This window comes from Narcine bancroftii, chromosome 2 (assembly GCF_036971445.1).
Source record: "Narcine bancroftii isolate sNarBan1 chromosome 2, sNarBan1.hap1, whole genome shotgun sequence".
NCBI classification, from domain to species: domain Eukaryota; kingdom Metazoa; phylum Chordata; class Chondrichthyes; order Torpediniformes; family Narcinidae; genus Narcine; species Narcine bancroftii.
In genome coordinates, this window is record NC_091470.1 from 256853319 (window position 1) to 256981358 (window position 128040).

A 128040-nucleotide genomic window follows, 5' to 3' on the forward strand; every position below is an offset into this window, starting at 1 on the left:
GAGATTTCTGTCAAAACCTAACTGCCCTTGATAGAAGGACAGGGTAAAAGGTAGAGGATTCATTATTGTCATGTAATTCTACATCCAGAATGTAACATACATGAAATTCTTTAACTTTGTCTACCGTAAGGAAGACAGAGTTGCCATTTTGTCCAGCACCCCTCATAAAAATGAGGCCCCAGCGAGGAATGAACTCATGATCCTTGGTTCATAAGACCAGTCCCCCAACCACTAAGCTAACAGAGTGTGCCTATTCTCCTCATGGAAGGGCTAGAATCCATGTGTAAAGATCCTTTGGTCATTGCCCAAGGGGTTGGAGTGGGAGGAGTGTGAGTAGGTGTTTGATGGCCAGCACAGATGCATGGAGCCTGTCTATGAAGTATGACCCAGGATGTGTCAATCTGTTCACCAAATCAGAACACCAACCAGAGTTGAGACTTGTTTGAAAATGTCATTGCCCATCAGAAATGAGACCATCCAAATATAACCAAGGATTAGCTCTTTCTGTTGTCAGAGGCCTCTTCGCCACAGAAATCAAAATAGAAAAGGTTTTTGAAATGGCCACACAAGCAACATGACTGACTCGAGAACATGAAAGGATTTAATCGGTGTTAACATTCCTGGCTGTTTAGTTCACACACAAAGGCTGGCCTAATCAGTCCAAACAAACATTATTTATCCATAAGTAAAGCTACTTGAGATGAAAGTCAAAGTAGAAATCGAGGAATACTTTGGTTGAATTCTTCCTGTGAATTGATAAGTTCAACATGAGTATATAAATGTAGCACTTGTATTCATGGACACAGGTATGTTTTTTACGATCAATTAACCCAAAGACTGAAGGACTGGAACTGAAGACTTTTATTAGTTAGAGATGGACAGCATACCTTATTTTGCTGGCTCACTTTCCCGGACTCGAACTGGGGGCAGGGTGGTGGCATAACAGCCTTTATGAGGGACAAATTGGAGGAGTCACAAGCCGGCCAGTGAGAACAGGATCGCACGTATAAAGTCACGCTATTCACATGCACTAACATTTTTTTTCCATTGGCAATCATCACACTTAACTTCTGGAGTGGCTATTCACACAGGAATGACCAAAACTCCGAATGTCCGTATCATACCATGCGTTTAGACAGAATACTGGAAGTGCGGTAATTAAGGAGATGGCACTTGCAAAGCCTCTGTTGTGACATTGACTCTGACGTCTAACATATGTGGCCATACAGCACTACAGTGGCGACATTGAGTATGACATGAATCGCGCATCATCCATTGTTCGTGGAATGCCTGCAGCTAACTTTAGACTGCACGCATTCCGGGAAATTTACTAGGGGGTTGAGGAGGTAAAATATCGGAATGGGAATAACCCCTTATCCCTGTTCTGATCTTTTTACACTGACTGCATTCTGGGAAAATGGCAATAATTTTCTGAACCACAGCAGCTGTGTAAAACAAAAACACATAAGAAATGAAAGCTGCTTTGTGAAAATAGAATGTCTCAGAAAATCTATCAGGTTGAAACTTTGATCTAGATCTGACCTTCAGTAAAGTGTCTGAGCTTATGGTCTGTGTCTCACCTTTGGCTCTCTGGATTCATGGCTTTATCATCCCAGCTTCCTGCTTTAGGCTCCATTGTGAATTAGATTAAGTAGGTACAGTTATGTCAGGCTGTTGTTCATTGACGACATCTCAGCGTTCAACACTTTCATTCCAGCAAAATACATGATCAAGCTCAGGGATCCAGGACCCTGTCTAACCCTCTGCAACTGGATCAGCAAATTCCTCATCGACAGACCCCAATCAATGCAGATTGACAACATCACCTTCTCCTTACTAACCATCAAAACAGGGGCATCCCAACTAAGTGTGCTTCGTCCCCTGCTCTATTCCCTTCAGCATGCACTAGAAGGGCCATATAATTGTTATATAATTATATATGATTGTTGACTGAATAACTCAAAACAATGATTCAGAAGACAGGATGGAAATCAAAGATGTGGTTGGGTGGGGCCAGAAGAAAAATCTTGCTCTCAGCGTTACTGAGACCAAGGAGCTGATTGTTGATTTTAGGAAGGAAAGGTCGAGGGAACAGACACTTGCTTGCACTGATGCAACAGAGGTGGATAGGATTAGAACCTTCAAGTTCTTGGGAATCCATATTTCACACCTCTCCTGGTTTCATCACCTCAAGGTAACCATGAAGAAGCCACACCAATCACTCTACTTTCCAAGGTGTCTGAGGAGAATTGGCATGTCATAGGATACCTTATCAAACTTGTACAAGTGCACGCATTGGGTGCTTGACAGCCTGGTTTGGGAACTCAACTGCTCAGGAACACAGAAGGCTGCAGAAGGTAATAAACATAGCTAGGTCCATCACAGGCTCCAACCTTCCCTCCATTGCAGGCAATTATGTGAGGCAGCCAACATTGTAAAGGACCCTCATCACTTTGGTCACAACCTCTTCTCACTGCTATATTCAGGCAGAAGTCTGAAGACCAGCACCTCTGGGTACTGTGATGCGTTGCATTACAAGCAAACAAGCTCAAACTATGAAGGCTGTACTACAAGATTTAATTAACTTAAAACTTGCACACAAGATTCAGTATCCCTTCTGACTCCATGTGCTCTACTGCTTCATACAAATCCTGACATGAGCCTTTATATGGGGCTGGTGATTGGCAAGGAGTAGGTGAAGCCTCCCTGCAGGTACAGGGGGTTGCTCCCTGCAGTAGGCAGGTAGAAACGCAGACACAGGGAGTCATAGACAGTCTGGTGGTTGTATCACCACAGGTACAAGAACATTTTCTTTTCAACAACTATCAGGCACTTGAATCTCCCCTTGTTACAATAAAATCAGAGACTGCTCCAACATCACAAAAGGACTACCTGCACTATTGAAATGCTACTTTGAAATATTTATTAGCACATTCCATATTGTAATTTAATGTATACTGCTGCAGAATTTTTTTAACACACAGTACTTGTTCAGCTGCAGCAAGTAAAAATTTTGGTGCACATGTACATTTTACAATCTGTATAACAATAACTTAATATCCTGTATGAAATAATCTCATATTACAAGGTTACATTTGAGAGATGCAATTGAGAAGGTGCAATATCAATCTTCAAATCGCTCATGATATGAAATAAACTACATTATTGTGGAGGTAATAATAATTTTTGAAAAGTGTTGGAAGTTATTTTTTTGTCAGCTTTGTAAAAGGTGGGCTCTTTCTCCCTGGTTTCTCTGACAATGTTCTCTCATCCTAAATGTGTCCAACACCAATGGCAGGCATGCTCACCACCAGGTGGTCTGTCTGACATTCATTTGTCCCCATTCTTGATGCAAATGGTCCTCTTTTATGACCTCGGGACCCAATGGGGTGCTGTCCCTGTCATAATGCACCACAAACAACAGTATACCCAAAAAGCAGAGCCCTAGCAGGATGGTCTAAACCACCCCTAGCAGGATGGTGTAACCACCCCCCCCCCCCCCACCCCCAGCAGGATGGTCTAACTCCAGCTTAGTGTTGCCTAATTGGGCTTCTTTTGGAGATCGACTGCAGGAAAATTTGAATGGTTGTGGGTTTTTGGGCCCCTCAAGAATTTTTACGTTTTTTTGGGGCGATTACTCTTGCTGAAGTTTTATGTGAAGAGAAAGGGAGGAACAGCAGAATAATTGTTGTAGAAAAAGTGGAATGGCCAGAGCAGGGCACACGGAGGGCTGGGCAGAGAGGTGCAGTGACCGACTCGGAGGACCGATCAGAGCGGTACAGTGGCGGATTTGGATGACCCTCACCATCGACCAAACTCACGCATGAGTAGCATGCCGTACATCACAACCACGAGCTGCAGATAAGCATTGGAAGATGGAACTCAATTGAAATTGAAAGTACAGACAGAGCCTTACCGTGGTAACTTCGAAAAGATCAAAATGCAGTTACACACCCATTATTTGGTCATATTAATCTATCCACTCTTGTTGGTTAACCTTAACTATTTATTCCTTTAGCAGTATGTACCCCTCATGGGTAAGTGGGTAAAATACGAGAAGCGTTATTGTGAAGCCTGGGAGATAGAAGCTGTTTTTGAGGAATGGATCCAGAACGTGTCAGGCAATGCTATGAAAACCTACTACAAATACTGCTGAAGCCAAATTTGTGCTCATAGGCACAAATGGAATTGCACATCTCAATGGAAAAGCACTGCCGCAATGCAGCACTGTTTTCCAGCATGAGAAATTTTTTGACATGGATTGTCAACAAAAATAGCTGATAATAGCATTAAAACTTCTGAAAGAACTTTCTCTCAGATGAACCTTATCAAAACAAAACTGAGAAACAGAATGCATCAAGAACTGCTAGAGGCAATATTTGTGAGTACATGTCCAGAAACAATTTCTCCTGTAACAGTTTTGAACCAACACCATCTATGCTGAGTCACTTTACATCAGATATATACAAATGTTATGACAATAATGAACATGACAACTTTGGTTTCTATATCTTCTTGCCTTGTTTAAGACTTTTTTAATATCCATAGTTATTAGACGCAGGATTTTTTTGTCAATTTGTCTGCATGCAATTCAAGACTTTGTAGAGAACCTTGCATAATAAAAGGAAATTACTATTTTTTAGGCTACTTTGGGTTTATTTTTGTGCCTGGTTGGTCTTCAAATTTTTTGGGCATCTGTCAACACTACCCCAGGTGAAGTGGGACTGAATGGGGTAGAGGGTTCGTGCTAGACTGGGGTGGGCAGAAGGTAAGGTGTGGAGCGGGAGAAGAGGAAAGGTTGGGTGGGGTAAGTGGAGTGGAGTAGTTTGTTGAACTTCCTCAGGACCAAGAGTTCTCATTAAAATGTATTCAAGTACAAATCAAAATGTGTTGAGAACACACAAGAACGTACTGAAACTCTGCCTAGAAACAGCAGCTAAATATTTAAAACTAACAGGTAACATTGATCAAATGTTCTGATATATTTAACGATGGGACTAAGTACAGATGAAAAATGGTCTCAACTCCATCCAATCCAAATTAGGTAAGAAGAATATCAGGGTCAGTCCTAGCATTTTACTCCCTGTGGTTGCTTTTCATCTCTTTCCCTTTGCTATCCTAACACTTAAAAAAAAGTCAAGCCACACCACACACTGGGAAAGTGAGCGAAAGCCAAAACACTTTACAAAGGTTTATCAACGTCGTCTATTCTGAAGGCTGTGCAGGGACTGATGAGGTGATTTAGTGTTTAATTACTAATCAGGTCCAGACAAAGAACACTCAGAAGTCAACGCTTTGAAGTGATTCGCAGGCCAAATTAGGATGGGGACACAAGCTGAGGAATGTTTATCCAAAGTTAGCATGCTGTGGTTTACTGGGGAGGGTTTCACAGCAATTCCAGATGGAGTAGCAAGATTGGCACGCAGATCCCCGAAGAAAAGGTGGCAAAAGCGCAGAGCTTTCAGCAGGTACCGGGTTTGAGGCGGGTTTAATTGCTGTTACTCTTGAACAAGCTGCTGGATCTTCAGCAATGGTGCACACAGCTTGGCGTGATGAATGTTAAACCAAAAGAAGATGTTGCAGGCACTTCCTGTAGATAGTGAAGGTGAACCACAAGTGTCCCCGCTTCTTTGTTCATTGAAACATACTCTGCTGCAGTTTGTGAATTAAACAACCTTCGCTGGCTGGGTTACCCAGATGACCTGCTTGCAGAGTTCCAACTAACAATCTCCAACAATTGTTTTTGGTTTTATATATGAAATCCACAGGGCGATTTGGAACTCAATGAGCTATAGATGGGGGAAGTCTGTAAAAAACAAAACATTGAGCAGCATGGTTAGTGCAGAGTTTAGCACAAAGCTATCATAGCACCAACAACCTGGGTTCGAATCTGCTGCTGTCTGTGAGGAGTTAGACATTCTCCAATGACCTCTATGGGTTTTCCTGGGTGCTCCAGTTTCCTACCATGTTCCAAAGATGTATGGGGTTGGTAGGTCAAACGGGTGTAATTCGGTGGCTTGGATTTCATGGGTCAGAAGGTCCTTCTACCATGGTGTAAAATTCATTAATTACTGTTTTTAAAATAATTTTGGAAACACCCAACAGGTCTGCCAGCAACTATGGAGAGAGATGCAGGGACAATGGTTCAAGTCATAAGACCAAACATTCAAGCTGAAACATTAACTTTTCTCTCTCCCCACAGATGTTGCCTGACCAGCTGAGAGTTTCTGGGATTGTCTGCTTTTACTTGTAATTGGAGAAATGCACTGCCAGAGCTGCTGTAACAGCAGTGCTGCCGCTGGTTCGGACCAGGGGAGAGCATGGAGTGGAGAGAGAGCACTCCCCTGCAGGGTCCTACTACTCAGTGTAACTGACGACAGCTCCACACAGACTTTAAACAGCCAGTTAAAGGAGCCAAAAGTGTTTTGTTTAAAAGCTTGCAACCTCAGGCTATGGGCCCAAAATGGCAGTGCCTGTGTTCGGCAGCAGCCTCAGGAATTGTAGACTCTGATAGGGCAGAGGAGATGACCCTAAGGACGGTGGCGATCAGTGGGCGAAGAACCCACATAGACTGTGAGCTGCTGGTGACGAGATGAAAGGATTCACACTAGACTGCGGGCTGCTGGAGATTGAATCATGAGAACCAGGTATCGAGGGTGCTGAGGGCAAGAAGTGCTCCCAAAGGTCCAGGCTTCTTTATCGTCTCATAGGTTGAATCTGAGCTTGGCTTGCCAATGGTTTGAACTGAACTGGAATCTTGTGTGGCTGCAGAGGCTGCGGGAATCTACAGACACTCAGTGCCTCTGGGAGGATTCTGTTTTGCTTCTCTGTAACTGTAAGAAGTGCTGGACATTGCTAATAGTGAAACTTTGTCTGACTTGTGGCAGACTAAATGCAATTTTGTGTAACATTACATTTCTGTTTTATTACATGACAATGAAAAGTATCTGATCTGTTCACTCAAGATCCCAGCATCGGCATCTCCTGCATTTCCCACCGTGATGGAGTTTGTTATTGAAGAACCACGAATTTGAGAGCCCATCAGTTGCTAACTGCAGTGTAACATTCCAGTCTGTATTCTGATAATGCTAGGAAGGGGCAGGGGAGGGGGAGATGTTCAGGAGGCTGCTGACAGTGGGGGAGTGGGTACAAGGAACTGCTAAGAGTGAGTAACATGACATTCAGTGCCCAAACTCTTTCTGAGAGAATGGATCTGAGAATTAACAGCGATCATGTTCAAGTTCAATTTTATTGTCATCTGACTTCACATATTCAACCAGATGAAGCAGCCTGTATGTGTATGTTAAAGTAAATATATATAAATATTTTAGGATGATTTACTTGGCTATAGGATCATGTTCATAAATCTCACAGCCTGCAGGAAGGAGCTATTTTCCAGCCTGGCAGTCCTGATTTTGATGCTCCTGTACCACTTCCTTGATGTAAGTGGGTCAATGATCCTGCGTGATGGTTGGTAGGGATCATCAATAATTCTTTAAGCCCTAATGAAGCGAATCTCCTGGTGAATATCATCAATGGAGGAAAGGGAGAGGGGGGAGCCCAGTGATCTTCTCAGCTGTTTTATGGATCCCCTGTATTGACTTCCCGTCCGATGCCTCGCAGCTACTGTAGCATACAATGTCGTAGCCAGACTGGACACTCTCATTTGTGTTCCTGTAAAATGTTGTGAAGACGGGAGCTGGTAGTCTTGCCCTCCTCAGGAAGTGTGGTCGCTGTTGTCCCTCCATTCACCTGCCTGGTTGGTCTCATTGTATTGTGTTTACTGCCTGCACAGCATCCAGCCACAATCAAGAGGGCTCTCCATGGGAAGACAAACTCCTGCCAGACAGTCAAGTGTCACAGGGTGAGTGTGATGTTGCCTCCAATCCCAGCCACGTTTTCCACCTCTCTTGGGGCTGAGCAGCGCGCAGTGGCTGCAGTCGGAGACTTTGCTGTCTGAAGCAATGCAACATTCCAAAGGCCAGCTGCGCTTCTATGAAAAGGAACCAAATCTAAAAGTGAGTTGATTAACACACGTGTAATTGGCTAAATGTCTGACAACCACATCTGTCAACTCGATGAAGTGCAGTCAGCCTCACAGACCACTCGGGTTCCCGCAAGCTCCTCGTTTGAAGAGGTTCTCAGATTGTGGCCTGGTCTTTGCTCACTATTGCCGGAACAGGCTGTCTTTCAAATGTCCCGCACGCAAACACAGAAGCAGCAGTGATTTCCACATGGAGTAAATAGATGGGTGATTGAATAGTAATAGCTACTGTTATTCACAGTAATTTCCCTGCTTTAATGATCAGTCTCTGGGGACAGGTACATACAAACTCAGGAAGGATTGGATGGAAGAAGGAACTCAAGCTGTTTTGTGTTTCCTTTTTAAAATTAAACACACTTGGTTTTCCACAAAACCTACCTTTACATGTTGATTTTTGATGTTGTTACCTTGACTGGTTACACTTTGAAGCAAATTAATGCAAATGAATGTAAAGGAAACCACCATATTTACAGACACTCCATCGAAAGTATCCTGTCCAGATGTATCCCAACTTGGTACAGGAACTGCACCACCCCAATCCACAAGAAGCCACAGAAAGTTGTGAATGCAGGTAAGGCTGTCACCCACCACCCCCTCCCCCACCCCCACCCCCCCACCCCACCTCCATTGACTCTGTTTTGGAAAAGTTGCCAACATATGAAAGAACCCATTGCACCCTGGTCACACTCTCTCCTCCCCCCTCCTGTCAGGCAGAAGATACACAAGCTTGAAAATGCAAACCTCCAAACTGTTCAAGGACAGTTCCTTTCCTGCTGCTATCAGACTCAAAACACTGATTTTTCAGGCTATACTGGTACAATTGGATGATAAATAAACAAACTTGAACGGATCCCTCATTAGCAAATGATGATTTCTTAATCTCACAAGCACCGCCTCATCGCATCACTGTTTTAGCCTTGGTGGTGCAATACTCTTATTTTTGCATTGCCTGCTTTACTTAAATATGGGGTTGACTTTCCTGGATAGAATTTTCACTGTGTCTTGGTACAGACAATAAACAATTTAATTCAGCTGTCATAATCTCTGTGGGTCAAACAGTGACAGACCAGAACTCCTGCGAAAGCCCAGTGGAAAGCTGGAGATGAGTGATAATCGCCTAGAGTGATGGAGCCCAGATTTGGGTGGAGTGTGTTTCAGGAGTCTGTTTTCAAGTATCCACACTTCGTGGCCTAATAATGGAGCCAAATGAGTAGAGTTGGTACCTCAGGATTGGAGATCTTAGCCTGGGTGAGGATGCTTGGTGGTCGTTGGTTTGGAGGATTCTTGGTGCTACCTCTCGGTACTTTGAGATGCCTGCAGTTGGGATTCCATGTCTCCGCTGTGTATGACAAGGCAGGAGTCACTACTTCCTGGTAGATCATGAGTTTTGGGTCAGGTTTAACGTCCTAATCTTCAACCTCTCTTTTTCTCAACTGGACAAAGGTAATGCTGGCACATTAAAGGCGATAACAAATTCCATCTTTGATGCATGTCTCCACTGGGACTTGTTCCTGGGATATGATAAGTGATGCCCATTTTCCAAGTTTTTTGTTGTCTGCTTTTATTGTCAGAAGGCAATGTTGTACCATTCTTGCAAGTTCGAAGTCCACACATTTGTGCACTGAATGAGTTTTGGGTAGCAGGAGATCAGTCTCCAAATGACTCCAAATATTGTCTGTGTAACCCAAGGTTGAAGTGCCGGGATCCTTGTCCTGAGCTGGTTGTGAATCAGGATGAAGAGCTTCCCACTTCACCTGAACATTATCTGCATTCAGTGGGTTTGTAGAAGCTGAGGTGTAGCAATAAGATGGACTGAGCAAAGCTGAAGCAGGTGAATGGTGGGGCCTTAGTGAGTGTCGCAGAACAGAGAGCTGAGGAATACAGGTGTGTGGTTCCCTGAAGGTAATGACAACTGGACAGGGGGAAGCGTGAAGGAGGTGTTTGGTATGCTAGAGCTCATTGGGCAGGGTTAGGGTTAGGGATTGGTGAGACCACACTGTGCACATTTCCGATCTCCTAACGATGGAAAGGACATCAATAAGCTGAAAGGTCTGCAGAGGAGATTCACCATGAGGTTGCCAGGACAGGAGGGATTGAGTTTTTGGGAAAGGTTGGACAGGCTGGATCTTTATTCCCTGGAGCAGAGGAAGCTATAGATGATCTTTTAGAAGTTCATAAAATCACAAGGGGCATGGAAACACTGAATGCTCATAGTCTTTTTCCCCAGGTTAGATGATTCTAGAACTAGAGGGGATAGATTTAAGGTGAGTTAGGAAAGAGTGAGGCGAGATCTGAGGGACAACATTTTCACTCAGAGGGTGGTCCATATCTGGAGCAAGCTGCCAGAGGAAACTGTAGAATGCTAACTTGGACAGCAGAGACAAGCAGGGCTGAAAGGTCTGTTCTATGTGTGACTCGATTACTGTGTTTGGGCAATGATGCAGACATGATTGGCACCAATCTGGACTGAAATTTTTCTGATGTGTCCCCACTGATTCAGATCTCTGCTTCCAAACAGTGGGTACAGATGCTGTCGAATCTCTAAGGGCAGACATCTTGATTAGAACACTCCTTTATTCCTCTTAAATGACAGCATCAAAGCTTTTATGAGGTCAAAACATCCCATGTCTATAGACTCCTGTAATTATGGCTACAGGCCAAGTGGAAGTAAATGAAGCTCAAGTCTGATTTGGAAATGCTTCTGAGTTCTTTTAGTTAATCATAATTCAGTTGCTTGTACATTGAAGTAATAATCTTGTTTTGTGGCACAGCGCCTGGTGATACTAATGAATGATTAGATCTAACTAAGGGGACTTCAGTCTGAAATCAACATAGTTAAAATCTTGGTCTGTTTGATTACTAATTCCACGTATCAGAGAGGAAGGAAAGCAATGAGGCATATCATTCTATCCCTGATCTGTGGAGAGTTGCTGGGATGCAGACGTTATTGTTACTACTCGATGATGCCGAGAGACTCTTTCTCCCGTCTCCTCATTTCAGGATTAGAGGACAGCAAGTTGGAAGGAGAAATGTCTTCTTTAAGGGGGCTAAGCTTCTTTGGACTTCCCTGCTACACAAATCTGTGGATGTACAGCCACTACGTCAAGGCTAAAGGAATCAAGGGGACGATGACAGATTTATTGTCTTACACATTGTACAATGTTCAATTGCACCGAAATTCTTGCTTCCTGCAGCCCAAGACATCTATAAAAAAAAACAATTAAAAACATCTACTATTTAAAATAAATGCAAAAAAGAAAGATAATAAATATTCACTGTTATGCAAGTGGCTAAAATAAGTGATAGCAAGTGTAGACTGTCCTTTTGTGGCATTGGAGCAGTCCCTGATTTGTGTAACAAGGGGAGGTTCAAGAACCTGATAACTGTTAGAAGGAATACTGCTGCCACAAAATGACAAATTTTGTAACATGACAATAAACCTGAATCTGAAGCTGTTCTTGAATCTGGAGATGATGGTCTTCAGGATTCTGTACCTTAAACTCGAAGGTGGCAGTGAGAAGTGGTTGTGACCAGGGTGAAGGGGTTTTTTATGATGCTGGGTGCCATCTTGAGATGTATTCAGTGGATGGCTGGCCAGAGCCTGTGATGGACCTGGCTATGTTTGTTCTCTTCTGAAGCCCTCTGGACTCCTGGGTATTGACATTCCCAAACTGTGAAAGAGAGAACAAGAAGGAAAAGGAGCCAAGAAATAAACCTCAACCTGTTGGAAGTTCAAATTGTTTGGAGAAACTCGTGGGCTCGCTTATCTTTTTCCTTTTGTGCACAATTTTAAAAAGTGCTGTGTGCATTGTAAAGTTTTATGAAGGTGATTTCTATCACATCAGAAGGATTTTTTAGGGCTCATTCAGGAATCTGATAATATAAACCATAAAACCATATAACAATTTACAGTATGGAAAGAGGTCATATCGACCCTTCTAGTCGCACTAATTTACGTGAAACTCCACTAGTTCCACCTACCCACTCCCATGCCCATAACCCTCCAACCCCCTCACATCCATGTAATCACCTAGCCTCCTTTTAAATGACAGAACTGACCCTGCCACAACTACTTCTTCCAGTAGATCATTTCACTCAGCCACCACTCTCTGAGTGAAGAAGCATCCTCTTATATTACTCCTAAAGTTTTTCTCCCTAACCTTTAATTTATAACCCCTTGCTCCAATCTCCCCTACCCTCAGGGGAAAGAGCCTATTCACATCTACTCTATCTATTCCCTTCATAATTTTATATACCTCTATCAAATCCCCTCTCACCTTCTACGCCCCAGTGAGCAAAGTCCCAGTCTACTCAATCTTTCTCTGTATTCAAGATAGTGCAATCCAGGAAACATTTTTGTAAACCTCCTTTGCACCCTCTCTACCTTATCTATATTCTTCCTATAATATGGAGACCAGAACTGCACACAATACTCTAAACTTGGCCTCAACAATGCCTTAAGTAGTTTCAACATCACCTCCCAGCTCCTATATTCTATGCTATGATTTATAAAGGCCAGCACACTAAAAACCTTCTTTACCACCATATCTGCATGAGAATCCACCTTCAAGGAATGCTGAACCTTTATTCCAAGATCCCCCTGTTCCTCAATGCCCTCCCCTTCACTGCATATGTCCTATTTTGGTTATTCTTCCCAAAATGAAGCATCTCACATTTATCTACATTAAACTCCATCTGCCACCTTTCAGCCCACCTTTCCAAACAGTTCAAATCCTTCTGTAGTCCATGAAAACCCTCCTTACTATTCACAACTCCCCCTATTTTTGTCATGGTGGGAAAGAAACTGTCCTTGAATCTGGAGGTGTGTAATCTCACATCTGAATTTTCTAGATGGGAGGGAGACGAAGAACATCTGTTTAGGTGAGTGGAGGAAAGTTTAGGTGAGATTTATGGTCAGAGAGTGGTGAATGCCTGGAATGCATTGCCAGGGGTATTGGTGGAAGCTGGTACAATAGGAACATTCAAAAGACTCTTAAACAGGCATATTGATGTAAGAAGTATAGAGGGTTATGGGTGTTAGGTAGATAGGGAGTATGTTTACATAGGTCGGCGGAACATTGTGCTGTACTATTTTCTGTTCTATGGGGGGGATGAAGATAGCATGGCCGGGGTGGGATGACTTTTAATATTTTGGCTATTTTCATAAGGCAACTGAAATTACAGATGGAATTGATGGAGGGGAAGGGTTGTGTGTGATGGCCTGAGCCACATTCAAAACCTTCTGCAGTTTCTTGTGGTTGTGGGCAGAGCAGTTCCTGACCCATGCAGTGATGCACCCTAAAAGGATGCTTTCATTGGACACCTGTGGAAGTTAGTGAAGGATGCAGGTGACATGCCAAATTTTCTCAGGCTTCTGATGAAGACGAGGCACTAGTGCACTTATTTGGCTGATGCTTCGACATGGGTGGACCAGGACAAATCTCTGGAGATGTTTACCCCGGGAACTTAAAGCTGTAAATTATCTTCACCTCAGCATTATTGATATGGACTGGGAAGTGAGCTTTCCCCCTCCTCCGGGAGTTTATGCCTAGCACCTTGGTGTTGCTGACATTGAGTGAATGGGGTTTTTAAACTTAAATGTAGACATACAGCATGGTAATAGGCCATTTCAGCCCATGGGTCCGTGCCGCCCAATTTACCCCCAATTAACCTACATCCCTGGTACATTTCTAATGGTGAGAGGAAACCAGAGCTCCAGGGAAAACCTATGCAGACATGGGGAGAACATACAAACTCCTTACAGACAGCGTGGGATTCAAACCCTGCTTCCAATTGCTGGTGCTATAAAGACATTGTTCTAAGAGTTATGCCAACTGTGGTGCCCTGGAACCAAGTCAAAAGTCCTACTGTCTCCCTTCTCTACTCTGTTTCAATGTTGTCAGAGATCCTGCCCATGATGATGGAGTTGTCCAGGAATTTACAGATGGAGTTGGAGCTGTGTTTGGCCACGCAGTGAGTGTACAAGGAGTGTAATAGAGGACTGAGTACCATCTTGTAGGACCCAGGGTTGAAGAGATCATGGAGGAGGTGCTGTTACTTATCCTTACTGATTGTGTCCTGTGAGATAGAAGGCCATGGATCCAATTGCAGAAGAGGGTGCTGAAACAAAGGCTATGGAGTTTGGGATTAGTTTATTTGGTACCATTGTGTTGTAAATGGAGGTGTGTGGTCGATAAATAGCAGGTGTCTTTGTTGCCCTGCTGTTCTGGGGTTGGGTGTAGGGCCAGGGATAAGGGACTTGCTGTTACCTGTTGTGGTGGATGGTGAACTGGATGATGGAGGATGTAGACGGTGGTGGGTGTGGTCAGCTGGGAAAAGCCCTTTAGTCCAACTGGCCCACACTTTCCAGGTAGTTCACAATTTCATTCATCATGTCTTGATCTCGTGGTTGACGGTGCAGCCACATTTACAGATGCTGCCCAACCCATGGAGCACTTCCAGGATTGGTGGGAGAGCTCAGCTCTAAAGGAGAGGGTGAAATTGAAGAAATTGTTTTATATTATGTTGCCATGCTGATCTCACGGTGTCTTGTTCCCCTAGAACAGGTTTTGTGGTTGGCAACAACACTGCTATTTGTTCTGTGGTAAAAATGGGGGGGAGAGGGCTCAAGGAGGCAGCCCTTACAAATATCAAACCAACTTTCTTGACTCATGTTCTTGTAAGTGCTGCTGAGAAGTCGACAAGAGTCATTCCTAATCAGCAAGTTTAATTGTGGAATATATTTATTGAAAGATTCTGTCATTAGTTCCCTCTGGTGATGTATTATATTTCAAGGAATGGAACACTGGGAGTAGTATATTTGGAATGGCAGTACAATAGCAGTGGTGATATCCTCAAGCACTGGCCTGCATTTCCCTTCGAGGCTTCCAGGGTTCTTGGCATCGGAACTTGGTGTGTAGTTAAACATACAAATATGAAAACTGTTCTCCAACTTCCTCTGTTCCTTCACTGAATCTAATTTTGGTTGTTGATTTAGAAACTTAAAATAGATTTTGTTTTCTTTTTGTCTCTCTCAATGTGATCTTGGAAGAATGAATTTTTAGGGATCAATATAATTCAGAAGCTAATATGTTCTGTTAGTTTTAAAATGGGTTTTCTATTTACTTTGCCTCTTGCAGTCTCTTTATTTGTCTTTGACTCCCTTTTCTCCATTTATATATAATTTAAATATACTTTACACAGTGCGACTCAGTAAGAATTTTTTAATTTGATTGGTTGAAGAGACATCTCAGACATCTCATTACTTACCCTGTTCAGTGGTCCTAATGAACTCCTACAGAAGTTGACACAGTGGCAGAGAGTCACCCAATGCAGGAGTTAAACAAGAAAGTCTACAGACACTGGGGACGAGTACAATACACAAAGGTGCTGAAGAAACTCAGCAGGTCACACAGCGTCATAAGACGTTGAAGGTAGTTGACATTTCAGGCCTGAGCCCTTCATCAGGAATGTAGAAAAACAGGTAGGCACCTGAATAAAAAGTTGGTGAGGGGTGGGGAGGAGGAGGAAGGAACGGGGAGGAGCACGGGTGAACAGGTAAGTGGTAATGTGGATACAGGTGGGAGGGTCGATGAGAAAGAAAGCTGAGAAGGGATGGAGAAGAGGCCAGAGGGCTAAGAAGGGTAGCTCTCTGATAGGAGAAGCTGGAGGATGTTGGGGATAGGGAAAAAGAGTGAAGGAGAGGTTAACAGAAATTGGAGGTCCTCCTGCCCCCACCTTTCTATTCTGTTTCTCCTGACAAAGGGCCCAGGCTGCCCTCTACTTCCTATGGATGCTGCATGACCCGTTGAGTTTCTCCAGCACATTTGTGCACTGTACCCAATTGCAGGAAAAAGGAAAATGGTAATTAGTTTACTGTTGTACATATAGTAAAATAAACATCTGCACCGAAATTGGTTGCTGCAGCCGAACAGGTATTTTGTACTAAAACAATTACAATTGTATACTTAAATGAATTTAAGAGACAATCAATCCAACAAGATAAATACTTAACGAATATCACAGAGCAAAAAAAGTAGTGCTACATTGGTGCAGCCAGTCCTTTTGTGGTGTTATGAGCAGACCCTGATTAGTGTAACCAGGGGAATTTCATGAGCCCAATAGCTGTTGGAAAGGAGCTGGTCTTCAGGCTTCTGTACGTGCCTGAAAGTAGCAGTGAGAAGAGGTTGTGGCAGGGTTAGCGTAGTAGTTAGTGTGACGCCAGTGACCTGGGTTCAAATCCAGCGCTGTCTGTAAGGAGTTTGTACGTTCTCCCTGTGTCTGTGTGGGTTTTTCCCTGGTGCTCCAGCTTCCTTCCATCCTCCAAAACATCCAGGTTTGTAGGTTAATTTGGGTGTAATTGGGCATCATGGGTTTAAATGGCTGGAATCAGCTTCTACCATGCTGCCAATAAAAAAAGATAAATTATGATGGGGGTCCTTTATGCTGCTGGCTGATTTCTTGAGGTGGCATCTCACATGGATGTCCCATATATGCTTGAGAACTCTCGCTGTTTAACATTGCCAGTACCAGGACTTCATTGCTACCCAGAAGATCCTTCCTGTGTGAACGAAGCAATGTGGGCCTATCATAAAAAGGAACTAGCTGGGGTAGTGGTCAGCATGCGTACTCTTAGCTTCTTGATATCAAACATTACATCTATGCAAAGATTGCAGAGGGCATTAATGAGGTTATTGTAAAATTGAGAGAAAATTGTCTGTTGGTATTGAGGTGCAGAGGACACTGAAAGGCAATTGAACTGAGGGTATGATCTTATGAGTGGCTGAGGATGTACCCACATTATCAGAAAGTACAATATGTTGAGGTGTGTGTTTGTTACTTGGAAAGACTTAGGCAGAAATTATTTTCCAAGAATAGTTGGAACTATAGAACAACATAGCAGAGGAACAGGCCCTTTAGCCCATCTAGTCTGTGCTGAAACATCATTCAGCCATCCCATTGGCCTGCACCCAGTCTATAGCCCTCCATATCACTCCCATTCATGTATCTATTCACATTTTACAAATGTCAAAATTGAGCCAGCATTCACCACTTCAGCTGGCAATGTGTTCCACACTCCCACCCCTCTCTCTTTGTGAGAATTTCCCCCTCATGTTCCCTTTAAACATTTCACCTTTAATGTTTCTATTAAACATTTAATCCAACAGCCACAGACCTCCATGTACTACCCTCACCCCAATCATAAACTACTCTGGGACCACCAAAAGATCTGTCTGCACTATTGAAACCACTTTTATATTGCTCTAAATGGAACTGTGAATATTTATTTATCTATTCTTTAAAATTATCTATGTTTTTCTGACCTGGCATATTATGGTAATTTACTTCAGTTATCGTTGTAACTTACGTACATGTGTGGCTGCAGCAAGTGGGAATGTCAGTGCATCTGTACATTGTACATGGAACAATAAACTCTCATCATTAACAGTAATTATCAGCCAGGGTAACAATGGCTCTACTGAGGTTCAGATTTTTTATGATATAAGTCTGACATCCACTGAAGAAGTATCACAGCTGTAACAACAGATATGGTGAGCCTTTCCTTTGTTCAAGTTCAATTGCATGGGTTTAATCAGAAAATAATGGTTTGGGATAAATTGTCAAGTAATCTTAGGCACAAAGTGAGTAGGTGGAATATCAAAGAGAGAAACAGAGGTTTAGATTATCATGACTTTGGGTCACTGTCAGTTTTATTGTTTAGAGTTGATTTACAAGAATTGACAGAGATCATCAGCTCCTCAGTTGTTGAGTCACATGACACCTTGATAGACTGATGGACCTTGGTCTTTCTTTGCCCAGAGAGTTACTTGCTGCAAAACTCCTAGAATTTATACAAAAGCTTCAATTTAAACTTCTGGTAAAGTCAAATAGAATTTTATCGGGTCCGAGACAGTCAATTTCACAGCGAATCATCTTTGAGACAATCATTTTTACAACCAATCAAGTTTGAGCCAGTCACATTCAAACCAATCAGGTTTGAGCTAGTCGATTCCTGAATACGACAGCCCCAAAGTTGGATTATATATTTAGGTGATTAAGCTGGTGGAGAAAGGACAATGCAGACTACCCAGCTGTCTATCACTCCATCTCAGCTTTGGACCTCTGAAAGCAAGGCAGTCTGCTCAGTGAAAGGAGCAACCTGTGGAGGGACTAGTCAGAGCTAAGGCTTTTGTCTTTGGAGTGTCGAAGGATGAAAGGTGCCAATAGAGGTGTATAATATTAGGAGGGGCTTAGATAATGTGGACAGCCAGGATCTTTTTCCTGCGGTGACTGTAGCAGATACCAGAGGGCATCTGTTTAAGGAGTGTGGAGGAATTTTAGGAGAGATGACTGAGATAAGTTTTTTTTAAACACAGTGAGTGGTGGGTGTCTGGAATGAATTGTCGGGGCCGGTGGTGAAGGCTGGTGCAATAGAGACTACATGGGGTACAGTTTGGGCATCTTATTAAAGAAAGGATATGCTGATATTGGAGGGAGTTCAGAGAAGATTCACACGAGAAACTTATGATGACTTTTGAACTGTACTCCTTGGAGTTCAGAAGAATCGGTGGAGGGGGTGAGGAGGGGAACACCTCATAGATGCATTTCGAATGTTGAAGGCCTGGACAGCAGAGTAGATGTGTCAAAGTTGTTTGCCCTGATAGGGGAGTCAAAGACATGAGGGTGCAATTTCAGGAATGAAAAGCACCCATTGAAAATAGAGATGCAGAGCAATTTCTTTAGCCCGAGAGTGGTAAACCTCTGGAATTTTCTACCATGGGTGGCTGTGGAGACCAAGTCGTTGGGTGGATATAAGGCAGAGATTGATGGGTATCTGAATAGTCAAGGTATCAAAGGTTATGGGGAAAAGAAGGGAGTGTGGCTCTGGCGACTGGATGAAATGACGGAGAGGACTCGATGGGCTGAATGGCTACTTCTTCCATATCTTATGGTCTATTGGACATTTAAAAGACTTAGATAGGCACGTGGATGTCAAAAAAGTAGAGTGTTATGAGTGTGAGGTAGGGAAGGATTAGATTGTTGTGGAGTTGGTTTCCATAGGTCAGCACAACATTGTGGGTTGAAGGGCCTGCACTGTGCAATAATGCCCTATGTCTCTGTCTATCCAGTTAGCTAAGGGAATAATGTAACAATAGGGAGAATGAACTAGATGAGCAGATGGAATCAAATTATATGGTCTGAGATGAGGGAATTATCTTCCTGCATTACAATGGTTTAAAACAAAATGTTGATCATATAACACATAGATCAAACTTCTCATTAATTTTCCATTGAGTTTGGACATATGTAAGGTTTAGTGAAAAGGAGTGGTGTGCCATTAATGTACATCACAGAGTAAGACACTCAGACTTTGTAGATTGGTCTCGAAGACAACAAAACTCTTTTTAAACCACCATTATTATCTCTGCACTGTTCAAAGACATGATGAAGTAATAGTTTATGTCGACACTGATCAAAACCCACTACATCAAAAACTACAACTGTTTTATATTATGCTCTCTACATATTCTTGCTTCAAGAACTGAGCACTGATTTTACCCCTGGTTTCCAAGCTAGGGATAAATAAAGTGGATGTTTCTTTACAATTTTCAGGCTGCATTTCTGGAGAAATAATTTCCCCAAACTTTGATATGCTACTAAAAAATAAGTTCTCAAAGCATGACAGCCTCAATAGCTCTTTGCATGTGTTAATGTAAAACATCAGTATAAAATTGTTCAGGATAAATATTCATGATCTTGAAAAACTGTGCCTGTGCATTTTGTATTTCCAGCACAACCAGGCTAAGTTGGAATGTCAGGAGTACATGGTTTGAATTTTAAATAATTGAGGTCTCTTCCCTACTGAGAAGAAGGTTCATGCTGCCACCTTAAGTACATCTGTCCCAGTTGGATGGAATATGATTGAGAAGAATATAATTCAGTTATTCAGATGATAAACTGTAGAGTGTACAGAGGAAATTCACGGGGATGTTGCCAAACCCTGAATGATTTGGTGGGGAGGGGGGAGGGGTCACACTGGCCCGCAGTTGCTTTAATAAAGTCCGTAATGGCCCTGGTGTAATCATTCAGATGCTGAGCTGCGTTCTTAAACACTGCCCAATCCATTGACTTGGGGCAGTCCTATATCCATTCTTAAGCCTCCCGCAAACACCTTCTAGATGTCCTGATCTTCCTGACGGCTGGAGCCTCACTTTTTCTGACTGAAAGTGTGGAATGAACTCAAAATACAAAGTGCAGATTTATTGTCAGAGTGCATACATGACATCACATTCAAATGTAAGATTCTTTTTGCTGTGAGCCAGGCAGAAATTCTACTCTGCCAGCGGAGGTACTGAATGTGGGCTCAATTTCAACATTTATGAAAAATTGGGACAGATACATGAATGAGAGGGGTATGGAGAGCCATGGCCTAGGTGCAGGTCATTCGGACTAGGTAGAACAATAGTTTGGTCAGACTAGATGGGCTGAAGGGCCTGTTCCTTTGATGTAGTGTTCTACGATTCTATGATTCCATGGTACTAATATCATGGTGCATGACCTCACACTCGTGAATTTTTGTTTTGATGGGAGGAGGGCTGGTGAAGAGAGTATTGGATCATGTTGGCAGGTCAAAGGGACTGAATTATTATGTGAAATTACTTCTAGTTATGAGATATTATTCTGGTGTTCATTTCTTGGGTTTGAAAGCCTTTCCACTGATAACAGTTGGGTGTTTCCACGCAATAGCTTTCCAGCCCATAATCGAATCTGGGTCTGCATAGAACAGAGAATGTACAAGATAATAAGGGCCTGAACTGTGCTGTAGTGTTCTACCTTCTCTGTTTTACGCAGACCCAGATTCAATTATGAGCCTGGAAGCTGGTACAATAGGGTCATTCAAAAGACTCTTAGATAAGTGCAAGAATAACCTGACCTAATCCTTTCCTCCCTCACACCCATAATCCTTCAATTTTCTTGCATTCTTGTATCTATCTAAGAGTCTTTTAAATGACCCTATTGTACCAGCCTCCACCACTTACAGCAATGCATTCCAGGCACCCACTACTCTCTGCAAAAAAACTTGCCTCTGACATCACCACTAAACTTTCCTCCATTCACCTTAAATGGATGTCCTCCTCTGCCACCCTAGGAAAAAGTGCTGGCTGTCCACCCTATCTAGGCCCCTCATAATCGTATATACCTCTATTGTCACCTCTTCTGCACCATCTCTAAAGATTCCATATCTTTCCTGGAATGAGACCAATAAGCTGAACACCATGCTCAAAGTGTGGTCTAACCAGAGTTTTCTAGAGCTGCATATTACCTTATGGCTCTTTAATATAATCTCCCTCTGGTACTGTGAGGCAGCAGTTCTACTAACTACATTGCCATCCCAATCAATGTGCACTCAAATGAGCTTTCACAACACTCCAACAGCGGCATGGTTGATGTAGCAGTTAGCTCAACGCCTTTATAGCACCAGCAATCAAGGACCGTGGTTTGAATCTCGCGCTATCTGTAAGGAGTTTGTATGTTCTCCCCGTGTCTGTGTGGGTTTTCCCCAGGGCCTCCAGTTTCCTCCCACCATTCGAAACATTCTGGGGCTGTAGGTTAATTGGATATAAAAAGGACGGCACAGTCTTGTGGGCTGAAATGGTTTGTTACTATGCCATATGTCTAAATTAAAATTTAAAATTCTAAAAAAAAGTTTTCTGGACCATCTGCAGTGGTGGATTTGAATTCTTGTCACATAGACAGACAGTGTGGAAATAGGCCCTTTGACCCAACTTGCCCACACCAACCAAAATGTCCCTCCCACTTTTGTCCCACCTGCTTGTATTTGGCCTATTTCCCTCTAAACCCATCCTATTCATGTATTTCTCCAAGTTTTTCTTTAACATTGTTTAAACATTACCTCCTCTGGAAGTAGTTCCATGCACCTACCATCTTCTGAATAAAAAGTTATGACTCAAGTTCCTTTTAAACCCATATACTCTGGTGACTGATTCCTCTACTCTGGTCAAAAGACTCTCTGCATTTACCTGATCTGGATTCACCCTCTTATGATTCAAATGGTGGAGCAGACTTGATGGGCCAAATGGCCTAATTGATTCATTTGTTTAATCAATTTTAACATTAGATCCCTTTGATTTTCATAGAGGCAAGGCTCATCCTAAAATGCAAGATGTTGGAAGAGGTGCAGTGGTGGGGCATAGAATCTCCACACTAAGATCCTGCCTGCAGTTGTGGTGAGCTCGTCACCCTGGATGGCCACAGTGAGGGTGGGGTTGTGTGGCGCAAGGCACCAAAGGGAGATTGTGCTGGTGAGAGAACAAAGGTATTGGCGCAATCCACTGAATAGAATTGTTTGTCAGTGAGCTTGAGTTGAAGAGAAATGCTGTTCGGGCAAGTGCCACTCCAACAGCTGGTTGTACCAAAGGAATAAGCAACCAGGTAACTCAGCGTGGTGTGACAGTCAGTCACATAGTGCGGGCTCATTGGCCTTCATAAATCAAAGTAACTGAGTACAGGAGTTGGAATGTTATTGTAAAGTTGTATAAGACATTGGTGAGGCTAAATATGGAGCATTGTGTGCAGTTTTGGTCACCTAACTACAGTAAAGATATCAATCAGATTCAAAAAGTGCAGAGAAGATTTGCTGGGATGTTGCCAGGACTTGAGGAAATGAGTTAGAGGGAAAGGTTAAACAGTAAATGTAAGCAGGCTTTTTCTCCTGAGGTTAGGTGAGACGTGAACATTGGTTAAGAGTGAAAGGTGAAATATTTAACAGTAACATTCTTCATGCAGAGAGTGGTGAGAATGTGGAATGAGCTGGCAGCTGAAGTCATGAATGTCAGCTCCATTTAAACATGAAAGAACAATTTGGTTAGGTGCTTGGATGGGAGGGGTATGGTCTGGACCAGAGGGCATAGCATCAGAAGGCAAAGACTTCCCTTTAGAACAGAGATGAGGAGGAATTTCTTTACCCAGGGAGTGGTAAATCTGTGGAATTCTTTACAGCAGATGGCTGTGGAGGCCAAGTAATTGGGTACATTTAAGATAGAAGTAGATAGGTTTTTGATTAGCAAGTGAAGAATAGAATAAAAATGAATAATAAATCAACCATGATGGAATGGCAGAGTGGACCTGATGGACTGAATATCCTAGTTCTGCTCCTATTTATTATGGTCTTGTTCTATGCCCCTGATCATCTCAGTCAGTTTAGCCGGGGAGTGCACAAACATTTTCTTGCACAGCATTGCCATATAATAAGATATAATTGGCCATAATGATGAGCTGTAATATCATTCTGGACACACCAGAGAGTGCAGATGCCAGAATCTGGAGCAAAACCCCAAATGTTGGAAGAACTCAATGTGTCGAGCAGTGTCCATGGGAGGAAGTGGGCCCTCAAAGTCTTGGGTCAGGACCCTTCGTTTGTACTCGACTCGAAACACTGACTCTTCTCCCTCCCCAGATGCTGCCTGGCCCTTGGAGTCCCTCCACCAGCTAGTTAGATATTTTAAAATTTAGACATACAGCACTGTCATTTCGGCCCATGTGTCCGTGCCGCCCAATTTACACCCAATTAACCTGCATCCATGGCATGCTTCTAGTGATAGGAGGAAACCTGGGCCCCTGAGGAAAACCCACACGCAGACACAGGGAGAAGATACCAGCTCCTAACAAACCCAGGTCCCGATCGCTAGTGCTGTAAAAGCATTGTGCTAACTGCTACACCAACTGTGCCACCCCTAGTCTTCTCTTCAGTGGCATCATACTTGGGATGGAACATCAGGTAACTCTCATTTACAGAGCTAGCCAGATTTTGTCTAACTCAGAAGCAACAAATTAGAAGAAGAATCTGATGGCAAACACAGAGGTGATTTGGCTCATTGTTTTTAAACCATCCAAGGTTAACCCACATTTCCTAAATATCAGCAGGTTCAGATAGTGGGATGAAACATTAATTCTCTCTCCACAGATGCTGCCTGATCTGTTCAAAACTTCTTTTTGTTTTCATGGTATCTTCTGTGTGGCTCACCCAGGTACTTTTTAAAGGTAGGGAGAGTTTCTTGCTCTTGCATTCTTTCTGGTAACAACTTACAGCACCACCCCCAACCCCCCCCCCCCCCCCCCCCACCACCAGTCTCAATGGAGCAGCCACCATTGATAAATCTGTGAAGCAGATAAGGTCAAGGCAGGAAAGTTGTTTCCACTGGCAGGTGAGATTAGTGCAGCACGGTTAGCATCACGCTGCACTTTTACAGTGCCAGCGATCAGGACTGGGGTTCAAATCCAGTGCTGTCTATAAGGAGTTTGTACATTTCCCTGTGCCTATGTAGGTTTCCTCTCACTGTTCAACACAGGGCTAATTGGGTGCAATTGGCTCATGGCCCGAAATTGCCTGTTATGGTACTGTTTGTTTAAATTCAAAATTTAAATTTAAAATAAAAACTTGGGGACATAGCCTCAGGATTCAGGGGAATAGATTTCAAATGGGGATGAGGAGGAACAGCTTCTTCCAGAAAGTAATAAGGAATATCAGTGGAATTTTCAGCTTGAGGAAGCAGTAGAATCAGCCTCCTTAAATATATTTAAGATACAGTTTGATACATTTTTGCATAGTAAGGGATTAAGGGTTGTGGGAACAGGCAAGTGGGTGGAGCTGAGTCCACGGCCAAATCAGCTGTGATTTTACTGAATGGCGGAGCAGGCTCAATGGGACAGATGGCAACGTCTGCTCCTATTTCTTATGTTCTTACATCTTGCATTTTAATGACATATTTCAAAACTTCTAGTGCTGTCGAAAGATAGGGATCTTGTAACCACTACTAATGAACACCTCATGAGTAAATGATAGAATAACTTCTTGGACTATCCACAACTGAAGCAGGAGGTTGGCGAGTGCACGTACACTATGTTTCAGTTAATTCACTCTAATTGACACAATCTGGGACAGTTGCCAGACCTGTGTAACAGTCGGTCAAGTTGTGCTTGGAAACCATTAATTTTCACAAAAAAATATTCTCTCATGGCAGCAAGGGCTACGTCATAGAACATGTCAAAATAGTCAGATTCTATTAAATGGGGGTCTGAATTGCGCATGTTGTTATTCTGGATCCTTAATTACTTTAGACTGACTTGTCAACTAAACTGTCTTAAAAGCACAAATATGTGTGGTACATGAGCACAGTGAAGCTTGAAGTGAGTCTTGTTAGTCTAGAGAGGTTCAAGGACATTGCAGAAGAAGGCTATTCAGTTCTTCATAGGTACATGGTGTGCTGTCCTCCATTAGTCAGGAGGTTGAGTTCAAGAGCCATGAGGTAATGTTTCAGCTCTATCCAACTCTGATTACACCACACTTGGAGTATAACCTTCAGTTCTAGTTGCCTCATTACAAGAAGGATGTTAAATGCATTGGGGAGGGTGCAGAGACAATTTACCAGGATGTTGCCTGGGTTTTATGGAGCAAAGTTAACAAAGCTTGGCTTTTCTCTTTGGAGTAATGAATGATGAGAGCTGACTTTTAATAGATGTACCTAAAATGATGAGGGGCTTAAATAGGGTGGACAGCCCACACCTTTTATCCTGGGGGTGACAATAGCAAGTACCAGAGAACATCTGTTTAAGTTGAGTGAAGAAAAGTTTAGGAGAGACATCAGATCCAAGTTGTTTTGCACAGGGAATGCATTGGGAGTGGAGGTTGAGGTTGGTACAATAGGGACATCTGCAAATCTCTTAGGCACATGGATGTAAGAAAAATAGAGGGCTTTGTTTGGGAGGTAGGGAAAAATTAGACTGCTTTGAAATGTTTAAATAGGTCAGCACAACATCACAGACTGAAGGGTCTGTACTGTTCTATGTTCTGTGATATCATTTAGTTTATGGATAATTTGCAACTCTATCTTCCTGCCTTTAATTTGCCAGATTTTTAATTTGAGAGATACACTACAGTAACTGGCCCCTCCAGCCATAAGCCTGCACTACCCAAACACACCCCTGTGACCAATTAACCTACTAACCCCATATATCTTTGGAATGGGGGAGGAAACCAGAATACCCAGAGGAAACCCACACAAACATGAGGAGAACATTCAAACTACTTGTAGACAGTGGTGGATTCAAATTCAGATGGCTTGCGCTATAATAGCATAGTGTTGACTGTTATACTAACTGAATGAAATCTTCAGAAGGGCCAGGTTCATTTACGAACATTACACATAATTCAGTGACCTGCTATTGAGACAGATATTGTGTGAAGGCACAAGTGAAGCACACACACGAACAGAGGTAAATGGCCTATTTCTCAGTTGTGAAGTTGACACTATCCCTGTCCCATTTCTATTACCTCTCTGACTCCACCTCAGTCCAAATTCAATATGCAATAATGGAACTGATTTCACATACACTGAGAAGGGTTCCTGTAACCATCTCTAAGGGACAGGCCATCAGACCCCAGCCAATGTCTCTTGACAGTATAAGAGTAAGACCTAGCGCTAATGGATCAGACTTGTGAAAAATAACTCACCTTGAGCCTTGGGAAAGAGGAGAGGCCTCCTGATACTCTACCCCTTCCCTGTCACAGAGAAAGGCACCTCTGCCTACAGGCAGTGTGGTGAAGTGGGAGGCTTCTCCCACCTCACCTCCATCAGGTGTGTTGGACACAGAGTCGAGGGAGATGAAAACCTCAGCTGATGTGTGTTTCTTCATGCCTGGTAATTCAGTCTCACCTGCTCCTCACAGATTCCACCTTGGGGATGAGCCAACAGCAAGACAGGTTGCCCAGTGACAATGAAATCAAGTTGCAAATAAAATATGAGGAGGATAGCCAGATTATGGTATTTTTCACAAAAGCTTTCATTTTACCGCAATGAACCTCAAAATGGGAAGCTTCACAACAGTTATAAAATGTGAAACATCAGCTGTTGTTTGCCACTCTCAGGATTGTTCTATGTGAAGTTTTCCAGTTGAGAACTACTGACTTTAAAAAAAAATATATTATGGTTTTTATTTCACACTCTCCAAGGGTTTAAGAAAATATTGGCTTGAAAATATTATCTTGGCCAATTTGAAAGACATAGAAATGCTGGAAAGCATTAGCAAAGCAGCAGCATGGAACTTATTTAGAACATTGTTGAGCAATCTCCCATGGCAGAGTTCACAAAAATCTGAAACAAGGATATATCGCTTGGCTGTTAACATCTCTCCTCTTTTGACTCTCTGTGGAAGTGTTTGATCGCTGAAGAGTTTAATTGGAGGCTAAATGTTAGCACCAGTTACTTGGCTCCTTATAAACTCCATAACCCCCCCATCCTAATAAATGTTCTCCACACTCTATCTTATTGATATCTTTCCTATAGTTGGTGACCAAAACTGTGCACAATACTCCAAGTTTTGCCTCACCAATGTCTTATACAACTTTACCATAACATCCCAACTATTGTACTTAGTACTTTGATTTATGAAGGTCAATATGCCTAAAGCTCTCTTAACAATCCTATCCATCTATAACATCACTTTCAGGGAGTTATGCATCTGTATTCCCAGATCCCTTTGTTCTACTGCACTCCTCAGTGCCCTACCACTTACCATGTATGCCCTTTCTTGGTTTGTCCTTCCAAAATGCAACACCTCACACTCGTCTGCATTAAATTCCATCTGCCGTTATCAGGTCCTGATCCCTTTGCAAGCTTTGAAAACCTTCTTTGCTGTCCACAACACCTCCAATCTTAGCGTCATCTGAAAACTTGATAATTGATATGGATGACAAATAATAATGGTCTCAGCACTGATCCCTAAGGCACAGGACTACTCAAAGACTTCTATTCTGAGAAACATTCATCCACTGCTATTCTCTGGCTTCTCCTATCCAGCCATTGTTGAATCCAGTTCACAATTTCACCAAGAATACGTGGTGCCTGATCCTTCCTGGCTAAACTTCCATGTGGGACCTTGTCAAAGGCTTTATTTAAGTCCACGTAGGCAACATCGATAAACTTTCCTTCATCAACTTTCCTGGCAACTCCTCAAATAATTCTTTAAGACTGATTAAACATGACCTACCTTGCACAAAGCCATATTGACTATCCCTAATCCATCCATGGCTATTCAAATAATTGTATATCCTATCTCTTAGAACACCTTCAAATAATTTACCTACTACTAACGTTAGGTTCACCAGCCTATAATTTCTAGGGTTATTTTTGGAGCATTATTTTAAACAACAGAACAACGTGAGCTACCTATCAATTCTCTGGCACCACACCCGTGGCTAAGGAAATTTTAAGTATTTCTGCCAGAGCCCCTCCAATTTCTGATGGAATATCTTGTTTAACCCCAGGGATTTATCCATCCTAATTTGCTTTAAGACATCAAGCACTTCCACTTCTTTAATCTGTATAGGTTCCACAACCTCACTGCTGGTTTACCTTACTTCCTATGATTCTGTGCCCTTTTCCTGAGTGAATACTGATGAAACCAGCATTTACGATCTCACCCATCTCTTTTGGCTCCAAGGGGACCAATTTTGTCCCTTACTATCCTTTTGCTCTTAATATACCTGTAGAAACCCTTAGGATCTTCCTTCATGTTGTCTGCCAAAGCAACCTCATGTTTTAGCTTCCTGATTTCTTGGGGTATTTCTTGCATTTTTTTATACACCTAAAGTCCCTCATTTGCTCCATGTTGCCTACACCCGCTATGCACCTCTCTTCTTTGAACCAGGTCCGCAATATCCCTCGAAAACCAGGGTTCCCTATGCCTCCTAACCATGCCTTTGATCCTGACAGGAACATACAAAGTCTGTACTCTCAAAATTTCATCTTTGACATTCCTCCACTTACCTCACACATCCTTGCCCGAAAAAAAGTTTACCCCAATCCATGCATTCTAGATCCTTTCTCATTTCCTCAAATTTGCCCTTTCTCAAATTTAGAATCTCAAAGCAAGGCCCAGACTTATCATTCTCCATAATTAACTTGAAACTAATGGCATTATGATCACTGGACACAAAGTGTTCCCCTACACGTACTTATGTCACATATCTGTCTCATTCCCTAATAGGATATCCAGTATTACACTCTCTCTAGTTGGTACCTCTATATAGGTTGATTTAGAAAACATTCCTGAACACATTTGTCAAACTCCAAGCCATCTAGCCCTTTCACAGTATGGGAGTCCCAGTCAATATGTGGAAAATTAAAATCTCCTTCTACCACAACCTGAAGCTCTCTGCTATCTCTCTACAGATTTTGTCCACCAATTCTCACTGACTATTGTGTGGTCTATAATACAACGTCATGAGTGTGGTTGTACTTTTCCCATTCCTCAGCTCCACCTATATAGCCTGCAGTGAACTCAAATTCACTGTCTATGTATTGTTCGGATGATTGGCTCCACCCTCACCTACCCCAATATAAACCCTGGTTTTCCCGTGTTACATCAGATTCACCTGAGGACTATTGTATCTACCGGCCATTGATTGTAAGCTATTAAAATCATGTTTGTACTCCTCACTTGTCTCTGAGTGCATTCAGTCGTGTTACAATTTTAATTGCTTAACTTTGAAGCAGGATGGAAGCCCTGTTGAAGCCAGACATGCTCCAGATCAACTCTCTTTCCCCTGAGGCCCTGAAGGAATTTGCCTACTGGCTGGAGTGCTTCCAGTCCTACCTGATGGCCACACAAGACGTCTTCAACTCAGATGGTCTCTGGAGATCAGCACTTCTCTCTCGAGTTGGCCCCAAAGGGTTCGCTGTCATCAGAGACTGTGTTACCATAGAAAGCTTGAAGGCCCACTACATGAGGCCCCAGAATGATGTGCTGGTGAGGCACTGACTCTCTCAACATCGGCAGTGTCTGGGTGGGTCACTGGATGACTATATTCTTGAACTGTGGCCCTAACCAGAAAATGCCATGATGAAGCAGCCATGACCCGGTGAGTGAGGAGAAACAAATCTGGGACACCCTTGTGGCAGGAGTGAGATCAAGATACATGAGGCAGCGATTGCTGGAATTGGGTAAGAAAGGCTTGGCCAGCACCCTGGAGCTGGTGAAAGCACTAGAACAGGCCCAACTGGGAGCTGATGACCTCACAGGCGAAAGCAGCGCCTTTTCAGAGGACCAGGTCATTGGGGTGCCTGTGACCCCACAGCGCCAGTGCTGATCACTGTGGCCATGTGCGACCGGTAATGCTACTTCTGTGGACAGGAACAGCACACTCGTGCCTGATGCCCACAAAGGACTCCATATGCGCTGGATGCGTAAGAGAGGGGACTGAGTGAAGGTCTGCCTGGCTAAAGGTAACCCAAAGAGGGTGACCACGTGTCCAACCCGTAAATCCTCGTTCAACCCGTGCCCGAGTCCCAAAGGACCAGCCTCTGCCTCTCCGTGCTATTCGCTTCCAGTGTCTTCTTGCTGTGCCTTGTGGTGGGACCCACTACCAGAAGTGAAGAATCGTGGATGCCACAGTGGCCATATTTCCACGCCTCAAGGTCGGCACCACCTAGTCCGTCATCGGATCAAGATGGAGGGTTCCCATCTTGCCAATCCTCTTGTCTGCCCATGGGCCAAGAGAAGAGAGTCAACATCAGCATGGGGAGCGACAATGTTTCTGGAGCACTGGCATTGGTCGTCCTGGATTAGCCAATACCTCACCAATTGAATAACACCACGATGGAGGTGAGGGTAAACAGACATTTGACTGATTGCTTGGTAGACACTGGGTCCACTAAGAGCTTTATAAACTCTGCAACGGCTCTGTGGTACAAATTAAGAGTGTACCTGATGGACTATAGTATTTTCCTAGCTTTGTACTTGCACTCTGCGATGATCCAGGGGTATTGAATAATACATCTAACTGTAAAAGGGGGGGGTGGGGGGAAAGTTTTGTAAGTTCAGATTGTATGTACTGAAGCACTTGTGTACTTCTGTGTTGCTGGGCCTGGACTTCCTGTGTCACCTTGAAAGTGTGACCATGGAGTACTCTAGGCCACTCTCTCCAATCATGGTGTGGAACAGAAGGTCCCAAAAGCCGGATGCCACATGCAGTCTCTCCATCCTAAATTTTAATTTACCACCCCCCACCACTGTTTCCAAACCTGTCTCCCGATTGCAAACCAACAGCTACAAAGAGCAGGCAGTACAATGTGGGGGATTGGGAATTTATCGGAGCCGAGATGCAGCGGCTGCTCAAAGAAAATATCATTGAGCCTAGCAACAGCCCATGGAGAGCCCAGGTGGTAGTCATGAAAGGGGAAGAAAAGTCCAGGCTAGTGATTTTGACTATAGCCAAACATTTAATCATTTCACACTCTTGGACGTGTATCCTTTCCCTCAAATTTCAGACTTGGTAAACAAAATTGTGTCGGGTCTATTCAACCATCAACCTGAAAGTGTATACCATCAGTTACCGATCTGTTCCGAGAACTGCCCCTACACAAAATTTGAGGCAGATAGAATGCTCTTATCAGTTCTGGAGGGTCCCTTTTGGTATCACCAATGGGATTTCGGTCTTCCAGAAGCAGATGGACATAATAGTCGATTATTACAGGTTGAAGGCCACATTCCCTTATCTCAACAACATCATTTGTGGATGCTCTCTGGAAGACCATGACGCCAACCTCCAGAGATTTCTCTGCACAGCCAAGGCCCTGAACCTCATTTACAACTCCAGTAAGTGCGTGTTCCAGACTAAACATCTAACAATCCTGGGCTATGTGGTGAATAATGGCATCATTGGCCTTGACCACAATCGAATGTTAGACCTCCTGACCCCAAGGAGTATGAAAGGCTTAAGCAAGTGCCTGGGATTCTTCTCCTACTATACCCAGTGAGTCCCTCACTATGCAGAAAAGGTCCGCCCTCTCTTAAAGTCCACCTCTTTCCCATTGTTGGCCGAAGCCCAGGTAGCTTTCGACTACATTCGGAGCTACATTGCAAAGGCCACCATGCATGTGGTAAACAAGAATGCATCCTTAACCAGGCAGGCAGGCCAGTTGCCTTTTTCTACTGCACCCTACAAGGCCACGAGCTTCGCAACCCATCAGTGGAGAAAGAGACTCAAGCCATTGAAGAGGCCATCAGGCACTGGAGGCATTACCTGGCCAGCAGAAAATTTACATTGCTCTCTGACCTGTGATCAGTGGCATTCATGTTTAATAATCCATAAAGGGGAAAAATAAAAAATGATAAGATTGCTAGGTGGAGGATCGAATTCTTCACCTGTAATGATGACATAGTATACAGGCCAGGTACACTTAATGAACCTCCAGATGCCCTGTCAAGAGGAAGCTGCATCTTTGTACACACCAGCCAGTTGCGGTCACTGCAGATGAGCTTTGCCACCCAGGCATCACCCAAATGGATCATTTCATCAAGGCACCCAACCTGCCCTACTCTGTTGAGGACATCAGGGAGATGACCAGGTCCTGCCAGGTCTGCGCTGAGTGCAATTCGCACTTCTACCACCCCAACAAAATGCACCTGATACAGGCATCCCACCCCTCAAATGACTCAGTGTCGATTTCAAGGGTCCCCTCCCTTCCATCAAAAGAAACATGTACTTTCTCAATGTTATCGAGGAGTATTCACATTTTCCATTTGCCATCCCCTGCCCAGACATGACCTCCACCATGGTCATCACAGCCTTGCACTCTATTTTCACCCCGTATGGGTATCCCAGCTATATCCATAGCAACTAGGGCTCATCATTTATGAGCAAAGAGCTACGCCAGTACCTGTTCATCCTGCGTTGCCTCAAGAATGATGACTAACTACAATCCCTGGGGGAACGGACAAGATGAAAAAGAGAACAAGACAGTATGGAAGGCCATGGAATTGGCTCTCTGGTCCAAAGGCCTTCCAGACTCAAACTGTCAAGAACTCCTATCCATGGTGCTTCACTCCATAAGGTCAACTTGTGAGTCACATTCCCATGCACAATGGCATGTTGACAATTCCTAGTTAGTCTTTGCCTGCCTAAATGAAGGTAGTTCCTGCCTCTCAGAATCCCCTCCAGTAACTTACCTGTAGTGCGCGTCAAAAGAACCAATGACTTGTTGATCCAAACCAAGGCTTTTATTAACTAAAAGACTGAAGCATACCAGAATGACCTGGTCTGGCTAGGAGCAATCCTTTAAGATCTGCCAGTAGGTGTGGCTACACTCTCAGCCAATCACAGTCATCCTACACTACCATCTGTACATATGTACATATACACATTGGTGATAGAATCTGTACTATCACATTACCCATGACTGATGTTGACATCACTGGTCTCACACCTCTTATTAAAAAAGGACACCCTCCTGTCTTAGAGCCACATGGCTAACAATGATGCAAATATTGCTACCAGGACCCAACAGCTCCTTTATAGTCCCCCACAGTGTTGTCAGATGTATATAGTACATAGAGCATAACACAATACAGGCCATTCAGCCCACGACGTGTGCCGACCCATGTAAACCGACTCCACAACAATCTAATGCTGGGACTGATCAGGTCCCAGAGACTGATCTACCTTAAAGCCTGTTAAGAGTCCTTCTTTTGCAATATGATACACCCACAGATGTTGCCTGACCCATTGAGTTCCTCTAGGAATCTTTTGTTCAGTATTCCAGTGTCTGCACGATTTGTGTTTCTCTGCCACTATTCCTCAGCTACCATCACCTCCTCCACAGTCATCACAGATGGGGAAAAAAGTCAGTGAAGAGGTCGCCCATCTGCTGTGTCTCCTCATATAGATGGCCACCTTAACCCCTAAAGGGGCTTATTCTCTAACGAGTTAAGATCCTCTACCTTTTGGCTTGACAATGTTCCCCTGGTAGCACGTTGAGGAGTGTTTGGGTCTATCTGTGAGTTTAATGTTTTCCCAAGGGCACGGATCTAAACACAAGGATTTAATTCTGTTTTCAGGGCCAAGGTAGCTGAAGGCATGGCTATCAGTGATGGAAGCATATAAATGAGGCATGACTGAGTGTTGTCAAGCAGTGGGAAGTGTGTGTGTGTGTGAAAGCAATGAAGTCATGGCAGGATTTGAATGCAACAATGAGAATATTCAATCCAACACATTGTTTCTCAAAAGGCATGGTTAGTGTAGTGCACACATGTTAAACTCTGGCCCGCGGGCCAATATTTGGCCCGCAAGATCATATCAAAAATGTATTAGAGGTGGCCCGCTGGCCGCTGCACCAGTATAACGCATGCACAGTAACCGCTGTGTCCCAGGGTGAGAGAGAGAGAGAAAAATCCTGGTCCTTGAAAAGTAGTGGTGGGTGGTTTTATAAACACGCTATCATGTCCCCCCACCCACCCCCCCACCGCAGCGTACCCTGGCCGGTGTCAGGGGAAGCCAAGGCCGCTTCCCAGCGCCCGGAACCCCAGTGGTACAGCGTTTCTTGGAGCTGCAGATGGAGTTGGGACGCCAGAGGGAAGATTGGGGCTCCCCGCTGGGCGATGGGGGCGCCGGCCGCCCGGCGCCTTCCCACCGGACCAGCGGTGGGTGCCCGGAGTACACGTGGAGAGCGAGGCTGGTCGGGCAGGTAGGGTGGAACCCCCCGCCAATCTCGGGAGTGGCGTGGGCTGAATCGGGATTAGCCGCGCTCACCTGCTCCTCCACCGCTGACCGGGATCCCAGCGCGGTCCTGAGCGCGGAGACTGCCCTGGAAAGGTCCTGGGACACCGGCAAGGAAAGAAAAGGGGGATCCGGGAGAAACACAGCAGGTCAAAGGGGAGTACGAGAGAAACTCAGCAGGTCAAGGGGGAGAGGTCCGGGAGAAACTCAGAAGGTCAAGGGGAGGGGGTCCGGGAGAAACTCAGCAGGTCAAGGGGGGTCCGGGAGAAACTCAGCAGGTCAAGGGAGGTCCGGGAGAAACTCAGCAGGTCAAGGGGGGTCCGGAAGAAACTCAACAGGTCAAAGGGGATCCGGGAGAAACTCAGCAGGTCAAGGGAGGTCCGGGAGAAACTCAGCAGGTCAAGGGGGGTCCGGGAGAAACTCAGCAGGTCAAGGGGGGTCCGGGAGAAACTCAGCAGGTCTAGGGGGGTCCAGGAGAAACTCAGCAGGTCAAGAGGGGTCCGGCAGAAGCTCAGGGGGGGCTTGACCTCGCCAGGACCGTTGCCCACTCCCCATCCCTGCCGCAGGCCAACCCGCGACTCATGGTGACGGGGCCGCTGATCTGCCGAGATGCCCCCTGCAGCGAGAGCCGATGCCCCCGCACTGTCGTTGTCCAACCCGATCGCCCGCAAACCCCGCCCTCCCGCACACAGGCCTGAGTAAGGATTATGAACTTTAATCTCAGGATAAAACGATCTTCCAATAGTTTCATGTCACAGTGATAAATATATTCCTGGTTAAAAATGGTCCTGCATCTGGATACAAGCTCATTAGGCATAAAACTTGAAAAGTGTGTAAATCAAAGGATATCTGTACCAATGGAAAAAGGGCATGGCAAATAACCCTGCTAGAGTTCATGCCCACAATCAGTCACCCATTTGATTGTTTCAGGAATCATGTTATTCTCCCAAATTTTCAATAGCCCTCAGATTTTACTATTCGACAGCACACTAGCAACATTTGACAAATCCTCTATAGAGAAATATTATTTATTGAATATTTTATTTCTCATTTGTTAATGCTTCTGGAAAGAGTTTATCCAAAACTATTATTAAACATTTATTTTAATAAGAAAAAGTTTAACATTACATATGTTGAAAGAAGAGAAAACATGCAGATGTTGTTGAAAATTTTCAATAAATATTTAGTTCGGCCCTCGACTTAGTCCAAGTTTTTAATTTTGGCCCTCCGTGAATTTGAGTTTGACATCCCTGGTGTAGTGGTTTGCTTGATGCTATTACAGAGCTAGTGACCTGGGCTTGTATCCAGCGCTGACTGAAAGGAGTTTGTACGTTCTGTCTGTGACCTGCGTGGGTTTCCTCTAGGTACTCTGGTTTCCTCCCACATTCCAAACACGTAAGGGATGAGAAGATTAATTGGTCATATGAATGTATTTGGGCTGTGCAGCCTCATGGGCTGGAAGGGCCTGTTTCCGTGCTGTTTATCTAAATCTCAAAGTAATGTCGAAGATCTTCATCATTTTTTACCCATCCTTTTGGTTGTTCACCAGCCCATCCCCCATGTCTATCTCTATATATTTCTGTACTTTGGCAAACCTGGAGGACTGAGATGGGAAGTTAATTTGGAAGCCATTGCTGAAACAACATAGACTTGGTTTGTTAAAACACTTGCCCTCAAAGTTGATGAGGTGATGATCATGTGTTGGAATGATATGGATGGTCCTTTGGTACTTGTTCGTGATCTTGGTCAGAACAATGACAAGACTGATAAGGTGGGGGTGCCAGAAGTCTCAGCAGTAGGCAGTGTGCAGAAGCTTAATCGGGGAACATGCTGGAGATAGTTATGCCAGCTGCTGTTACAGATGTGTTGCCAACCCTGACCATTAGGTAATTGCACCATTCATGGAAAGAGGCTCGATGTCATCTATCAATCTTGAAAATGGGTCCCAATGCAAAATGTTCACTGATCATCTCTCTCTCTCTCTCTCTCTCTCTCTCTCTCTCTCTCTCCATGGACACTGCCTGACTGGCTGATCCCCTCCAGCTCCTCTTCATTTATCCACGATTGCAACACCTACAGGCTTTGTGTTCCTCCTGAGATTATTACATTTCATATCAGTAGACAAAATTAAAACTCAAAAGTCTGCAGACACCATAGATGATGCAAAAGTACAATGCTGAAGAAACTCAGCATGTAAAACAATGTACTTAGTACATTAAAACACACACAAATGCTGGAGAAACTCAGCAGGTCAAGCAGTGCCTTTATGTAGCAAAGGTGAAGATACATCACTATCTTTAGGGCTTGAGCCCTTCATCAAGGTGTGGGGGAATATGAGAGATGTTTGAACAAAAGGGGGAAGGGGGGAGGGGGTCAGAAACACAGTGGGGAGGAGTGTAGGCTAGGTGGAGAGAGAAAAGAAGTAGAAACTGGAATAACTAGTTAAGGTGGGGGGGGGGGAGGGGGGGAAAGGCAAGCTGATCAGTGGAATGCAGTGAACTCAGTGTTCATACCCTGGGGTTGGTGAGTGCCCAGACAAAAAATGATGGGTTGATCCTCCAATCTGCAGGTGGTCAGGGTGGGGTAGTGTGAAAGGGCATGGACAGATGTGTGGGCTTGAGAGTGTGACTCAGAAGTGAAATGGTTGGCTACGAGGAGGTTGCTTTTATTGCGGACGGAGAGGAGGTGCTGGGCAAAGCAATCTCCTAATCTGCGACCGGTCTTTCTGACGTAGGGAAGGTCACAGAGGGGACACCGGATGCAGTAAATGAGTTATTTGGAGGTACAGATGAAGTGTTGCTTCACCTGAAAGTTCTGTTTTGGGAGGAGGTGGTGTGCAGGTATTAAACTTCCTGCAGACACAGTGGAAGGTGGGAGTGGATAGGTAGAGAAGGAGAAGAAGGTAATAGGTGGATAAGGGAGGGAGAGAGCAGCAGCAAGCAGGGGGCGGAGGGATGGGGCTGGAGAGCTAAAGGAAAGAAGAAAAAAGGAAAGGGAAGGGAGAATGGAGAGTAGGTTTGCAGAAACCAGAGCAGTAGATGTTGAGACCATCTACTTGAAATGTTGGTTATGTTCAATGTTGGAAACCTGCAGTCAGACGAAGCGAGAGGAAACTTCCAGGCAAACCTCAAAGCAAAGCTCGACGATGCAATCTGCCTCACGGACCCGTCCCCTGAAACCCTCTGGGATCAGTTGAAGACTACCATACTGCAATCCACTGAAGAGGTACTGGGCTTCTCCTCCAGGAAAAACAAGGACTGGTTCGACGAAAACAGCCAGGAAATCCAGGAGCTGCTGGCAAAGAAGCGAGCTGCCCACCAGGCTCACCTTACAAAGCCGTCCTGTCCAGAGAAGAAACAAGCCTTCCGTCGCGCATGCAGCCATCTTCAGCGCAAACTCCGGGAGATCCAAAATGAGTGGTGGACTAGCCTCGCCAAGCGAACCCAGCTCAGCGCGGACATTGGCGACTTCAGGGGTTTCTACGAGGCTCTAAAGGCTGTGTACGGCCCCTCACCCCAAGTCCAAAGCCCGCTGCGCAGCTCAGACGGCAAAGTCCTCCTCAGCGACAAGATCTCCATCCTCAACCGATGGTCAGAGCACTTCCAATCTCTTTTCAGTGCCAACCGCTCAGTCCAAGATTCCGCCCTGCTCCAGCTCCCTCAACAGCCCCTAAGGCTAGAGCTGGATGAGGTCCTCACCCAGGATGAGACATATAAGGCAATCGAACAACTGAAAAGTGGCAAAGCAGCAGGTATGGATGGAATCCCCCCAGATGTCTGGAAGGCTGGCGGCAAAACTCTGCATGTCAAACTGCATGAGTTTTTCAAGCTTTGTTGGGACCAAGGAAAACTGCCTCAGGACCTTCGTGATGCCACCATCATCACCCTGTACAAAAACAAAGGCGAGAAATCAGACTGCTCAAACTACAGGGGAATCACGCTGCTCTCCGTTGCAGGCAAAATCTTCGCTAGGATTCTCCTAAATAGAATAATACCTAGTGTCGCCGAGAATATTCTCCCAGAATCACAGTGCGGCTTTCGCGCAAACAGAGGAACTACTGACATGGTCTTTGCCCTCAGACAGCTCCAAGAAAAGTGCAGAGAACAAAACAAAGGACTCTACATCACCTTTGTTGACCTCACCAAAGCCTTCGACACCGTGAGCAGGAAAGGGCTTTGGCAAATACTAGAGCGCATCGGATGCCCCCCAAAGTTCCTCAACATGATTATCCAACTGCACGAAAACCAACAAGGTCGGGTCAGATACAGCAATGAGCTCTCTGAACCCTTCTCCATTAACAATGGCGTGAAGCAAGGCTGTGATCTCGCACCAACCCTCTTTTCAATCTTCTTCAGCATGATGCTGAAACAAGCCATGAAAGACCTCAACAATGAAGACGCTGTTTACATCCGGTAACGCACGGATGGCAGTCTCTTCAATCTGAGGCGCTTGCAAGCTCACACCAAGACACAAGAGAAACTTATCCGTGAACTACTCTTTGCAGACGATGCCGCTTTAGTTGCCCATTCAGAGCCAGCTCTTCAGCGCTTGACGTCCTGTTTTGCAGAAACTGCCAAAAAATTTGGCCTGGAAGTCAGCCTGAAGAAAACTGAGGTCCTCCATCAGCCAGCTCCCTACCATGACTACCAGCCCCCCCACATCTCCATCGGGCAAACAAAACTCAAAACGGTCAACCAGTTTACCTATCTCGGCTGCACCATTTCATCTGATGCAAGGATCAACAACGAGATGGACAACAGACTCGCCAAGGCAAATAGCGCCTTTGGAAGACTACACAAAAGAGTCTGGAAAAACAACCAACTGAAAAACCTCACAAAGATAAGCGTATACAGAGCCGTTGTCATACCCACACTCCTGTTCGGCTCCGAATCATGGGTCCTCTACCGGCATCACCTACGGCTCCTAGAACGCTTCCACCAGCATTGTCTTCGCTCCATCCTCAACATTCATTGGAGCGCTTTCATCCCTAATGTCGAAGTACTCAAGATGGCAGAGGTTGACAGTATCGAGTCCACGCTGCTGAAGATCCAGCTGCGCTGGGTGGGTCACGTCTCCAGAATGGAGGACCATCGCCTTCCCAAGATCGTGTTATATGGCGAGCTCTCCACTGGCCAACGTGACAGAGGTGCACCAAAGAAAAGATACAAGGACTGCCTAAAGAAATCTCTTGGTGCCTGCCACATTGACCACCGCCAGTGGGCTGATATCGCCTCAAACCGTGCATCTTGGCGCCTCACAGTTTGGCGGGCAGCAACCTCCTTTGAAGAAGACCGCAGAGCCCACCTCACTGACAAAAGGCAAAGGAGGAAAATCCCAACACCCAACCCCAACCAACCAATTTTCCCCTGCAACCGCTGCAACCGTGTCTGCCTGTCCCGCATCGGACTTGTCAGCCATCAACAAGCCTGCAGCTGACGTGGACATTTACCCCCTCCATAAATCTTCGTCCGCGAAGCCAAGCCAAAGATAGAGTAGATAGCTTGATGAAAGCCTTGAGCCCTAAACGTTGGTTATGTACCTTTATCTTTGCTATATAAAGGACACTGTTTGACCTGCTGAGTTCCTCTAACATTGTGGTTTTACTTCAACCTCGGTGTCTGCAGACTTTTGTGTTTTACTTGATGCATGACCAGGATTGTTCATTCTCCATAGCCTCAGTTTCCAGACTGAGCCTTCAATTTTCATTGAAAGAGTGAAGCTTTATTGATTACAATACCACCAGTTACATCATTGTTTTACAATATTTTTATCTTGTCCATTTATGGGCATCAGAGTTATCGTAGTGGATTAGCACAATCCTATTACAGTGCCAGATGCTCAGATTTGAATCCTCGACTGTCTGTAAGGAGTTTGCACGTTTTCCCCATGTCTGTGTGTTTCTTCCAGGTTGTCCGGTTTCCTCCCATGTTCCAAAGTAGATTAATTGAGTGTAATTGGGAGGCGCGGGATTGTGGACCGAAAGGGCCAGTTACCATCCTATATTTCTTATCTCTTGGGTGTTCCCAATTAAAGGATTTCATTCAGGTTTCTTACATCTGAAAGGAGGTCATTTAGCCCATTAAATCTGCACACCTTCAAAGAACAATTTAATTGGTCCCCTTTCTCTGTCACTCCTTCGCATCCCTGGAATATCGCCACCTACAAATACTTAACCACATTTGTTCTGAACTGAGGTGTTTGTTCCATGTGCTTCTCCTGTCAGTTGGAGATGGTTGATGGAAGACTAAGGCTGGATCCCTGGGCAGTACTGAGAGTTCTGAGAGCAAGCATGATCTGCTAACATTGTAGACACAGTGAGTTATTAATTTCCTGCTCTGGTGGCTGGGCCATTGTTGGAACCCTTGAATTTGAGTAGTCTGAGGGTCTCCTGGATTGTCAGGTTCGTCACCATCCCTCATCTTTTGGAGAAGCTGGCGACAAGGAGAAGGATGGCTTTGTTCCTCTCACTCAATGTTTCTCAACCTTCCTTCACCCACATATCCCTCCTTCAGTGTTCTTTCACTCACCACAAGCCCCTTCCCAGACCACCAAGATGATTTTTGCTTTGTTTTGATAGGAACAGTTAGGGTTAGGGTTAAAATTTAGAAACCCTGTGAGAATTTTCAGTTTTGCCATCCATTGATTGACTTTGTTTCAGACATTCCTTGTTTATTTTATCAGTAAATACTTGTCTTCACCAAGGGCCACCTACATCAGACCTGGGGCCACCTGTGGTTCACCGACCATAAGTTGAGAAGTACTGCCCCAGCACAGACAACAATGACTTCAAGTCAGTATCAAGTTCAAGTCTATTATCACCCGATTGTACAAGTTCAACCTGATGAAACAGTGTTCTCTGATCCTTGGTGCAAGAACATGCAGACATACAACTAGACATAACATACATATAAATAATACACACGAGGTACATAGATACATATTTAAAAATAAATAAATAATTATTGTGTAATGGCCAACAAAGTATATAAACTCTATCTATCTCTTTGCTCTATCCATTGTTCCACACTCTATTTGCTTTCAAAATAACTCTTGAAATTATAGACCATTGAGCTTGATGTCAGTAGTAGGTAAATTATTGGAAGATGTTCGAACAGATAAAATGTACAAGTATTTGGATAGCCAGGGACTGATTAGGGATAGAATGAAACACCATAGTCTGCAGACACTGTGATGGGAGTTAGAAACACACCGAAATGCTGGAGGAACACAACCAGCTTTTCAGCATCCATATATTACAAAGATAGATTGCAGACGTTTCGGGCCCGAGCCCTCCTTCAAGGAATAAGTCAATAAATTAAGGATAAGTCAACATGCTTTGTGGCGATAGTTCATGTTTCACCAATCTTATAGAGTTTTTAGAGGAGGTTGCCAGGAAAGTGATGTTGTCTTCATGGACTTTAGTAAAGCCTTTGACTACATAGGAGATTAGTCAGGAAGAATCCTTTTGAGTATGTGGAGGCATCCACCCTTCTGAACTTGACTGGTTATGGAGTTCTGCTTTCTCACCCCCACCCCATCTCCCAGTCCCCAAGGATCTAATACCATGCTGTCTTTGCTTCCCTGATATTAGATTAAGTTATGCTGCTGGGAATGATGGGTATCAGGGATCTGTAACCATATCGGGAGTGCTGCCCGCTACCTGTTCATGAAATAAGTGGCTTCATGTCTGAACGCAACAGATCTTTGGTGGCCAGGAAACCAAAGTATGTGTTTAGCATGCTGGTGGTGTTCCAAAGCCAACAACATAGATGGAGGTCATCAACAGTGAGAGAGAAGTAATATTCTTGCTGATAATTTAACATCTTGCCTCTTTCAGTTTACAACAGTGGTTTTGAAACTGCCCCTCTAAGTTCACATTCCACCTTAAGCAATCCTATACCATAGGTTCTCTGTCATTAGTAAGGGATTGCTTAAGTTGGTATGCGAGTGGGAAAAAAGTTTGAAAACCACTGTTTTTATCGTACCTAATTGACTCATTATGTGCATGGTTTCATAACTCCAAAGGAAATGGGCCAATGACATTTTTTCTTAAGCAAAGGATCCAACCTGCAAGGGGGGGGGGGTCTAGAGCAGTGATTCTCAACCTTCCCTTTGCACTCACATACCACCTTAAGCAATCCCTTACACATCACAGAATACCGATGGCATAAGGATTACTTAAGGTGGAATGTGAGTTTAGGGGGGTAGTTTGAAAACCACTGGTTTACTCTTCTGTACCAATGTGTCTCCAAGTGCCAAACACCATCGTCCAACCTGGAGGAAAATGATGCATGGTACACAAGGGTGGCCTATGCTCTTTGTCTGAAAAGTGATATGACTAGCAGTCATCCAGTTTTATGCCACTGCCAACCACCACACCCCCCCCCCCACCCCCACCCCCACCACCACCCCGCAGGTTGGATCTCTTTCTACTGCCAGAAGAAACAGAGCTGAGCTTGGGAACAAATGTTGTGGAAAAGCTCATCAGAGAATTCCACATCCTCCCACTGAAGGGGTGAATGGATCTCTGGAATTCTGGATTTGTATTCTCCAGCATAATGGGCTCTTGACACTGAAGCACTAAATTCATACACCCACCAGTCTTTACACAAGACTTTATTCACACTTTCTACTGAAGATTTGAAAACACAGGACACAAAACAGTTCAGTACTGGAACAGGCCCTTTTCCCCGCATGTCAGTGCTGAACATGATGTCTGAATTAAACTAAATCTCTGTTGCTTGCACCAGATCGATATCCCTACATCTCCTTCATATTCATGGGTCTATCCAAAAGCCTCTTAGGTAGCAGTATTGTTTCTGTTCCAGGCACCCACCACTCTCTGTGTAAAATATTGTCCCCATACATCTCCCTTAAACTTCCTTTCCACCCCCCCCACTCACCATGTTCTCCAGTGTGTGTCACTTTTTCCCTGGGGAAAAGATTCTGACTATCCATACCTAGCAATGCCTCTTGTGATTTAATAACCTCCATCAGGTTTCCTCTTAGCCTCCAACTCTCCAGAGAAAACAACTCAAGGTTGTCCAACCTCTCCTCATAGCTAAACCAAGCAATATCCTGGTAAACCTCATCTACACCTTTTCCAAAGCCTCCACATCCTTCCTTTATTGGGTCGACTAGAATTGTACGCAGTATATCAAGTGCAGGCCTGATCAGTTTTATATCATTGCAATTATTTTTATATTTCCTTATTTGTAAACTCCACGCATGCCATTCACCTTCCTCACCATCCTATCTTCTTTCAGGGAGCTATGGACCTGGGCCGTCTGTACATCAATGTTTTTAAGAATCCTACCATTAAATGATGGGCCAAAATAAGTAAAATCAGTTTGGGTTGTAAAATGCTCTGCCCAAGACCACAAAAGAGTTGTGAACACAACTCCGATCATCATTCAAATCTCCCTCCCTTCCACTGACTGCATCTGTACCCCCTGGTGTCTTAGGAAAGCTCCCAGCATATGACATGACCCATCCCACCCTGGCCATGCACTCCTCTCCTCCTTCCTGTCAGACAGAAGATACAGGGGCTTCAAAAAAAGTTTCTCACTGTTCCAACTATTTGAAGAGCTCCTGAGTGTGTCACTGAATTCTCCCAACAGAGGCAAGCCTCATCAATAGCCAATGTGAATGGTGTTAGGAACACTGCAAAGGGAGGCATGAGGGTCTGGGCCAAGTTCAGCATTGAATCCAATGGGAACAGAAGTAGTGGGGCCACTGGGCACTGCAGGGGGTGGGGGGGGGGGCGGTGTCAAATACTGAACAGGGCTGGGGATGGGACAGGGAATGTGAACAAGACCTTCCACCCTTCTCCCATGTTGGTTATTGTCTCACTGCCATCATAATAACTATTCCTGATGCATCAAATAATTTGTATGCATTTGATGTAAAAAGTCAGTTGACAGGCCATAAATAGTTTTTAAAAATGTTAGAGCATTCCAGAATTCCTGTGTTTAGAGCCCATTAGGTTAGTGGCTGGATAAGTCACATTTGATCTCCTGGCTGAGCTTGTTTTTTTCTGTTTTCATTTCCTGGAATTTGGGACACATTGTTCTCTATTTTTTGGAAGAAATGTCCAGTTCAACAACTTTACTGCTTAACTCTGTCGATTAATGCCTCTGTTGCTCCCTGCCCATGAATGAATGGAAAGTCATCACTTTTTTCTCCCTCCTCTCCCTCCCTCTCCCACTTTGATAATGATCCTCATTTATTTTCATCTCACAAGGAGATGGGAGCAGAGGCCATTTGGTCCCTCAAGCCATATGATAGGCCTTCTCCCTTCTATGCCAGTTCCCTGATCTTTCAATAATTTATCCACCTACTATTCAAATTAGCATATCAGCTTGTGCAACATTATTGCAGTGCCAGGGATCTGGATTTGAATACAGCACTGTAATGAATATGAACGTTTTCCCCATGAACGTTTCTCAGGGTGCTCCGGTTTCCTCCCACCCTCCAAAAACATACAGTGCTGCTAGGTTAATCAGTCAGAATTGGACAGCACGGATTTCAATGGCTAGAATTATTTACCATGTTGTACATAATAAAAAAAAGATTCTTACAACTCCCTCTTTCATCCAAGGTACACTATTCCAAAGATTCACTATCCACTGGAGAAAGAAATTCCATCACAGATTAGGTTTAAAAGACCATCGCCCATCTGGTCATGATATCCCATTGTTTGTAACTCCACATTTAGATTATTTATTTTCTTTTGATTTCTCTGCTGAGGCACATGTCTCTGCACTTCCCCATGCGTCATGCATCCACTTTGAGCTGAGTTGCTCCAGCATTAACCATCAAGCTTGTTAATTTTGAGATCCTGATTGTCAGTCAACCTCTCGTCTGCCTTTTTTTTTCAATGACCATGTCATAGTGTAGCCAAGACGGGGTTCATCTGGTTACTCAAGAAGACAGAGGTCAGTGCTGCAACTGAGCATGCTTTCCTTGCAATTTTCAGATGCGGTGGAGATCCAAGTGATAGCCACGAGTAATGGGAGCAGGAGTCAGCCATCTGGCCCATCGAGCCTGCTCTGTCATTCAATAAGATCATGGCTGATCTGGCTGTCGATTCAGCTCCACCTACTTGACTTCCCTTAATCCCTCTATTATCTAAATCTTCAGACCCCCCCCCCCACCCCCCGCCCCAATATGCTATCTGACTATATCTTATCTTAAATATATTTACTGAAGCAACCTTGAATGGCTTGTTGGGTAGAGAATTCCACAGATTCACTACTCTAGAAAAAGCAGTTCCTCCTCATCCCTGTCCTAAATCTAATCTCCTGAATCTTGAGGCTATGTCCCTGAGTTCTAATCTCAGTTGCCAGTGCAAATAACTTCCCTGCCTCTATCTAATCTACACCTTTCATGTTTTTTAATGTTTCTGTCAAACTCCCCCCTTCGTTATTCTAAATTCCTATGGGTTTCCAGGGCTGTTCTGCCATCTGGAACATTTGGTATTGAAGTGATGACCTGTCAATCTCCCGTGGGAATTCAACACCATTGTCTCAACTGCAGTCGACATCCCTTCACAGGACAGACAATGAGAATCTCTACACAGTATTCAACAAGCATGCAACATGTCCTGATGCTTTCTCAGTCATAGTGATTTCAACCAGGCCACATTAAAGAAGGTCCTTCCAAACTAGTACCAGAACATATCCTACATCAGGGGTATCAGACACTCCTGACCAGGTATATAACACTCTCAAACACTCGACCACTGCTGCACCAGAGGTTTGAACACTCTCAAACACTGCTACATCAATGGATCAAACACTCTTGATCACTTCTAAACCAAGGGATCAAACACCCTCCATCATTGCAACACCACAATCAAGGATGTCGACTGCTCCATCCCATGCCCACACTTTGGAAAGTCAGTCTCTTTGGCCTTGGCACCTACTTCTTGCCGACAGAAAGTAAAGAGCAAGGAGCCAGCAGTGAAGATTGTATGGAGATGGTCAGAGTGGGGCAAAAATTGCCACAGTGTTCACCAATATCAGGTGTGTTCCTGAGACCTATCCAGGTGTCTCCTAACCAGAAGCCACGGATGAACTATGAGATCCATAAACTGTCCAGAGATTCACAAACATACAGAGAGACCAAGTACCATTTTTGCAAGGCCATTACCAGCACAAAGAGACAATTCTGGACGAAGCTGGAGCTCTGACAGATCCTTGACAGTTGTGGCAGGGCTCATCCATTGAGTAGAAAGAAACAAGGCAGTATTACCAACTGTGATGCATCTCTCCTGGATGAGCTTAATGCTGTATATGCTCACTTTGAAAGGGAGAACAATGATGAACCTTCATGAGCCCCAACAGATATTGATGACTCTGTCCCCCCAGTCTCTAAGGCTGATGAGAACAGAACCTTCAAGAGGGTGAATTTTTGGAAAGCATCCAGCCCAGAGGCTATACCTATCTGGGTCCTTAAAACATGTGCAGACCAACTGATTGGATTTTAGTGGTAATTTTCAACCTCTCACTACAGAGGTCAGAGGTCTCCACCTGCATCATCCTGGTGCCCAAGAAGAGTACAATGACCTGCCTCAATAACTATCGACAAGCAGACGTTGGTCGTGATGAAATGATTGAGAGATTGGTTGTGGAGCAGATCAACTCATGTCTCAGGAAGGACATAAACCCACCTAACATCCTCAAAGAACTCCATCTCTCTGCAACTGGATCCTCGACTTCCTTATTGACGGACCACAATTGATAGGCCTTTTTACACAGAAAACCCACTTGTTTAGTGTGTGAATGACTGGTCTTCAAAGGCAGATCATGTCATTCACACTGAACCAAGAAATGCCGGGATAATAAGCAAGCCGGCATCCCGGAGCAAAAGGAGGCAACACCTATGGTAATATAGGGGTTTTTATGCACAAAAGCCTCATTATTGCCTGCTCGTTTTTTTTTAAAAAGGCAAATTTATCTTTTATTCAGAGGATGGAAAAGGCAGATAGCGCTGTCCTTTTATGTAGCCCAGAGCAGCACGTTGACGTGCCAGGGCAAAAGAGGCAGGATGTGTAGCACAGCAGTGGCCACCCTGCGACAGCCCTGCCATCCTGCTGCCTGACAGCCCCCCACGTTGCTGCCTGACAGTTCCCCCTGCCCCGCTGGCTGACAGCTCCAGCACCTCTCTCTCTTCCAGTTTCATAACCCTCCCTCTCCATTCACCTCCCTCCCCACTCCTTTCCTCTCTCTTCCATTCCCCTTCCTCTTGCCTCTTCTACCCCTATCAGCCCCACCCCAAGCCGATCGCTCTGCTCCATCATGACAGCCCCATCACCCCGCTGCGCAGTTCACGGAACCTGCAAGCCCCATCCACCCACTGTTGAACAAAGCGGTGCCATCACCAGGAGCCTGTAGAGTCCCAGCCATTTTGTTCAAGGTCCAAGGGACAGTGAGAGGGAATGGATGGCATGAGGGAGTGGGCGGCATGAGGAGCATGGTGAAGTGAGAGAACGGGGCAATGGGGCTGTCAGCGCAACATCAATTGTCTTACCTTCATGTTTGGAGCTGATTTCAGTGGCAATCCTTTTATGCAGGAGGTGAAGCTTCTTAAAGGTAGAGGAAACCTGTCTTTACAGATCACTAATTTTCACTACAAAAGGGCCTTTAAAGGGGATAATGTGAATTAGTGACATCATCTCCTCCTTGATGACTAAGGACATAGGGGCATCCCAAGGATGTGTGCTTAGAGCCTTGGTCTATTCTTTGTACACCCATGACTGTTCAGCTCCAACCTGATGTACAAATTCACTGATCACAATGCCATTACTGGCTGAATAACTGGAAATGATGAGTTAGAACTTGGTTGAGTGGTGCTAGAACAACATCTTTTTCTCAACACCACCAAGGCCAAGTAGCTGATTAATTTTGGGATGGAGAAACTGAGAAACAGAGGTGGAGAGGTTCAGAACCATCAAGATTCTGCGTCCATATTTCAGAAGACCTCTCCAGGAGCCAGCAGATTGCAGCAACCTTAAAGAAGTATGCCAACTCCTCTACCTTTTGACGTCTATGGAGAATTGGCATGACGCTGAATACTTCTACAGGTGCACTGTGGAAATACACTGACTGATTGCATCACAGCCTGGTTTAGGAATTCGAGTGCCCAGGATGCAAAAGGCTGCAGAAGGTATCAAACATAACCTGGATAATTACCGGTTCTGACTTCCCATCCATTGATGATATCTATGTGAGGCCTGGCCTCAAAGTAGGCAGCCAACATCATAAAGAACCCCATCACTCTGGTCACAACCTCTTCCCACTGCTCCCTGCTGAAGTCCGAAGAACAGCATCTCCATGACTACCAGATTCTTGAGCCTCATTAGGGACTGCTCTGACACCACAAAAGGACCCTCTGCATCATTGCACATCACATTTTTGCACTCAGATCACTGAACATTTACTAACGTATTTTTGTATTGTCTCTTTTTATTTCCATTAAATCTACTATTGTAGTTTTTTTTTGCAGCTGAAGCAAGTAAGAATTTTGGTGCATATGTACATTGTACAATGCATATGACAATAAACTGATTTTTTTCATTATAGCCTCAAGCAACTCCTCCAAGACTAACCCCTCATCTCTGGAATCAGCCTGGTGAACCTCCTCTGTACCACATCCAAAGCCAGTATATCTTTCCTCAAGTAAAGAGACCAGAAAGGCATGCAGTACTCCAGGTGCAGCCTCATCAGTACCTTGTACAGTCGCAGCAGAACCTCCTTGTCCTTAAATTCAACCTCTCTAGCAATGAAGGCCAACATCCCATTGCTTTCTTGATAACCTGTTGCACCTGCAAACCAATCTTTGGTGATACCTGCACAAGTACTCCCAAGTCCCTCTGCACATATGTTGGAATCTTTCACCAGTTAAATAATAATTCTGTTTGTCTCTTTTTCCTTACAAATTGGATGACATTATATTTACCAACATTATACTCCATCTGCCAGACCTCAGCCCACTCAACTTATCTATAGCTCTCTTCAGACACTTCATATTTTCTGCACAATTTACTTTTCCACTCAATTTACTGACAGTAAACTTAGATACCCTAGATTTGTTCCCTTCTTCCAAATCGTGAATGTACAATGTGAACAGTATTTGGCCCAACACCAACCCCTGTGACACTCCACTCACCACCGATTGGCAACCAGAGAAACACCCATTTATCCCAACTCTCCACCAATCTTCTGTCCATACTAATACATGACCCCAACTCCATGCATCCTTATCTTATAGATAAGTGTTTTATGCAGCACCTTATTCAATGCCTTCTGGAAATCCATGTGTTCTGCACCCATCTGTTCCCCTCTAGCCACTGCATTCATTATATTCTCAAAGAATATAATGAATAAAGTGAATAAAGTGAATTTGTCAAAGATCATCTGCCCTTCATGCTATGTCTGTCTAATGGACCTTTTTATATCCAGATGTCTCGCTTTTTATTCTTTAATAATATTTTCAAGCACTTTCCTGACTACAGATGTTAAACTAATTGGCCCATAGTTACCTGCCTTTTGCCTAGATCCTTTTTTTTAAACAGTGGCATGAAATTCACCTTCTTCCAATCTGCTGGGATCTACACAGAGTCCAAAGATTTTTGGTAACTCTCCAGTGACCTGTCCTGGTCCACCCATGTTGATGTGACATCTGAGAAGGTATATTGATGCCTCTACTTCTTTAGAAGCATAAAGAAATTCATCATATTACCCTTAATAACTTCTACAGATGCACCATTGAAAGCATCCTGTCAGGATTCATCACTGTGTGGGAGGGAAATTGCAATGCCCAAGACCACAAGAAACTGCAGAGAGCTGTGAACATAACTCCGACATTACAAACAATCCCCTCCCCTCCATTGATCCCACCTATAATTCTCGCTGCCTTGGAAAAGCAGCCAACACATTAAAAGACTAATTCCACCCCACCCACTCTCTCTTCATCCCCTCTCAGGAAGAAAGTTCATGAGTGCCACATCATGCACCACCAGATTCAAGCAAATTTTCTTTCCTACCGTTATCGGGCTCCTGAATGAAACTCGCATTTCTCAAATAATATTGCCTCTGTTCTATAAATCTGTGCTGTTCCTGCTGCACTATGCATGGGTTGACTAGATTAACTGCTCACAAAATGAACTTTTGAACCTCAGCACATGAGACAATAAACTGGAAGTTGACTTGATTTATATAACTGGACCAATGAAGGTGTTCCACACAAAACATCTGATGGACTGTGCATGACAACTCTAGCTGCTGTTTCTGGAGCTCTGGCATGCCATGGGCTGACAATGTGTCAGGGTGGCAATCAGGTATGATGGTGAAACCAAACACTTGTCCTTGGCACTCGGGTGTAATGTTTGCATTTTCATGACCCTAGCAAAGGAGCCAACCCTATGTCAGAGCTTCCTTGTTGGAAGCTCGCTGATAAACAATTGGTGCAAAAGTAGGAGACACGTGAGAGACTGCAGACGCTGGACTCTGCTGGAGAAATTCAGCTTCGTTCTTGGTCGGAACCCTTCCATGGGTCTTGAAGGGTTCTACCCCAAATCGTTGACCATCTTCTCTCTCCCACTGAAGCTACTTGACATGCTGAGCTCCCTAGCATATCAATGAGATTGAAAGAGTGCAGAGAACATTTGCCAGGGATGTTAAGGAACTTAAGGAAACTTTTCACAGGGAACAGTTCAACAGGTTAGGACTCATATGTGTTATATAGTTTTATGAGTTATCCAATTTTTCATCTATCGGTAATGTTATGCATACCGTCATTGTTTGTACATGCTTTATCAAAATCAATAAAAATATTTAAAAAGAATTTATTCCCTGGAGTGTCAGAGTATGATGGAAGATTTGGTAGAGGTATACAATATTATGAGGAATACAGATAGAATAAATGCAAGCAGGCTTTTTACACTGAGGTTGCGTGAGACAAGAAATGGAGTTAATCAAGAAAGTCTGCAGATGCTGTGATTGTAGTTGACACAAAAATGCTGGAAAAACGCAACAAGTCCTGCACCGTTTTTTCAGGCCTGAGCCATTCCTCAAGGTATGAGCAAAAAGCAGACAGGAGCCTGTATAAAATGGTGGGGGGAGGGAGGGGCAGGAGGAAGAGCACAGGGCCACAGACAAGTAATCATAGGTGGATAAGGGTGGGAGGGCAAAATAGAAAAATTCTGGGAGGGGATAGCTCTCCGAATGGACAGGGAAAGGGTGGAGTGTGTTATGTCTCTGTGTTACTTGGGAGGCTTTTTAAATAACTTAGAGATACAAGATTCAAGAAGAGATTTTACTTACTGATGTCTTCCACCCTTTCAGGAAACTGTTCACACACTCACATATACATATACATATGCCCCACAAGTGGAGCACTACAGTTACTACAGTGAGAAGGGTATATTCTTAACATGGTTACAAAATAGTTCACATTATCCTGACTATATAACAGGGAGCTGTAGGAAATGAGATAGAGGGACAGGGAAAACAGGGAGACAGGCCCCATGCTCTGTTAAACCAAGGCCACCTGTAAATTGGAGAAGCAACACCTAATATTCTGTCTGAGCACTCTCCAACATTCATATTGTCGACTCTGATTTGTTGTAGGCCACTCCCCCATCTCCCTATCTTGCCCAACCTTCTGTTTCTTGTCCTCCAGTTCTCCACTCTGTTCCCTCTCCATTCAGAGAGCTTTGCCCTCCCCATCACCTCAGTATTTTTCTCTTGTGCCCTCCCACCCATATCCACCTATGACCTCTTGCCCATGGGCCTGCGCTTCTCTTCCTGCACTTTCCCCCAAAATTTTATACAGGCTCCTGGCTACTTTTTTTGCTCATACCTTGATGAAGGGCTCAGTCTCAAAACGTTGGTTATGTATCTTTATTTTTGCTACATAAAGAATGCTGTGAGACTTGTTGCATTTTTCCTGCATTTTTGTATAAAATAGAGGACATGGATTAAGGGTGAAAGATGAGATAAAGGGAACTGGAGGGGAAAACTTCTTCACACAGAGAGTGGTGAGTGTGGAATGAGCTGGCAGCTGAAGTAATGAATGTGGACTTAATTTTGACATTTAAGAAAAATTTGAATAGGTTATGAATGGAAGGGGCATGGAGGGCTATGGTGCAGGTCAATGGAACTAGGCAGAATAATGTTCAGAATGGACTAAATAGGTTGAAGGGCATGTTCCTGTGCTGTAGTGCTTGGTGGTTCTATGCTTGTGACTTTCAACACAAGGGCCAGCAGGAACCCACTTGGCCCTTCATATGAAGATACCATTCAAAGTGATCTTGGCTGATCTGTCCCCAGCTCCCAACTCCTTTATGCCAGCTCCATAATTTCCAGATCTAGCAAAAGAATTATCCACCTCTTTAAATATCTCCAATAACTTGGCCTCCATAAGACTGCAGGGAAGAAAATACTGGTGATTGACCATCCTCAGTTCTGCAAACCTCAGTTCTAAATAAGTATTTCCTTCTAGAAATGCCCCTCTTTTCAAACTCTACAATGACTGGAACATCACAGCATTTACTGTATCAAGCCCCCTGAGAATCATGCACATTTCAATAAGATCATTTCTTTTTACTGAACAAAAATATAAACCTTATTACTAGTGACGGGACCATCCTCTTTATCCAGAAATCAGCCTTGGTAATTTATTTTTGATTGACTTTTGTGTTGGTACATTATTTTTTCTTGAATACGGAAATCAAATTGTGCAAACTGCTCCAAGTGTGACCTCACCAATACCCTATACAAATGGAATAAAATTTCCCTATTTCTGAACTCCGTCAAAAAGATGCATTTTCCTTCCCAGAGACTTGTCCACCTGTCTGTTTATTGCGCACAAGAACACCTGGATCCTTTTGTCCTCACTGCTATCTCTCGCCACTTGGATAAAAATTTGCATTTATATTCCTCTCTGGTGAGATTTTAAACTACATTCCCATTTTAAACTATATTTCTGACATTTTAGTTTCCTCACTCAACACATAATTGCAGAGTTCCAAGTAACCCCATCATTACATGTTCTCCACCTCTTCTAATGTCTTTCAAGATTGCCACTTACACTGTCCTCTCTGTAGTGATAGAGTGCTACCACCAGGAGGAGTCAGAGACTGATTGTGTGGCATCTGGGGAATTTTGCATCTTAGGAAAGCTGTTGTATGTTGAGTAGATTCAAGATAGATACCCCCACATGAGGACTGGTCTGTGTGGGTTCTGTCTTAGTGCTGTTTGCTTTAGTTAATGAATCTAGTTGTTTAAAAAGAACCCAAGTTTCATTATTGTAATAAAGAGGACATTACATGGTACCAGGAGTGGATGAAACAGTTGAGTGGAAGAAATGCCAGGACAGTGCTGCTGTGCACAGGACTGAAAGAAACACCATAGAGTGCCTAGTGAGTAACAGTCGATATCAGCAGAGAAAATATGGAGAGTTTAAAAACTCCTGATGCTGTAAAATGGACTGGAAATGTTGACCACAAGTGGAGGAATTTTAAACAAATGTTCATGCTATACCTGTAAGCCATTGGAATTGATAGCTAACCTGATTCATGAAAGATGGAATGCTACTTACTGTGGTGGGACACAAAGCTCTAGAGGTTTTCAACACATTTGTTTTTGCCAAGGCAGAAGACGAGGGCAAGTTTGACAAGGTTATTGAGATGTTTGATGAACACTTAAAGAAAAATGAAATGTTCAAGAAGTATGTGTTTTGCTCGTGCACACAGCTGCAGGGAGAGATCTTCGATACTTTTTTTTAACAGACTTAATTGCAAGAACATGCAATTTTGGATCGCTGCAAGATTGAATGATCTGTGATCAAATTATGTTTGGAATTAATGATAAGAAAGTGAGAGAGAGAGTGGTTGCTGCAAGAGACAGAGTTTAACTTAGCTGGAGCTGTGAAGTTATTCCACGCTGGTGAAATAGCTCTGCAGGATGCAAAAAAGTTCAAAGATAGTGTAAAGCTAGTGGAAATGAAGGCATAGTCATAGTCACAGTGTCTGGACACACACATAAACAAAAAATGAAATATAGGAAACAACAAAAGGATGGACAGACATTCAATTGTAAATGATATGGCATTAAACATGCTCCAAAGCAATGCCCGACCTCTGGGAAAGATTGTAACAAGCTCAAAGGGCAGAGTAATGTTTTTCCAAAGAGAAACAAGACAGAAATAAAAGTGTACACACTGTAGAAGAAACTGCTCTCATTGATACACTTTTTGTGGGAATGGTAGTGCCCGAAGTGAACAGTGCCAATCAGGATAAGTGAACAATGTCATTGCATACAAATGGAACAAATATTCCTTTCAAGCTGGACACGGGTAAATGTCAATTTGATCTGTGAGCATGACATCGGCAATGTAGATAAAGTCATGCATCCACGCAAATCCTATACTACTCAAAGCCTATGATGGACAGACTGTCGACATAAAAGGTACATGTAAACTCAAGGTGAAGGTTAAAGATAAAGACCACTACTTCAGGTTCACAGTTGTCCCAGATGGGCATGAATCACTGCTGGGCGACAAAGCATGTGAAAATGTAAGCCTAGTCAAGACAGTATACCACATTAAGAGTGATAATGCACAGAACAGTGTAGAGGAAATACTGGATAAATTTCCAGATATCTTCAAGGGGTTTGGAGTTCTACCATTCACCTATAAGATACAGTTAAAGGAGGATGCACAGCCAGAAGTGCATCCCCTGAGGTAGTTTCCAGCGCCACTAAATGAAAAGCTCAAGTAGGAACTCAACTGAATGATGGTATTAGGGGTAATAAAGAAAGTGGAGGAGCCCACAGAATGGGTGAATTCAATATTGTAAAGAAGAACGGTGATGTAAACATGTGCATGGGCCCAAAAGAGTTGAATACCAATATAAAGAGAGATGAAATTACATGAGGTGGCCGGTGCAAAGTTTTTCACTAAATTGGATGCTTCCCAGGGCTTCTGGCAAATAAATAGTACAAAATATTGTACATTTAATACACTGTTTGGCTGATACTCCTGTCTGAAGATGCCTTTTGGAATTTCCTCAGCTCCAGCATTGTTCCACAGGACAGAGGAGCACATCATAGATGCCATAAATGGGGTACATGTGTACATGGATGACAAGATGCGGATCCACACAGGAACAACACATCGAAGTGTTACAACACATCCAGAAGTATGGATTAAAGCTAAACAGAGAAAAATGTCCGTTTGTTGTGAAAGAAATCACCTTACTAGGAGATAAACTGTCAAAGGTAGGTGTAGAGCCAGACAAGTGCAAGGTGAAAGCAATTTTAGAGATGCCCAGACCCACTGACGAAAAAAGGCATATTGAGAGTACTGATCAATTTCAGTGGTAAATTAATTCCAAACCTGTCTTCCAAAACAATATACCTAAGAAAATTGTTACAAAACAAATGTGAATTGAAATGGACAACCAACCATGAGGAAGAATGGGGATGACTGAAGATCATTCTAACTATGGAATCAGTCCTTTGATGTTCTTTGACGCATCCAGAAAGACAAAAATATCTACGAGCGCTTCAGAGATGGAATAGGTATTGTACTACTGCAGGCTGTCAGAGAAGATTGGAGGTTAGTAGCATACGCATCAAGCATGATGACAATATCTGAATATTGATATGCACATATCGAGAAAGAGTATCTAGGTCTGGTCTATTGACTTGAGAAATTCCACAGCTATGTATATGGTCATTAATAGCAATAATCAAGAAAACATCTCAGTGAAATGTCACTGAAATCCAAAGACTGATGATGAAGCTACAATGACATGAATATGAATTGGTACACACACCAGGGAAACTTATTGTGTTAGCTGATGTGTTATCCAGGAGAACAATGCAGAGTGAAGCACACAATGAGAGTTCCACCGAAACAGATGCGAATCTCCACGTGAACTTGATCACTGAATCTCTTCCCAAATCTGACATGAAATCCAAGCAGATTGTAGCTGAAACGGTCATGAGAATCTGAATGAAGGATGGTCTAGAGGTGAATGTCAGCCATACTACAACTTTAGAGCTGCAGTGAGTCTTGTTAATGGGCTTTTACTCAGACAGAGCAGAGTTATCACTCCTGAATCAGTGTAATGAGTGATGCTGAAAAGGTTGCATGAGGGGCACCTTGGAATGGAAAAATGCAAAAGGAGGGCTAGAACTGCTGTTTATTGGCCAGGAATAAATGCTGACATTGACCGGATGGTTTCAAACTGTGAGACCCATTTGAAACATCACTCAAAGCAGACAAAGGAACCCATGATAATAACTGCCGTATTAGCAGAGGTTAGGCAGAAAGTTGGAACTGATCTGTTCCACGTGGATGGAAAGAATTACTTGCTGGTTATTGATTATCTATCAAAATATCCAGAGATTGCGCTGCTTCCTAACATGTCTGCTGCTATGTGATCAAATATATGAAATCGATCTTTGCAAGACATGGGATTCCTCAATTGTCTACAGTGACAATGGATTATGCTACAGTGTAGAGAATTCCAGACACTGCAGAAGAGAATGATTTCTGACGTAACTTCAAATCCTCTGCATCCACAGTCAAATGGCAAAGCAGAAAGGAGTTCACATAGATAAACAGCTGCTCAAGAAAGTCCTAGACAGTGGCTCAGATCCGTATCTAGCTCTATTGCGTTACAGAGCTTTGTCACTTGAACATAACATGTCATCCGCTGAGCTTCTGATGGAACATAGACTATGCATCACATTTCCCTACTCTGCAGATCCAAACAAGAAGAGAGATATCAAAGATGTCAAATGGAAACAATGGAGACAAAAAGCAAACTACGACAAGTCAGCAAGAAGCTTTGGGGCACTGGGACAAAACAACACAGTGAGACCCAGAGATTTCAACACTTGGGACAAAAAGGCTGCTGGTCTGGAGGAAGTAAATGCAAACCCCTACACTGTCAGAACAGAGGATGGTCAAATACTGAGAAGGAATCGAAAGAGCCTGCTGAAAATGCAAGAGACACTGCAGGAACGGACAAATGCAGAGGATTCACCCTGCACAGGAACAGAGGAAACACCACCTATGCTAGACAATAGTGGACCAACAGACCCAACACAAGTACCTGCAGAGCCGACACAAACACGTTAAGAGATCCACACGTGTTATCAAAGCAACTGATGGACTGAATCACTAAGAGAAAAAGAACTGCACACTTAAAAGTTTGTGCTGCTGATGTTCGTGTTGAACTATAAATTGAAAAAATACTGTATTAATGTGTCATGTTAGATTAAACATCTCAAGGAAAGGGGATGTAGTTATAGAGTGCTACCACCAGGAGGAGCCAGAGACAGAGTGTGTGGCATCTTGGGAATGTTGCCTCTTGGGAATGCTTCTGCATCTTGGATAGATTCAAGATGGATGCCTCCACATGAGAACTGCCTGTGTGTGCTCTGTCTTAGTGCTGTGGCTTTAGTTAATAAATCTAGTTGTTCAAAAATAACCCAAGTTTCATGATTGTGATAAAAGAAACATCACACTCTCCTCTAGATCATTAGTACAAATCATAAATAATCGAAGGCTAAGAACTCGTCCTCGGGACATTCCACCTATTATATCCTTCCAACCTAGGAAAGAAGGGGACATCTTTTATCGTGACAAAGAAGAGAAGGAGACTCCTTTTTTGTACAATCAAGAAATTGAGCAGGTTCTAGAAGAATCCTAGTGTCTGTAGATTGAGCCATTGTACAGGTGCACTTCTACGATCTGCGAAGCTCACCCAGCTTGCTCTATGCCGACATTCCACTTTACACTCCTGTTGGCAGCACCAGATATTAACTTGTGGGAACTGCACCTATTGTTGGCTCTGGTCAGAGAGCCTTAATTACAGAAGTCCCTCTGGAATGTGAACACAAGAGGTTTGATTTTCCATGTGGGTTCTCCCTCTGACCCAGAGTCATTTTGGTGGATGAAAGTGTTAAACCTGCATCCCAAATTTATGTGAGCATTCTGGTGTTCAATGGAGATTCACTTCATTAATCCAACCTAACTCTTTAAATTTAAATGTTAATTTTTGAGATACACCACGGTAACGGATCTTCCAGTCCATGAGCCCATGCTACCCAAATAATGACTAACCCAGTATGCCTTTGGAAAGTGAGACGAAGCTGGAGCACCAAAGGAAATCCATGCAGACACAGGGAGAAGATACAAAGAGGCAATGATGGACTCGAACCCGAGTCCACAGCATTGTATTAACAACTACGCTAATCCTCCCACCCACAGATTTTTCCCCTGGAAAACAAATTTTACTTTCAATAAAATTAGGTACAGAAGAAAACTTGTAGACTTTTTATATCCTTTGTGTCATATCCATACATTGCTTTACTGCACATTGTTATCCTTCATTCTCTAATTTGATACATGACACCATTGCCACTCCTGTGGCCTCTTGTAGTTCTCCCCCATCTGTTGTTTGAGGGCTCTCCATCCAACTTAACCCCTCAATGTCTGGTAGAGGAAACACGGTTTACACTGTGTTCCTTCGCCACAAAGCCCTCACTTTGGCTGCACCAAGCCTCAGTTCAACCCTCAGCACATCCTCCTGCAGCCTGGAATGTACCCGGCTGCAGGATTACCACTGACATATTGATGACCTGGAAGGTCAACAAGTTTCGGGCAGATAAAAGGGTGTCTTTCACGGAGCTGATGGTCTTCCCAGGAACAGCCGTAAATCAGAGAGTCTTCTGTCATGCTGATTCTGAGGATGAACCGTGACAAGGATTCTTAAATCCTTCTTTGCACACTTAGCAAATCCACAGTCTGTAAGGAGGTGAGTGACTGTCTCCACTCCACCACAGAAATCTCAAGGCCAACATGCATAGTGGGTGACATTTTTGTTGTGCAGGAAGGATCTGACTGACAGGGGTCTTCTCATGGCCAGCCCTGCCGAGTTCTGTGGCGTGTTAGTGAGCACTGACAATGAGACATTCAACCAGAAGGCGTGGACTATCTGTCCAGGGAACCACCCCACAGTATCCATCAAGTCCTTATCTTTCAGTATCTGCAGGAAGTTCCATTCTGATCACTGCCTGATGGACTTGTGGCCAAAAGTGCTTGTCAGGAAAACTGGTGTGGCAGTGACCAGTTCTTTGGTGCAATAATGGGGCCAGTCCTGTCCTTCACTACTCTCAGATGCCTTTTTCTTGCTCTTGCACTCTTTGATCCCTCAAATGTGAGGGTAACCTGCTTCCACTCCATTTCTGAGGGGGGGGATTGGGGGAAATGACCACTGCGTACTAGCTTCCATATGGTCTTAACAGAGTGAGGGTACCTGAGGGCTAGAGATGCAGTATTCTTAGAGTCATAAAAATCCACTCAAAGACTGCCCCTGGTCCATTTTGGGGATACATCCCTATATCTAAGAAATAAAGTGCTGGAAAAATGGGTGGGGATGCATTAGGAAATGGAGGGAGCTGCTGCCTCACAGCTCCAGAGTCTCGGGTTTGAATCCTACTTCTAGCCCTGTCTTTGTGGAATTTTATGCGCACTCCCTGTGATCGTGTGGGTTCCTCCCAGGTGCTTGGTATCCATCTCACACTCCAAAGACATGCGAGTCGATGAGCTAATTGTCTACTGTTAATTGGCCTTAGTATCTGAGTCAGTGGTAGAATATGGGAGGGTTGGGTGGTGACAGGAATGTAAAGCAGATAGGTTTCAAGGAGAATTAATATGGAATGGGATTTTCTGTGGGCTGGTATAGACTGAATGCCCTCCTAGGTCATTAGAAAAAATGTAACAGGAGTTTTGTGCAAACTTTGGCTAAGATAATGACCATAAAGGGCAAAACCAACAACAAAGGAAATCGAGTGAACTTTTTATCAGACAAGAGGGAGCGTTAAAGACCAAAGAGTTCCCTTAAAAGCTGTTGGGCAAAAACATCAGGGGGACAGGGAGAATGACAGATGTGCAAAATTAATTCTTCACGTCCATTTTCAGATGAAGACCATTGACAATTTCTGGGCCCAGTCGAACTAAAATTGGAAATGCTTAACATATGTTTGGCATGTGTGGCTGAGCAAGTCAATGCTGTAATGTGGACAGATCTTGAGGCTGCCAGAGAATACAAGGAAATGAGTGAGGAAACAAGCAAGAACCTGGTTAATGTTTCCGAGAACTTTGTAAATTCGTAGATTGTCCTTAAGATCTGTAAAAATTGCTCAATTAATCCCAATACTTAAAACACAAGGGAGGTAGGCATTGGGGACTGATAGACCAATTAGTACGGCACTGGGAAACAATCTCAAGTCACTAATGGGATTCTCCATACATGCTTAAATGAACATGAAAGGAAGATTCCTGTTTCAGAAATAATCACAAGTCATGAATCCCCTTAACTTATTTGAGCAGCTGCCACATTATTGGATGGAACTTTTCAATAGACACAACATCTGGAGAATACCGGAAAAAAAACTACAGTGGTGGCAATCACGAACAAAAGCAGAAAACGTGGAAATTAGCAGCAGAACCAACAATATCTGTGAAGATAGTCTACCCTTTAGGCTGCAGGCTCCTGTGTCAGACAAAACATGCTTCAAATTTCTGATGATGTTTTGCATTTAAACCTTTTAAGAAGATAGAGGCACCTGGTATTAATGGCAGAAAGTCAGCAAACTCCCCCTGGGAACAAGGATCGGAAGTGAGTGGATAGTGGCTTCAGGGATATCCCACCCGTTGTTTCAGTGAATGGTGGAGGGGGAAGTGCGGCTGGTGGTATTTTTAGATTTTGTCATTACACCAATGAAAATTGTCATACACAATGGACAGTGCAAATATGCATTGTAATTCTTTCTTGCCACATGCAAACAGGTACTTCATTAAAAAAAAGCTATAATTGAATTTAAAAAGATAATGTGCCAAAGTTCTAGAGCAATGAGTATTCTTCTTGTCCTTCAGTGAAACTGGAGTGGATCAAATGGCTCCACGCAGTAGCCTCATCTTGCCTGCAGGCTAATCATTCGATGGCTAATTTATATCCCAGCCAAAACTTAAAGGTTTACTCATAAAGGCAATGGACAAAAGGGCACCAGGGTAGCCCAATGCTATTACAGCACCAGTAACCCAGATTTGAATCCGCTTTTGCCTGTAAGGAGTTTGTGTTCTTTCTGTGACCTGCATCGGTTTTCTCCAGGTGCTCCGCATCCGGTTTCCTTCCACCTTCAAGTAATGTAGGGGGATGGTAGGTTAATTGGCTTTATTGGATGTAATTAGGCAGTAAGGGTTTCATGAGCTGGAAATACATAAATAGATAAAAGATATCCTGTGAAAACATAAGAGGTTGGAGCACTTACAACAATGCTGACCAGAACTATCTGCAATGGGGGGGGGGGGGGGGGGTGGTGGCAAGATGCCGTAGAGGGAAGACGTGAAGTTCCACCTTCCCCCAGTTAGACTTAAAAATACACGATTTAAAACTTGTAAAAGTGGTTAAAAATAGTATTTACAGACTTTGGAATAGTGGAGGATTGAAATGGCTACAAACGTGAAGAAATCAAAAGCTCAATTGCAAAAGAAATTACCTTATAAAAGTGTTGAAGAATTGAGACCTACCTACCAAGTTGAAGCCATGGAGTCATCGATTGGAGCTCCCAAGCCTCAGAGGACTCCTGCTTGTCTAAGTATTACACCGGCGCCGATCACACATTCGCAAGATGGCGCTGGTTTAGTGATGAGCTCGGCCGGCGCTGACTCGCGCACCCATGAACCCGGGCATGTGGGCAGATTGGCCGAGTGAGGACAGACTAGCGAGCCCGCAGCATTGCCTGATGGTCCGGGGGCGTGCAGTATAGCGTCGAAAGAAGGACCTGCGCGGTCGGTGACTTTGCCGGGTATGTGCAGTGCATCGCAGGTCCGTGAGTTATTGGAAAAGGTGTGTGCTGTGGGGGAGCCCGAAAGACGGCGGGCTGATGAGGTCGGCACGTTGTCAACGGGTGTCCAGGCCTGCAGCTGCACTGGAAAAGGAGCCACTGCGTTAGGGGAGGAAGAGAACTCAACGTTACTGGAATTAACACAGGAAGAAATGGTGACTGAGACCAGAGAAGGTAGGCCTCAAGGGGAAGTGATAGAACCTGGACTGGATTCTGTGTTTACAATATTGGAAGGGATTGTTCATCAAGTGGAAAACATGTCAATACAGATGTCTACTCAGATAAACCAAGGATTTATGGAAGTGAAAACTAAAATGAATAATATGTGTGAAGAGATGACTTCTATGAAGAAAGATATGACTGTAGTTAAAAGTGATGTTAGTAGATATATAAAAACAGTAGATACTGTACAGGATAATTTTTAAAAAATTGAAAAAGCTTTTTTTGAATGTAAGAATCAAGTAGAGCGTAATAGAGAAAAATGGAAAAAGTGGAGGACTCTTGTGGACCGGGGGATTCAGAAGAAGGAATTATTGAAGAAGATTGATTCATTAGAGAATCAAGGTTGAAGAAATAATGTAAAAATAGTAGGTCTTCCAGAAGATATGGAAGGTTCAGATCTGGTAAAAAAATTTAAAGAAATGAATTTTTGAAGTACTGGGCAAGGAATTTTTTCTGGATGGTCTAGAGTTGGATCAAGCGCATAGCGCATTGTGGAAAAAACTGTTTCCAGGTCAATCACCGAGGGCAGTTTTGATTCGCTGTTTGAAATATCAAGATAGAGAAATGGTATTACGAGTTGCGGTGCAGAAAGCACGGAAAAATCAGACTCCAATGATGGTTCAAAATAACAGAGTGTTTTTCTATGCAGATTTGAGTCAAGAAATTATTGGAAGGCGTCGAGAATTTAATTCAGCTAAAGAAGTGTTGTGGCAAAAGGGTTACAAGTTTGCCTTTCGTTACCTGGCTGTACTTAAAGTTTTTTATGGAAATTTTCAATCTCAAATTTTTGAAAATGATCATAATGGATTAATTTTTGCCAATTCATTGCCAGATTTGTGAGGAAATGGTCGGTCACCATTATCGTCGCCTAAAAGGAGGGTAAATGGAAATGGGAATGAAAAGATTGGGAAGCACGGAAAGAATGGAAAGAAGGTTGAATTGATGCAAAGTCTTCTTGATATTGAAGACCCGGAACAATCATTGGGATTGGAATCACTGGGTTGAATATGTCTGAATAATTACTTTGAGAAAGTCTGATGGGGTGGTGGGGGGTTGTTGACACTGAGACCTGATAGTCATTTGCCACTAGTGGGCTTTACCACACCCAGATTTTTAGGAAGTTACTACTTTTTAGTAGTTTACTGAAGGGAAGTTTATAAATATATTTTTTTGCTTTTGTGGTATTTTTATATAGGGGAGGGTTTAGAATATTTAGGGAATTAGAAAGGGAACTAATAGTTTATAGTAGAATTTTTACTGAAATGTCTAATTTGAACTTTGCAACTTTTAATGTCCAGGGATTGAATAATCCTATTAAGCGTAAACGGGTATTGGCTTATATTAAAAAAAATGAAAGTCGATATTGCTTTTTTGCAAGAGACACATTTGACTAAAAAAGAACATATGAAATTAAAGAGAGATTGGTTGGTCATGTATTTTGTTCTTCTTTCAAATCCAAGGCAAGAGTGTAGCGATCTTAATTCGTAAGAAATTACCATTTGAATTAGAATTCTTTGAAGGTAATGCAGGGAGGGTTTTGAGGTTGAATTGTAAAATTTTTGCTGAATCATGGACTTTGTTAAATATCTATGCACCTAATGTGGATGATGAAAGGTTTATGTCGGAGGCTTTTTTCTTATTAAATCAGGCCAAGGAAAATATTCTGGATGGGGAGATTTTAACTGTGTTTTAGATCCCTTATTGGATAGGTCTCCGAAAAGTATAAGGAAATCAAAGACGGCAAAACAAATAGGGGCCTTGATGAAAGATTTGAATTTAATTGATATTTGGAGGAGAGTAAATCCTACAAGAAAGATTTCCCCTTTCATTCATTTAGACTTAATTCATTTTCTAGAATAGATTTTGATTTGGTATCGGCACATTTACAAGGTAGAGTACTCCAAGCCGAATATAAAAGCCGGGTCATATCGGATCATTCTATGTTGTTTCTCTCTTGTGCAAGTTCAGAAGTGGTGCAATTGTCTTATAGATGGCGGCTTAATACAATGCTATTAAAGAAACCAGAATTTGTTACTTTTGTTAAGGAACAGATTGCTTTATTTCTGGCTGAGAACATTAATACAGTAAATAGTATTTTTGTATTATGGGATGTTTTGAAAGCATATTTGCATGGGCAAATTATTAGTTATACTACGAAAGTTAAAAAACATTATGTGGCAGAAAGCTTAACATTGGAGAAACAAATTACTGAGGTGGAAAAGGAATTTCAGAAAAAATGTTACAGAAGATAAAAAGGCAGCCTTAGCGAAGTTGAAACTACATTATAATACACTACAAATCTATCAGTGTGAGTGTTTAATTAATTAATCTAAGCAATGTCATTATGAATTAGGTGAGAGGGCTCATAAGGTGCAAGAGACACATTTGACTAAAAAAGAACATATGAAATTAAAGAGAGATTGGTTGGTCATGTATTTTCTTCTTCTTTCAAATCCAAGGCAAGAGTGTAGCGATATACGTAGTGTATGTTTAGCCATTGGATTATCAATTAGTTTATATAGTTTAGTAAGAGTAAAAGGGAGAGCAGCTCCCAAAATAGAACTAATTGAGAAATTTTGTACCAGTTTAATTTCTAAATTTACCCAATGGGGATTTAGAGATAATTCTGAATAATTCAACCAATACCTTAAGTAACTAATATTAATTGCCCAATAATAAATTCTAAAGTTGGGTAATGCCAATCCTCCCTCCAGTTTAGATTTCTGTAAATATTTTTTTCCCAATCTAGGATTCTTGTTTTGCCAGATATATGAAGACAATTTAGAATCGACCTTATCAAAAAAAGATTTAGGAACAAAAATAGGTATAGCTTGGAATATATATAAAAATTTAGGTAAGATCATCATCTTAATAGCATTAATTCGGCCTATCATGGATAGGGATAATGGTGACCAATTGGTAAGTAAACTACCGATCAGGTCCAATAGAGGGAGAAAATTAGTCCTAAACAAATCTTTATGTTTTTTAGTAATCTTAATCCCTAAATATATAAAATAGTCTCTAGCTATTTTAAAAGGCAAGCTATCGTAAATAGGAACCCATCCATTAAAAGGGAATAATTCACTTTTATTTAAGTTCAGTTTATATCTCGAAAAATTACTAAATTGGGCTAATAAAGATAAAACTGCAGGAATAGAATTTTCAGGATTGGAAATATATAGCAATAAATCATCTGCATATAGTGATACTTTATGAATATCCCTGCAACGAATAATACCAGTAATATTGGGTGCTTCTCTGATAGCAATTGCCAAAGGTTCTAAAGCTAAGTTAAATAATAAAGGGCTAAGGGGGCACCCTTGCCTGGTGCCCCGAAATAATCGAAAATATGGCGATCTTTGGGTATTGGTAAAAACCGAGGCAACTGGGGAATTATAAAGAAGTTTAATCCAAGATATAAATATTGGACTAAAATTAAATTTTTCAAGAACTGTAAATAAATAAGGCCATTCTACTCTATCGAAGGCCTTCTCAGCATCTAATGAAATAACACATTCTGAGGACTTATGTGAAGGGGTGTAAATAATATTCATCAATCTTCTAATATTAAAGGAGGAATAACGATTTTTAATGAATCCAGTCTGGTCTTCAGAGATAATATATGGTAATATCTTCTCTAGCCTTGTCGCTAGAATTTTAGAGAAAATCTTAGAATCAACATTCAACAAAGAAATTGGTCTATAAGAGGAACATTCGGTCGGGTCAATATCAACAATTATATACTTTTGAGGGAAAGTAGGAAGCTGGTTCTATTGATTCTTATTAATCCAAGTTAAATTTACCTGTTTTAAGAGAGGATAAGGTTAGGGAATTAGAAATTCCATTTACATATTTCAAGATTAAAGAAGCTATACAAGGGATGCCAAATGGGAAGTCACCGTGGGATGATGGAATTTCAGCTGAATCTTATAAAGTATTTTATGAAGATTTATCCTCGGTATTTGGAGATGTTCTACAGCAAATAACTGAGGATCAGGTGTTACTGGAATCTTGTTTGAGTGCTATAATTACTGTGATTTTAAAGAAATATACGGATCCATTGAAAGTATCTTCGTATAGACCTATTTCTTTACTAAATGTAGATTATAAAATTATGTTGAAAGTATTAGCAAACAGACTTGCTAAATATTTACCTCAGTTGATACATGTAGATCAAACAGGTTTTATTAAGAATAGAAATGCACCTGATAACATTCTTAGATTGATCACATTGGTCAATGCATCTAGACAGCAACCCAACCACCAATGGTGGTTGCACTGGATGTGGAAAAAACTTTTGATAGGGTTGAATGGAATTTTTTATTTAAGGTGTTAGAGAAATTTAATTTTGGCCCTTATTTTATTGGTTGAGTTAAAGCTTTATATAAAAACCCAATTACTAGGGTGGTGACAAATTGTAAACTTCTTTACCATCTAAATTAATGCGGCCAACTCGGCAAGGTTGTCCATTATCACCAGCCTTGTTTGAATTGGCCATTGAACCATTAGCTCAGACAATATGATGTTAAGATTAAAGGGATGAGAATTGCAGATGATGAATATAAGATTAATTTATTTGTGGATGATATGTTGGTCTATTTGACAGAACTGGAGTAGTCTTTGAAATATTTGCAAGATTGCTTGCTGAAATTTAGGGATATAAGGTAAATTGGGATAAGAGTGAAATATCACCCAGTTGGGGAAGGAGACTATATGGAATATAAAAATATTATAAAATTGAAATGGTCAGATAGAATTAAACATTTGGGAGTAGTAGTAATGCAGATTACCAATCTTTATATAAATTAAATTATGTTCCTTTATTAAAAAGGATTAAAATTGATTTGATTAAATGGAAAGATCTTCCATTAACTTTAATTGGTCGAGTAAATTGTATTAAAATGAATATATTTCCTCGAATCCAATATTTGTTTCAGTTAATACCTTGTTTACTTTCAAAGAGTTTCTTTCAGGATTTGAATAGCGCAGTACAGGAATTTTTATGGAAGGGGAAATTACCACGAGTAGCTTTACATAAACTTACATGGAATTATGCATTGGGTGGTCTTCAATTACCTCATTTTCAAAATTATTATGAAGCAGCTCAGTTGAAATTTGTTAGTAGATTGATGGATATGGACCAACCCCCGAGTTGGGCAAAGGTGGAAATGGCTTGTATTTCTGAAGTTGAGGTACATCAGTTCATATTTAAATGGAATATGAATTTATTGTGGGAATGTAATATGCCGATATTAAAACACTAGTTAAAGATATGGGGTAAAAGAAATATGGTTTTAGTGTTGAAGGGTAAACTATCAATTCAAACTCCATTATACCATAATCAACTTATTCCCTTTTCAATGTTTAATAATCATTTAAAGAGATAGAATTCTAAGGGTATAAAGATAGTTCAGGATTGCTTTGAAACAGGGCAGTTTCTTTCCTTTAATCAATTGAGGAAGAAATTTGATATATCTCTAAATTCTTTATTTGTGTACTATCAACTCAGAGCTTTGATAAAAGATAATTATGGTAAAGAGATGAATTTACTTATGTTGATGAAATTTGAGTCTTTGATTTCCTCTATACCAAAGAAAGGTTATATTTCAGATATGTATCGATTGTTACAAGATAGTATGGATAAACCAGAATGGGAGAAATCTAGGCTTAAATGGGAAAGTGATTTAACTTATACTTTTACTGAAGACAATTGGGAGGTTATGTGTCACGACAGTGTAACTAAATTGATGAATGTAACAGATGGAATGGTTAATTATAATTTTTTACATCAATTATATTTGACTCCAGAGAAATTTAAAAAAATATGGGTTTAGCAATTCAGACTCTTGTTTTCGATGTGGACTCTGTACTGGAACTTTTTTACATGCTGTTGGTCTTGTGTTAAAAGTACAACCATTTTGGGAAGGAATTAGATTGGTCTTGGAAAAATTATTTAAGATTAAATTATCACTCGACCCATCGATTTTTTTTGTTGGGCTATATGGTTTATTTGAAGGGATTGGGGATGGATAAATTTCAAATTGCATTTGTACATTGAGCGTTATCTGGAGCACGAAAATGTGTAGCTAGTACTTGGAAAGATAATATGGAGATTAATATAGTATGTTGGCATAATTAATTAAAAGCTTGTATTCTGTTGGAAAAAAAACCATGTGATTTGCATGATAATTATTCATTCTTTGTTAATATGTAGTCTTCTTATTTGGAATATGTGAATTTGAAAATACTTTGAAATATTCTATATATTCTATATATTCTGTTTTTGTATTTGGCTCCCCTTAAGGGAGCTGGCTGAAGGGCTCGGAAGGTGGGAAGGGTTTTTATTTATGTATCTAAAAATTTCCTGCTGTTATTTGATTGTATTTTGTTTTTAAAAAATCTTTTAAATAAAATGTGAAAAAAAAGAGCTATCTGCAACGTGACTTTCAAAGGCTGGGTAAAAGTCACCCTATTCTGATGACATTTCATATACATTAGAAAAAGGAACAGGAACTGGCCATCTGCTCTGTCGAGCCTGCTCTGCCATTCAATAAGATCATGGCTGATCTGGCTGTGGACTCAGCTCCACCCACCTGCCTTTTCCACCATGATGCAAATATTTATCTCTCTGCATGTTAAATACATTTAACGAGGCAGCCTCCACTGCTTCTTTGAGCTGAGAATTCCACAATTTCCACTCTCTGGAAAAAGCAGTTGCTCTTTATCTCCGTCTTAAATCTACTCTCCTAAATCTTGAGGCTGTGATGATGAGAATGAATTTATTAACATATAATTTCCATTGTGCATATGTCCAGATGCACTGAAATTCTTCCTTTCTATGGCCAGACACTTTAAGAAAATCAACTACACGAGAATACTTTAAATTAAATTAAATGACAATAAATGGCAAAGATAGATAATTTGGTCACTGAAATGCAAGAAAAAAATTGCATTACAATATTACAGACAGTCCTTTTTAATTCAATTAATGTTTAACCTTTAGAGCAGGGTTTCCCAACCAGGGGTGCGAGCTAGCATTCCAGGGGGTGCAAGATAACATTTCAGTTTTTTTTATAAATCCATACTCCTTCAATTTGGATAATACGTCAGATGATGAAGAGCTGAAGGAAGATCTTATTGAACTGTGCATAAATCGTGTTCTTGAAATGCAGTTTGAAAGCAAAACTTCGGAACAATATTGGTGTTTGGCAATGGACGTGTTTCCAAGACTTTGTGAAAAAGCACTAACTGTGCTCATCCCGTTCGCGACGACCTACTTATGCGAGTCTGGATTTAGTGCCCTTTTGTCGATCGAGACAAAATCTAGAAATCGGTTGGGTGCACAGGGAGACGTGCGGATTGATATCAGCAACAAAGTCCCACGTTTTGGAAAAACTCTGAAGCAATAAACAGGAACAAGAGAGTCATTAAATTTTAAATTGGCTTATGAACATTTGAACATTAGTTCTTAAACTTTTTTAAAGAAATTTCATGCATGGATGAAAATTTAATTTTTTTGTAGGGTTTATGCAACTTTTAATTTGTTGTAATATTTTTTTTCTTTTCTATATGTTCCATTTTTGTTTATATATTATTAAAAATTGATTATACAAATTTGTTTTGGTCACCTTCACCTTTATTCTTAAATAAATTATTGCTTTAAGGGATGCGAGAACATATTAAAAATTTTTAGGGGTGCGGGGCATAAAAAAGGTTGGGAACCACTGATTTAGAGTAACAGCGCAGTAACCGGCCCTTACAGCCCATGAGCCCACACTGCTAAGTACACCAATTAACCTACAAACCCTGTATATTTTTGGAGGGTTGAAGGCAACAGGAGCACCCGGGGAGAACATACAAGCTCCTTACAGACAATGCCAGATTCAAACCTGTGTCACCAGCTCTGTAATAATATCGCGCTAACTCATTTGTGGTGTTGGAGGGGCTTATCAATTCATGTTACATGAAGAATGGAATGGAGCACAGGATCTAGCAGTGGCTGCATGACTGATCCGCCCCTCTCTCCAATCTGTTCCAATAGGTTTAGGGTTAGGGTTACAATGTATTGACTCAATACCCTACAAAAAGGCAGCCAAAACTGTGGGTACCCCCCACTGTACTGGACCGGCTTAGAGAGAGGTGCAGATAATTCAGGGGCACAGGTCTTTACTGGCATGGCTGGCATCTGGTCTGGTCTGATCAATGATGGCAGTGTCACCATTCAGATGCTTGCTGATGCACAGGTGGCTTGGCTACAGAACTCACTATGCATTGATCCAATGTTGTGGAGCTGAGCAGGGCATGACTATCCCACGCTCAGCATCAAACAGACCATGTCAACCTCAGACCAATAAGCATCCAGGGAACCCTTCCAAATGTGTGAGGATTGAAACTCAATCATCCAACCCCCACGTTAAGCCGGCAGTGGTCTTTCACCCAACTTTCCTTCAGTGGATGAGAATCCAGATGCTTTGCTAATGTTACTTTAGGAAAATTATTCAGCCCAGAAATCACCAGAGTCGCTCATCCCCATGCTTGTGCCTTGGTACCATGGTTGCATCATGGAAAGAATTCAAGCACCATGCTCTTTGGCATGCATATAAAAGACAACCTTTCCTGGACCTACAAAACCTCCTCATTCATCAGGAAAGATAGCAGTGCCTAGACTACAAGTGCAAGACTACAAGTACTCATCTTGACAACATTTTGCAGGAGCATAATTTATTTTTTTTCATACAGCTTGAAAAACTGGTCCTTATGAGAGAATCCTGTCTGGCTGCATCATTGTGTGGTACAATAGCTGCAAAGTATCAGACTGGAACTCAATACATAGGGTCATCAAAATAACCCAGATGATCTCTGTGGTTCCCCTTTCCACTATTGATGACATTCCCTGGGAGCATTGCTTAAATAGGATTGAAAAAATTATTGAGGACCCTTTCCATTCAGCATAAAGTATCTTTGACCTACTAGTAAAACAGGAAAGTTTGCAGACACCGTGGTTGATCTAAAAACACAATGGTAGAGAAACTCAGCAAGACAAAGATACATAACCAACATTTCAGGCTTGAGCCTTTCATCAAGGTATCTACTTGATATAGCAAAGATAAGGTACATAACCAATGTTTCAGGCTTGAGCCCTTCGTCATCATCAGGAAGGAGGTACAGGGGCTTCAAAATCAGGACTGCCAGGCTGACAAATAGCTTCTTCCCACAGGCTGTGAGATTTATGACCAATATCCTGTAACTGAGTAAATCACCCCAAAACAATTTTATCTATACTTACTTAAAATTATATATTTATGTACATGTGATTTTTATGAGCTGTCTATTGTGTGTGCACTGTGTCATGAAGAAATGCTGTTTTGTAGGGTTGTATACGTATAGTCAGGTGATAATAAACTTGAACTTGAGTTTATAGGTAGATATAGCTCAAGCAATCTGCAAGCTCACGAGATTGGTTTACGTGCAGGTGTGCAGTCTTCTTTTGTTTTGTATCTGTTTCCAGTTTGTAAATAAATTCCATATTTTTACTGCCAACATGTGTCCAGGGTTATCACTCCTCAAACCTTTCAAATCTATCACCTGTACACTCATTGCTGCTGTAGTTACTTAAACTGCGGGGTCTTCTCTCAGGCTTCTCCTTCCAGTAGATGTACACAGCAGGAAACCTGAGTGAGTCCCGAAAGTCTGCCGATGCTGTGATTGTAGTAAAAACACACCAAAATGCTGGAGGAACTCAGTGGTCTTTCAGCATCCATAAATAGCAAAGATATATTGCCAACGTTTCGGGTCTGAACCCTTCTTGACTAAAAAGAATGAGCTAGAAGGAAGAATTCTCAGAAAGTCTCAGAATTCAGACAATGCTGGCTGGGGGAGAAATCCAGAACAATAAGATGTGTTAATTGGATATGATAAGGGCAGAGATGAGAATTTATCATGTCTATGCAAAAGGAGACAGGGAATGGAAAGATGACTCAGTCCACTACTGTTCACGCTGTTGACTCATGATTGACTCATGACTGCACGGCCAGATTCAGTTTTAACAGAATCATCAAATTTGCGGATGATACAACAGTAGTTAGCCTCATCAGCAACAATGATGAGTGATCTTACAGAGATGTGGCACAGTTAGCATAGCAGTTAACGTAACACTGTTACAGCTCCAGTGATCGGGTCCGGGGTTCGAATTCCGCACTGTCTGTAAGGAGTTTGTATGTTCTCTTCATTGTCTGTGTGGGTTTTCTCTGATTTCATCCCACTGTTTGAAACACAATGCAGGTTGTAGATTAATTGGGTGTAATTGGATGGCACGGGCTCGTGGGCTGAAAGGGTCGGTTATTGTGCTGTATTTCTAAATTTTTAAAAAAGAGGAGGGTGAGCAGGCTCATAAAATGGTGCAATAACAATAACCTGAGTCTTCACATGGATAAGACAAAGGAGATGAATGTGAACTTCTGGAGGATGAAGGTTGATCACTCTTCATTACTCGTCAATGGTTTGGTCATGGAGAGAGTGGAGAACACAAAGTTCCTTGGTGTTTATCTCAAGCATAACCTTTCCTGCACCCAAAACACTTCCTTATTAGTCAGGGAAGTTGCAGCAGTGGCTACACATCCTATGGAGGTTGAGGAAGGAAAGGCTACCGGACCCCACCTTGACAACCTTTGACAGGAGCACAATTGAGAGTGCCCTGTCTGGCTGCATCATTGAGTGGTATGGTAGCAGCAAAGCCAATACAGAGGATCAACAAAAGAGCTGAGAAAATCACTGGGGTCTCTCTTTCTTCTATTGTCAACACTCACCAGGTGCATTGCATAAAAAAAGGCTTAAAGAATTATTGGAGACACTTTCCATTCAGCACAGAGGATCTTTGACCAACTTCCATCAAAAACAGGATTGCCAATCTAGGAAAAAAGTGTCTCCCTGCAGGCTTTTAGAATGATGAAGAGTATCATAAATAAGTAAATCATCCCAAAATATTTATATATTTATTTCAAAATATATCTTTATATGTGTACCATATATAACTCATGCAATCGTTAATTCCGTGTAAAAGTCGACAGCCACCCACCCCCCAATTTTTGGCCCCAAAATTTTGTATTTTCTCTATATCCTGTGTAAAGATTGTCTGCCCATCCATGCTCCCGATGTTCTGACAGTGAACTTTCACCTTGGTCACCCACCCATCTAAGCTCCCAATGCCCCAACCACAGATCCTCATCCTGGTGGCAAATCCTTGCCTTGGCCGCCCACCCATCTGAGCTCTCGACGCCCCAATCATGGATGCTTGCCTCAGTCCTGACGTCCCGAACACCAGTCCCCTTCATCTGTGCTCCCAATGCCTTGAACAATGCAGGTACGTACCACAGTCAAAAGTAGTATCTTTGTAAAAGTTGACCCCCCCCCCAACTTTAACCCATAAAATTGGTCTCCAAAACTTGACTATCACACGAGTATATCTGGTATGTGATTATTATGTGCCATGTATTTTCTGTATACATGTACATCATGGTCTGGAGAAACATAATTTTGTTTTAAATGCATACAGTATATGTACTGCCTGATAATAATAACCTTGAACTTCAACTAAAAATGACATTTAGGTAGATAATAGGGCAGGAAAAGTTTGGAGAGATATGGAACAAATGCAGAAGGTGGGCTAAAGGGCTTCTTTCCATGCTGTACAAACATTTACAACTCTCTGACTCTAATATAATGAGAGATTGCTACGACAAGCCAAAGCCACGGAAAACAAAACATGTTAGGATGTTTAAATTATGCCACGTATTATAAATCTTACCATCATCAGAGGTCTGGAAGACAGCACAGCGGGGGACTCCACCCAGACCATCTCTGCATGGTCCGCTGTGGGGGGGGGGCAGGACGAGGAGGGGGTTGGCAGTTAACTAGTCCCATGTGCCAGTAATTGGAGATATTGGAAGCAGATATTGGAGGAACCCCTGCACTTCAGTGCTACAAACAGCTTGGGGCAGAGCTTTACTCGTCCACTGATAGATTAAGAGCAAGTTGCAGAACAGCAAGCCTTCAAAAACCAGGAGAGGGAGAGGAGCTTGCCGTGTTCCCCTGCCGTGTATATCTTGTACCCCGGACAGTCATAGTGCTGGAGCTCAGCGGAGGCTGGGGGTTCAGGAGAAATGAGAAACTTGTTAGCAGGTCAGTGCGAGACCCCTCACACTCATCACCTTCTGTTTTCTTTACATCCATGTCACTATTTAAGGTTCTTTTAAAAGTTCCTATTGTACTAGCCTCCTGGTACTTACAAAATAACATGATATAAATAACTGCAATAGTGTACTTAATACTTAATGGAATTTAAAATAAAAGACGGAATAAATATTCACAGTTATTCTAGTGCAAAGAAAAATGGCTTTGCACAAGTGCAGACAGTCATTTAGTGGGGTCAGAGCAGTCCCCGGTTAGTGTAACAAGGGGAGGTTTAAGATCCTGATAGCTGTTGGAAAAAAACTGTTCTTGAACCTAAAGGTGTTGATCTTCAAGCTTCTGTTCCTTCTGCCTGAAGGTAGCTACAAGGAGAGGTTGTGACCAGGATGATGGGGGTCTGCTACAATATTGGCTGCCTTCTCGAGGCTGCACCTCATATAGATGTCTGCCATGAATGGGCAGTCAGAGCCTGAGATGGACCTGGCTGTGTTTGTTATCTTCTACATCCTTCTGCATTGCTGAGCACTCGAATTCCCAAAAGTGGCAGTGACACAGCCAGTCAGGATACTTCCACTGTGCACCTATGGAGGCTTGATTGAGTATCCAATGACAAACCAAATCTCCATAGACACTTGTCAAAAAGAAGAGGTGTCAATATGCTTTCTTCATGACTGCCTCAATGTGCTGACTCCAGGAGAGGCTTTCTGAAATATGGACTCCCAGCAACCTCTCCACCTCCATCCCATCAATGTGGATGAGGTTGAGCAAAACTGGTTCCCATGTTGTAGGTAACTACAAGGTCAGGATCTATTTTCTTCATCGAAAGATAGAATACTTCAGAGCAATGTGGTGCTGACCTATGCAAACACACTCCACATCAATCAATGCTTTCCTTTCTTATGACCCATAATCCTTTATTTTTCATACAGCCTTGTGCCTTAGCCACCACCACCACCAACCCCAGAAATGCATTCCAGGAAGCGGATGTACAATTCAGGACATGGGGGTCAGTAATGAAATGAATGCACACTCCAGAACTGAACACTAATCACTGGTTCAAGTGCATTATTCACGATTTCTGCCTCAAGTTTGGCAGAAAATCACAACCTGTTATCAAGTCTCCCTCAAGCATTTACATTGAGCCCATACATCGAGTAACATTTTTTCTCTTGGCAAAAGCTGAGGTTCCTTTTTGCATCCAATTTTTTGTTCTCATTGTGGTTATTGGCAAAGGTTCTCCATGCCTTTTAAGCCCAACTTGACCACAGCTGGAAACAGTTAGCAGACAAACCTCAGACCATGAAGACAAGAGTACAACATTAACCCCGTTCATCCAGATCCAGGATGAAGCTTCAGTTACAAATGGTTCGACTCTTCTCCCAGTGTCCCAGAGAGAGGGGATGTCTGAGCTGTGGGATTTCAAGTTCAAGTTTGTTATCATCCAATTGTACAAGTTTAACATGTCAAAACAGTGTTCTCTTGTCCTCGGTGCAAAACATGCAAACGCACAACCAGACATAACACAGATTCAGACAAATGATACCCAAGCAGTACATATATACATATATAAAAAAAAATAGTTAAGACTAATGTAGTAAAGTCTCGGAGAATTTTATAACCAGTTCACTCAGTCGTTCAGCAATCTCACTGCCCGTGGGAAGAAATTGTTGGTCAGCCTAATGTTTCTGGCTCTGATACTCCTGTATCTCTTTCCCAATGGGAGTAAGTGAAAGATGCTGTGTGCAGGGTGGTTGGGATCTACAACGATTTTGTTCGCCCTCTTCAAACAATGATCCTGGTTGATCACATCAATAGGGGGGAGGGAGACTTCAGTGATTTTCCCTGCCACTCTTATGGTCCTGTGAATTGACCTTCAATCCAATGCTCTACAGTAACCAGACCACATTGTGATGCAGCCGACCAGGATGCTCTCAAGAGAGCTCTTGTAGGAAGTTGACAGGATGATGGTCGGTAGCCTTGCCCACTTCAGTCTTTTCAGGAAGTGCAATTGCTATTGCACCTTCTTGACAATTGAGGAGATGTTGTGTGTCCTCAATAGGTCGCTTGTTAATGGACTCCAAAGAACTGGAACTTGGAGCTCTCTACTCTCTCCACTATTTAGTGTAGTGGAGAGTCGTCAGTTTTTGTTCTTCTGAAGAAATGATCATCTCCTTTGTCTTGTCCATGTTGAGACTCAGATTGTTATTCTCACACCATATTATAAGATTTTTCATTTCTTCTCTGCAGCCCACCTCATCATTGTTGCTGATAGTAGTCCAACTACTGTCATGTCATCTGCAAACTTGATGACTCTGTTGGGGCCAGATCTGGTGTTGCAATCATTGGCCAGCAATGTGAAGAGGAGTAGGGGGAGCAGCCCTGAGGTGCTCCAGTGCTCAGTGTGACACTGTTCAACATTCTGCTACTGACTTGGAGAGACTGCGGACTTTCCGTTAGGAGTCCAGAATCAGGTTACAAAGAGGGACATTGAGTATTAAATGCCAAGCTGAAGTAAATGAACAGCAACCTGGCATATGAGGCATCGTTCTCCAGGTATATTAGGACAGAGGGGAGGAACAAGGCTATAGTGTCATCAATGGAACAGTTTCATCTATAGGAGAAGTGAAATGGGTCCAACCTTTCTGGGAGGTGCAATTTGATGCATTCAATTACCAGATGATCGAAGCATTTCATAATGTTGGAGGCCAATGCTACAGGGCAGTCGTCATTGAGGCCTGTTACTGTCATCCTCTTTAGCACTGGGGTGATGGAGGCTGTCTTGAAACTCGTGGGGATGATGGACTGTTGAAGTGACTTGTTTTAGATGTCTATAAGGACCTTTGTCAGTTGGTCTACGCTGTCCTTCAGTACCTGACCAGGGATGTTTTCTGGTTCTGCTGCCTGGTTTTGGAACACCTTAGAAAGGGTTCTCCTCACCTCAGCCATGGCTATGTACATGGCCCATTCATCAGGAGGGCACAGAGCTTTCTTTGCGTTATCCTGTTCTTCTCATCAAACCATGCATAGAAGATGTTGAGTCTGTCCAGAAGGAAGACGCCATTGCCTTTAACTCGCGAAGTTGTCTTGTGATCTGTTACAGTCGCAATATGCCTCATGTTGCTGGTGTTGCACAGCTGTCGATGGATCTTCTGTGTTCACCCTGCTTTGCTTTCTGGATTGGTGAGAGAGTTTAGCCCTGGTTAATCTTAATGCTGTCATGTCTCATGTCCTGAAGGGTAGCATCACGAGTTTTGAGGAGTGCCCAGATCTCTGCATCCAACCATGGTTTCTGGTTAGTCCAGGTTGTGAGTGCACTTACTGATGTAGTCAGTGAGCTCATGCACTCCTCGATACAGTAAAATCCCCATTATCCGACATTCAATCAACTGGAAACTCAAACAACCGGCAAAAAAAATTTGAGGAAATAAATAATTTTTTTGAAATACATAAGAATAAATAAAGTTTTAAATAAAAGTTTAAGATTGTAAAAGTAACTGTTCTCTGAAACACACAAACCCTTGGGGAAGATGGGAACAAACATTCAGCCAGCAGAACGCCCCGTTATGCACTTCCTGCAACAGTGTTGGAATAAAGTTGTGAGTGAATAAAATGGTGTAACCCAGGATGAGGAGCCAATCAGTGCTGCTCGCCATTGTGGTGACTCTCCCAAGGTGTCTCCCTATCCCTGGCTGATAAGAGTTTTTATCTTTATTAGTATATTATTACATATAATAAGGCTTATATTATTACATATAATTACATACAGTAAGGCTTTAACTGTAAACTTGGGGGGGGGGATGGTGAGGGATGGGGTAATTAGTGCAGCAGCTAGCGCAATGCTGTTAAAGTACTTGTGAATGGGGTTCAAATTTAAAGGAAGATGCGCCAAGGGCCTTATCGGGATACTGTCATGGAGGTGAGTCTGGTTACACTGAGAGTCTGACCAGGACACTGGTATGGAGGGCGTGTTGCACTGAGGGTCTGACTAGGGCGCTGTCATGGAGGTGAGCCGGGTTGCACTGAGAGTCTGACTAGGGCAATGGTATGGAGGTGAGTCAGGTTGCACTGAGAGTCTGACCAGGATACTGGTGTGGAGGTGAGTTGGGTTGCACTGAGGGTCTGACCAGGATACTGTCGTGGAGGTGAGTGGGTTGCACTGAGTGTCTGACCAAGACACCGATGTGGAGATGAGTCTGGTTGCACCGAGGGCCTGACTGGTATACTGTCATGGAGCTGAGTCGGGCTGCGATGAGGGCCTGACTGGAACACTTACATGGAGATGAGTAGGGTTGCGCTAAAAGCCTAACCATGTGTGTAAAAAAGAAATGGGAACAACAATTCATGCAATCTGGACATGTGAGAGAGTAGAAATTTTGGGATGATCTCAATCAGATATTAAATAAAATAACAGAAAACAATATACCAAAGAATCCAGAGATCTTTCTCCTAAGTAACATAAAAAACAAAGAATTTGGAATTGATTTGGAGGATGCACAAAAAAGATTTGTTAAGATAGCCCTAGCCGTAGCAAAAAAAATGTATTATGTCAACCTGGAAATTGGAAGATAATTTGAAAATACAACAATGGTATATAGAAATGAATAAATGTATTCCATTAGAAAAAATAACATATAGTTTAAGAAATAATATTGAAATATTCGAACAAATATGGGAGCCTTACATTAAATACAATAGCGAAAACCTACCGGGGACAAACATTACCTAAGTTGATGGAAGGAGAAGGAAAGAAAAGAATGGACTCAGTAGAATTTCTGGTGTATTTTTGTTGAATGACAACAATGTCTGACTGGTTTAATGCAACCTAGATTGTATACCTAAAATGGATGAGAGGGGGGTTGGGGGGGTGGCTTGGGAGGAGGGAGGTGGGGGGAGAAAAAGTCACTGTATATGTGTGAAAAAGAAAAAGTGTATATCATGGCTAATGTGATTTATGGTGTGAAAAATAAAAAAATTAAAAAAAAAGATGAAGAGCCAATCGATGCTTCTCGCCATTGGAGTGACTCTCTCAAATTGTCTTCCTATCCCTACCTAGTAAGAGTCAATTAGCTTTATCTGTGAACTAGCGGGTGAAGTTCCTTATGATGAGGGCACAGTCATCAAAGCAGCCAGCACAACTCTGTTATGGCACCAATGACTGGGGTTCGAATTTAAATTTAAATTTTGTAAATAACGGGAATGACTTGATTAAAGAGAACTTTGCATAATTAAAGAACACAATACTGATTTTTTTTCAAATTTTGCACTATCTTTTGTCTTTTAAATGGTGTATTCTCAATGTAGGTGTATTAGTTAGGCATTGCAAGAGTGAGTCTCAGTCAACCGGAAAATTCACATTTCCGTCACCCATAAGTGCAGGATAATGGGTATTTTACTGTATTTACACAACTGTTGTAGGTGATGGTCTCCCTGAAACAGCTCCTGTCCATGGTCTCAAAGCAGTCTGGTAATGCAGTACCACATGGTGCAATGGTGTCATGGCCTTACCATTCTGTGGGCATTCCATGTTCCCCGTCATCCCAAAGAATGAATTTGCACATATTTCTGAGATTGCTGTAATTTAAAATATATCTTCAACAAAGGCTTCAGAATAGTGATCAAGGAGCATTTTAGTTTCTAGAAAACCTTAACAATCATTTTGCAAACTTTTGATAATAATTTTGCAATATTTTTTGACAATACAAGCATGTTTGCAGCCTGCATTCTAACTAGCAAGGAGGGAAGGAAGTTAAACAAGAAAGTCTGCAGATGCTGGGGTGACAAACAGGCTGGAGAAACTCAGCAGGTCACGTAGCATCCACAAGAAGTAAAGGGTGACCAACGTTTCGGGCCTGGGTCCTTTGACAGATCGAAAAGGAAGGAAGCCTCTGCAGGAATTGTTTCCAGGATGGAGACCCAGATGCCAAATCTTTGTTAACCATAGATTTCCACAGCACAAAACGAGGTCCTGCAGCCCATTAAACACTAGCCAGACTTGTTTGACAGAGGTCCCATCAGTTCCAACCCCAGACACCTCTCGGTCACACTCCAAATAATTTCTTCCTTCATCTATCCATTCATCTTCATTGAGAGTGTTTATTATTAGTGAGTCACCTTTCAGCAGGTGTAGACCTCATCGGTCTGTCTGGACCACAGAGGCAAAGCATCTGTGGTACTTGCACATTGATTAAAACTACCTGCTAGAACTAACATCAATTTCATAGAACATAGAAATATACAACTCAGTACCAGCTCTTCAGCCCACAGTGCTGTGCTATCTAATAACCTACTCCAAAACTGCCTAGAATTTCCAGACTGTCCAACCCTCCATGTTTCTCAGTTCCATGTACCCATCTAATTGTCTCTTAAAAGATCCTCAAACCCACTCCCACCACAGATGTCGGGAGTCCATTCCATGCACCCACCACTCTCTGTGAGAAAAAATGTACCTCTTGCATGACCCCCCCCCATACTTACTCCCAAGCATCGTAAAACTATGCCCCCTAGTTTTAGTCATTTTAGCCTTTGTAAAAAGCCTCTGGCCATCCGCATGATCAATAGCTCTCATCATCTTATGCATCTCTATCAGGTTACCATTTATTCTCTATCACCCCAAGGAGACAAGACCAAGTTCACTCAACTTATCCTTATAAGGGATCTTCTCCAATCCAGGCACCAACCTTGTAAATCTCCTCGACACCCTCTCATAGGATCCACATCTTTCCTGTAATGAGGTGACCAGAACTGAATACAATATTCCAAGTGGGGTTGAACCAAGGTCTTACATAGCTGTAACATTACCTCTCGGCTCCAAACTCAATCCCATGGTTAAAGAAGGCCAACACACCACACATGTTCTTAACAACACTATCAGCCTGTGCAGTGCAGAATGGACGGTCACCTTACAGGTCAGACAGGAAAAGAGGTCGAAGTCACTGCTCCCCATGTCATTGAACGTCAGATCCGCCCACACCTGACGTTATCTTATGGTTGGTCACCTTAAGTCACCTTGCAATTGATCACCTGGAGTGAACCACTATCTGGGTCAGTCTGAGGTGCCGGGTATAAAACCAAACTGTGTGATCCAGCCACTCTCTTTTTTCTTTGTCCTCTTGCCGAGGTAACTAACTGAGCCACTTCAGACTGGGGATCGTGAATAGTGACGGAGACGTAGCCATTTGTGAGTTGTGTAGATGGGACCTACCTCGGCTGCACCATTTCATCGGATGCAAGGATCGACAACGAGATAGATAACAGACTCGCCAAGGCAAATAGTGCCTTTGGAAGACTACACAAAAGAGTCTGGAAAAACAACCAACTGAAAAACCTCACAAAGATTAGCGTATTCAGAGCCGTTGTCATACCCACACTCCTGTTCGGCTCCGAATCATGGGTCCTTTACCGGCATCAGCTACGGCTCCTAGAACGCTTCCACCAGTGTTGTCTCCGCTCCATCCTCAACATTCATTGGAGCAACTTCATCTCCAACATCGAAGTACTCGAGATGGCAGAGGCCGACAGCATCGAATCCATACTGCTGAAGATCAAACTGCACTGGGTAGGTCACGTCTCCAGAATGGAGGACCATCGCCTTCCCAAGATCGTGTTATATGGCGAGCTCTCCACTGGCCACTGAGACAGAGGTGCACCAAAGAAAAGGTACAAGGACTGCCTAAAGAATGCCTGCCACATTGACCACCGCCAGTGGGCTGATATCGCCTCAAACCGTGCATCTTGGAGCCTCATAGTTCGGCGGGCAGCAACCTCCTTTGAAGAAGACCGTCAGAAGACAAAGGAGGAAAAACCCAACACCCAACCCCAACCAACCAATTTTCCCTTGCAACCGTTGCAACCGTGTCTGCCTGTCCCACATTGGACTTGTCAGCCACAAACGAGCCTGCAGCTGACGTGGACATTACCCCTCCATAAATCTTCATCCGCGAAGCCAAGCCAAAAAAAGAAAGAAAGAAGAGATGGGATGGGGCTCTCCTTTACACGGACCTCAACGAAAACCATGTGGATCGTCTGATCTAATTTGTAAGTTGAGTGCCATGCCTGCTTGTCAGGGAAGGGGGTGGCAGGTATTGTTTGTTTTAACCCTCTGTAGTTGTGATTATTTACAGTTAAGGAAACTGTATGATAGTGAAATGGGTTTGCATGCAGGTATGCGTATCTCCTGTTGCATATTTGTTCCTCATTGTAAATAAATTTCACCGTTTAATAGAATGAGCTGTCACTCTTTGAATCCTTCAAGCTTGTTCCCTTCCACATTTGCACATGGACTCCAAGATCTCACAGTTCACCCACACGGCTCAGTCTTCCCATAAACATTGTATTCTGCTTTCACATTTGACCTCTCAAAATGAGCCATTTCACACCTGTCTGTGTTAAAATCTATCTGACACTTCTCATTCCAGCCCTCCATCCTATCAATCTCCCTTTGTAACCTCTAGCAACCATCCATAAGACCACTCACTTTCATGTCAAGCTTACTAATCATGAAGTTACTCATGAAAATCCATAGTCACCGTGGTTGAAATAAAAACACAAAATGCTGGAGTAACTCAGCTGGTTACTTAGTGAAGGTAAAAATATATAACCGACGTTTCAGGCTTGAGCCCTTTACAAAGGGCTTGATGAAGGGCTCAAGTCCTAAATGTCGGTTATGTATTTTTACCTTTGCTACATGAAAGACATTGTTTGACCTGCTGAGTTTCTCCAGCATTTTGTGCATTTACTAACCCATGGTTCCACTTCCTCATTCAAATAATTTATAAAACTCACTAAGAGCAGGGGTCCCAGAAAAAATCCTTTCAGAACACCACTGGCCCATAGCCTCTGTGCAGAACACAAACCATCTACAATCAGCTTACATTCTGAATCAGTCTTGTATGGTGACCCTTATCAAATGCCTTATTGAAATTCAGATAAACTACATCCACAATTTTACCTTCATCGATGTTCATTGTTACATCCTCAGAGATTTCAATCAGACTCATGACACATGACCTCCCCACAATATATTGCTGACCTAAGTCAAGCTGACTATCCCTGATCAGATTGTGTCTCTCTAATGCTTGTTAATCTTGTCACTCAGGAATTTATCCAACAGTTTACCCACCACTGAAGTAAGGTTCAATGGTTCAAAGAATATGTAATATGTATAATATTGGGCAAACAAAGAATTTCCATGAGCATTGCCTGGTGCCCTGAAAAAATAGGAGAAAGAGAAGAAAAAGAGAGTCCCTTCACAGACATTGAGTGTCCATGAATTCACCTACAGGATTCTCATAGGCTCTTCAGCCACACAGAAAACAGTTCAAACTATCGGCAATCCAAGATCCAAATCCAAACCTCTGAAATGATCAGTAAACCGCTCCTTTAGGAGCACTAATTGCCCTCAGCGCCCTCTCGAATCCTGGATCCCATGAGCCAGACTCCAGTAGCCCACAGCCTGTGTACGTCCTTTGACCACAAGTCACCAGCGGCCCTCCATCTATGTGAGCCCAACTTCCACTTGAGGTAATCCACGGAAGGCTCACTGGTCCATAATTTCCTAATTTCCAAAAAATGATTGCGAGTTTCTCGTGATGAGTTGCAAAATGATGGTTAAAGTTTACCAAAAATTAAAAATGCTTCAAAGGATTAAAGCGTACAGGGGAACAATTCCACGAATTAAATCAAGTGCAAATTGTCCTCTCTCTGCATGGAGCAGGGAATGGCTCTTACAAGAGCTTCTTGTGTGTGTGAGTTAATTGACTGTGAGGGAGCCGGTGGATATGAAAATTCTTGGATGCTTCTTCCCAGATTATTAGCCTGGATTTTAAAAAAATCTGTGTTCCCCATGTATCCTGAGATTTCAGTTGAGTATATCAAGGTATACTCAAGGTATTCGCAATGGCTTGATGAAGGTGTTCCCCTGTACACTTTAATCCTACATGAAAGACATTGTTTGATCTGCTGAGATATTCGCAACTCTCCATGGACTATGAAATCATTGAACACTACAGCACAGACACAGGCCCTTCAGCCCATCTGGTCTCTGCTGAACTATTCTGCCGAGTCCCATCGACCTGCACCCGGACAATACCCCTCCCATCCATGCACCTATTCAAATTTTTCTTAAATGTCAAAATTGCGCCTACGTCCACCACCTCTGCTGGCAGCTCTGTCTATACTCTTACCACTCTCTGCAAGAAGTTCTCTCTAATTTTCCCTTTAAACATTTCCTTTCATCGTTAATCAATGGCCTCTAGTTCTTGTCTCACTGAACCTGTTTAAAAAGAAACTGCTTTGAATTTACTTCACCTATTCCCATAATTATTTTGTACACCAGAGAATAAAGCCCTAATCTGGTTAGACTTTCCTTGTAACTCAGTCCTAGCAACATCCTTGTAATCATTGGGGGATCAGGGATGGTAAGGATGAGCAAATTTAAATAAATATCTGGGAGTCACTATCTCAGAGGACATTTTGTGGGCCCAACACATGAATGGCATCATGAAGAAAGCAAGTCAGTGCCTCTCCTTTCTCGGGAGAGTGCACCTTGGAAAACTTGTACAGATGTGGAGGGGAAAGTGTGTTGACCGGCTGCCTCACAGCCTGGAATGGGAGCACTAATATCTCTGAGAGAAAAGCCCTGCAAAAGGTAGTGTACTCAGCCCAGTACATCACAGGCAAAAGTCTCCTTACCATGTAAAAGGGGGACAGTGTCAGTGGTTGTGATACCTGAGTCATGGAGTTACACTGCTCGGAAACAGGCTCTTCAGCCATGGCAATAAAGATGCCCATATGTGGGTTGACCCACATCACTCTGAACCTTTCCTATGCATGAACCTGTCCCAATGTACTTTAAAACCTGTGAGTGTCCCCTCCTCCACAGCTTTCTCTGGCAGCTCATTCCACAGACCCACTATCCCTCTGTGTTAAAAAGTTGCCTTCAGGTCCCCTTTGAATCTTTCCCCTCTCATTGTAAACTTTTGTTTCCCTACCATGAAAAAAAATGGTGACCATTCATCTTATTCATGTCCTTCCTGATTTTATAACCCTTGATAATGCCCCTCCTCAGCCTCCAATGCTGCAGGGAATAAAGTACCAGCCTATTCACCCTCTCCAGCCCTCCAATCCTAGTAACATCCTATGAGCCTTTTCTGCATCATTTCCATCTTAATTACATCTTACCTTTTGTTGGGAGACCAAAATGGGACACAGTACTCCTTCTTGTATTATTGTAACTTGACGTCCCAACTTCTACACCTAATGGCCTGACCATTTGAAGGCAAACATTCTTCACCGTTCTGTATACATTGTGTGACCTGTTTCATGGATTGTATCCCAAGATCATTCTGTTCTGCAACATCCTTCAAGGCTCTGTGCAGGTCCCGTCCTGGTTCAACATCAACATGCTGCACCTCATCCTTCATCAGAGTTAAACTCCATCTACTTAGCCCATTTCCCTGGTTGAACTGGATCCTGTTGTAATCTCATATAATCTTCCTCACTCAAAAAATGATTTGGGACAATTTTTCCATTCAGGAAAGGATATCTTTGACCCACTACCAGCAGGGAGGAGGTACGGGAGCATCAAAATCAGGACTGCCAGTCTGGGAAATAGCTTCTTCCCGCAGACTGTGAGATTGATGAACAGTATCCTGTTTATGTTGCTGTTAGCACAATGCTGTTACAGCGCCAGCAACCAGGATCAGGGTTCAAATCCTATGCTGTCTGTAAAGAGTTTGTACGTTCTCCCCGTGTTAGTGTGGGCTTCCTCTGGGTGCTCCGGTTTCATCCAACCATTCAAAATGTACTGGGGTTGTAGGTTAATTGGGTGTAATTGGATGGCACAGGCTCATGGGCAGAAAGGGGCTGTTACCATGCCGTATGTCTAAATTTAAAATGTAAAAAAATTAAATGTGATTGAGTAAATCATCCCAATATAAAGTGTGTGTGTGTGTGTGTGTGTGTGTACACATAGAAGATAAAGGTGAAGGTTCCATTAATGTCACGTTATACTACATTTAGAATGTGACATACATGAAATTCTTAAACTTTGTCTACAGTAAGGAAGACAAAGAATCGCCACTTTGTCTAATGGCTCTCAAGCATGGAACAAACTTGCGACCCCTGGTTTACAAGACCAATCCTCTAACCACTGAGCTTACGTGCTATTTTGTCTGGTTGTGCAGTCAGATGATAATATTCGAAATTAAACTCACATCCATTATATCACCAATTCTGGTGTTATCTGCAGACTTATTCACATAACCCAAATGTAATACATTCTTGATTCTTGAGTCAATATCATATATATTCCTTGAAAACTAGGTTATTTAGCAATGCAGTTAATTCAGCTGAAAGAGTTTGCAAGCATGGACTTTGTGTGTAATCCTTTGAAGATCTGACTATAGCTCCAATGACTTTTGTTTTAATAAATGCAGTTTCTTTATCCTTCATTATGGTAAGGTTTTTTCTGCTATCTTGCTCTGTTTCTGATGTATATCTGGCCACTCCTTAAAAACCTTTGGAGCAAATTAATGGGTTGTTATAAAGGTCTTAAGTTGTCATGTAAATCAGTATTTTACTTGAAAGATCTGTGTATAATCACTTTCTAGTTTGTCCTGGAGTTGAGCAGATACTTCAAAGGAAACTGAGCACTTGGGAATTTGAGAACCATACACAGATGATCAAACTGTCAGTGAATACACACTGTCGAGAAAGTTTGAGTCAATGCAGTGGAAGTTTAACTTCCATAAAGGAAATGATAGGGTAAATTAGAAGCTGAGAGCAAAGATTGAAGGAAGTCAAATCCCAGAAAACTGCTTAGGTAATGTGTGATTTTTCTGATTGTACATTGAAACTTAGGAAAGCAATATATTGAAGCTGTCAGTCAGTCTGATTTAATATTTATCTTCTGTCATCTTGAATGTGGACAGCTCTCTCACTTTTGAACCCCAGAGTTAACAGCACCATGTAGCCACTGAAAATGCAGTGGTGCTGATGAACGTAAAATAACAACACACACAGTTGCAGGTAAATCAGAACTCGTTTACTTGAGTCACACATGTATTCTTTTAAAACACTGAACCACGCGCACCATGTCATGACGTTATGACGTCCCATACCGGTTCACTAGACTTCTGGGAGTTGTAGTCTATCTATAACACTGCTATACGCCACCACCTCCCCCCCCCACCCACCCCACCGCCCCCCACCAGAATCGGCACTATCACCTGGCAGTTTTTTTGGGAGGTTGACACCTGCGTCGGACTGCTGGCTGTTGAATAGGGGCAGTTTTGTCAACATGGCAGGTTTGACCCTATCAATTGTAAATGACAGAGGCTGCCCAGCAATGTCCAAGATGCAAGTTGACCTCATTCATCTTATCACCCTGTATGGTCCCTCGTATGGTGCCTGCAAGGGCTGTCCATGTGTTCCTCTATATACAAACACATATTCACAGTCATTTTGTGTGGTACAAAAGAAACATGTTTGCCATGTGATGATGGTGGTACAGGGGATAATTTGCCAGCACTTTGGGAATCTTCATCTTTACTGGGTCCATGTGGAATGAGTTCCCCTTGGGCCACCAAAGGCACCCCATATACAAGCTCTACAGATGAAGTGTGAAGATACTCTTTCAGAGTTGTCCTAATGCCGAGCAACACCCATGATATTTCATCTACCCAGTTGGGACCATCCAAACGAGCCATTAAGGCTGATTTAATGTGGACTGTGGGTGACAGTGCTTGTATGATGAAGCCTAGAGCCAAGCAGCCCACTTGGCTGCTTTGACAATAGCAAAGTTGTAAATTGAGGTCCTCTGTTAGAAGTGATATGCACTGGTAGGCCCAAGCAAACCACCCAGGAATTAAGGAATGCTCGTGCACAACAGTCTGAAGAAGCAGCTGCCATGGGGACTGCCTCAAGCCATCTCATAAACCTATCGATCACCATGAAGAGATAGTGGTAGCCTCGTGAAACTGGACTGGTCCCACAATGTTCATATGGACATGATTGAAGCAGCGAGTTACAGGTGGGAAAGGTTGTAGTGGTGCTTTTGTATGCTGAAGGATTTTAACTTTTTGACAAGCTACATAAGATCTAGCCACTTGCATGAAGTCTTTCTTCAGACCATGCCGAACAAATCTGTCTGAAATGAGATGAACGTTTGATCTGATGGATGGGAAAGACCATGGACAGAATCAAAAATGCGACGTCTCCACGAAGGTCGAACCTCTGGCCGTGGATGTCCTGTTTGCACTTGGCAAAAGAGCAGCTTGCCATCAGCATCAATTTGCACATCCTTCCATTGTAGGTTGGTTATTGAGGTGCAATACGACTCCATCTCATCGTCCTGTGCATGGGCAGTGGCGAGAGCATTATTCTGATAGAGAATTCCAAAATGAAGGACAGCTGCCGTTGTTGTCGAGCCAACCAGGGCCCCAACACATTTGAAAACGCTAAGGTCAAGGATTTATGACCTGTGAACGGTTAAGTGACTGCCTTCCAAAAAGTAACAGAAGAATCAGATGGGCAAATATATGGGTAGGAACTCTTTATCGAAGGAGCTTTTTTTTTCAGCCTCATGGAGGTGGCAGCTAAAGAATGCCAATGGCTTCCATTGTCCCTCGACATACTGCTGCAGAGCGCCCGCTCTGGCCACATCAGAACGTCTGTTGAAAGGGCAGTGGCTGCATTTAGGACTGGATAACTGAGCATGGCTGTTTGCTAATAGTTCCTTTGTCTTCATAAAAGCATTTCATCTGTTCAATGAATAGATTTGGCATTACCAGATAGCAGATTGAACAGAGGCTTCATAATGTGAGCTGCAAGGAATCAACACTAAAAATTAACCATGCCCAAGAACTCTTGCAGACCTTTGATTGTGGTTGGTCTGGAATATTCAGTAATGGCATCGATCTTGGAAGGCAGCAAAACCACGCCCTTGTCAGTGTTTGTATGCCCCAGGAATTTTATGGATTGTTACCTGAAAACACATTTATCTGGATTGATGTTCAGTCCAAATTCTCACAGACATCTAAAGAGTGTATGTAGATCAGGGGTGTCAAACTCAAATTCACGGAGGGCCAAAATTAAAAACTTGGACTAAGTCGAGGGCCGAACTAAATATTTATTGAAAATTTTCAACAACAATAAATGTTTAATAATAGTTTTGGATAAACTCTTTCATTGTCATTGTCGTTGGCCCATTTCCTTTAGCGACTGAAACCGTGCACATGACGAGTCAATGAGGGATGATTAAAGCAGTGGTCTTCAAACTTTTTCTTTCCACCCACAGACCACCTTAAGTAATCCCTTACTAATCACAGAGCACCAATGGCACAGGGACGCGAGTGGAAAGAAAAAGGTTGAGAACTGTTGTATTGTGGTAACTCCACATCTGATTAGGTTAATTGTTAGGCAAGTGGTCAGAGAAGGACCCCCCCCCCACCCCAAGAAAGGCTTAAAGCACAGGAACAAAATAAGCTTCCGTCTCACTGCTCCCAATCTTACACACAGTCCTGATGTGGAATGTGGGGTCGCAGCTCCACGTTCACCCGAGTTCAGGTGCTGTCTGTGTGGAGTTTGTACGCTCTCCCCTTGTCTTGGACCAACAGGTAGGTCGCCTGATGAAGGCACCCGAACCCCCCGTTGAAACGCCGGCGTCCGGGGCGGTGGAGGAATTGGCTGAGAAGAGCGCGTTGCTCCCACCCCCCTCCCATGGTTGGAGAGGGATTAAACTGCGATCTCACGGCGCCGGGCTCGTCTCCAACAAAAGGAGCGGGAGGCAGGGTCCGCCGCACACGGAGCGAGGGGGAAGGCATCGCCAACGAGACGTTCGGTCCGGCATCGCCGCTGAAGCGCAGACCCAGCGAGGATGGTCCCCAACTCCAGCCGCGTCTGTGTGTCCGAGAGCCGGGCGGGCTGAGTGCAGCGCTCCGATCCCCGGGATTCGGGACTCTGAGATCCCTCCACACCTCCGGCGTCTTCATTTTCACCTTCAGTGTGCATGCGCTATACTGGCGCGGCGGCCAGCGGGCCAACTCTAATATATATTTAATATGATCTTGCGGGCCAAATATAATTATATTGTGGGCCAAATTTGGCCCACGGGCCAGAGATTGACATGTGTGATGTAGATGTTCCATGTGCTCTTCTTTCATTTTGCAGCAACTAAAATACCGTCTAGATAAGTGAAGACATTGGTCATACCACATCCTACTGCCCCATGCCACATCCATAACTCGCTGAAAGGTCGGAGGTGGATTTTTTTTAAACCAAAAGGCATAGGTAAAAATTTGAATAATCCAAAGGAGGTAATTATTGCCATTTCGGGATGTCGTTTGGTTCCACTGGCACCTGGTGATATCCGCACACCAAATCCACTTTTGAAAAGATTTTCACCCCATGTGGAGTCACTGAAAAGTCTTGAATATGGGGAATAGGGTAGCAATCTGATATAGTGGTGTTGTTGAGCCATCCATAATCTCCACAAGGTTTCCACCTTGGGTGTGTTTTTGGACTAAATGTAATAGTCGTCCATGGGCCGTTGGACTGCAAATTATCCCCAGCTCTTCCATTTTCTGGAATTCTTGTTTAACTAATTGCAGTTTCTCTTGAGACAAGCGACGTGCCTTCGCATGAATGGGAAGACCCTTGGTAGAAATATGATGAGTTAATCCATGTTTCACAGTGGGGGTTGAAAACTATAGAGTTGTAATTTCGGGAAACTCTTCTACAAGTCTGGAGAACTTATCAACAGTCTTACGCAGGGCTTGAAGGCATAGTGCAGAAACATGTGGTTCTGCCAGGTGAATAGTTTGAAAGGTGGTACTATCCACCAGCTGACGCCCTTTTAAATCCACCATGAACACATAAGCTTGAAGAAAATCAGCCCTGAGTAGTAGTCGTAACACTGCCGTTATAATAAAAGACCATTTGTAAATGTTCCCCTCAAACTTGAACATTCAACTTTTTGGTGCTATACATGGGAATGTTGGAACTATTGACGGCTGTGAGTTGGAGGTTAGGGGTAGGATCACATGTATCGACACCAGTTGGTGGAAAAACACTAACCTCTGATCCTGCGTCCAACAAATATTTACATTGGGATAGCTAATCCCAAACATATAGAAGGCTCATAGATTTTAAGACAACCATTGAATCCAAGAATGCACAGGGTGGCAGGCACCTATGGGCATTGATTCTCCAACATCGGTGGTAAAAATACCAGGTGGAAATGTCGACAGGCTGTCTGCCTGACTTGAAACGTTGCCTTGTAATAGGAGCTGGTGTGTTGAGAGCGTTGGCTTGGGAAGTAGTGTCAACAATGAAGGTGCTAGGTATGGACAGCTGTGATGCAGTGACATTGTCCGAAGACCTTTTGGTGTGATTTTTGCCAGCCACAGGACGTCTGCCTCTGCAGCTACTGTCCTGGGGTCTTCGAAAGAACTCTGCAATAATAAGAGTCTAATGTCTTCTGGCATCCTCTCCAGGAAGAGCTGTTAGAATAACATATCTGGCCATTGGCCGGATGCCAGGCACAGCATGTTGTCCATTAGTTCAGACGGGGCGCGGTCACCCAAATCCTCCATGTGTAACAGTCTGGCAGCCCTCTCTCTGTGGGACATGGCATAAATTCACAGCAGGACTGCTTTTAGAGTGTCATACTTCCACTCTCCAGGCTCTGGTCGATCATGCAGGACGTCATCGACTCGCTCAACAGTGGCTTGGTCCAAGGCATTGATGAAGTGATATTAGCAAGTTGTGTCCACCTCGATCTTCCTGAGGTGAAATTATCTGTCGACAATTTCAGACAAATTGTCTGTGGATTAGTTCAAAACCACAGCTCTGGTTCCAACATCCAGAAGGGCAGTAGCTTAACAGCAACAGCTGCAGTATCCAATATAGACTAACAGCTCATTTTGGTCCCGTCGAGGGTCACCAATTGTAGCCACTGAAAATGCAGTGGTGGATGATCAACACAAAATATCGACAAACAGAGCTTCAGGTAAATCAGAACTCATTTACTCGAGTCACGCGCAAATTCTTTTAAAACACTGCGCCACGTCATGATGTTATGATGTCCCATACCAGTTCTCTAGACTTTTTGGAATTGTAGTTTATCTATAGCGCCACTACACAGAAATGTATCCCATTTATTTGTGTAAACAATGAGCTGTAGAAAGAAGACTTGAGTAGAAACGGTGAGTCAATGTTTTAGGTTGGGATCCTTTCTTAAGACTGAAGTAAAAAAGGGTGATATTGTGTTTATGAAGGAGGAAAGAAATTGGAGAGGGGCCAAGAGATTATTGGACAGAAGATGAGAGAGGTGGAGAGAGAGGTGGGGTGGGGGGGAAACCACTGGGAAGAGAGTGAAGTTAAAGTTAAGTACAGAAGTAGGTAAAGAAGGATGCAGTGGAACCAGCCTGAGGGAAAATGAGAAAAAAACAGTGATCACGGCATTAAGGATGACAAGGAGGAAAATGATGCTGTTCCTCATTTCCACTTGAAATTCTGAAGCAGAGGAATATCCGAGAGACAGAGTAAACATGAAGAGCCAATAGGAAGAGCCTGCTGCTTCAATAGTCTACGCCTTTACTCCTTCTACAAAGGTGCATTTTCCTGGGATATTTTCCATCTGACAATTTCCTTACATGTCTAAGTCCCTCTGCAGACTTCCTGCTCCCGCAACACTAACCATCATTCCACCTGCCTTCATATCATCTGCAGACTTGGCCACAAAGCCATCCTTTTGGTTATTCAAATCATTTACATTCAACATGAAAAGTGGTGGACTCAACACCAGCCCCTGCCATTAGTTACCGGCAGTCAGACAGAAGAGGCCCCCTTTATTCCCACTCTTTACTTTCTGCCAGTCAGCCCCGCTTCCATCCATGCAGGCATCTCTCCCATAATAACCTGGGCTGATAACTCCTTTCACTGGCTCATGTGTCGCTTCTTGTCGAAGGCCTGAAAATCCAAGAAAAGAACATCCATTGACTCTCTTTTGTCTGTCCTGCTTGTTATTGGAAGATCTCCCCTGAAGGAGAGATGCCTATCATTGAAGTTAGACTAGCCAGCCTATAATTTCCTGTCTTTTATCCCTCTCCCTTCTTCAAGGGAGGAGAAACATTAATGATTTTCTATTCTGCTGGAACTCTTCCCGACCCAAGTGATTATTAAAAAATTAGTACTAATGCCTCCCCAATCTCTCCAACTACCTCTTTCAGAACCCAGGAGTGCAATACCTCTGATCCAAATGTCTTATCCATCTTAAGTCCCTTCAGCTTAACTCTTCCTCCTTAGTAATAGTGACTACATTCACTTGTGCCTCCTAACTGCCTCCATCTAACAATCACCTGTAATTCCATGTCATGTGGTGGCGAAATGGCCTGGCTCGGAGACCGTGATGATAAAAAAAAACTTGATTGTTTGAAAAACATAGGGACTGCAGGCACTGGAATCTTGAACAAACGAAGAGAAACTGGAGGGTGTTAGTGGGTCAGAGAGTTTCCACAGGGAGAAATGGTCAGTCGCATTTCAGACCAGCTAATTAAGAAATAATACACCTACAAAACATTTCTACATTTACTGATGAGGGGTTTTTGGCCCAAAACATTGACTGTCTATTGGCTTCCACAGATGCTGCATGACCCACTGATTTCTTCCCATGCATTGCTAAAAGTTTTCCAACATCTGCTATCTCTCATTTACCTACATATTTATGAAAACATTATTGTGCCAAGGCACAATAATTTTCAATGCTAATATACAAGGACTTTATTCTCTGTTTAAACAGTTATGTTAACAGGGACCAACATAATTTAAGAGTTTGAACACTTCTGAGTAATTATTGGTCATTAGTGTTTAATTTTTTGGCTAAGATTACATGGCTCGCACTACAATGAAGAGGAATGTACTTTGGCATCCAGTCCCTTACAGCAGCTATGAGGTTTTCATCAATGAAATAAAGAAAGATAAAATCACTCACATATTTTTATTACCAGTCATTTAGAGTTCAGCTAAAATATTTCTCAGCTAACATTCCATTGTGGCTTGGATAAATCATTTTACACACAATTTTTGAATGAAATAATGCATTCAGGAACTATTTAGATCAATTCTCGAAAATGAACAGATGACTGATCCCTTGTGGTTTGAGTTAGAAGTGGGGAAGTCAAAACCAAATGGATTTCAATGCAATTAGAGAAATCAAAACTACAAACCTTGGTTGATGTACTTTTCTCACTTATTAGCAGACATCAGTTGACATGGCAAGCTGAAATTTCCAGAAGTCTATTAAAGAAAAAGGAAACAGTAATATTTTGATGTAATTCCAATTTTCAGTGATTTCAGCTTCTGACTGACTTTTGCAATAAATGTGGGAATGATTCCAAAATAAAAATTCATTTTGAATTTGTTCAGCAAATCAAATAGAGAATGGGATAGATTAAAAAAAACAGTGTAAGGACATCATATTTTGCAAATGGGAGGTCCACTTAAGATTCTGATAACAGCAGAAAAAACCTGACCTTGAATCTGGAGGTTTATGTTTTCATGCTCAATGTATCTTCTGCCAGATGGAATGGGGAGGTTGGGGGGGGGGTAAGAAGAGTGTGATAGGGGTGGGTCAGGTCCTTTAAAACATTGGGAGCTTTCCTGAGACAGCGGCAGTTATAGATGGGATTGCTGGAGGGGACCGAGCATGTGTGATGGATTGAGCCTTGTTCACAATCCTCTGCTGTTTGCTGCAGTCTTGGGTAGAGCAGTTCCCATCTCATGCAGTGATGCACACTGCCATGATGTTTTTAATCGTGGGCCTGTAGAAGACACATGATGTCAAATTTCCTCAGGCTTCTCACGAAGTTGAGGCACTACTGTACCTTCTTGGTCATTTCATCAATCTGCGTGGACCAGGACAGGTCACTGGAGATGTTTACCCTGGGAACTTAAAGTGTCAACTATCTCCACCTCAGCACAGTTGTTGAGGACCAGGGAGTGGGCTCTGCCCCTCTTCAAGGAATCAATGACTAGCTTCTTTTTTAAAATTTTATTTCGTATTTTTTCAATAAAAATAAACAGACTTTTACAGAATAAGTAGTCTAATAATAAAACAGTAAACCCATCCCCTCCCCCTCCCACAACAGATCCCTAAAGGGATCCATTAAAAATAAATAAAAACATTCAGTAATTTACGATATTACTAAATTCATATTCTTCATATAAGGTGTCCACATCTTAACAAACAAAATCATAACGATTATGTAAATTATATGTTATTTCCTCCATATAGATACACGACTTCAACTCATGATGCCATCGAACTACATTTAACTCCGCTTCATCTTTCCAGGACATAGCAATACATTTACGAGCAACTGTCAATGCTAGACGAATAAACGCTGTCTGAAACTTATCCAACCCAAAGTCCACTAACGGAGTAAAATAACCGAACTAAAAAAATTTTGGATCTAAGGGAAATTGAATTTTAAACAAATTTTGAAGCAATTTCCTAATTTTAAACCAGAAAAGGATGAACTTTATCACAAAACAAAACAGAATGTAGAAATGTTCCAACACCTAATCCACACCTAGAACACAAGTCTGAATGACTAAATCCATATTTTTTCAATTTTTCAGGGGTTAAATATAACTGAAGCAAAAATTTATAATTAACCATACTATATCTTACATTAATTCATTTAGTCAACCCATCATAACACATATTTTCCCAATCCACCCAACTCATCTCACAACTTAAATCGTGCTCCCATTTAATCCTAGATGTATCTACATTTTTTTAACCATTGTATCTTGAAATAAGGCATACATTTCTGATATAAAACCTTTATCTGAAAAATATGAAACCATAAATTCAAATTTAGTTAACTTAGAAATATTCATTTCTCTTCCAAAATTATCTTTCACTAATGCCCTAATTTGATAATAAACAGACAGAGAATTCTCTAAAAATCCCAAATTTCTCTTTAAGATGATTAAATGATAAATATTTTCCTTCTTCAAAACAATCCTGCAATCTTTTTATTCCTTTAATCCACCAATCTTCTAAAACTCTATTATTCAATGAAAAAGGAATCAATTTATTTTGATATATTGGGGTTTGAGCTGATAAACTACCCTTTGATCCTATAAATAAATTCCTTTTAGTCCAAATTTCTAATAAATATTTCAAAATTGGTACATTATATTTCTGTAGTAAGACAGTATTCCATTTAAATACAAAATGATGGTGACAAGGTTCCAATATCGCAGCCAATTCCACCCTAGCCCAACAAGGAGAGTTTGAAATATCTAACATATGATTAATAAATCTTAATTGAGCAGCTTCATAATAATTTTAAAAATTAGGTAATTGCAAACCTCCCAAAGCATACTGTACGACTATCTTCTTGATGTTGCTGACATTGAGGGAGAGGTTGTTGTCCTAAAACAAAGCCACAGGTCCCTCTATCTCTCTCCTGTACTCTGGCTTGTAATTGTTACAGATCCTGCCCATGACAGTGGTATCATCTGTGAACTTAAGATGGAGTTAGAGCTGTGTTTGGGCATGTAGTAGGTGTACAGGGTGAGTAGTAGGGGACTGAGTACACAATCTGTGGGACAAAGTGCTGAGGATGATGGCAGAGGATATACTATCACCAATCTTCACTGATTGCGGCCTGTGGAGTGGAGTGTAGGGCAGAGGAGATGATGCCTGCTGTGAACCTGTTTGGCAACACAATCTGAAGAAAAAATACTTATAAACTATTTTTTGGACAGCTCAGGCTTGTGTTCTGGAAGGGCCTGTTTCCTTGCTGTGTTCCTAAATTAAAATTATTTAAGGACATGTGGAAAGGATTACTGCAAGGCCTTGTAAACAGCGCTTCACATCATCAGGCCATTACAAAAAGCTTTTCTGGTTTTTTGTAAAAACTTCTGATAGCCACAGCTTCAAAGTTTCTTACCAGCCTTGCATCAGCAATTTTAAGGTTTTGTATCTTCATAAAAAAGAATTCTCACCCACCCACTATTGATCCAAGGAAGACTGTTGACCTGTGGTAAATCACTGTATACACATTTGATGTGCTAGGACATGCCCCTTGCTGACTGTGCCTGAGGCTCCTCCATTGACCCTTGAATAAAGGCGATTGTGCCACAGCGCCCTCCTCAGTCCAGGATAGCCGACCGGCATGGACAGAGATCCATTTGGTTGTGAATAAAACCCTATCAGTTCCTCTACAACTTCTAGTCTTTGAAGTTATTGATGCTGCATCATGACCAACAATATTTCCTTGTCTGCCATTGAAAATAATCTGTTAATCATTCTGCCAAACTATCAGAAGAATTCTGTGACAAGGCTGGGAATGAGGAAATCAGAGTCCCATTCTATACTCTCCCCACAGTCCCATCACCTCCCTCCCTGGACTCTGTCCCTCATCCAACACTGGGCCAATTAATCCACCAACCTGCACATCCATGGTCGTAAACCGCAGCATCAAGGGACCCCCCCCCCCCCCACCCCCACCCCCACCACCACCTCGGTTATGAGAGAATCCAAACAGAGAGCGCCAGGAATCAGGATTGAAACTGAGTATCTGGGGCTTGGAGGCAGAAACACTATCTGCAGGGCCATTGTGCTTCCCACATCCCCCCACCCCCGCCACCCCACCAATTCCCTTCAAAAGTTCTTTTATTTCAACAAATTTAACAAATAAAATAATCTTCCTGAATAATTTGGGGGAGTGTGCAACGTGGGAATGTTCAGGTGATCAGATTGCATCTTTTCCACTCTCATGAGTTATCAGGCAGAGACTGGACCTGTTGTTGGATAGGCTGGAGTACAAAACATATCCAGTGTAATAGCCAGCGGACATGTACAGAAAGGGAGTCACACTGAATAGCCCCAGGTACTGACTTTGATGACTGAATGTTAATAACTCAAAGTTAGTTGACAACACAAAAGGAGGTGGGATGATGAGCAGTGAGAATGTGAAACGTAGCTTCAAGATAATTCAAACAAGTTGAGTGATTGGATAAATGGAGTGGCATTGTCCACTTTTGTAAGAATAATAAATTCAGAGACACAGCAACGGAGCAGGCTCTTCCACTCTATGACCTTTTGCTACCCAAATACACTCATGTGACCATTTAAGCTACAAACCCCATACATCTGTGGAATGTGGGAGGCAACCGGAACATCCAGAAGAAACCTCCACAGTCATGGTGAGAACATACAAGCTCCTTACAGATAGTGGTGGATTCGAACCCGGGTCACTGGTGCTGTCATAGCATTGTGGTAATGGTGCAGCCCTTAAAATGGCAGAATATCAACTGAATGGTGTTAAGATGCTGGGGTCTGGTGCAGTACACACACACACACACATGATGGAGAAAGTCAGCAGGACACAAGCATCCATAGGAAATAAAAGTCAGACAATATTCAGGGTCTGAGCCCTTCCTCAGGAGTGCTGAACAGCTATCTGCCTGGTCTTTGACACTCCTGAGGAAGGGCTCAGGCCTGAAACATTGACTGCCTTTTACTTTCTATGCTGTGTGACCTGCTAACTTAGATTGGAAATTGTTGACATGCAAGCATACCTGTGTGTTCTTGAGCACCAGATACTGAAAGCAAACCTACAGGCTACCTCCAGGATTCCTTGCCTCCAGTTCTCCACCCCTTTCCTTTCATTCTCCTATCAGAGAGTAACCCATGGCTCTCTGCCCTCTCCCCTTATCACTTCTCAACTTCTTTCTCTTCTACCCACTTGTATCCACCTATGACTTTTTATCTGTTATCCTGTGCACCTCCCCTTGCCCCCCTCTCCTCACCTCCTCCCCTTCCTTTTTATGCAGGTGTCTGCTTATTTCTGCCTATAACTTGATGAAGGGCCCAGGCCAGAAACGTTGGTTACCCTTTACTTCCTATGGATGATGCATGATCTGCTGAGTTTCTACAGCACTTTTGTGTCTTGCACTCAATCTCAGCACCAGCAGACTTTCTATAGGCTCAGTGAGCAGTTTGGAAGGTGAAAGTAAGATGCAAGGGGTGTTGAGTACTGGAGCAAGGATATCTTACATCAACGATGCAGGGCTATGGTGGGCCCATATATGAAGTAGCAAGTGCATCTTTGGTTGTACAACTTAAGAGGGAATGCTCTTGCAATGGAGCTGCAATGATGGTTCACTATTCTAGCACTTGATGAGGCAGGAATGTCACATGATGAGAGGTTGACTCTGCCTGCCTTCACTCAAGTTTGGAAAAATTAGATCTCATTGAAATTCTGATTGAAGGGAAGATGTTGCCTTTGACTGTATTAATTTAGTACCAGGGATCTCAGAATATGAGGTAAAGCAGGTAAGTCTGTGGTGAGAGAGGTTTCCTTCCTCAGGGAGGTGAATTTGTGGAATTCTCCTCCACAGAAGATCTGTAGAGGCCAAGCTGCTGACTATCCATAGGGAGAAGATGGATTTCTAAGCATAACAAGTGCTTAGTACCACAGAGATATGGTACTGGGATGGAGGTTCAATGATGACCACATGGAATGGTTGGGGGATGCTCAAAGGCCAAGGGTTCCCTTCTGTTCCCATTTATCACATTGCTGGGCAGCACCAGTTTCCAGGTCTCAGGGTGAGGTCTTCCTACGTGTGAGGAGAGCAGCACAGCCCGGGCACACATGTGAGATCCTGATGGCTGTCGTTGGAGAGCATTGATTTACACATGATGCCACATGGAAACTGATTAATAATGCATGTTCAGTGCAGCAGAAGGATCCATCCAGCAGGAGGGATCACCCAGCATATCAGGTCCTGTGACTGCAAGTGCTGCTGAGTGCTGATTATACTGGGGCTCTTGTAATATCAGTGCAGCTTTACACAAGGTTGGATTTTGGGCTCTATAGTATGCATACAGGATAAAAATAAATAGGATGATGGTTTTGATTATTAACTATGAACTTTTGCTACTGATTTTATCTCACAGTCTGCAATCTCAGCAGATAAATTTCAACTTATGAGGTATGTTTAACATGCTATGAGGATTTACCATTCACGGATGGGAGATCATTCACCCAAACATCTGATGAACAGAGAATTAGGGTTGGGTTTTTTCCAGATCTCAGGGTTAGGTCTTCCTGTGAATGAGGAGCAACCTAGCTCCTGATTCCAATGAGTTTTTTCTTCTTTATTTGGACTGAATAGCAACGATGACTTTTTTTCACCTTTGGACAAATAACTGTCTGTAGCTTTGGGGAATAACAAGGTACTAACCTTGTAGCTCACACTCTTTCATGCACCTTTGAAATTTTTGACCACTTACCTACTGCAAGGGGTAGTTCGTGACCAGAACTTGATCAAAGAGAAGAGATCACAGGCTTGTCAAAAGAGTTTGAACATGGAGCATGGAACAGCCAAAAGTATGATTGGGGAATAATCAAGGGGCAAGAAAGGGGGGCAACTATCTAGAGGACATTACAGACTCGGGGAGGGTGGAGGCATTTAAAATGTTCAAAATCATTGTGGCTCTTAACTGGGAGATTGTGCAGTGAACAAAGAGCAGCATAATAGATTGCCAGTGTTTGGGACAAGAGCAAGTTTTGGATACTGGGAGTGCACAGAGAGCAGAACAAAGAAGGTCCTTCAGCGGTGGACACATCTGGGAGTCTGATGGGACAGAAGGGGAGTTCAGGAACAGATGACGAGGCAGAGACAAAGTGACTAATTAATGACATTAGTATGGGATACAATAGCTTTAATGGCTGCCGAGGGGGTTCATTGAATAAATTAAATAAAGCAGCTGAACTATGAGAAAGAAGATGACCTGATGTTTAATTCTATGAGGAATGGAGAAGTTCTTCAGATGAAACATTGTCTGGGTTATTATTTTCAGTATTTCATCCTCAAGAATTCCCAACAGCTAAACCAATGATAAGACTTCAAATGAACAAAATAATGATTTTAGATTTAATCGGATGCTCTATTTTCATTTGACATTGGTGTCACTTTTTGCCATATTTCAGCCAGATGCAGACTCTCTGCAGGGCAAGCATTGAGCTGTGAAATAGTTTTTTTAATTAAAAAAATAATTGGAGATACAGTACGGTAACAGGCCCTTCTGGCTCATGAACCCATGAGCTGTCCAATTCCACCCATGTGATCAGTTAACCTGCTAACTCTGTACCTCTTTAGAATAGCAACTCTAAATGTGCAGTTTCTACCTTGTGGAGTCCTCAACCCAAAACATCTGCTGACCATTCCTGCCACCCCCTACCCCCAATGACGCTGCCTGATACACTGGGATTCTCCAGTTATTTGTCTTTTTTGCAACATTAACCATCAGTGCCTCTCTACTCCAGTCTCTATCTCTGTCTGTTGCTCTTTATGATAAGCTCATCCCTCACCTCTCAGCTCTTTAATGCCATGTTAATGCAAAGCTAACATTATTCTGTTCACCACAACCACTAGACTGAACAAGAATGCACATTTATTTTTTGAAAAAGGGTTATTTTTGAAATGAAAAAGAACATGATAACATAAAGGTTAATGCAACAAATTGCTGTCCAGCGTCCTAACCCACTTAACCAGGGACACGTGTTCTGATCCCACAGTGGAGTTTAAGGAAGTGAAATATATTTAGCCCCAGGAAAGAATGGATGAAAATTCTGGATATTTTTTGTTAAAAACTCATCTGGATTTCCAATGATGGTCAGGGTATAGATACTGTGAGGTGAAAGTTCTGCTTGAAGCTGTTGTGAATCTGTTCCTTTTCACTTGTTGCATTTGGCTCAAAGGTTGGAAATATTGTGGATAATGCAAACAGGTGTCATAAGTTACAGTGGGATCTAGACAGGATGCAGAGTTGAGTGGAGTAGTGGCGGATGGTGTTCCGTCAGATAAGTGTGGTGATGTACTACAGAAGGTCAAACTCGACATTGAAGTAGGTGGTTAATGGTTTAACAGTGTGGAGGTACAGAGAGATCTTGGGGTCCAGGTCCATAGATCCATCAAGGTTGCCGCACAAGTTGATAAGATGGTTAAGAAGGCATGTGGTGTGCTGGCCTTCAATAGTCAGGAGAGTGAGTTCAAGACCTGAGATGTAATGTTGCAGCTCTATGAAAAATGTGATTACACCACACTTATGTTCAGTTCTGGTCAGCTCATCATAGGAATGATGTAGAAGCGTTATAGAAGGGTGCAGAGGCTATTTACCAGGATACTTCTTGGATAAGAGAAAATCTCATGAAGAGAGATGAGTGAGTTGGGGCTTTTCTCTTTGGTGACAGAGAATGAGATGTGACCCAATAGAGGTGCATACGATTATAAGAGCCTGAGATAGGATGGACAGCCAGCATCTTTTCCCCAGGGTATTAATGGCCAATACCAGCGGATATCTCTTTAGGTGAGTGGGCAAGAGATGTCAGAGGTATCTTTTTTAAACAGAGTACTAGTTCCCTGAAATTCATTGCTAGGGGGTGGTGATGGAGGGTGGTAAAATAGGTATATTCAAAAGATTCTTATCTAGGCATGAGGATTAATGAAAAATAGAGGGTTATGGTTATGAGGAAGGGAAAGGTTAGATTGATGTGGAATAGGTTTACATAGACCAGCATAACATTGTGGATTGAAGGGTTTGTACTGTGTTGTAATGTTCTATGTTCTAGAACACGCATCCTAGTTACACTCATCTCCTCTTATCTCACTGCTGTCAAATCAATTCCAACCTCTCACATAGAGAGAAACAGCATGGAAGCAGGCCCTTCAACCCATCAAGTCTATGCTGATCACCCAGCACCCAGTTACACTAGTCCTGCATTTAGATGTAAAAAAAAAATTCTCTCACATTACATCCACACTCCCACCCCCACTGCCCCCCCACCCCCCCTCCTGGATTCCATCACTTGCCAGCACACACTTCACTATTAGAGGGCCAGCAACTTGGGTTCGAACCCACCGCACACTGTAAGGAGTTTGTACATTCTACCTGTGTATGCTTGGGTTTCTTTCAGGTGCTTTGGTTTATTCCTATGTTCCAAAGACGTACAGGTTTAGTGGGTTAATTGGTCACGTGGGTGTAATTGGGCTGTGTGGACTCGTGGGCTAGAAGGGCCTGTTACCATGCTAAAAACTAAAAAGAAAACTAAAACTCGAGGCATTAGTGTGGCTCATTTAACCAGGTAACTTAGAAGTCTGTGATATGGGAAGAAGCAGGAGCACCCGGGGAGAAACCTATGGGCCTCACAGACAGAGCAGGCACGCCCTACACAGACAGTGCTGGTGATCGGGAGTGAATGTGAAGCTTGGAACTGTGCGTCCACAGTCTACCAGCTGCATCATTGCTCTGCCTCTGAGATGAATTACTAACTAACCACCAGCTCTCATCTCAGCCTTCTATCCTGGAGGATGGGAGGCTGAGGAGTGACCTACTATAAAATCAAGAGGGGCATGGGTAAGGTAAATAGCATGCTTCTCAGGGTAGAGCCATCTGAAACTAGAGGCCAGAGGTTTCAAGTGAGGAGGAAAATTTACAGGGGTATTGAAGGATAGCTGTTCCACATAGAGGGTGGTTGGAGTGTGGGACAAGGAAGTGGTAGAGCTGGGGACAGTTACAATGATTAAGTACAGGCGCTCCTCAACTTACTGTAGGATTTCATTCCGTTAACTTCATCATAAGTCAATAAAGAACACCGCACCTACCATTTTTTTATAACTGAATTTTGAATACCTTTATTCCACACTGAAAAAGCCATTAACATACACAACTGAAAGCGAGGTTCAGACAGCATCACGAGGGAGTATGCTGTACGATATTGTCGAGCAATGCTGCCATTGGTCAGCCTTGTGAGAGAGTAGCATGTGGTAAACACTGTAAGTATATTTATCTGTCTGAGCACACCCATTGGCGACTGTACCTGTGGCTCCTCCCACATTTCCCTAAATAAAGGTGACTGTTCCTCAGCCCCCTCTTTAGTTCAGGACAGTCAACCAGCAGGGATGTGCCTTCATTCTACTGCGAATAAAAGCCCATCTATTTTCCTCAATGTCAGTCTTTTAGAGTCATCGATGGTGCATCAATTTTATTTGCAATAGTCTTGTCAATGGAGCAGATCCTGAAGCCAGAGAAAATGGATTTGACTCTCAATCGCCCGAGGCATCTACCGACTTTGAACACTGGGTGCGCTGCTTCGAGGCATTCCTGCAGGCATCATCAACCATCGATCGATCAGAGAACGACAAACTATAGGTACTGCATGTCCCAGTGTACTCGATGATCAGGGACCAATGGACATATTGAAAGGTCAGTAGCTGAGCCAGATCAATGAGGTCTATGCCAGAGTGACCCAAAAGCAGCAACTGGGGGTGTCAAACGCGAAGTACCTGCAGGCCCTATGAACTCTCAGATGGGCCTGCGAATGCAAGGCCGGGACGGCTGCAGAGCACACGGAAGACCTGATTAGAGATGCCTATGTCGTAGGCATTAGGTCCAACTACCTCTGCCAGAGACTATTAGAGGAAGGTGAGCTCAGTCTGCGGAGGGCGGTTGAACTGCCAGGCCCACTGGAGATAGTCCATTTGAATATGGAGACCTACACAAATGACAGCGTGGCAGCATCGTGATTGTCCCAGGCGGCACTAACTTCAGACGCGCTGCCACCATCATATTCCACCAGCGACCCAACTATGGCCACTATATATACTCCATAAGGACCCAAAGTGCTATTTCTGCAGCCTGGGCAAGCACCCGAGGAAACGCCACCCAGCAAAAGATGTGGTTTGCTCCAGCTGTGGGAAGAAAGGGCACTATGCTAAGATGTGTAGATCAAAACCACCCGTCCCTAACAGAGTCGCGTGTTGGCCATAGGGGGCCACGGCCTTAGACACCACCATCCCCAGGAACTAGCAGCACCATGTGCAAGTTGTGGGGCCACCATCTTGGATGCCACCATCTCCCGACTCAACACTCAAACTCTCAGATGCGGCCACAAGCTCCTATCTCACTCGACCAGAGCAGTCTCCATCAACTCGCGAGATCAATGATGGGGATTCAGGTAAATGGTAAATGTCCACGTGATGAGTTTCCTGTTCGATAGTGGGAGCATGGAGGGCTTCATTCACCCTGACACGAAGCAGCGCTACTCCCTCGAGGTAATGCCAGTTAGCCAAAATGTTTCCTCAAGGACACATTTGGTGGATGTCCACAACTACTGGGCAGTGAATCTGACTGTGCAGGACGAGGAATACAAAAACTTTAAACTCCTGGTAATGGCATCACTCTGCACTGCTGTGCTACTGGGACTTGACTTCCAATGTCACCTTAAAAGTGTGATGATGGAGTACAATGGTCCCATCCACCCATCACTGTCTGTAAATACCAGTTTTTAAATCGCCCACTGTGCTCCACCCATCCTCCATCCTCCTCCCCCACCGCACAGAGCCGACAACCTGATGGTCCATTATGCACGACCTGCGGATTTTCCACCCTCAAAGACACCCCTCCATCACTGTTTGCCAACCTCACCCCCAACTGTAAAACCGTTGTCACCAAAAGGAGGTGATACAGTGCTGGAGGCATAGCCTTTATTAGGGCGGAAGTGAAGTGACTACTCAACAAGGGGATAATTGACTCACTCTAACCCCACACTCTACACTCTCTGACTCACTGTAACCCCACACCCCGCACTCTCTGCCACACTGAAACCCCGTACCCCGCACTTTCTGACTCCCTGTAACACTACATCCCGCACTGTTTAAATAACTGTACACCCCACATTCTCTGGCAATGTAACACTATACCATGCACTTTTGTATTGTATGACCATTTGTTTTTAAAAATGGGTTGACTTGCATGGATAGTACATGAAACAAAATGGTTTACTATATCTTGACACGCATGACAATAAACAATTCAATTCAGAGGAGTAAGAGAATTTTCGACCTTATGGATTGAAGCCAGATCATTCTTTTTTCCCTCTAATGTTACTCGAGCCATTGAGTTTATGCAGCAGGTTGATTTTTGTTTCAGTTGCCATCATCTGCAATGTCCTGTATGACTCCAAGACCCCTGCTGCCTCAAGGAAGATCGGAGAGGTCCCTCCTCATGGCTGTCTCTAGTTGGTGCGATTCCCCTGTGTGGGTGTGGAGTACAAAAAATTCGGCCAGGCACAGGACGAAACGAAACGGACTGCAGACACTGTGAGAGCCGGAGTCAAATCTCGTCGTCATGGCCTTGGAAGTGGATTGCTATCTTCCCCACATTGGGAATAGGAAGGAACGAGACTGGAGACCGGGCAGAGGCTGTTTACTATGTATATCTGGAATGTGAGAGTTTGTAGCCTCCATTTGAATATCTGAAAGGGGTGGTGGATGGGGAGTGGTAGATCACTTGGAGGATCTCCTAGTTCAATTTGCTCCTGTGCTTGGCCATTCAGGGGTCTGTTCACTGGAGAAGGGGCACATGGGAGTCTATGGGTACAATGAGAGATTTCCAGGACCAGTGCTCAAATGGGTTCTGGATAGTGATGATTGTGTTATAATTTGAATTTGTAAATAGCTTTGAATTGAAATGCATTAATATTGTCTTAATGTGATTTCTTGTAATCACTAATAAACCAGCTTTGTTGAAAGAAAAAGAGATGATAGTGGAAACAGGTCAGGAGAAATGAACTGAATCACAGTGTGGAGCAACATGCTGATGATAGGTCAGAAAATCTTCAATGAATTTGGGGTTTTCATCTTAAGAGTGCACTGGAAAATTATATGATTGGTTGTGGTGGTACACCACCGGCCTACTGCAGGGGGCTAACCTCTGTACCTGCAGGAGTGAACCACCGGCCTACTGCAGGGGGCAACCTCTGTACCTGCAGGAGTGTACCACCGGCCTACTGCAGGGGGCAACCTCTGTACCTGCAGGAGTGTAAGGGGACAGGACAACACCTGGCTGACTGCTGACTGCCAATCAGTCGGCCTGAATGGATCAAGCCCCACCCGGTTGGGAGTCAATCACCCTCCGGGATATAAGCCTGCGCCGGCCTCCCAAGGTCTCACTCAGACTTGCTGAAGCCACACCCAACCTGGCTCTGTGGAGGTCTTTGTGGATTAAAACCTGTTGTTCAGTCTTTACCTTGTGTGTGTCTGATTCTGTCTAACCACAATTTAATCCACAAAATTTTCCCACAACTGCCATGGAAAAAATCCTGAGTGCAGGGAGCCTCGAGGTTGACCCATGCCACCTGGAAGCCCAGACACGCTACGAGATCTGGCAGCATGCGGTCAAGGCAATCATCGAGACACATGAGGGCGACATCCTGGACTCTGATCGGAAAATGTTGATCCTACTCCCGTCAAAGCTGGTTCCCCACGCCTTCCAGGTAACCAAAGGCTGCTCCACGTACAAGAGCGCAATGGACACTCTCGAGAACTTGGTTAAGCTCCCCATGAATGTGGTCTGTGCAAGGTACCTCCTCAACATTCGAGCCCAGAAACTCGGGGAGAAGACTGAGTCTTACCTGGGACACTTGCGAGAGTTGGCCCAACCGTGTCCGGCTGAACCCGGGGTAGGTGTAGAGGAGGTCGAGCGGCTGATCCGGGACGCCTTCGTCTGAGGGCTACACTTGAGAGCCATCCGGCAGAAGCTGCTGGAAGACAACATCTATGCCCCGAGCATCTGCACTAGCCCTTGCCCTCGCCAAGAACTACAGCGACGTCACTTCCGGCTCACGGCATGACGTCACTTCCAGCTGACTTAATGACGTCACTGCCGCCAGCTGTGATGACATCACTTCCCCCCGCACAGTGGACATGGCTGGGGAAGGAGGCCAGCCACATAGCAGATCCCCACATGCCGCCGCCATCTTGGACCAGGCAGCCCCCGACTCGGAGGGCTCCTGACGACATTGAAAACAGCGTGGTCAACACGGGCGATGACCAGGCCACCCTACTGATGCTCCTCACACTTCTGGGTGCCATCAGCTGCCGCACGCCGCACCCAGCGACCGTCGGCAACGTGGTCAACACAGGCGATGACCAGTCCGCCATATTGATGCTACCCATCCCTCCGGATAGCGACGACTCCGACTCCGAGATGGTCCTGGTTGCCACCACGCTGACCAGGGACATTCCCCACGATCTCAGGCACTCGATGATGGACGTGCGAGTCAATGGGCTGGTAACAAAGTGCCTGTTGAACAGTGGCAACACCGAGAGCTTCATTCACCCGACTATGGCCCACTCCCTAAAGTTAAAGGTCCACCCCACCACTTGCTCGATCACCCTAGCCACCAAGAATAAAACTGTTGATACCCTCGGGCACTGCTCAGTTGATATAATGGTGGGAAGGGAGACTTACACAGAATTCAGGTTCCTGGGCCTGGATTTCCAGTGCCACCTGCAGAGTGTTACCCTTGCCTTCAGGGGGCCCCAACCTCCACTCACATTGCACTGCACGCCAACATACCAGCCCCGGCCAACCTGCAGCCTCTCCACACTGCATCACCCCACCGGCGCTCTTTCCACATCTTGCACTAGGCTGCAAACCGATCGCCACCAGAAGTAGACGCTATTGCACTGCAGACAGGGACTTCATCAAGGCGGAGGTTGTGCAACTCCTGGAGTAAGGCATTATAGAGCCCAGTTACAGCCCTTGGAGAGCTCAAGTCCTGATGGTCAAAGGGAGAAGTAAGCCGAGGATGGTCGTGGATTATAGCCAGAGCATTAATCAGTAAACCCAGCTGGATGCCTACCCCCTGCCGAGGATTGTTGACATGGTCTATGAGATTGCCCGCTACCGGGTTTTCTCCACGATTAACCTGAAGTCAGCATATCACCAAATCCCTAGCTACCCAAAGGACAAGCTCTACAGTGCCTTTAAGGCAGACGGGCATCTGTACCAGTTCCGCCGGATTCCTTTTGGGGTCACAAACAGGGTCTCTGTGTTCCAGCGGGAGATGGATCGCGTGGTAGACCGGCACAAGCTGAAGGCGACATTCCCGTATCTGGATAACGTCACTATCTACAGCTGTGACCAGCAGGACAGCAGGACCATGATGCTAACTTGGAAAAATTCCTCCTGACGGCCACGGAGCTGAACCTCACTTACAACAAGGAGAAGTATGTGTTCAGCACGATCCGCCTCGCCATCCAGGGGTACATCGTAGCCCATGGAGTCGTCGACACAGATCCAGAAAGGATGCGCCCACCTTCACTTCTCAGACAAGGCCCAAGGCACAATTTTTCCCCTCCCTCCTGAGGCACAGGCACCCTTCACCCGCATCAGGCAAGACATCGTGGACGCCACGATGCAGGCTTTGGATGAGGACGCCCCCTTCCAGGTGGAGAGTAATGCCTCCAAGGTGGCCCTTGCTGCTACCCTCAACCAAGGCAGGGGGAGGCTGGGGGCGCCCCATCACCTTCTTCTCCAGGACTCTCCATGGCTCCGAACTAGGGCAGTCTGCATTGCAAACAAGGCCCAGACGATTGTGTAAGAGGTCCGCCAATGACGTCACTACCTGGCCGGCAGGAGATTCACGCCTCTCATGGACCAGCGGGCTGTGGCATTCATGTTTAACACTACCCACAAGAGCAAGATAAAGAACGACAAGATCCTGCGCTGGAGAGTCGAGCTGGCAACCTACAGCTACGACATCCAGTACCACCCCAGAAAGTTTAACGATCTCCTGATGCTCTCTCTCACACCTGTGTGTCTATGCATGATGACAGGTTGCAGGCATTGCATGAGTCCCTCTGCCATCTTGGCGTCACCCAGTTGTACCATTTCGTTAAGTCCTGAAATCTGCCGTACACCATCAGGGACGTCAGGGACATGACTGAGGCCTGTCGGGTCTGTGCAGAGTGTAAACCCCATTTCTTCCACTCCCCCCCCCCCCCAGGCCCACATTGTAAAGGCTACTCGGCCTATCGAGCATCTCAGCGTGGACTTCAAAGGGCCCCTTCCTTCCACAAACCGAAATGTCTACTTACTCATGGAAGCAGATGAGTACTCACGCTTCCCTTTCGCCATCCCTTGTCTGGACACCTCCACGGCCACTGTCATCAGGGCTTTGGAGCAGATCTTCACCATGTTTGGCTACCCCGCCTTCATCCACACCAACCGGGGGTCTAGTTTCATGAGCGACAAGCTGCGCCAGTACCTGACGGCAAGGGGTATCGCGACCAGTCGCATGACAAGCTATAACCCAAGAGGTAACAGGCAAGTGGAACCCGAGAATGGGGTTGTCTGGAAGGCAGTCCTCCTGGCTCTCAGGTCAAAAGGGTGGGCCGTTGAATTCTGGCAGGACGCCCTGCCCAAGGTGCTCCATGCCATTCGGTCACTGCTGTGCAAGGCTTCCAACGAGATCCCTCATGAACGTCTGTTCTCATTCCCCAGGAGGTCGGCGACTGGAATGTCACTCCCAGCATGGCTCACGTCCCCGAGACCAGTGCTTCTGCGTAAGCATGTACGGACACACAAGGCTGAAGCCCTGGTGAAGCAGGTTTTCCTCCTTCATGCAAACCATAACTACACTTAAGTTAGTTTCGGCAGTGGCAGGGAGGACACCATCTCAACCAGGGACCTGGCACCAGCAGGAGCACCCACCACACCACACCACCCTCCAACCCAGGACGACGCTGACCGGGCATACATCCCCCTCCCCATGCAGCTATGGGGCACGCAACCCTCCGCGCAGCACCACACCAGCCACACACACCCCTGCCGCCAGCCCCCCCTCTTCCCCTCTGACCAGTGACCAGGAGCCAGTCCTACAACGGTCATAGAGACCCCGGCGGCCACCGAATTGTCTCAACCTCTAAATATTGAATGTCAATAGTGGGTGCGATTCCTTGTTACTTCCCCCACCCCGGGACAATTTTAAAGGGGGTAAATGTGGTGGTACACCATCTGCCTACTGCAGCAGGCAACCTCTGTACCTGCAGGAATGTAAGGGGACAGAACAACACCTGGCCGGCTGTCAATCAGTCAGCCTGAATGGATCAAGCCCCACCCAGTTGGGTGTCAATCACCCTCCATGATATAAGCCTGTGCCGGCCTCCCGAGGCCTCACACTGAGTTGCTGCAGCCACAGCCAGTCTGGCTCTGTGGAGGTCTTTGTGGATTAAAGCCTGTTGTTCAGTCTTTACCTGATTCTGTCCAACAGCGCACCAGATTGATTGATACTCTTAACCATATCTTCCAGTACTGTTCTATGAACCCACTGAAATGGACGTCATTTCAAAGGGAGTACAACTTGTCCCAAAGTGCAGGTAGGAAGCGTGGCGATCCACCAAGAGTCAAGGAGTGAGTCAGTGAGTTTGCATATGATACCAAGGAATGAGGATTTGTAGAAAGTATAGAATGTTGTCATAGTGACAAGATGTAGGATGCAGGGTTGGGCACAGAAGTGGCAGATAGAGTTCAATCAGAAAAGTATGATGTGTGCACTTTGGAAGGTCAAACTTGCAGGAGGAGTATGTGGTTAATGGCAGGATCTTTAACAGTATGGAGAAACCGAGGGATCTTTGGGTCCAACCCCAAAGATCCCTCAAGGTTGCCACACATTTGGATGGGGTGGTTAAGAAAATGCATGGTGTGCTGGGCTTCATTAATCAGGGGATTAAGTTCAAGAGTCATAAATGTAATTTCGCAGCTCTATAAAATTCTAGTCAGGCCACACTTATTGAGTTCTGATCCCTTCATCATAGAAAAAGTGTAGATGCTTTGGAGAAGGTGCACACGATATCTACCAGGATGTTGCATTGTTTAGAGAACATATCATGTAGAGTAAGGTTAATAGAGCTAGGGTTTTTCTCTTTGAAGGTGACTTAATAGAGGTGTAATAAGATTATGAGAGGCATAGATAGGATGGGCAAACAGTATATTTTTCCTGCAGCAAAAGGACATATGTTTAAGGTGAGTGGAGGAAAGTTGAGGTAAGACATCAGAGGTAAGGTATTTACACAGAGAGTGGTGAGTGCTTGCTGGGGTGATGGTGGAGGCTGGTACAATTCAGACATTCGTAAGATTCTAAGGTAGGCGCATAGATATAAGAAAATTGAGATCTATCGTGTGAGCGAGAAAAGGGTTAGGTTGTTGAGGAGTAGGTTTACATCAGTTGGCAGAACATCATGGGCTGAAGGGCCTGTACGGTAATATTCTATGCTCCATGTTCCATGTTTAATTCATAAAATTTTGTTTGCATTTCCCTTTTTACAAACGAGTATAAATTTTAGATGTGATAGATATGAATCTGTTGCATGGAGTTATAATATAGAAATCCATATTTAATCAAGCTTTAAATTTGTGGCTTTGGCCCTGTTGGCAAAACAGATGTTGAAAGGTCGGACATGCATTTTGTTGGTTGGTTGCTCAGGCTCCTCCTTTAGCTGAGATTCTACCCTTCAGGTAAAAGAGTTTCCCATGTAGATCCAGTTAACTGTTTGCAAGTCGATTTAGCTGCAGGGCCACAACATGTATTTCACAGGCGCAAGATTTTTCACCAGATGTTATGTCTGCCATTCGTTGGCACCAGCTCCTGATGTCTCCAGTGGGATTTTCCACTTGAATCTGATCATGTGTACAATACTGTAGCACCACATTGTCCACCAAAGAAGCAGCTTAAAGGGGGAAGGTCAAAGCCATGGGCACCATACCTCTCTCTTTCCCTATCCCTCTGTCTCCTTTCCTCCAGCTCCCCACCCTCTGGAGGATTCAGGCCAAGAGACACAGGGGAGGGGGGGTTAACGGAAATTGGAGAAATCAATGTTAATGTCATTTGGTTAAATTTTAAATCTACACATACAGCTCGATAACAAGTCACTTTGGAACACAAACTCGTGCCGCCCAATTGCACCCAATTAACCTACAACCTTCGGTACATTTCGAACAGTGGAAGGAAACTAGAGCCCCCAGACAAAAGACATGCAGACAAGGGGAGAATGTAGGATTCAACCCCAGTCCCGAACACTGGCAATGTAACAGCATTGTGCTAACTGCTACGCTAATTGGTTGTAGAGTGCCCAAATAGAATACATGTTGTTCATCCAATTTCCAGCAGCTTAGGTTTTCCAGTGCATTAGGCCATGGTCAGACATGGCAGCGTGGGAATGGCATGTGGAATTGAAATGGTTGGCCACTGGGAGGTGCTTGATGTTACAGTGGATAGAGTGAAGGTGCTCAATGAAAGGATCTCCCAGCATGCATTCATCCAGTCTCGTTGTAGAGAAAGCCCCATCAGGAGCACCGGATGCAGGAGATGATCCTTCTTTGTTCCGGAGGGAATGGATGTAAGATTTTGGACATGGGATATGCTGACAGTTACTGGAATTGTTCAAGTTCATTTATCATCTGATTGTAACAATACACCCCGACGAAACAGTGTTGCCTGTTCCATAGTGCAAAAACTGTCCAAACACACCAAGACATAAAAACACATGCAGATGAATGATACATATACACATAACCTATGTAAATGCCATATATATCTGTAAATAAATTATTATTAACAAATAGTAGAGTCGCGGGGAGTTGTTTTAGCAGCTTAGCAGTCATTCAGCAATCTCACTGCCTCATGGATCCAGCTCTAATATTTCTGTATCTCTTTCCCGACTGGAAAAGTTTTTTAAAAAGTTAAAAATGCTAAAAAATAAGTGGGAGTAGCTGCAAGATGCTGTGTGTGGGATTGGTGTGATGGTGTCACAAGTAATCCATCCCTACTCATTCCCCTTAGCTTGTCTGTAGCCTTTGACACAGTTCACAGCATCAAACTCACGCATGACCTCTCCACCATGCCCTGTGGGTTGTGTACTCAATGAGCTCAACTCTTATTCATCCAAAGGTCATAAATGTTCCGGTGCAAAGGGAAAACTGTATGAAGGATGTGAACTATGAAACATATTTGGCCTCCAAGAAACTGCTTTGACTGAAACAATTCACAATTTCCCACACCTCCGTTTAGTCTGCCTTAAAAATAAAATAAGTTTTATCTCTTGCGAAGGAGTGACCTCACTGATCCAGCTCTTTCCAAATAGTACAGAGCAGAGTCAGGAGAGTGGACCAAGGACTAGGCATCTTAACAGAGACTGGGGAACGAGGCAATGTCTGGGAATGGGACAGGATCGAGGGGATAGTCAGGGTCTGGGGAATGGAACAGAATCTGGGAGAGGATCTGTGGAACAGGATAGAATATGAAGGTGAATCTGGAAAACAGAACGATGTCTGGGAAATGGGATTGAATCTGGGGGATGATCGAGGGGTTGGGTTAGCATCTGGGGAGGATCGAGGGGTCAGGTCAGAGTCTGGGGGAGGATCTATCAAACGAACAGACTCCATTTGGAGTATTGTGTTCAGTTTTGGTTATCAAGCTGCAAGAAAGATGCTGTAAACCTGGAGAGGGTGCTCAGAGCCCTGGGCTACAGGGAGATGTTGAGCAGGGTAAGGTTCTGTTCCTTGGAGTATAGGAGGATGAGGGGTGATTTCATAGCATCGTATGAGGAGTGATCAGAGTCTTTTTGCCCAGAGTAGGGAAATTGGTTACCAGGGGTTTAAGGTGAGGGAGGCAGAGCCAAAGAGAGAATATGGTGATATCATCAGATTGGTGTAAACAGTCCCTTAACAGAGAAACTGTCTGCACAGCCAGTTAATACAAGTCCCCAGTTCTCAGTTCCTCCCTCCATTTACTTTTGATACACCCTCTCCCTCTCCCCTTCCAAGCCCTTCACCATGTGAGTGGGGATTCTGCATCAATGGTATAACATTGAGCAACAAATCTCAAAACAACATCCATAAAACTAGCTCCCACATTTTTTTTCAGCTACATCCCAAAACCAATGAGCAAAAGCAAGAAAATGTTATCATTTTGGATTCATTCAGGAGTCTGATAGCAGCAGGAAAGAAACTGACCTTGAATCGGGTGCTCCATGATCTGACGCCCGTGAAATTTCCTCCTGACGGGAGGGGGATGAAGAGAATGTTGCTGAGATGGGGTGACTTTTAACGTGGTGGCTGCTTTTCCATGGCAGCGGGAGTTATAGATAGAGACGATGGAGGGGAGGGGCTTATGTGTGTGATGGCCTGAGCCACATTCATAACCCTTTGCAGTTTCTTGCAGTTTGAGCGGTGGGTGCAGTTCCCATCCCACAGCGTGATGCTCCCTGAGAGGATGCTTTCAATGGGGCATCTGTAGATGTTGTTAAGAGATGCCAGTGACATGCCAAATTTCCTCAGGCTTCTGAGAAAGTCATGGTACAGGTGCACTTCCTACAGCTTCTACCCTCCCATCTATATCCACCTATTAGCCTGTTCCCCCTTCCTCCACTCATCTTTTTATTTGAGCAACTACCAGTTTTTTTTTCAGGTACCTGATGAAGGACCCTGGCCTGAAATGTTTGTCACCTTTCACTTCCTATAGATGTCGTGTGACCTGCTGAGTTTCTCCAGTACTTTTATGTACTGCCCTAGACTCCAGCATCTACAGATTTTCTCATTAACAGGCATCTTTTAAAGTTTATTTATTAATTCAAGAAATGTAGTTCCTTGCCTATAATTAGGTTTAAAATGAATAATTATCATCAGAAAGAAAAAAATCAACCACAGTACATAATAGTATATATCAGGTAAAATGCAAAAGAAAGTAAAAATCAATTATTATAACTTTATGTCTCTTGCAAAAGAGATTTTGATAATTGATCTGTTCAGAAAGCTAGTTTTATTCTTGATCTGAACTTGATGTGCAAGCCCCCTTTTGTCCTGAATGGTATGAACAATCTTTCCCATCAACCAGGAATTTTGAGGTGCTGAATCATCCACAATGATCACAACATCCCTGGGTGTGAAATTGCATCTGATCTTAGACCATTTCTGTCACTCCTGCAACAGTGGAAGATATTCATTCACCCATATTTTCCAGAACAAATCCGATGTAAATTGCACTTGCTTCGACCTATGGCGAACATTTATGTCTTCCTTCTGGAAATGCCCCAGTGACATTGATGGCTTAGTCTTTAGAAGCAAAAGGTGGTTCGGGGTAAGTGCCTTAAGATCATTTGGATCTGTAGAAGCCTTGATGATGGACAACTGGTGAGGATAGCTTCAACTTCACATAAAACTGGGTGAAGAACCTCCTCATCGAGACTTTTTACCTTTAGGATGGAATTATGAACTTTTCATACTGATCTAATTAATATTTCCCATACTCCTCCATGGTGTGAGCCATCAGGGTGTGGAATATCCAAATGATTCCTTTCTGGAGCAGTGCATTATGGATTTCAACCTGATTCCAGCTTTCAATTGCCTCTCTCAACTCGTGCTGAGCTTCCACAAAGATAGTGCCCTTGTCAAAGTGTAGTTCCTTCACTTGACCAAGTCTGGCTATAAAATGCTGAAGGGCATTGATGAAAGAGTCTGTGTCAAGTGATGATGCCATTTCGATATGAATTGCTCTTACAGCTAAACATGTGAAAATAACACCATAGCACTTTACTCCAAAAGCTCCAAAATATTCAACTCCATTGTGAAGGTTCCATCTGGAGAGACTCTGTCCAGGGGAAAATCTGCCACCTGCTGTTGTCCAGGAGGAGTATTTACATGCCGACAACAACACATTTCAACATAATTTTCTGATTACCGAAGTGGCAGCTGGAATCCAATATTTTTGGCATAGTTTAGATTACATATGGTTGTGACCACCATGGCCCATCTCTTTGTGAATATGCCAAAAAAATCAAATCAGAGATGTAAAAATCCTTATCCAGTATGACAGGATGTTTAATCTCTTCTGCCATTGCTGCTCTGCCAAGTCACCACACACACACCCCCGCACGCTCCCCCCCAACTGAATGCGGCTTGTCCTTTCAATATTCATTCCCTTTCTCAGATTTGAAATTTTATTTGCAAATCTCTTCCACTGGCAAACGCAGATTATCTCCATTTCAGCATTAACCAGTTCTTCAAATGTGAGACCACTGTTTTCTTGAGTCTCAAAATTTTGTCTGCCTTTGTGATAGATCTCTTTGATGTGTAGTTATCCGATTGACACTGAGCAAAACATAATTTGCTGTTTTCTCTTTCTGCTACGATACAATCCTTTAAGATTGTCTATCCATGCTGTTGCCTTTTTCAAATGATTCCAGGATGAGAATTAATCGATTAAGAGGGTCACTGGATCCTCTTATTCAGACATTTTCTGAACAGCATTTTCAGTCATATTCCTGATTTCAGGGTCCTCCGGTAAGATTTCTTCTAATTTATCAGGATTTTGAGTCCTCTCTTCCTTAGGCTGTAAAAGAAACTGAGGTCTGGACATCTACGTTTCTTTCTTCAGAAAAGACTGGACTTACAAACCTCTGGAAGCCATATTGGCTGGACTGTTAACTGAGTTAACATTCATTATATTGGATGTGAGACCATCAATTTCAATGACTCTGTTAGCCACAAAAGTTTGAAACCTTGTGGTTTTATTGTTGATGTATTTGAGCACAGAGGTGCTATCAGTCCAAAATATGGAGTCCATTAGTTCCATCTGCAACTCTCTTTTCAACATTGTGTCCTTTCTCCTCGCCATGGTAGCAGCCATCAACTCCATTCAAGGGAGAGTGGCTGGTTTTAATGGAACTGCTCTGGCCTTTCCCATTGCAAATCCATTATGTACCTGACCCTGGTTACCATCCAGTAACAGGCAACTAACAGTTCCATAACCGTCTTCACATGGATCAGCAAAATGATGTAATTGAGCAAATGTCACAGTTCCAAAATTTGTGGGTTGGAAGCATCTGCCAATCTTGAGGTGAAATTTGGAATACCGTGTGCAGTTCTGTCCCCAAATTATAGGAAGGATATCAATAAGGTAGAGGAGGTGCAGAGAAGATTTACTAAAATGTTGCCTGGATTGCAGTATTTAGAATACAAAAAAAGATTGAGTAGACGGGGTCTTTATTGATTGGAGAGTAGAAGGTTGTGAGGGGATTTGATAGCGGTATTTAAAATTATGAGGGGGATAGATAGAGTAGATATGAACAGGCTCTTCTCCTTGAGGGTAGGTGAGATTTGAACAAAGGGTTATGAGTTAAGGGTTGGGGGAAAAGTTTAGAAATAGTGAGAGGGAGCTTCTTCACTCAGAAAGTGGTGGCTGAGAGAAATGACCTTCTGGAAGAGGTGGTTGCAGCAGGGACAATTTTATAATCTAAGAAAAAGTTGGATAGGTGCCTGGATGTGAAGGGATTGGAGGGTTATGGGCAGGGTGCAGGCAAGTGGGACTAGAGGAGATCCCTTAAATTGGTACAGACTAGACTGTAATTGTTAAATGTTTATATATGAAGGCACAGTGCGGCTTTCGCGCAAACAGAGGAACTACTGACATGGTCTTTGCCCTCAGACAGCTCCAAGAAAAATGCAGAGAACAAAACAAAGGACTCTACATCACCTTTGTTGACCTCACCAAAGCCTTCGACACCGTGAGCAGGAAAGGGCTTTGGCAAATACTAGAGCGCATCGGATGTCCCCCAAAGTTCCTCAACATGATTATCCAACTGCACGAAAACCAACAAGGTCGGGTCAGATACAGCAATGAGCTCTCTGAACCCTTCTCCATTAACAATGGCGTGAAGCAAGGCTGTGTTCTGGCACCAACCCTCTTTTCAATCTTCTTCAGCATGATGCTGAACCAAGCCATGAAAGACCCCAACAATGAAGACGCTGTTTACATCCGGTACCGCACGGATGGCAGTCTCTTCAATCTGAGGTGCCTGCAAGCTCACACCAAGACACAAGAGAAACTTGTCCGTGAACTACTCTTTGCAGACGATGCCGCTTTAGTTGCCCATTCAGAGCCAGCTCTTCAGCGCTTGACGTCCTGCTTTGCGGAAACTGCCAAAATGTTTGGCCTGGAAGTCAGCCTGAAGAAAACTGAGGTCCTCCATCAGCCAGCTCCCCACCATGATTACCAGCCCCCCCACATCTCCATCGGGCACACAAAACTCAAAACGGTCAACCAGTTTACCTATCTCGGCTGCACCATTTCATCAGATGCAAGGATCGACAATGAGATAGACAACAGACTCGCCAAGGCAAATAGCGCCTTTGGAAGACTACACAAAAGAGTCTGGAAAAACAACCAACTGAAAAACCTCACAAAGATAAGCGTATACAGAGCCGTTGTCATACCCACACTCCTGTTCGGCTCCGAATCATGGGTCCTCTACCGACACCACCTACGGCTCCTAGAACGCTTCCACCAGCGTTGTCTCCGCTCCATCCTCAACATCCACTGGAGCGCTTACATCCCTAACGTCGAAGTACTCGAGATGGCAGAGGTCGACAGCATCGAGTCCACGCTGCTGAAGATCCAGCTGCGCTGGATGGGTCACGTCTCCAGAATGGAGGACCATCGCCTTCCCAAGATCGTGTTATATGGCGAGCTCTCCACTGGCCACCGTGACAGAGGTGCACCAAAGAAAAGGTACAAGGACTGCCTAAAGAAATCTCTTGGTGCCTGCCACATTGACCACCGCCAGTGGGCTGATATCGCCTCAAACCGTGCATCTTGGCGCCTCACAGTTTGGCGGGCAGCAACCTCCTTTGAAGAAGACCGCAGAGCCTACCTCACTGACAAAAGGCAAAGGAGGAAAAACCCAACACCCATCCCCAACCAACCAATTTTCCCCTGCAACCGCTGCAATCGTGTCTGCCTGACCCGCATCGGACTTGTCAGCCACAAACGAGTCTGCAGCTGACGTGGACTTTTTACCCCCTCCATAAATCTTCGCCCGCGAAGCCAAGCCAAAGAAAGAAGATATATGAAGGCTAATGTGTCAAAAGTTCCCTTTACAACCCTATCTACCTGTGATATCACTGTCAAGGAATTATGTTCTGTATTTCTAGATCGCTCAATTCTTCCACTCTCCTCAGTGCACTACCATTATGGGCATTGTGCAGGGAGTTGGGACTAGAAAGGGGTGTTTGGTTCGGTGTGGACTAGAAGGGCCTAATGGCCTGTTTCCGTGCTGTAATTGTTATGTTATGTTTTTATGTTATTTACTGTGTATGCCCTATCATTGTTTATTCTTCTAAAGTGCACAACCTTGCAAAGAAAGATGTAAAGATACGGATCAAATAGCGACTTTCAGACACTAGACAGATAGACTCCAGAATTTCTAGAGCATCCAAACTTCTAAATTCTTCCAATCATGATAGCATTCTATGAATGGGCTGCACATCTTGTCAAATTGAAACTTCTTATCTTTAATATTGAATCTAATTTTCTCCAAACTTAAATAAGACATTATGTCATGTAACCACTGTGTATAGGTGGGTGAATATTCTTCTTTCCATTTCATTAAAATTGCTCATCTTGCTATCAATGTGAAAAAAAACTAAAACTTTCTCCTGAGATGCAGACATATCCAGTTTGTGTGAAAAACCAAACAAGGCAATTAAAGGGTGTGGTTCTGTTTTAATCTTAAAAATTGTTGATAAAGTTTGGAAATATCCTCCCAAAATCTTTCTAAATTTGGGCACTCCCAATACGTATGGATGAGTGAAGTTTCAAAATGTTTTACACTGTGGCGGTGCACATCTCTGTGAGTGAACCAGCCCATTTGTACCACCACACTGACGGGGCAGCCACAGAAGATTGCGCTGTCAGGGCTTATTCACTGCTTTGTGGCTTAGGCTACTGCTCACGCCCTGAGCCATGTGATAATGTCACCGCTTCACGGGCGGAACTCCTGTTGGCCTTAAAGGGGCACGCACGAAATTCATATAAACAGTTCTACTGGAAACCCCGCCGAGTCTAGTGGTGTTTTCTATAGGTAACAGCTGCTACACTGGTGACCCCGATGAGCCCAGATGATATCTGGTATCCAAACACAATCAGCGCAATCTCAGTGAAGCTCCCTCCCTTCTGGACCCACCGACCCCACACGTGATTCGGGAAGGTGAGGCACAGTTTCAACTCCAGCAGAGCACCTCAGACTCCATCATGTTCTTCCACATGGTGAGTGTCCTCGATGAAGAGTGGATGACTTGATTCACAATCCCCCCCGAGGAGGGCAAGTAAATCTTCCTCAAACTCCTCTTCCTCAGCACCTTTGGACTCTCCAGTCGGCAGCACGTGGCCAGGCTGATGCTTCTCGATGGCCACAGGTCAGTGCCCCGTCCGCATAGATGAATGAGATGCTCGCACTGGCAGAGGGTCACAAGACCTGCCTGATGCTTGAGCAAGCCTTCCTCGAACAAATTGATAGCTCCTGATAGTGGATGAGGACTTCTCAGACCACAAGAAGGTTGCAGCCCGCGCCGACGTGCTGTAGTGGACGAAGAGAGAGAATGAGGCCACTATGAACCAGGTCGCCTGCCCTGCACCCAGCCAACCACAGTCTGCCCAGTCGACCTGGTGCTTCTACCACCAACGCTGGGGAGCACAAGCTCACAAATGCTGCCAATCCTGCTCATACCAGGGAAATGGCCAGGTCAGCCGCCGCTGATGGCTGCGACGGTTGGCCACACAAACAGCTTCTTCGGCATTTCCTTGTGGACACTGGAGTAGAGTTCAGTATGTTGCCCCCGACCCCCCCTTGAGACCCACATGAGAGCATGAAGCCTAACCCTGTGGGCAGCAAATGGCACTGATATTAAGACCTTCGGCACACGGAATGTTCGGGTACAACTCAAGCAGGAGAAATACCATTGGAAGTTCCTATTGGCCACCATGAGAACTGCATTATTAGGGGCCAACTTCTTCGGGCACACAGCCTGCTGGTCGACTTGAAGGGCAAGAGGTTCATGCATGTCCGTACTTTCCAGACCCCCAACTTGAGACGTCTAACACACCCATCTGCATGCCGAAGGACGAGTTCCCCACCATCTCATGGCCACGGTTCACTGACTCCATGCCACACCACCATGTCTGCCACCACATCGCCGCAAAGGGTACTCCGCTCCACACCAAGGCCAGACGACTGCTGCCCGAGAAGCTGCAGTTGGCGAAAGAGGAGTTCTCCCCCCTCCTAGAGCTCGGCATTGTCTGCAGGTCAGACAGCCTCTGGGCATTTCCTCTGCACATGGACCCCAAGACCTCTGGGGTTTGGCGGCAGTATGGGGACTACCGTCGGCTCAATGACATTACTACGCCCGATCGCTATCCCATCCCCCCCACATCCAAGTCTTCACGGCAAACTTGCATGCCACCAAGGTGTTCTCCAAGGTTGACTTAGTCAGGGGCTACCACCAGATCCCCATACACCCAGATGACATTGGCAAAACCGCCATCATCACTCCATTCAGCCTGTTCGAATTCCTTCAGATGCCTTTTGGCCTGAAGAACATGGCCCAAACCTTCCAACAGCTCATGGACGCAATGGGCAGAAACTTGGACTTCATGTTCATCTATCTTGACGACATCATCATCGCCAGTCAAGATTACAACGAGCCCAAGACTCACCTCCGCACACTGTTCACCCACCTGGCGGAATTTGGCCTCACCATCAGCGTGGCCAAATGCTAGTTCGGGAAAGAGTCACTACAGTTTTTGGACCACACCATCACCGCGGATGGGACAGCACCGTCGCAGGACAAGATCATGGCCATACAACAATTCCCCAGGCCAGACACCCTCAAGGGCCTGCAGGAGTTGGTGGCCTATCATCCCCAAGCGAATGGACTTGTGGAATGTTTTCACTGACACCTCAAGGCAGCTCTCATGGCAGGGCTGAGAGGACCCAACTGGGCAGACGAGCTGCCGTGGGTCCTACTTGGCATTCAAATGGCTCCTAACAAAGACATTCAAGTCTCATCTACGGTGCACCGCTGTCGCTGCCAGGGGAGTTTCTCGGAGCAGATGCTGGGCCGGAAGGTGAGACCCCAACACTTCTCATGGACCTCCACAGCAAACTCACCTCGTTAACACCCCCACTGCCAACCCACCATGGCAAGCACCTGGTGAACGTCCCCAAAGAGCTGGACTCAATGGAGTTAGTTTTCATCTGGTATGGCCTGCATATGGCACCCCTGCTGTGCCCAGACGAGGGCCCGTACAAGGCCCTCCAGCAATTGGGCAAAGCCCTTACTCTGGGCATTCGGGGCAGGGAGGAGCTTTTCACTATTAACCGGTTAAAGCACGTGGACTTGAGCCAGCCCATGCAAACAGCACAATCCAAATGGAGGGGCCAACTGTCCAAGTGGTGAGACGTGCAAGCCAGTTCTGGGGGGGTTGTGTGGCAGCACACATCTCTGTGAGCAAACCAGTCCCATTTGTACTGCTGTGCTGGTGGGGCAGGGCTTACTCATTGCCTTGTGGCTTAGGCCACTGCTCGTGCCCCAGGCCATGTGATGACATCACCACTCCACAGGGTGGAACTCCCGTTGGCCTTAAATTCAAATAAACATTTCTACTAGAAACCCCACCGAGTCTAATGGTGTTTTTTGTGTGTCGCGGCCGCTACAACATGTCTCATATAGTGGATCAACATCTGCATAAAATCAAGATCATTTAAGTTTGGACACATGATAACCATCAACCACCTTAAATTGTAATAAGTAATGTCTTGCACAAAAGGAAGAATCATTAATCAAGCTGAGAGTAGAGTACCAATCTTCATCTGAAAATGTGATATTCAAATCTCCTTCCCAATTGTTCTTGATCTCAGCCATAGAGGCTGATCTTAAATCCAGTAGGTCATTATAAATATAAAATATCAATCATTAAATTAAAAAAAGATAAAGAATATTTTTATTTGGATTCAAGGAAAATCAGTAAACATAGAATGAACAAAATACCTAATTCGTAAATATCTAACAAAAAGTCTGTTAGGAAGATTAAATTTAGCTGACAATTGTACAAAAGAGGCAAAATTATCTTGAATAAAAGATCTTTATAACTTTTGATATTTAATCTATATCATTCCTCAAAACCTCCAGCTAACACAGATGGCTGAAAAAGATGGTTATTTATAATGGAACTAGCAAGGGAGAAACTATAATAGCTAAACAAAATTCTAAATTGAGCCTTCATTCTCAAACTATTTCTCATTAATAGATTATGTGCCAATTTAGAAAAGGAAAAGGGTAAAAAGGAACTTAAACTTGCCCACATAGATGATTAACCAGCAGTGGAGTTGAACACAAAGTATCTCTTTAGGCAGATGATCTTTTGCTTTTTATTTCAAATCCTGAGGTTTCTATTACCAAATATATTAACTTTGCTTGCCCAATTTAGCCAGTTTTCAGGTTATAAATTAAATCTGCACAAGCATGATCTATTAATCATAAAAGAATTTTTGTTCAAATTATCCTAAATTCCCATTTCAAATTTTTAGGAATTACAATTTATTGAAAGAAATTTTTTTTTGGCATTACTTAATCAGATTAAATTACCATTATTGGGATGGTCACCAATAATCCAATACAATGATTGGATGTATCAATTCGATGAGAAATGAACATTTTACCTAAATCTTTCTACCTTTTTTCAAGCTTTACCCATTTTCATTCCTTAATCCTTCTTTAACTCATTTAGATTCAGTTATTTCTTCATACATATATGTCAGAGAAAACAACCACATATAAATAAAGCTCATCTTCAAAAGACTAAAAAGAATGGGAGATTATCACTTCCAAATTTTCAATTCTATTATTGGGTGATTAATATACATAATCTACTCTTATTGTTACATTTTGATAAATTAATGAATCGTCCTTCTTGGGTAGAAATGGAACTAATTTTTTCTAAAAAAATCATCTATGTTGATCTCCCACTTACTGTGCACATCCTTGCCAGAAAACAACCCTGTCCCAATCCATGCTTTCCAGATCCTTTCTCATTTCTTCAAAATTGACCTTTCTCTAATTTAGATTCTCAATCTGAAAATCAGACCTATTCCTCTTTAGAATTAACTTGAAACTAAAGGCATTATGATCACTGGACCCAAGATGTTCCCCTACACATATTTCTGTAACCTGTCCTGTCTCGTTCCAAATAGGGAACCAGAACTGCACTCTCTCCAGTTGGGATCATGATACATTGATTTAGAAAACTTTCCTGAATATATTTGACAATCTCTAACCCATCCAAGCTCCTTTATAGTATGGGAGTCCCAGTCAATGTGTAGAAAGTTAAAATCAGCAACTAGCCCAACTTTGTTTCCTGCAGCTGTCTCTCTACAGATTTACTCCTCAAATTCTTACTGGTCTATAACAAAACTTCATTAATGTTATCATACCTTTTCTGTTCCTAAGCTCCACCCATATAGTGATCTGTCCTCCCTGAGCACAGCTGTGATATTTTCCCTGACGACCAATGCCACTCCTCCCCATTTCTTCCCTCCCACTCTATCACATCTGAAAGAAAATAAACTCCGGAAAATTGAGCTGCCAGTCCTGATCTTCCTTCAAACAAGTTTCACTAATGGGCACCATATCATAATCCCACATGCCATTCCAAGCTCACAATCCCTGTTGCCATTGAAATAAACAAACCTCAGAACATTTTTCCATTTTCCTGCCAGGCACATCCATTTGATTGAAAACAGATTGCTGGAGCTCTGTGCTGTGTCACACCCAGCTCTGACACTCTCAGGTGTGACCCACCCATAATGTCTCCAGATGATCAGCTAAAGTTTCTGCATTAGTCCAATAACTATGGACTGATACTTCCATTAGTCTGGTACAAATGAATGCATCAATGAGATTTTTAATGTCACATACAGTACAGTATAATGCAGTAAGTGAGATTCAGTCAGAAAGTATTGTCAATATTTTGGATTAAAACATTTATTCTACCCATCATCCTTCACCTATCTCTGGTTCGCCAGTCCCCTATTGCCCCTGTCTATGCCCTCCCACCCTGTCATCTCATTACATTGGTTATCTCCAGTCTGTGTAGAGGACCTGAAATATCAACCATTCTTTGTCTCCCACTGCTGCAGCAATTTCCCCAGCACATTGTCTACTGCTTCTGATTACAGCATCTGCAGTCTCTCCTACTTGTCTCCAAGGAACCATGGAACCTCAGAACATTACAGCAGAGAAACAGGCCCTTCTAGTCTGTGCCAAACTATTTTTCTTCCTTGTCCTATTCACCTGCCTTGGGCCATATCCCTCCATACTCTTCCCATCCATGTACATTGTCCAAATTTTTCTTATTCAGTTGGCAACTTGTTCCACTCGTCAAAAACAACAACCACATGACCCATCTCATTGTCTTTGGAACATTATAAAAGCGTCGTTGAATGCCCAGAACTAGCCTGTGTAAAGTTGTTATTTGTGAACAGAGTCAAAAAGGAGTTAAAGTGGTTAATGTAACCCTCCCTGTTCTCTGGATACTGCAGTGATCAAGTGCCACTGAATTGACCGACTGACCTGAGTGCTCAGTTTATAAGCCATAGTGATCATATATACTCGGCTAAGCTTTTTGAAGCCTAATAACACGTGTCCTCTGGATCATCATGAATCATAGTGCAATATTAAAGGATGCAGCTCAGCAACAAATTAAGAGAGAATGTGAGAGACAATGCCTGTAACACAAAGTGTGGATCTTCAGAGATAGGAGGGAGGAAATCTGACCCGGGAAGGTACCTATTGAATAAAAGCATAGTGAGATATTTTGGATAATTTTTAAAAAGAATTTAGAGATACTGCATAATAGGCCCGCACCGTCCAAATACACCCATGTGACCAATTAACCTACTAACCACAAACATCTTCAGGACGTGGAACCATTTAATCACAGCAACATTTCTGGACCCAAATCCTGAGTTTTGTACCATCAAATCATGGACACGTGTCTGAATCCTCTGTAGCTATGGAATTTAAGTTCAAGCCATTAAATAAGTTGTACCAGTCGTGGTGACTGTGAAGCCACAGGATCGGTAATTTAAAAATATCAGATTGTCCCACATACTTCAGAGAGGGGATCCAGCCTGATGTGACCTCTGTGTCTGAAAACACAAGTGCCCAAGATTGCAGAAGGGTGAGAAAAACAGCCATGTCCATCATAGGCTCTGACTTCCCACTGACAACATCTATGTAAAGTGCTGCTTCAAGAAGATAGCCAAAATCACAGAGTCCACCAGTACCATGATCACAACCTCTTCTCACTGTTACCTTCACT

At 43.5% G+C, this 128040-nt stretch overlaps 1 long non-coding RNA gene across 2 annotated transcripts; it reads right to left on the minus strand.

Moving 5' to 3' along the window:
• Positions 1-11509: 11509 nt before the first annotated feature.
• LOC138752681 (uncharacterized) lies at positions 11510-98068 on the minus strand. 2 transcript variants are annotated; one of them, XR_011350831.1, is made up of 4 exons: positions 97983-98068; positions 95185-95254; positions 14314-14527; positions 11510-11715 (listed from the first exon to the last, which is right to left on the minus strand). It is a non-coding gene; the product is annotated as an uncharacterized lncRNA (long non-coding RNA). The 2 variants fall into 2 exon arrangements; XR_011350832.1 differs by lacking the exons at positions 11510-11715; positions 14314-14527 and adding an exon at positions 69744-70170.
• Between the last annotated feature and the right edge of the window lie 29972 nt (positions 98069-128040).